The 116,674-nt window shown below is 40.0% G+C and overlaps 1 protein-coding gene across 1 annotated transcript; it reads right to left on the bottom strand.

Annotated features, from left to right (window-relative positions):
- Positions 1-14,727: 14,727 nt before the first annotated feature.
- LOC119907524 (retinoic acid receptor beta-like) lies at positions 14,728-106,688 on the bottom strand. Its single transcript, XM_038725287.1, has 8 exons — positions 106,467-106,688; positions 93,111-93,259; positions 54,630-54,771; positions 34,252-34,412; positions 27,310-27,486; positions 21,538-21,742; positions 18,074-18,232; positions 14,728-15,147 (listed from the first exon to the last, which is right to left on the bottom strand). Exons 1-8 carry the CDS (start codon positions 106,621-106,623, stop codon positions 14,894-14,896), a joined length of 1,404 nt encoding a protein of 467 aa, XP_038581215.1. The 5' UTR covers positions 106,624-106,688; the 3' UTR covers positions 14,728-14,893.
- Positions 106,689-116,674: the final 9,986 nt, after the last annotated feature.

The raw sequence follows: 116,674 nt of genomic DNA, 5'->3' as shown, positions 1-116,674 counted from the left end.
TGATAAAAGGCAACAAAAACAAGTTTCAGCACTAAGTGGCGCTACTACTCTGTTCAGGATAAGGTCAAGCGCAAGGCTGGAAGTTATGCAACATTTGGCATTGAGTGTAGGCGATTCAAAGATAGATTTTCTTAATATGAATTTATTTATGCTTGTTTTGGTCTACAACAAAAATGTTGTGTTATCGTTTTAACACATGCATGGGCCTTTTTCCTTAAAGACATTATGGCTGAATTCCATTTAGCTGCTTCAGTTTCAGGGTCAAAGTACTGACGCTGGCAGACACGTGGGGACACTGAAATAGAGCAAAGTAACGTTATTAGTAACATTGCTATGACAAGTCTAAATGTTTGCTGTGAAAAAGGCCTGTTGGGTTTGGTATTTTTGTCAACTTAATGACCACTTTATGTAATGCGTAATCACATTGTAACACGTTATAACAACTGTGAAAATTTTAATACACTAAGAAGTACTATAAGCAGATTAAATTATAACACATTATAATTATTTATAATGCATCATAGAAAGTGACCATAAATTCCATTACTTTTTATACCTATAATAAATAATCACCATTGTGTGGATTTCCTCTAATGTTTTGGATCATATGCCTTCCTGTTACTAGGTACAACGTTTTAGTCCATTGACAGTTCTACGCAAGCTGTGGAAGCATGTGATCCTTGTAGAAGGACTCCAAGATCCCCAAGGTAGGCTGCCAGAAGTCATCACAGGAGATGGGTATGATCACACACTGCTTGGGTGTCCAGGTGGTGAAGTAGCAGTTGGTCTTCCCAGAGATGTAAAGCTGCCACTTTACTGGTGCCAGTAGTGGTGATCCTTCAACTGGTAGGCGCCACCTTCCTCCTCCTGCACTGCTTCCTCAACAGTATGGTCCCTCCACCAGAATAGGCACTTCACCTCAGTGATGCCTGTCTCCCCCACCAGACCATCAGGGGAGGCACACGGGATCCCAGACTGAGCCAGCCTCTGAACTTCATGCTAGTGGTTTCTTCAAATGCCTTGATCCCTTCCTACTCATTAGCTATACCCTACTGTCCTCATGCAGGTCCTGAATCCCACAAAGCTTGGGCATAAGGGACGGGGTGACCCACTTCTTCATCAGCACACTTCACACAAAGTTGCTAGCTGTCAGCCGACCTTTCATCAGAGTATGCCAGAGGTGATCCTTCTGCCCTACTGTCCCTGTCTGAATGGCCATTAACTGCTCTTCTGACATCTTTATAGCCACAAGGATACCATCCCTGCCCGGGTGTTTGAAGGTGGCTAGGATGCAGTCAATGGAGAGGAAAGCAAAGGTTCCTGTGGGGTTTCAAGCTCAGGAGTGAGCAGCTAGGAAGTCCCAGTAAACCGGCCTTAGAATTGACTTAGCAGCCACTTACTGTCATCTGGGGTTACTGTACAAGCCCCTACAAGGCTTGTACTCCCACGATAGAAGAGGCATCTCCACTGCCTTGACCTTCTCTGATGTCACATTGGGCATTTCCCACCGACACTCAACATCTGTGAAGCTGAGGTTGTGGATGGCCCAGATCATCAAAGCAGCAGAGTGGCTGCACTTGTGATCTCCACGGGGACACTCAGTGCAAACCTGTAAAGAGGAAGAGAAATACTTTCCACTCACAGCCTGTTCAACACAATGAACAGCATGTGCTGAACGTACAAAAGAATACAATAACCAAACCATAATACATTTTACACACCGAAAGTTGCCTCTTGATAAAACATAACCAAAGTGATCTTATTTGTGTAGGTAGTGTGAGCATGGATACTGGGAAGAATGGAACAGAGTTCTTCCTAATTACCTCTCTTATTGTATTATACCAATATAATAGTATACTATAATACTTTTTAGTTTATTTATACTTCATATTATTCTTCACTCACTTTTTAACCATTTCAGATATTTGGATGTCATTTTGGACCATTTAAGTTTATTACCATGTTCCAACCACCTTTCACCATCAGGAGCTCCCCACCCATAAACATCTGTGACTGTACTGACCTGGATACATTCAGATCACTTAGCATAACCTACCTCTTTAGATCAGCCTTACGTTTCACTTGCTGTTTTTTACTAGTTTTATTGTTTCACTTGCTTTTATGTATTTTATGTATCGATTCTATTCTTATAAACAGTATATAGACCTATTTTTAATGAACTTAATGTGCTGGTTGTATTGTACAGTATCTTTGAGTGTCTTGAAAAGTGCTATAGAAATAATCTGTCCACTCCAGTAGACATTATCCACTAAAGGACATATTCTGCCTACAAAGATTCAGCCTTATTTTGTATGTTGCATTTAAAATGATGATATAATTTGCACTTTAAGAGCTTTGTGCGCATTCATAAGTATTTAAAAACATGTTTTTTTGGATCTATATCGAGTTCCATTGAATCACCGGAGCACCCGGAGAGAACCCATGCAGACACGGGGAGAACATGCAAACTCCACACAGAAAGGCCGGGGGAACCGGGGTTTGAACCCGCGACCTTCTTGCTGGCGACAGTGCTAACCACTGCACCACCATTTTAAAATAAATTCAATAAATGTGTAAATGTGAAAACAAACAATTATTCTTTCTGTGATTTAATAATTAATGCATGAATAATTAGCAAACGTTACCTATCTCTCTTACACCTCAGGTTTTCAAAGTAGGGGGCTCCAGACAGTTACGAGGGAGGCTCAGTAAATGGAAGTAAACATATTATTTATCACAAGAGGATCATATAGTGTGAGATTTGGTTAAAGAGATTAATTTGGGGGAACTTGACTGTTTTCCTACATTATCAGAGTTAGTAACTAATGCATTTCTTAAATGTTTTTTATGTATTTGGTGATGTCAAACAGTAATATTAGGCTATTGTTGAGTCTCTATGTGATCACAAAATCATGCTCTAATAGACATCCAGCAATTGAGTGAAACTAAACCAGTAAACTAAGGGGGGCACCTTTTTCCAAGCTTTGTCTGAGGGGAGGCCCACAGTCTCACACCGTTTCATGTTTTTTCACCATTTACAGCTCATACTCATTCACAGCTCAGCTTAGTCACAGTTCTCAAACTTTCTGTAAGTCTTTGTTGTTATCACCATTGTCTTGGTGGCTAGACGTGTAATTTGCTACATCATATAATTGTGTTTTTTTATATCTGTCTTTAATACATTTTACAAAGTACCCATATGTGCCAGTGTGGTGTATTGAAGTTCAGCCTTCAGAATATTCCAAATATATTCTTTTCAAATGTTTATGAGGAAGGAAATGCCTGCAACATGTTTGTTAGGCTACAATGCATCTTTGATGGTGTTTACAAGAAACCTCCACAGGCTATTTTTAACAGAACTCAGGCCAACATCTGAAAAGAGAACATGTTTTTTTTTGGTCGAGCTAGTTGTTAGTCGGTTTTTATTCAGAGCAACATATCTTGATGATTACTGGCCAGGAGTCTGTCTCACAGTGCAGAATTGGAGGATCATCCTTACAACATTTGGGTTGACCCTAGCTTTTAGTTTTCACAAATATAGTTTGATTTCACAGTTAGTTTATGATAGCTAAAGCTGCAGGCCAAACCTGCTCAATTTTGTTCAGACTTATGGATTAGAACACCACCTCCTCACCGGTGAGCTGAGAGCAACATGATCCATCTATGGACAGAATACTGCATCCAGGTGTGACTGAGCACAGAGTGACATCATTAAAACCAGTAGAAAGACATTCTTTTGTTTTGAAGAAATATTGTGAGCCAGATTCAGTTGTGATGAAGAAATTTCAGAGACTGATGAAGACTTAACATGGCATGGTTTATTGAGCCCGGCCGAGGAGATACATTGCCACATGGGCAACATGTGAACACGTCAAATGCCAACACCAAATCTTAAGTATAACATCTTTTGGTTTTATGTTTCTCTCTTCCCCCTGGTTCCTGAATGTATCCCTCTTAGCTCATCTTTAGCTGGCCTTAACCTAGAACAACAAATCTATCTGATGTTTAGACGCCAATGCTGCATCATATTGGAATCTATTCTATCCATGAGTTGTTCTCATTTCAGCTTTCACAGAGGAGCAACAAAAAGCATCCTGACTGGAAACATCACAAACTGCCATGGGATGTGCACGGCCCAGGACCAGAGGGCTCTGCAGCAGGTGATTCAAACTGCTCAGAAGATCATTGGTACCCATCTCCCGAGCATCAGTGATATCGGTGAGGTGAGGTGTCTGCAGAGCCCAAAGGATACTAAAGGACAGTACCCACCCAGCCACAGCCTGTTCACCCTGCTGCATTCTTGGAAGAGATACAGAAGTTTCAGCTGCCACACCACCAGACTGCAGAACGGATTTTCCCCCGCAAGCTATCAGACTTTTAAACTCTAATTCATCCTCAGCACTGCTCCAGTGATTATAATTTATTTCTGAGACCGTCGTCTCCCTAACATGTACAGTTACATGTGAAAAATAACTAAAGCTGGAAGGTCAGTGAACACTTGTGGGGTCAGCTAAAGACTCTAAGCTAGACCTGTATTACCTTTCCCTGTTACGTCAATGAAGCCTTCTAAGAAATATCTCCTTTGCATGGTGAATGTTTAGAGTAAAATCAGTGTCCCACTCTGGATATAAAACAAGGTTTCTATAGCAGATAAGTGTTCATAATAAATAAAACATGAAGTTGGAAATTATGAGACAAAGTCTCTTTTAAACTTTTATAAACTCAAAGAAAATGCATTGATGCTCTGATAGCAGGCTGAGTAATCAGGCTTTTACAAAGGAAGAATATCTGTGCACAATGTTGAAGGGTTAATGTGAAGTGATTTTTAAAAAAATTGTTTTAAATATATAGGGGAGAGCAGGGGCGAAAGTACCATTTTTCAGAAAAACCTGATTTTAAAAGATAATGTTTCAGACAGATATATTTTTGCTGTGGTCACTAACTCACAGGTGTGGTCTATCAACATCAGGTGGTATTTTGTACAAATGTAGAACGACTTCCATATAATTTTACTTTAAACATAAGTGGCACATTAACCCCATAAGTTGGGACAAAAGTAACACAACAATACAAGCTAGATTTTACCCTTGTACTTAATAAATAAACATGACTGTGACCTTGTTAATGTGTAACTGCAAACATCTTTTGTACTTGGTTTTTGTAACCTGACAGCCCAAACTTGAATTGTTTAGAAAATTTCATATTATATTAAGCATATATTATAAATATAATATAAATATGCAATATGTGTGCACCTAAAACAGGGGGGAATGGTTAGATGGAGATTGTTAATGAACCTGACATGATTAAAATAAAATAAGACTTTACTGATCCTGCACTGGGGATATTTGCATGTTGCAGCAGTTTCTGAAACAGTGAAAAAATTAAAATAAACAATAAAATTAAGATAAAAGTTAAAAAGCTATTTACAGTATGGCCTATACAAATTTCACATTTTGAAATGAATTTAAATTTGTTTTAGTAAGAACAGTATGAGTGATCTGCATTTTGAGTGCTTTTTACTGACACCTACTCCACTGAGACAGGCCAAAATAAATATCAGCCGCTCTCTTCATATAGGCATACAGCTTCCTCTCCTAGTCCAAGGAGAAGACTTCATAATGTGATCTGTGCCTGTGGTCTAGTCTTCTCCCCAATTATCTCTGCACTCCTCCTGCATTATCTGAACAAAGCGACTTTATCAGCTGACCTGAGACTAATGTTTCTAATAGATATGTCCAGAAACGCCTTCTCAAACATCTGGCTGAATCAGACCTCTGTCTTTCTGACCCACGCTACTGGCATATTCTGTATGTATAATGTGACATAAACATGTTTTAATAAATGCTGCAACACACAGAAAGTCACCACGTTAGCAGCGGGACAAAAGAAACACTTGTGGTCACTGTGACAGGAACTCCTGACATATAAACACGATTTTTTTTTATACTGAACAACTGTGACAGGGCAAACTTCAGGGTGTGTTAAAGCACCAAATAACCTGTAGATTAATCCTTACTGTGACACATGAAACGAGAGACACAACTTGTAATTCAAAAACAGTTTTCTGAAGATGGCTGCAGGAAACGATGACAAAATCATAATATCAATCATATATGGCAGCTCCATCAAGGGTTACGTGCTGAAGGTGCTGCAAATGCAGTCAGGGCTCTGAGAAAATTGCCATGTTATTTTCGTACCGTGTTACTTTCGCCCCAGTTTACTCCTACATCTTATTCATTTATTTTTCTTTCCCATTTTAGGTGACTTAACATTAAAATGTTGTCTATTAACGCCATATATACTAGCTTATAAAATACTGCTTGTAATATTTTGGTGCTGTACTTGGTGTTTGTAACTTTTATCTTACTGACTTATTACTTTTTACCGCTGTAATAAATTCATTTCTTAGAGGAAATGTCATCGCATCTTTAGATTTGTAAACTGGAATCTGCTGATGTTGCATAAGATTGTGCCAGAGATCATAGTCAGATTGGTAAACCCATTGTAACAGAGCTAGTTGGTATCCACCTTTGTAAGACCAGTTATCCAGGACTGTCATTGTCAGGTTTAGCGAAGCTAGGACCCCCCTGAGTAAGCTGAACACAAGACAGGCCCCTGACTGTTGTGAAATGTGACTATTTACATCCAGCAGACAAAAGGCTACATTAGCATTCCTTTGGAGTTGTGTTTTTAGCCACCTGAAAAAATCTAAGTGCAATATTCACTCTCCTTTAGCTCTGTTGCTGGTTAGCTTGTTGCAAACTTTGGTATACAGTAGGTTTATCAGATCTTTTTTCAATGACAACAGCCGTCTGCTTTAGTTGGAAACAAGGTTGATGAGAGCGGTGAGAGTGACCCAAAACCGTAAAGTTGCAGGCTGTAAAATCAGAACAATGAGTTGATGGATTCTGTTCCATGTTTTGTCCCATGCAATGTACAGTATCTTAGGATGTACTCACTTTGGTTGCCAGCGGTTTAGAAATTAATGGCTGAGTGATGTATTATTTTGAGGGGACAGCAAATTTACAATGTTATACAAGCTGTACACTCACTACTTTAAATTGTAGCAAAGTGTCGTTTCTTCAGTGTTGTCACATGAAAAGATATAATCATTTGCAAAAATGTGGAGGGTGTACTCACTTTTGTGAGATATTGTACATATAATTTAAGATCTGTTGCTGGACTGCTTTGAAAAGTACCCGAGCCTGTCATTCATGTCACTTTCTAATAAGGTTGTTACATGGGTTTAAATATTTATGTATTATGGAAGCACACACAAGTATTTTAAAATAAATATATTTTATTACTTTGCCAAGACAGTTCATGGTAAAGTTAAACAGTATATGAACATAAAAAGCATGTTAATGTACAAACAAAGACAATGTCCAACATGAGAGCAGAAACAGAATGAAGCTCAAACCTCAGAGCAGCTTCTGAGGTCGACTTCACGCTACAGGGGCGGCAGCAGGGGTTGATGGGATGAATCCGCAACAACTCCTGCCCCTTCCACCCTGATGCTCAGTAAGACTTGACCGTCATGTCTCATATTAACACGACTATACAACACTGCATATGAGTGGGGGTGAGGTACTCTGATACCGATGGAAAAAAGGCGACTGTGGACAGTTTGTAATGTCTACCATGAACACCTCCAGGACGGACAACAACAGAGTTACTGTTAATGATTGATATTGAGGTTCACAGTAATGTTTTCTGGCTCCTAGGTAAGGTGTTTTATCTAGGGTTCGACCGGTATGTGGGGCTGCTACTGAGACCTGCAATGCTGTCTTTGTGTTTTCTGTGTTTAAATTTGTTGAGTAGCTACTAAGCTAATGGTGCATTCACATCACATTGTTCGGAATATTTTATTGTGAGCCTGCTAATTGCAATATGAGTAAGATATTGGGAATTTCTGACACTTGGTGAAAAGAATTACATACGTTATTCATGGCAAACTGGCTGCAAAGCCACCATCACTTCACTTATACATCACTAAAATCAGATGATCCAGCTAAATTAAATGAGCTACACAGTTTGTATCGTGTTAATAAGCTACTAAAAATATGAAACATAATAAAAAATTTGGTCACAGTGGTTTGGTTATTCAGTTCTGGCATGTTGAGTGTAGCTCAAATTTAAACACAGAATTCACCCACCCTCTTAAAAATGCCAGATTTTAATCTAACAGAGATTTTTGGATAAATGTTTTGTTTTATTCCTATAGAGAACTGGCTAAATGTCAACAATGTAACCAACTTTAAAGCTCCAATAACTGAAACTGTGAACACAACACTGATAGATTACCACCTTGTAAAGTTTTGGAAAACATGTAAGCAAACAGGGAACAGCATTAGCATTAAAAGTTGTGTTTCTGGCCACCTGATAAATGAAAGTGCAAAAATCACTCTCCTTTACCTCTGTTACTAGTTAGCTTGTTGCTACCTTTGTCTGTCTGCCACTCGATGTTGGGCGATGTAGTGTGTAGTAGATTTATGCAGTTGGAAACTACTTTTAAAGGAACATTAAAGTACCCAACACTATCAAAATGTTCTGAATATCAGTTTTTCCTCGGACCGATTAGTGGCACATTATATTCACTACAGCTTATCTTAAAGTCAGTTTTCAAAACCCCATATCGGTCAAACCCTAGTTCACTAGTTGACCTGTTAACCAAATAGCTGTCTGTTGATTAGGTTTGATTGATTGACGACAGCTGATTGGCTTCCTGGCTGGGGAGGGGGGGAAGCAGCTCTGTTGTTTGACGTGGAACGTGAACAGAACATAATGACAACGTCGGGTGCTGAGGTGACTTGATCATCCTTTTCCCCCATTCATGGGCTTCTCTTTCTCATTGTCCCAAATCGTGTGTGTGTTGTGTACTATCTGGATGCCCAGATCAGCCCACCAAGTTCAAGTTCCTCATCCTTTTTTTTGTTTTTTACACTTGGATGTAAGTTGATGTTCCCAAGGACAAATAACAGAGCGTATTTTCCACAGAGCTGCCAATTGGAATGCAAAGCACACACCATTTATATAACATCTCTGCAGTGAGCTAGATAGTAGAGTATTACAGTTACGTCGGTACAACATTCAACAGAAATGAACAAGAGTAATTCAGCATTGTGAAGTTGTTTCCTAAAGGATCAGATAACAGTCCCTGCTGCAGTCAGGCGCCTGAGGGCTGACCTGACGCTTCAGGGGTGGATGTGGACATTCTTCGGCTGTGAAGTTTTTCCAGCTTAAAAAAAAAAAGAAAAGAAAAGAAAAAGAAAAACACCAAGATGCCTCCCTTCCTCTCTCACCAGGAGAGAAAGACAGAGACAGAACCAAGGGACAGCATTTCGTATGTTACATTGAGATAGAAGTCAGTATTCCTTAACACTGCATATCATTCTTCTGACAGACTCCATTATTCACATTCAAACACGTTAAAACAAAAAACTGAAACACCTCTGGTTTCTTTTATGATATGTATTTCTGAGCAAGGGATGGAATGCAGATGGGTTTTATTATGTGCTGCTGAGACTCAGGACCCTTCACTACCCTGAAGGGTGGTCTTTCCTATTTCGGATCAAATGTGACAAGCTGAATGACTCATCTAGTCACTGCAACAGTTTCATGTGCAGTTTATATCTCTGCAAACATTGTGAGGTGTTTAGGGCAACTTGTATGGGAAGATATTTGCGCCAAAAAAGAGATAATAAAGTTTGATTTTGCATCAGGTTTTCAATTTGCATTTCTATTTAGGAACTGAGTCTCATCAAACTTAATAATTTTATTATTTAGTTTACAGGGCCAAGATTGAACTGTAAAGCTTATGTTTTAAGCCAACATGGACAAGAAGTCCCAAAAGTGCTCACAGTCACCAAATAATTAAACATCACTGTCTAAAATCACTCTTATTCCTTAAAAACATATAAAATAGACTCTCAATTGTTTGCTCTACAGCAAGCAGTAAGAGATATTGAGATATTGAACATTTTTAATATCAACATTTTTGTGTCACACAGCTGTAATTTTTTCATCTATCAAATGCAACATATTGTATTTTTAAGACAAATTGTACACATGCAATGCTACTTTTGTCTTTCCATTGTTGACATTTTTGAGGGAACTATATAGAGCATATATTACACACTCTTTTGGACACAAAATGGTGCAATGTAGTGCAACAGGGAGTAATTCTGGACAGCCCATTTGATGAAGCTGAAAGCTACAGAACAAGCGAGTAAGTTGACCTTGAGTTGACATTGTTTTAACAATGTAATCAATTCTGATGACAACTAGGGATATCTTTGAACTTTGGAAAGAGGCAGAAACAGTTAAATACTGTCTGACTCCAGTCTTTATGCTAAGCTAAGCTAGTCTAAATGACTCCGGGCTGGCGGATAAGCACATTTTACAATATGTCTAACTATTTATTTTAGCCAATGGATGAGAACTCTTACAATTTTGATAACACCTTTGAAATTTTTATCTATAGTTCTATGACAACTAAGCAAACTTTATCTGCTGATTGTTAAAAGCTCAAGTGAGCAATATTGTTTAGTCAACAGCTGTTTCAAAGGTTAGGAAAGAATTGTCAAACTTTACACAAAGTTCAAATTCAATTGAATTGAAACAACAACTTAAGAAATTCCCCCATCTGAAAATGACAACATGTCCTATCACTGGTATGTCATTTCATATAATCAATTCATTCCATGTGGTTGATCTATTCTTGTTTACACTGAGGCACCACAATTTGAACTCAGATTTAATTCAGTTTGGTTTCAAACTTGTACAAAGTCAATGCATATAAATTTAAAACTTGATTTACAGCTTTATATGGCAAAACGCAAAATCAGACTGACCAAATTCAATACCTGCTGGCACAACTTTCTTATACTAGTGTTAAAAACTTAGTGTTAAAAGCTTATTTTGTGTTTAAACTAAAATGGAGACATCCGTAGTTCTCCAGACCTACAGTAATTCCTGCATCATTTCTGAAATGAAGAAAAACATCTCTTTCAGTGTGAAATCATTTCTGAAGCTGTTTCATATCAATGTTCTCTGTGATGCATGACTTTTGTGCTTAACTTCTTTAAAGCTGAACTTTGGCCTCCTCCATTACTTGCAGAGGTTCTGCTGCCTTCATATTGTTCAGTTTCAGTACTACAGCTACGGTTCAATGGTTCAACATGTTTAAGTGCTACAGTTTAGTTTAGTTTGTTCGGTGTGCTGTAAGTGAACAACCACTTGATATCAGAGTGAATGGAGCCATTATACAGCCAGCAGGGACAGCAGAGTAGTGAGGGATCTGGGTCCTATAAGAGGATATAATGGTGTTTATTTCTTATTGTTCAGTATCATATGTGACCTCAGCTGTGGAGAAAAGCCGCTTTCTAGGATCATCTTTTAATTTCAGCAGGACCACCTCATCTGATGTAAGACACACAGCCTACTTCCCTGCCAATGAGATTAAGAGCTCAGATTGGATCTGTCCAATGAAAAGCATTACTCGACTGCACTTGTCAGGGGGTTGAAAAGTCATCTGGAATCTCCTTTTGCATCATTAAATGTAGCTTACATTGTCAAGTCTGAAGAGCAAGGTGACGTTCAGAGAGGATTTGTGGATCCCACCCCACCGTGTGCTTTCTGCGTTAGTGTACAATCGTCATCAGTTTGTTTTAAGGATTGCATTGCCCCCGTGTTTCACCGGTTCAAACAAGACACTTCTGAAAAGGAAAGGAGAAAAGCGGGTTGAGGAGCTCTGCTCATAAGGCCATAACAGAGCCCATGTGGATTTGTAGAGCCCGGTTGGTTGTACATGCTGTTAGTGGTAGATACACACTCATTAGACTGACATTCGGGCAGTTTTTGAAAAGTCAATGCTGCCATAGGCTGTGATCTGAAAGCTCAAACACAAAACCTAGCACTGCTGGCTGGCTGACAAGTAAAGCAAAAATCTAAAGGGTGCAATGTGTTAGATGTTACCCAAAACTACAAAAGCACAATAGAAAATATAAACTTTACTACAATGTGGGCCTTTTTTTTGTAGTTTTGATGATTTTTGTGGGTTATGATAACATTGTTGTAAACAAGCCAACAGTTTAGCCAGATTTATCTACTACTTTATTTGAACACAAAACCACAGGTCAGTGCACCTGTTACATGGCTAGTAGTCCCTTATTGCGTAAGCAAAACTGTGAGTGGGCATAATAATTAGCTCAGGTAACGTAAGTCCAAGTTGAACCAGGAAGTTGGTCTGTTTGGGTTATAATTTTACCATTTTTGTTTTCTCTTGAAATTTATTTTCGCTTACCTCTTGGTTTGTTTAAAACTAATTGTCTGACTGCTCATGTTTGTTGCCCTGTTGCATCTATTATTAGCAATGTCCCTGCTATACTTTGGTGGGTACAATGTTATTATAACCCGTAGAGGTGGTAGCCAAAGTTACAAAATTGAAACCCAAGATGTAATTAACTGTAGTTTACCTTTAAAGTGAAAACTTTGAGAATGATTCTGGTTAATTAGAACTTGGGTCATATTTTTGTTTGGCATCATTTCTGTTGGTAATAACACTTCTCAAAAACTTAATTGCTGAGATCTGGGAACAAAGCAACTCAACTAAAAAGAAGTCAGGCAGTCAGACAGGTTAGTTAAACTTATTTGGAAAACAAAGTGAATGGTAAAATTCTGACCCAAACGGTCCATTGTAAACATTCATCCCCAGATGACTTTCTGGTTTTACTTTAACCTACCATACTTAACGTAGTCGGCATGTGGACAGTTTCCTGTGCACATTTCAGGTGTGTTCACTTTCTGTTGTTACCTCCAGGGTTTTTGATAATCTGGCTAAACTGTTGGCTACTTTACAGCCTGTCTGATCATCTGACTCTTTCTTTCCTTGTCAGGCTTGGATGAAGCTATGCTGTTGTGTTCCCAGAAATTAGCAGCAGTTACTGTGGTAAGATTAACATAACTTGATGACCAAAACTACAGAAAAAAAGAAAAGACCAAAGTTGTAATTAAACTAGATTTTAAACCAGAGCGGGGCTATGTAACATTTGAAACCAGAATTAGCATATTCATTCTGTTATTCTGAATAAAAAGCTAATATTCTCAAGCAATTAAAACACACCCTTGTTAAGTTCAGTACACTCAGGGGTTTTACTGCTACAGCCTTGTGGTGTTATGACCAGTAGCTTATGCTGTCTAATGCTAGATAATGTTAGCTAAAGTAAGATTGTTGTGTGCAACTGAAATTACTGGGTCAATTCAATAACTTCATGGCTTGCTTCTATTTGTGCTGTTGTTACACTATGTTTTATCATGTAGCATTATCCCTACTTGCCGCTTAAAAGTTACATAGACTCAATTTACACCAGACAACAGGAGCTGAATGCTGGCTCTGTTTACTAATAGGAGGGCATCATGACAATCTGGAAAAAGAGAATGTGGATACATGACGTCCGTGTCAAAGATTTATTTTAATCTCAGTTTCACTGTTGTTGCGCCAACATTTGTATTCCCTTGTTTTCTCTAAAAAAGTGGTTTCTCTTTTGTACTGGTACTTTCCCCACTGAACAACAAAATCATGTGGGTGGATATTAGATTAATAAATAGCAAGTAAACTAATGTGAAACCAGACTCTTCATAGAATCAGTGGACACTTGTGGTTTGAGACAACTAAAAATAAGCATTATGCCTTGGGGAAACAGATTTTTCAGGGGGAATATATTGTGGCACAACTGGCTTTAAAACTTGTTAAACTTCCTAACTGACCAGATGATGATAATAAAGTGCGACACAGCTGAAACGTGGGCCAGTTGAGGTATAGGGTAACAAAGAAATGAATATAAAAAGCGTCCTGTGTGATCACAGCCTGCTGCAGAGAAATCTCTGGCATCTATCAGCAACCTCATTTTCACAATTTGTTTTGACAGTGAGGTAAACTGATTTACTGAGCAGATACAGCCACCAAATGAGTTGATTTCATAGACTGGCTTATTCTAAATCTAATCTCGTACGTCAAGTCTCGGCGGTTCCTGTCGAGACTGAGAGTTAAACAGACGCGGTCAATCGGATGAGTGTGTATCAAAGGCTTCTGCTGTTGCGCTTCCCTCCTTTGAGGAATCAGTTGAACAGACTCGGCTGTCGATATGGAGAGAAGTTTTGCATTCTGGCGGTGTGGATGTACACTTATTCATGTAGAGACATGAACCAATAAGTGTTATAAAAGACAAAAACTGTTTTAAATATAGGAACAAATATAAAATATTAGACTTCCATAATAACTATATGCAATAACATTCTAAATAACTTTTTGAAGGACTTACAAGTTGTCCTGTTTTAAACCATGATGTATCGCCTCAGAGATAATATTTAAGACAATGAAAAAAGCACCACAAAATTTATCATAGAAACAGAGATCTAACCATACAATGGTATGTACAATGTACGTATGCCAACAATACGAGAGATGAAAAGAGATGAGGACAGAGAAAGAGAATGAGAGAGAGGAATAAAACCACTTATCAAACTCCCGTCATGCAGATAAGAATTTACACAGGAGACCTGAGGAGTATCATCTCTGGCGGTTTGCGAGTGCCACACTCTCCCTGTCACAGTCCCTGTCCCAGAGACACCACGCCAAATAAAAGCTCAATTCAGAATTATACACAAAGCACTGATCCTTTGAGGCCTCCGTGTTGACGTTTTCTTTTTAAGGAAGGAATTTTAGGCGAACGGGGGAGAGAAAAATAGGACGAGGATATAAAGATAACGTAATACCAAGCAAAGGAGTTGGGATAGAGGGGTTATAGGGGGTCGGCGCCTTGCCAGATGTTCCTTTTTTGTGCAAGGGAATGTCAGAGAGAGTTTCAGAGGCACCCAAGGACCTGGCACCCTAGGGCTCGTCGCTGGGTGGTGTGGCTACAGCCCCCTCGGCGTCCAAGGACTCTGGCGACTCAGCAGCAGCGGTGTCCTCGTTGGGGCTGTCCTTACTGCTGGGGCTGGCCCCCGCCTCAGCCGAAGTGCTGCTGTTGTTGCTGCTACTGCTGCTCTGGCTGTCTTGGCCCTCCGAGTTCTCCAGCATCTCCTGGATGAGTGGCGGCATGGAACCTGGGATCTCCATCTTCAGAGAGATGACTCGCTCTGCTCCTGCAAGACCATGATGAGGGCAAAAGAATTTCTTAAAATCAAAAAAAAAAAAAATTAGGTTCAAAGGTTCACCTACTATTACCTACTTTTTTCTGGGCTTTCAACCACATCTCATGTTCTTCGTCATGATGTGACAGGACTTTATGATCTCCCCATATACAAACACTCACATGACCAAAATGTCCCATGAGGTTTCATTGCTGGTTTTACACATTTCTGTGTAAAATCAACATGATTTCTCTGGTCAGGCATCTTGTGTAAATTAATAATACAAAAACCTTTCAGCTGCAGGAACCTCTATATTTACTAATTGTGCACAAGCTGCTTTAGAGGACACCAAATAAAGAAGAGAATAAAACCAAAAAATAAAACCCAGAATAAATGATACCAAAGATTAGAAGACAAATAAAACCAGTACAAATAGTAGAAGCAACAGTAAGAACATAAGCTGGTAATGCAACCAGATAAACCTATGCAACATTACAAAAAGGCGTGTTTAAAAGACGGGATTTAAAGAAAGCTACAAAGGGGATAAAGTATAGGATAAAGTTTAGTGCGACTACAACAACTTCTTCAGGCAAGTCGTTCCAAAGTCAAGGGGCCCAGGTCTGTAGAGGGGCAGGAGGGCCTTTGAGGATCTCAAAGTACACCCAGGCTCATTCGGGGTTAAAGGCTCAGTACTATGAGCCAGTCCAGAATGTGCATTAAAAGTTAGCAACAGAAAGTTCAAATCAATAGGGTTTTTCAGTCAGCCAGTATAGAGAAGTTGAAAGCGAGGTAATGTGCTCACTCTTCATGTTGAGCGTCCTGCTCTGAACTAATTACAATCTAGCTATGCTAATCTTGATTTTATGCTGCATCAGAGGAGCTCCACAACCAAATGAAAACACTACATCTGACATGAAACTGCTTTAGAAAGTTGCCATGGCTACAAAATGTTGTACAGCCTTGTTGGTTTGAAGCATACTGGGGTGTTGATGAAACAGTGGATAAAACACATTCCTTTGGTGCGAGAGTTCAATTCCCCACTATGACACATCCACCAATGAGTCCCTAAGCAAGACACTTAACCCCTCGTTGCTCCAGAGGCGTGCGACCTCTGACATATATAGCAGTTGTAAGTTGCTTTGGATAAAAGCATCAGCTAAATGAGTAAATGTAATGTGATTTCCATGCTGAAGCATTCGTGTAGAGCCGTGTTTCTGTTCACCTGATGAGTAGAATAATATGAAGTCCAATAATAATTGCTAACCTTCTTTGTTTTGGTGCTGGGTAGGTAGTGTAAAGTTAGTTTTTCAGAGCTTTCTTGCCGAAGACAGCTGCATGTTGCTGTAACCAAGGTGGAACGCTGAGTTCGCAGGCTGTAAACCCAAAAAAAAGAGCTAAAAGATGCTAAAAAGCCCAGAAGAGCTGAAAAGCAGTTCTCCACTCAAGCAACGCCCCTATTACATGTAGTCATATGATACAATGTTAATAAAACATATTGATTAAATAATAATGACGGAATGAAATAATGTCATGTATGACACAAGTTATCAGACTGTTAGAGGTCATCAGTACACCATCAATACTGCCTTTGTAGCATTCCAAACAGTCACAGAAGTGAATTTGTTTTCAAAGTCGCCAGAATGTCTTGACAGTAGTCGTCCCTGTGCTTCTGAGAATACATTTTACCTGCACTGCACATATGCAAGACCTGCTGCAAAATAACTTTTTAATTGAGTCCCTGATGGGAGTTTACCTTTAAACCACAGACTAGAAAAACAAGAGAGACCACCAAGGCTGACTGAGACACCCCTCAATCAAACAAACACAGTGTATACATACAGTAATACCTCGTTAATGCAACAATGATTCTCAAATCTCCTTAACGACACACACAGTGAAATTACCTACTGGGACTTTAATTTCATTTGTAACTAATTTGATTTTGTATTTCAAGAGAAGTCGGAGCATTTTCCGACTGATTCAATACAGTCAGTTTCTTGGAGCCAGCACTGCCATTAGCTGAACTGCTCGAGACAAGTTCCACAACTGCACATTGATGTTTGCTGACTGACCGATGAATAGGAGGACAATATAGAAGAATCGTGATTCTTGAACAAACAAATATATCTATATAGGCCAGTGTGCATCACACAAAGCAGTTGTTGGACAGTCTGTGAGCGTCTGAAAACTAGTCATTTTCTCCTGGTGACTCACAGTTGGAGCACGGAAACGCTTCTGTTTGAATCATCAGTACAAAAGATGAACAGCTGTGTTAGAAAATATCTAGTACTTAAAAAAGTTGAAGGTACAATCTTGTGTACATTAAATCTTAAGGTGAGAGCCTCTAACTGGCTTCTTCTTCATAGCATCGTTGTTAATGCTTATGGGTGTAGTATTATTTAGGTCCACCGTCCATGCCGGACTGCTAGACAAAGTTGAAATTATTATGGCCATGACATAAACCTTGTTTATTATCTGGGAGAGTCCAGCATTTAAACATTAAGTAACACTGAGCGTATCATTAAAACAAAATTGAAAATGGGAGTTCAGAGTGGGGAAAATACGTCTGGAACCACTTTAACAGCTCCATAGAGAGGGATGCGGCCAAAAAGGTTCGTACATTTCCGGAACAGACAATTCTACAATATTTATGCATTGTCTTGTCAATTGTGCGTGGGGTGTGAAAGTAGGCAGCGTTTGCACTTCTCTCTGAAATATCATCCTACGAATCATTATGTCAAGATCACAAAGACACAGCAGATTGTCCCCCGCCTTCGAGTACTGATAACAGGTTTAAACACATGTTGTGGCTGTACGACCTAGTTTGTCGGAGGCACACTGAGACCAAAGTGCCTGCATCGGAACTAGACTGCCCCTACGCTATTGCAATTATTGTCTGCAATCAACTGACATAACTGAAAGTCAATATCCTTCCTACCTTTGGCGCTGATACTGCGCAGGTCTGTGATCTTCATCAGCGTTTTGGGGAACATGTGTGGTTTGCTGGGCCGACGCTTCCTCACATAGATCTTTAAAGCCTCCAGCAGCGGCTCCTGGAGCTGGTCCACCTTGGAAGGCTCCTCCAGGTCCTGACGGTCTGGCACACACACACACACACACACACACACACAAATCAAGTCAGACTTGAGGCTCAATGATGACAAATCCATCGCTTGGCTTTATCTGATTCAGACAAGCTAGAGGCTAATACATGTATCATAGCATGAAGCGTGGGCTGATTAAGAAGGAAGAGTTTATCTCATTATGACAACTCGTTTGCTGCAGAGGAGATATTGCAGAGATGGTTACAATTAGATAACTTGTGCAGAAAACTAATTTGGATCCTTTCTTTTGAGTAGCCGAGGTTTTAAAGCCTCAAACACCAGGGAAGCAACAACTGAATGCATCAAAACTAATCAGAACACGCTGTATTCAAAGCTATGCATCTATTCAGAGACTGCTTTTCTGCAGTGATTATTTAGGAAGACTCAGTGGTCAAATGCACCAGCGCCTCTGCACTCTGAATAGAGACGCTGACTCAAATCCCTGATCAAAAAATGTTTTGGACCTTTCAGTGGGCAGCTTTCTTTGACTCCAGATTTCTCACAGTCATTGTACATTAATGATGTGTATGCCTTTTTATATATTTATTATACATCATATTCAGCCACTGGCAATGTGGAGAAGAACAACCTTCATTTTTTTTCATCACTTTATAATTTCTGTACCATTTGCAATTGGTCCAACAGATTGTAGCATTGGCAATTGATTATATAGATAATGGTAATAGTGTACTCTCTGTTCACTACTTAGTGAGATCAGAGAACTAAAACACTAAATGTCAGTCCAACAGGGCTAGAAGCATAAGCAGTCAGACGATCAGACGCAGCTTAGTCAAACTTATTTGGAAGAGAAAATGAAGGAGCATGGTAATGTTACCACCTAAATTAGATTAGACTGACTTCCTGGTTCAACTTGCCAGCGTTGTGCACGCTCAAGGGGTTGCTGCGAAATAGCGACATTACAGATGCGCTCACTTTTGATAGATACTGTCATCTTGTTTACACCCTGTCTGATCATCTGTTGTACTTAATTTCAGTGTTCTAAGATCTAAACAGTATCTTTGGTGAGTGTAGTAATGTGATCATAACCGATACAGCTGGTGCCAGAGCTCCAAAAATAAAACCCAAGTTGTATTAAACTGTAGTTTCCCTTTAAAATCATGTTATTCCACGGCACCACTGTCAACACTGAGACAAATATTCATATCTCTTGGCTGCACCAGTTCATTAAGGTGAAATCTAGACGTCTCCAGCAACATTTCATGTTTTTCCCCAAAATTCAGCTTCATACATTTGCTGTCTTTGGAAACCTCACTAGAATTTAAAGTTTAGGATTACATTTTTTCAAATCTTGTCTTACAACATTATTCCTGTGCCCATATGTTCATTGGAAGAGATTTTGGTAGCTGTACTCCTCTCTGTCCATACTGGCCATAAAGAAATCCATACAAAAAGCAATTTGAATGTAAGTGATGATGCTTCTTTCTCTGTTTTAAATGATTCTAACTTGAATATTTTGTGGTGTTTTACTTTGGTTTGAACAAAACAAGACAACTGAAGAGATCACCTTAGGATAATGGTTATAATAATGATTATATTATTTACAGACTAAATAATTAACTAACTGAAAAAAAATTCAGTAGATGAAAATAATTGTTAGTTACAGCTCAAAACAAAACTAATATAAACACAGTAGACGCTGGGTCAAGTTGGGTCTTTTCTTGAACACACACTACACCGTTAGGCCATATGGTGGCAGTGTGTGCACTGAAATCAGAAGCTGCTAGACCTGCAGTCAAGGTGTGTGATTACAGATGCAATCAGAGATGTCTTGCACTGTCCATGGATTATGCAAGAGCCTGTAATATTTGCCAAGTCTCTGGGGATTGAGTATATAAATATATATTGTTGAATGAAACCCCAGCTGCGATGGAGCCTGAGCACTGATGACAATGACGGGCATAGGCGAGAGTGATAATGAGAACTGAACTTTTGGTGGATGTACAGTAAACTTTTGTGCGTAAATGTGTGGGTAGCCTGACATGCCTTGGGTATCTTGGTAGAAAACAACCACAGCAGACTCATTTCCTCTGAGAGGGAAGTTAAAACAATCCATTCAGCTACCTGACGCTGGTGTGACATACCTGTACGTCACCCCTCGATCCTCTCCTCTCCCTCCCATATTTGGCAGTCAGGATAGTGCTGCCTTAATGATAGCAACCTGTGGTTGACCTGGTTTCAGACTCCCGTGGAGGCTGGCGTACTTTCATCCCAAACTGGGCTGCAGCTCCACTCAATATTTAACTGGAGAAATCAATATGGGCTCACTATGCTGAATGGAGAGCAGTCAAGCATGGTTTGAATGTGGAGTGGATCAGTTTAATCATTCCACTCGGTCTACTCCAAGACTACACTATCAACTCTGTTTATCTCTGTAAATCTGAATTTATGCTAAATATATGATGTAATCAGGCTGCAAAAAGCATCCATATTACTGAAAGAAGGAGCGTTATGGGATTGGGCAGAAAGAAACTTATGTGTCTTGGCTGAAGATGCAGATCCTTGATACTTTAGTGTTTCACAACCTGGGGTCAGGAGCTAAATCTGAGGGGTCACCAGATTATTAACAAGGAAATGTCTGGAATCAAAATTATGTAATTTTCCGACCTCAAATCTTTGCTTTTTACACGAGTCCAACTGAAATTAAATTATATGATTTTTCAGGTACAGCATACAGATTTGATTTCATAAATGTGCCCCTTGTCTTTGCATGTATTGGTGAGAAGATTGCTCTTTCTTTGCGTAGACAGAGAAATTCTTACATAGTGAATCAAATGATTTCATTTTAAAGCAAGTCTACATAACTATTACCACAAGTGGTAATAACCCCCTTATTTCCCAAGATTCTCTTGAATCAGTTTAAAGAAGTCGTCATTAGGTGAGCTAACAGAGCGAGTGGAACAGGAAACAAACGTCTCCTCCTGGTGACGAAAACTTCTTGTTTTACTTTTCATGTTAAACTTTTGAAATGTTTACCAGAAATGTAGTGTAATAGAAGTTCAAAGAGAAAAGAAAATATATCTCCAAAGTCCTTTTTAGTATTCCCTTTATTTAAAAAAACTGACATAAAAAACACTACTAGAAGGTGGATGAGAAAATGAGAAGGGACAATCTGCAAAATGCTCCCAGCTCTTACACATATGCAACATGTGCAAGTAGGGCGAAGGAAACAAATATTTGTGTCTTTTCTCTGTAAGTTATATTGTTATCTTGTCAGTCTTTCCTGCAGTCCCTTCCTCCCCTCACTAAATGCCCAGTGATACTGCCCCGGCTCACCCACCTCCGGAGATGAGACAGATGGCGCTGAGGAGGCCTGTCTCCGTGTCGTCCATCTCGATGGGCAGCAGCTGGTTGGCGAAAGTGAACACCAAGTCGGTGAGTGGGCCGAAGCCAGCGTTGTGCATCTGCGTCCGGTTGAGGGTCAGCCCGTCTGAAAAGGTCATGGTGTCCTGGTCGGGGGTGTACCTCGTACAGATGCGCAGGATCTGACAGGGAGAGAAGTTAGGTTGGGAGAGGATTAGTCAGCAGGGACTTAGTGGAGAGGAAACTTTTAAGTGACATACAGTTGGGGGTTGATTAATAGAGTTTGGCTTTGAACATCTTTAAATTGAGCAGTTTTTATGGCAGAAACTGACACAGATTGAGTGTTTACCTCAGACTTTTAATTCTTTTCAGTGTGGAATCAGTCAAATAAAGCCATTACTAACAACTCAAAAACCTTTCTTTACAAGCTTGTCATATTTAGACACTGCTTACTTCAAAATATTGCCTATGACAAACAGCAGCACAGAAGGACAATATAGAATATATCTTGCAAAGCACTGAAAGTGCTGAAAAACAATGTATCACAGCACTCATAACTATGGAGAAACATAGTTATAAACAAACAAGATATAACAGTAACACTAGTAGGACAAAGAAGGAAATTAGCAAAAACCACAGTCACTATCGAAACTGTCCTTTACGTGAGGGTTTCAGTACAGTTTTGGCTGGGAGCAGATTTAGCCCACTCTCTAGTTTCATACGAGAGTGTATAATATTTCCGCCCTCTAGCCTTCCTGAAGATCGGAAAGGTGTATTTTTGACCAGAGGACTTACACACTGATATAACACCCGCCGCCCCCAAATGGCCAAAACAATCAGTATTACTGTAGTTTTACAAGTGACAAAATATGCTTTTGTGTGTAATGTGAGTGAACCAGGCCTTTAATCAGAAGCAATAGCCCATAGTCATGTCTGGTTTTCATTTTCTTTACCTGATATAACACTTAACCATAACCATAACCATACCATGACTGAGGATAAGCAGCTAACCAGGGCAGGTAAAATGAAACTCTATGTCAGAAGTCTGATCCTGGTTACCATAAAAAGCAGCAGAGACAACAAGCACAACCAAAACAATGCCCTTCCATACACTCAAAGAGAATAACCTTTAGGTCTCCTGCTGCACTGCATGTGTGTGTTTGTGTGTGTGTGTGTGTACACCTAATGAAGCAACTGATGGTGGATGTGAAACCTACAGTAGCCTTTGAAGCTATTTGAGTGGGCTGGCTCTGACAGTGAGTGGCAGGCGTGTCTGCAACATGAAACAGAATAAAACATGGCTACTGGCGGTGACTCGCACCGGCTGGCCAGGCCTGCGCTTAGACAGACAGACAGACACACAGACACACAGACACACACACACACACACACACACACACATATATATACACACATAGTGTTTGATCTTTCCTCTCACACTCCCTCACCCAGCCCTTGTGCACAATATCTACGCCCTTCACCATAGAAATGTGGTACTGTGGATGTTGATGGCTGAGCAAAAGCCAGAAAGTCATCACAGGCGGCCTTCAACTTCTCACCTCTGTGTCCCTGGGAGTTCACTTCACTGCTTTGTCACATATGACAAGTATGATTTAGTCAATACTAACTCCAAAATCCATCTATTATTAAGGCACTGCCATAGAAGCAGAACCAGTTAAAACATGCACACACAGAACAACAAATACTGTATGTACAGCAAACTAATTCTCATTTTCATCAGCATTCATTTGTGTCTGATTTAGCTACTTTGCATTTACACCTCACATAAATCTGCATCTTCGTGCATAAATCATGGATTTTTACAATCCCTCAACAAAATGCGCATCATCCTTTATCCTGTACCATTTTCTAATGTTTCATGGCCTTTATGAGCACATACACCAGGCTACGGGGAGTGTTTGCTATTTTCTATGAAAGGTCCCCTTTTATAAACTAATGGCATTTACTAATATTTTTTATATCTAGTAAGTAGTAGCAGTTAGGTTGTTCTAAAAAATTGTTTAGATAGTGTTCATCATTTCTTTTTGTTATTTACATTACTTCTACCGATTTAACATATGCAACGCAACTTACAATTGCTATGTCAGAGGTCACACATTGGTGGATGTGTCACAGTGGGAATCGGATCCAGGTCTCTCACACCAAAGGCATGAGTCTTATCCACCGCTGTATTGCCATCCCATTGTTATAACACAGTTATTAGTAGTTACTAAAGGTTTTTAAGCTATACTAAGCCTGTGGCTTCAAGTGTTAATAGTATATTAAAGTGACTAATGTGTGTATATTGTTTCAAGGCTGACAACATGGAGCTCCCATCATCCCAGTCACTGGAGGAGCGGTTCATTCATGTCATGTCACCTCTCTTTGACTTTCCCCTTTGAGAGGGGAGAGTGCAGAAGCTTTCAGAGATCCTGCAAAAAACAATATCTACCATTTGCTAATTCATACTGAGCGTATGTTTGCAACATAATCCTGCAAAAATATGTGCCTTCACATAGCCTTCACTGCCTTTCCAGAACCAGTGGCATAGAAAAAGACAGTTAGGTGTAACACAACATCCGGCATGCCAGCTTTGGCTTTTCACTTAGACACTGTTACTGCCAACACTGGCATCTCAGAGGCGGATCAAATCTGAACCCCCTTTCCGCCTCCGTACATTTCATACAGCGCAGCGAGCTGGCAAAAATAACGCAGTTTGAAAGTAGCTTGTGTTAGGAGCTTCGAAAATGGTGCTTGAATTGTACTTGGAATGTTATTAACATTTAGCTAGCTAGCTACCACTGTAATGTGGCGACATTTACCAGGAGCAGAAACCAAACCAACATACGTGCTGTGATGCTGTGGCACAGGACTCGCCAGGCCAGAGTTTCTGGAATGTGCAAAGAGGGGGATTGTAGAAAGTGAGCAGTCTGATGAGGAGGTTTAAGTTGAATGATAAGCATGTTTAACCGTGAGCAGTGAAAAGATTTAAGCTGAATGATTAATACGCATCTTGTAAGTTTGGAAAACAATTTACTGTTTATGTTTTAATAGCAATCATAATTTTGCTTCAAATTTCACTCTGGTCTCTTCAAGTTTGTATTCAATATAACACCTTATTTTCTCAATGTGTGGCAGAGAAATGCATTTTATCAAAATATACTTGGTTCATCTCTACCCCTGCCTAAGAGGCATGTGAGAAAAAGATATGGTGATGTGGTGATTACTTTCTAAATAGTTTTCTTTCCTGTGTTTACGACTTAAGAACATGTGACCCCCCCCCCCCCCCCCCACAGAAACCCACAACAGTCTAGCATGCATGAGGGAGACAGAAGAGGCGAGACAGCCATTTGCCTTTTTCGTTTTTCCATCTCATTACTGAAGCTACATTAGTACAGGACATTGCTCCACTTAACAACTCCTAAATAACAAACAAACATTCAGCTGGTGCAGCATTCCACTCTGCACACATTACCACATCTGTACTCCGTAAATAACACTCAGCATAATTAACAAATGCGGAATGAGAGACTGCGTGACATGAAAAAAACTGACGACTGTCCCAAAGAAGATTAGAGGCAGAAAAATGTTTCTGTGTATGTAATAGAATCTCTGCTACAGACAGCTACTCCACATGAGGAATTGAATTGACTGGCATGATCAATTAATCGGATCTCCCTGACTCCCATTGGCCGGCGGGGTGGGTCAATAAGGTTTGAGGATTGGTCTAATGGGTGCTGGGCTTGAGGTTAAACCCACCAATCCCCCGGAGTTCTGAGGCTATTGACTCACCACACAGTCTAAACGAAATAATAGGCTCTTACACACTGAGGAATAACAGGGAAATTAGAAAATAAATATCAGAATACACTACAACTCGTCATCTGGTAAAGGGGTATGGTTATATAACTGTGTTATGTCACTGCTATGACAGTTCTGGGAAGCTTTTTAGCTCATTACTGAATATTTTAAAAGAGTTCTGCTGTACTGAAGAAGCATCTAAACTGTATATCTCTGTGAAACTCGGTTAAAGGGAAACTGGTTCACACTATGATCAGCAATGTATAAAAAAGGCAGGAAAGAAACTGGGACTGGAACACTGTAAACTATATCAACTTAAAAAAAAACAAGTGGAACAACTCATGATTGGATCATTTCCACACGGCTGTACAAAGTCAGAATGCTGTCACAAATGTACTTTTAAAAAGTACATTGTGAACATTAAAAGTGAAGACAGAGGTATTGTCAGGTTCTTCTCTTTACTACAAAGAGCATCCACATTTCACAAGCCAATTTTAGTTTGGCCTGAGATGATGCATGCCGGGTTTGTAGATGACTGGGGGGTCAATGGTCTACCAAACGTTGGTAATCAGATTGATGCAAAAAGCAAATCTGGGCTCAACAGTCCACTTACTATATATATTTCACAAGTTAATGGTAAAAATTTAATGTTTGTCTTATGTATAATAAACCTTTATGTCCATTGTACTGGGTAGGTCTCTATTCACTATTGCAATCATTAAAAAGCAAAAACAGTAGGTTTATATAACGTTACATTCAGTAGTAAGTTAGCTAGCGTTAGCTAACTAACATTATATTAGGAGCAACCCACAGGCTACATCTTTCTACATCTTCAGCGAATTATTGAGCACACTGTCATGTTTAACAGTGACTATGCTATTCAACCAGGTTTCAGATAAGCTGCAATACCTATAGCTTGTTAGATACCAACTAGTCAACGGACTATTTCCTTTACTTGTGTTACATGTGTTCCCTTTAGTTTTCTTGAAAGTCACCCTCCAGGTAAAAAAGTGTTTTGCTTCTTGTTTCTTCACTTGAATGTTTGCACTTTGCTGTGCAGAATGATATAATGTATGTGCAGAGTTTGTCGCCGAATTCACCTGCTGACGGTGGAAAGTTTCTCTGTGATGTCACCTTAAGTCTCAATTTTTGTTTCAATTGACCCTTCGCTAAGCCCTGCCCCCCTTAGTTACTGTTACTAAGTCCGACAAACTGCCAAAATGCGATCTCAGAAAGAAGCAGACAGTTTTGCAGTTGCATTATACATTTGAAGGTTGTATTCAGGTTGTCAAACTGACTCAAACAGGCGTGAAACAAATGAAAGATAGAAGCTAAAGCCTACCAATCACACAGTATCACATCCCCCGACGATTGAGACAAAAGACAACGATATGAACGATCAACACTGTTCCTGTACAGCTGGTAGGCCTCTATTCATTATTACATTCATTAAAAAGCAGAACAGTGGGGCTTTATTACGTTCCATTTAGTAGGAAGTTAGCTAGCGTTAGCTAACTAACATTAAATTAGGAACAATCCACAGCCGAGGTTTTGGAAAGAGAATAAATCGTACTTCTCCTATCAACCGTCTCTGGGTAGCAACTGGACGGACTCTTCTGAGACATCTTGTCTCCAGGAATTAAACTTCTAAAATGAACAATACAGTATTTGCTTTTTTATAGATTCTGGATTTTCCAATGGAAGGAGAAGGAGTAGAGAGTATAAAATTTAATTGAATTGGTAATTGAACCTTTTTTGTGGAAAAACCACATCAGGCACAAATTATTATAGTGTTTTTACAGCTGGAAATGACAGAAGCAGTTGAGATGAGGTTGCTACCAACTAGGCAAAACATGCACCACAGTATTTCCATCTTAACAACAGAAGGACTAGTCTCATTCCTTAAACAACAAGTGTGTTCGCCCAAAATAAAAGCACCCACACCAACCAGAATGTCCAGGCAGGCAGCTTTCAGGAGCGTGATCTGGTCCGCGATGGTCAGCCCCGTGAAGCCAGGCACTCGTTTGGCAAATTCCACGATCTTGATAATGCACTTAGTGGCCAGCTCGCTGAACTTGTCCCACAGGCCCAGGTCCAGCCTCACACGGTGGTCTGCACTCGAGTTCTGTAACACACACATACACATACATTTTCAGACCCACACAAACAGAGAGTAAGGCGCCAGGCGAAGAGGCAGCTACTTTCGTCATTGCACAGGCTGCTGCTAATGATCTCCTCAGTGCACCCTCTTCACTCTGCTCTATAAGTGTCACACTTACATACAGTAAATAGGCTCCATAAGACCTGAGCTCTCAAACACTGGCAGGATTGTTGTTGTGAATACGCTGAGCTGAGCCGGGCGGCCCGGCCCTGCGATAATGAGTGTAACAGTGTCAGTAGGATGCTTTGGCAATGATGGGATGCAGAAACAGAGCTGTGACAGGTAGCACAGAGGGGTTTGAAGCCAGAGGTGCCATTAATACCGCTATATGGTCCAGAACCTACACAAACACTGGCAGGGAGTGGGGATAGATGGGAGCCAGGGAGCAATAAAGACACAGATCGCAATGTGCGGAAAGAGGAAAGAGTGGAAGTAAAAGTGCTGTATGATGCCAGAGAGAGGAAAGAAAGAGATGAAATGACAGATGAAAGGGAGGAAAGTTAAGTATGTGAGAGCAGAGAGGCATTGTGGGAGGGGGAAGGGAAGAGAAGCCATGAATCCTGGGAGTGATGTGTAAGCCAAGGTGAGCTTGAGCCATCGGTTTGTTGATTTATGGCCTCTGATTAATAATCACATGACAGCTGGTGTCGCCCACCTCTGATATGTTCTTTCTAATTATTATTTTGCATCTTTGCCAAGAAAAATCATTCTGCAACTTTCAACAGCATTCCCATCCCAGCAACTTATTTTGGTAGTTTTGGTCATCATTATTATCAGTTATGATAACACTGTATTTTCCAGGTTAATTGCTGAGATCTGGGACCACGGTGACGACGCTACAGAAACAGACCGTGATGGCGCGAAATTGGCTCTCAGACGGTAGCATCATTCACTTAAAAAGGCCGGCCCGTACAGGTCCCGACCAACACATCACTAGGAGATATCATGCTGGACAGACTCAGATTGACAGAGGGGAGAAGGAGCAGCAGTTGGGGAACTGTTTGGGTGTAGTGAGGGGAAAAGCTGTGATGTGCTGGCTGACGGTGGGGATGGAGCATCTGATAATCACTTGTTTGTTTTCTGATGGTTTACATGGAATAGCCCATCTGTCCTGCATGAGTGAGTCTCTCCATGGAGCGAGGGCAGAGACTCTCACAGGAGGTGACACCAACACTAACACCGTTCAAAGCTCCTCGCTCGTTCAAACTTTGCTACGCTTTTGATTTTTCTCTGTTTATTCAGGCTTTGTTGCTGAAACACGTTACGTATGACAGAAATACAGTCACTGGAAAAGGAAGACAGGATTTTTGGATTACAGAGCAGCGGACCACGATGGGTACCATGGCGGGTGATCACTCAGAGGAGAGGAAAGACTGCTGGGATGGGAGCCATGTTGGTCCAGTTTTGACTTAAGGCTGCTCCTAAAGGTCTGGACAAAATGGGACTCTTGTTGACCAAGCAACAGAAATCAGCTGTTACCGCAAAACTCTGGAAAGATGAGAGGAGGTGGACTCTGTGTTTTACATCGATGATGCTTGGTGTTCAAGCACAGTCAAGATGGACTCTGTTTCCCAAATATCAGACTGTTCTTTGAGAAGATGAAAACATATTATCATCTTGTTGCTGCTGTTTCCATTCACCTCAGACGCAAATTCAAAAAATGCACTGCAGAATGATCTGGGTGTACACGTGTATGTATAGCCTATAAATAACTGTATATAGCCTTCTGTTTTATTTTATTTCATTTACTTTAAATGTTACCATTTTTAATACAAATTTAATTATCTGTTATGTTCAGTGTGAGTAGCATGAAGGGACAACAAACTTTTGTTTTGTTGTGACATATAAACAACCTTGTAACGCTGAGGAGGGACCAGTCCTAACAGAACTTACTTGGTACACACAGTACAGGTTGGACACCAGAAAGCCAAGCCAGGAGCAAATTGTGGTTTCTTTGACCTTTTAAACTGGAACATCTCTATTGTTTTTAGTTTTTGACCTTTTCCGACTTTTACTAGTCCCTCACGATGATCAAAATCACACATGAAAACAGTATTTCCACATTTCTATTTCTACCAGTGTGCTTACATGCTCACACTGACTCATGCTGATGTTTAGCAGCAGTAATGTTTACCATGTTCACCTTCTTAGGTTAGCATGTTGGCATGCTAACCTTTGTGTATTAGCGCTAAACACAGTGCAGCAGAGGCTGATGTGAATGTCATTAGTATTGCAGGTATTTCAACCAAAGTAAAAAAAATTTTGACCTGATAATGGCACTAGAGGAAAAGTCAGGATCATTAGGATACACTGTCTGTTCACCATGACTGTCTATACAGCATTTTGAAAGATGCAGAGAGAACTGATTGTTAAATGTTTGGGGTCGGGCGGGAAGTCATGTTGAAAAGCAGAGGCTATTTATTAATTTCTTTTAATTGTATTTAGTTTTCTCTTGTTCTCTTGTTGGTGTTTATTAGTTATCAGTTATTAGTATTAACATGTACTACTTGCTTACTCATTCTCGTCTCTATTCCTGTACTGCAAAACTTTGTACTAAATCGTACAACTACTAGTGTCTATGTTGTTGTTGTTGTTGTTGTTGGTGTCTTCTTGCGGTGGGGTGAGGGGGAGGTAAATGATAAATGGACTGTACTTGTATATCTTCTGACCGCTCAAAGTGCTTTTACACTACATGTCACGTTCATACCTTCACACACTGATGGCTAAGGCTACCATGCAAGGTTTGGGGTTCAGTATCTTAGAGCCATGCTGTCTACTGCTTCCCCTCTTTTTGATTTTTCTTTTATGGAACAGGGCTAGATCTTGATCATATAAACAAATAATTAACAGCAATATAAAATATATAAAAACTAGAAAGTGCTCCTTTTAGTTAGGGGTTGTACACCGTATAATTTACAGACCTCAAGAGAGACAGAAAACGCCTGTAATTGACTGTTGCATAGCCACAACTGCAAAGAGACAAAGAGAGCTTTGTGTCTCCTTGGACATTTAGGCTGTTTATTTAGCATAAACAATGGTAATGAAGTCAGTAAAAATACAGCAAAAGGAAAAGATACGTTTGAATCAAAATTACAAACTTGGCAGTAGTTTACAATAAGTAATGTTCCTAGTATACCTGTATACTATCTAAATTAAAGCCTGTTTCTTCTAAAAGCTTGTTCTCTCACTTTATTATCAGAATTGTTGTTCATTGTAATTACAGCTACTTGTACAAGGTACCTTGTACTTGTATTTAACCAGTTAATAAAATTAAATTAGTGCCCTAAATTTGATCCTAAAAGAACCAGAATCTGCTTATGAAGTGCAGACCATGTTGTCCCCATTGCTCATTTGAAAACTCAATAACACCCAGAAAATAACTCAAACTACTGAGCATATGTAGGAAGACGAGCCAAGTTATACAGACCAACACTCCTGAAGCTGTTGAAGAAGAAGAAGCCAACTGTAAATGACCAACTACTATGACATCCTTTAGTCAAAATCCAATATGTACTCAATATGTTTGCAAACTTCAATATCCGTCTAAGCCCAGCCCCAGGAGCTCTTTCATTGTGAGAGGACAGCCCCAACCAGCCCACTGAAGGGACTGAGGAGACTAAGAGCGGCCCTCGGCTTCACAGCACATCAATCCTGTTGAGGTTGTTACTGTGAGGCAGTTAGAGCCGCAGCTGCCGGACAATGTCTCAAGCAAACAATCTATTGTGTGGCCACCCAAGAGAGAGAGGGAGATAAAGGGAGACGAAGAACAGCTGACAGAAAGAGAGAGAGAGATATCATTAAATATGATCTGGGGTTAAGTGAGAGGCACATTAAGGCCATGCTTAAATCACAGACAACGAGCTGCAGTCGACACAACAGCACTACGGACGCACATTCCACTGATTGACGTCCGATTTGATGGGGAAGGAGGAGGTGCCAAGACATGAGCGTGTGACAGAAGGAGAGAGAGAGAGAGACAAAGTGTTTGCACAATGCACATATGTTGGGGGGGATGGAGGTGGCTGATATTAAAGCAACTCATCTTACTCTTCCCTCTGGGTGGAGAGGGATAAGGGAAAAAAGGGGGGGAGCTGAGGAGGGAGGAGGGTGGGATCATTCGCCGTTGGATTTCTTTTTTTCAACCCCCCTGCAATCTCAGTCAATTACACAAGTCCCATAATTCAATAGAGCGAAAACAAGGAAGTTGCAGGGGAATTCTAATTTCATTTAAGAACATTTATCCAAACAAATTAGACAAGTTGCGACATTAGAAGAGAAGCAGGCAGCGTAGAAACGAGCACTCTGCAGTATATCAGCAGGCTCGTGTGTACAGATGCAGAAAGGGAAAAGGCAGTAAAAGCAGCCAGCACCTGTGACGAATAGCAATGGCGGACAAACTGTAATGTGGCTAATATCTTCAGGCTGGGACGTGTACTGTACAGCGGCAGCCGTCGGGCCCCTGCGAGCGCTAATGTTTTAGTTTGTCTTTGAAACTGCCAGCCTCATTTTTCATCACCATCACTGTCAATGAAGCGTTATTCATTGTCAAGCTAAGCCCTCTCACTCGCGCAGCTATCTCCGCTAACCCAGCAATGAACTCCTAAATCACTGCAGACTAGGATTTGAATATTTCACCACCATAATTGGAGCTTTAACCTAATCTAGGGGCGCGGAAGCTCCTCTTCTGTTTCCGACGAGGAGGACTCAAAAGGCGCATCAGGATCCAATCGCTTGTAATAATGAGGAACTTCTCACAGTCTGTGAGCAAGCATAATTACCACTGATCCAGATTAAGGCTTTATCTGAGGCCTCACTGCCACTACAACAAACAGCAAACACTGGCTTATATCATAACCAGGGAGCAATATTTTTGCTATTATGTCCTGCTATTTTCAAATATGGATTTTGCCTCAATGCAGACTGTTTATTTTGTAAAATCAGGAAGTGTCTCGTGGGAGGGGGAATGGGATGAGGGTGGAGTAGAGGGTTTACAGCGATTAGGAGCTTTGTGTTGGGATTGAAAGGGGAAAAATGAAGAGTCTCGAGATGGAAGCTTACTATCCATCGAGACAGCGGCAGCCGCAGCAGCAGCAGCAGTGTACAGCTGCACACAGCAGAAAGCTAACAGCTACAGTGTATGCCAATTTGCTCCATTAGAGCATCTCTTCCCCACCTCCGCTCCAAACTTTATTGTCAGTGACTGAATGAGTTTCAACACCATAACAAGAGAGACATTACTGCACATTATGGCTGCTCAGTGGATTTGTTTATCTAGTATAAACAGTATTTTACATGATTGACAGTTGTCATGAGATTTCCAAAACTAGCACCACCAAATCATTAAACATACGCCTCCCCACTTCTGCTCTCAAACGCTCCCTACAGAAGACTGTTTGTGGAGCGCCTGTGTCAATCACAGCCCATTCCCGCCGACTGTAATCTATATGTAAGTCAGCTTAAAAAACAAACACATTAAACGCTGTCAGCTCACTGCACAATGCTGCCATGCCTACATGTCAATCAAAGCGCTGCAATCTCTGCTTGCTATCAAGCTATCAGCCGTCCTGCAGCTCCAACAGTTTGCCTGTCAAAGCATCACAAATCTCAACCGAACAAGGGTTTGCAGCGCCGAGTACTCGCTCTAGAGGTTTACTCGACATTTGTATGACCTCCAACTTTTGCACTGAGTCATGACAAGTGGAGAGCCGTCCCTCAGGGGGGGAAGAGAAGCTCGTTGTCACTCAGATGAGGGGAACGTACAGTCCTTTCAATACAGGGTCAGCCGCTTTGCGACTGGACAAGCAAGGGCCTGATGTGTCCAACTGACGAGATTCTTCAAGGTCTTGCGCGGAGCATCCCCTTGCTATCTGGCTTTTCATGGGTTGTTAGTTTAGCGCCGGGCCCGGCGTTTGAGGGTTTGAGGGAAGTTCAGGGACAGAACAGAATGCTCAACCTTGATGTCTGCTGGGAGATAACAGGGCTAATAAAGCCCTCACAAACCCTGACAAGCATTCTCGACACCCAGCTTAGCTCCGTCGCACACCAGCGCACGAATGTGTCGCTTCCGCACCCGTTTTGATTCACGGAAGCAGATAATGAGGCAAGTTGGATTAACTGCATTTTTCCCACTTTTCAGACATGCAAAAAACTGCATGTCTGCCTCAAACAGCCAGATGGGCAGCTGCCTGGCTGGCAAGCATTTCCCCGATGTGTTTGGTGTTGGCAGCTGCAATGTCTTCCATTCCTGACATGTCTTTGTAAATTTCTCCTCTCGCTGTTGTGACACATAAAAACTGTTTTTTTTTTTACCATCTCTGATTCATCTCACCAGAGGCAGCTGGAGGTCATGATGTGTTAGCTGCACAGTGCTATTATGATGCATGCTTTTTGTCTGTGTTTCCATCACACTTAATGTCCAATCAATAGCTATTGAGAGAAGAAGAAGTGTTTTGCCTCGACATCTGAGCTCTCAAGCTGCATTAGACGGGGATTTAGAGTACAGTACAACAGATTGATTATCATTATGAGCTCTGCACTCGCGGCTAGTTTGTAAGACCGGATCAAAGGAGCATATGGTGCCATTGACAAAACATGGAGAAAAAGAAGCATTGTAGCTCTCTTGTGTTTATGATTCAAAAAGAAGTACAACCGAAATTGAACACTTGTATTGATTTACTGTACAGATGTATACAGAAAGGTTTTTCAGGCACCGCATGACAGTGAACTCACCGTGGTGTATTTGCCAAGCTGGCAGAGGGAGGGGAAGGTTTCTTGATGGGCCTTACGAATCTTTTCAATGATGGTCTCCAGCTCGGCTGTCAGCTCGTAGCTCTCTGCCAGCTCCGGCTTTGGGCTCTCCTTCTTCTTCTTATTCCGGTCATTTCGAACAGCTGAAGGAGAACAAAGGATTAGGATTAGCATCAACAATGACTTGCAAATGGCAGACTTGATCGTTGAAGCGAATGTGGATGTTGTGAAACAAAATACATACAACAGACAACTTGATGAACAATGGAACTTTGTTGCTAGTAAGCATTTTTCTGGTTACTTTTATGCGATGCAGCAAGTTGTCATGTTTTAAACTGGGACCTTATATAAGGACAGAAAGTTTCTAGCTGCAGTCTGCTCTGTCAGCGCAACCAGTCTCAGTCAGCTTAGTGCCACTGGCAAAGTCTCAAAACAGGGGAAAACAAAAGTTTCTATGAACACTAAAGTGCTTCATAAAGTGTGATTTGTGTGGCCATTATTAATTAATTTACTTGATCAGTTAACTCTTAGAGCTATTTTGGTGCTTTTTATGTGGCTCAGCGGGGTAAGTTAAGGTCGACGATGTATGGTTTTAGAAGTCAAAGGGACACAATAAAGTTAAGGGTACAATTTTGAGGTATTGTGGTGTACATTTAATGCTACTTTATTCTTCTACCCACTACATTTCAGAGGGAAGACATTTGTATTTTTACTTCACTACATTTATCTGACAGCTAAAGTTACTAGTAACTTTGATAAATATTCATAAATCATATAACAATGGCAGGAGCAATTCTATATAATAACTTTTATTTTTGTAACTTAAGTTGTTTTGTTGCTAACATTTCTGTATGTGCTTCTACTATATATAGTAAATATTGTAAAAAATATTTTGAAAGCAGGACTTTTATTATGTGATATTGTTACTTAAGTAAATGATCTAAATACTTGCTTCCACCACTGCTTACAATGATACAATGAAAAAATGTGGCCTAAATGTCTTTATTATAAATGCACTAACTTCAAAAATTATATTCATTTTCAATGATAGTGAACTGAGACTGCGATAACGCTGGATTAACACACCTGATCACAAGTATGAGAAAAAGAAAAATGAAGCAAGACTGAAGTATAGTTTTAGTCAAGTTGTGTCTCAGGTACACTGTCCTTTACAGCCCTAGCTTTGATTGATCTTCACTTTTCAGTTTTTAATCAAATTACACATTGTCACTTGTCAATCAAGTCAATCAATATTTTTATGTCCAAATGGTCAAAAGGAGAGTCAGTAGGTTTTTCAGTCAAGAAGGGTGTCAGCAGAGCTTCCTGTCAGTGTACAGTTTCAACAAACTTCACCAATCACAAACTTAGGGCAGGGAGAGGTGAAACCCAGGACTAAAAAGAAAAAGCCAAACACGCACTTGCTGCAGCTCACAAAGCTTATAGGTACTCTGTAGAGTTTTTGAACACTAATAGTGCTATGAGGAAATGCTTTTAGAGCTGTACATGTTTCAGATCTTAAATATTCATGACTAAATTAGCAACAATCCCAGTGTTCACTCAACTACAACTTCAACAGGAATCTATGGGTAAACAACCCCACAAAACACATTTTGATTCTGTGTGTGATATCACCTTTATCCTGCTGAGCAGTGCCTACTTCAAACCACTGACAAAAGCAAGGACAAAAACACAACACAAAATCTCACATGTGAAAAAACACAAAGTGCTCAAATATTGGCAGAAGCTTTCGTAATGAAGGACCAAAACACTCAAAGTAAGAAGACAAAAAATAAAAGAAAGTTATCAGGGACTTTAAGAGGGGCCCCTGCTTTGTTAGGGTGTGCATCCTTGGTGAGAAACAGGGGATATAAACGTAACTTTGTTATAGAGGGTGTGCAATGATGTCACTTCTCCTTCCGGAACACGCTGGACTGAGTGGCAAAACATCTGTTACCATGGCTACGTTTAGCAAACCGGGAGTAAAACAAATGATTATTTGCTCAAATTAAAGGCAGTCAGACTCGACAGTGATCCTTACTGCTTACCAAAGAACCAGCGGTCCAGCTCTTTCCCATTTTAGCTGTTGTTTGTGTTTTAGCTGATTCAAGCTAACTCTGCTGCTTGTCTTTGTACCACTCAGTGAGTGTAACGGCATTCTGTGACGTCATGTGTATACTCTCTATAACTAATTGGGTACCTTTTAATGTTGCTGTAAGTATATAATAGGAACTGAAGGTGATCTAGATGAGCATCAACTATTAGTTAACCTATAGCTTCTCTTATATGCTTTGCCGTCCACAAAATAATACACTACAAGAAATGTTTCACAAAATAAACTGGAGCAGAAACTGTTAGGAGATAGTTCTACTGTATAAAACAAGCAGGAGCTACAACTCAATACACAGAATGATCATTCCAGCATCACAAGTCTCTGATCAGCTGCACAAACATTAAGGAGTGGAGCTGGAGAGAAAGAACTGTGCCCATTGTCATTGCTGAGACACCCAAGGGACCTTCCTTGGCTGACAACACAACAGTCACATCCTCTGCCCTAGTTTACAATAAAACCCTTTATATTCATGCACTAAAGCCACCTCGTGATCCTGTATTGCATTAAGCTGGTTGAAAAGGAAAAGTAGCTGAGAGTGGGTTGAGGTTTATTCCTGGTCCAGACACAGTAGTGGTACGTGACCGTGAAGAGCTTCAAGGCATTACAAATTTGCGAGAAACCCTTTATTCCATTTAGGTAGCTATACTTAATGAACACACCCACATCAGCATCAAAAAGGCTTTACTTTGCAGTTCTGTGGCCAGCTGCAATTATATTTACGAATTAAATTGTTAAAACTGCACTAATAGATTTTTTATACAAAAGGCCAAATGTATAATGTGAGTCACAAACCTGCGGAGAATCATAAGCTAACCAGCAATTCCCCTCAGCTCTGCTAAATCTTTAAGCCTCTTTTAGCTTCTTGTTTTGGTTTTTCAGGCTGCAAACTCTACTCTCATCAACCTTGTTTCCAGTGTTGTCGGTGGTGTGACACCATGGAAAGAAAAGGAAAACCTCCAGTCTGAGGCTATATCACTAATCTATATTAGCTTTTGTATATTGCATTTGTATTGGATTGCTAACAAGAAAAGTGATTTAAACAAACAATATAATGGGTATAATTAATTGCATTAGTGTTAATATTAGATTTTACTGGGCTGACATAAATTGTTTTTCCTACTAACAACACTACCAGTTGCTACATACCCCAGTACCTTTTGGTAAGCAGAGCTTTAGAGAGCCTAAGTCACTCGCTTCCACTTCTGGCCCATGAAACCTTATTTTGGTAAAAAAAAATATGTACAGTAGTCAATGGCGAGAGACAACTTATTTTTTGATACTGTTTGAATTGTGTCCTGAATTACCATGACAAGTACCCCCACACTGCTGCGTTTGTACATGTTCATTAGAGCTGTAGTGTGTTCTGTGCTCACAAAGTTATTGTTGTTTAACTTAAAATCACAAAGTTTCAATTTCTAATGTGGCTGTGGAAGCCTATTGGTGTTTCAATATGGAAAATAAACTCCAGGAACATGCTTCATGTTTTTCAGAAGAAGACAAATGAAAAACGCTGATGAGCAATTGCGTTGAGTTCCAGAAACTAGTGGAACAGAGGCTAGCGGTGACTTCATGACTGTCTTTACATTGTTTTTAAATTTTCTATTGAAGGGGGGGGGGGTCAGAAGAGAAACTGCAGGATCCGCAGATGGACCAACAGTCAATCTGTTCCAAAAACAATGTCAAGTACGTCCAGTGTAGAAAATTATTTATAGCAAGTGGCCAAAACAGTCAATTTATTCAGAAGTAGGATATTTGACAATAATATTAAATAATTCAGTTTGGCTTGTGAACATTATGGCCATAATGAGAGTTTAATGCACTCATGTCTATACTCATTTACCAGTCCACTGGCTCGTACATGGTGACTATTTTTAGTTTAATGTGATCTATTTACTGTAATCTCATGTGCAGATGTGCGATCGAGGATAAATCAACAAATCTCCGTAGAGTGTGTAGACCATAACTGGTTTCCCTGAATTCATGACTACTGACAGTGAATTATGCTGAACCTTACATTGCATTTCAGATTATAGCATTTATCCCCATTATCAGGCATTAACCCCACAGGGAATCTACCTCAAATATCTCATCTGTTTTATCAATAATGTTTTCTAACCTTAAACTAGTCTCTCCTGATTGAAATGATGCACATTACCTGCATCAACACAATTCATTAAAAAAACTCTCACAGATGGGATCCTTTCAAAATATGCCAGTACTTTCAAATGCAGCCAAATCAGTCACAGCCAGGGAGACCATATGTTGTATTATATCTGTTTCATTTTAACATACAGAACATGTTACACCCACATCTCACATCTCCACATCATCAGACCATGTCACAGCATCAAAATGATAGAAGTCAATCTAATTTTCTGTTTCAGATAATTAGGCTGAATGTTTTGGTCAGCCACAGCCTCATGGTGATTACTGTCATGGCTGAGAGGCAGCAGTAATGTGCTGACATTAATTACTCCATACATCCTGACCTACATCTGTGACCTATATGTCCATTATAGGGTAATATATATATGTAGACTTTCCACTACATCAACTGTGATTATACAGTTAGTAAAGCAAACTTTGACAGTGACAATGTTAATTACGTCATTAGAACAGATTAAAGTGGGATTCAGATAAACACTAACAATGACTAAAGTTAACTAAACAAATGAAACAAAGAAAAATGAGATCCAGGGCACAGGCTGAGTGTGACCATCAAAGTTGTGAACCTAGCAATGATGATTTTTAAAGACGTAACATGAAACCAGTGAATTGATTCTCATCAGCAGCATGGGGGCAGTGGGAGGGGTTTGGCTGAGTGTCTTCTACCTCGTTCTATCTGCTGTGTCAAATATTGCAACACTCTGCTTTATGTGAATCCAAGCTCATCTGAAAGTAATGTCAAATAGACACACTGCGTGTGACATTTGTTTTTGTCTCGTGCACAGTTTCCTGTATGCATCTGAGTTTTGACTTCAGTGTCAAAGAATCTCCCTAAATAGTGACAATCTTGCTGACTGTCCAACAAACTTCTGAAACCCTGATTCATACCTACTTCATGCTGTGATTGGCTAGGTGTGTGGAGGTATGAAAGTAAGCAGAGTTTGAATCTCTTTTTCAAGCTCTTTTCTTTCATCTTTTACACTTGCCTGACACTTTTCATGTGAACAACCGTGTGCAACACTATTGATGTCTTCCAGGAGACTGTCTGACAATGAGCACTGTTATTCCCATATTTAAATGATATATCATCTCCCCCCTCACTGTGAAGGCAGGGTTTCAGTCTGCCTGTGTGGAATAATTACTAACACTTTGCCTGCCCACAACATGTTGTACTAGCTAGGTAATTTGTTTTCGCATAAAGCGACCTTTACTCATCCATCCTAATCATGTATCACCTGTGAGGGATGGAGAATTGTATAACTGTGATGGCCAAAATGGCAAAGAAACTAAAGCATGTTTTGATCCGGACCACAATGTTTAAAAAAAGAACACCAGCTATAAAGTGTCTTATAAAAGAGCAACACCTAATCTCCCAAAGCTATGGCTTATTCTGTACAAATGCTGCTGTCAGTAGATTAGTAACTTTAACAACAGGACAGACAGTCATGGTGGTGGGGTGAGGGCAAAACCAGGCAGTCCATAAGCCTCTATCTATGCATACAATTCCGAAAAAACACCTTGCCTCAAGGAAGGGGGATGGTGTAGAATAATGGTATAGAAAGGGGGATGGTACACAATCTGTTCACGTTTGTGTGCGTATGTGAGTTGTCATAGTGTGGTGACAAACTGTGTCTGGTGTGGGGGTTGTGGTCCACGCAGAGGCTGGCAAGCCACAAGATGTGATTTAGAAAGACAGCACTGTGACAAGGGCACCCCCCACCCACCCAGGGCAATCAATTACCACTCCACTCAAATTACAGTGAGCATGAGCAGATAGATCCAAATGATGAATCGGACAAAAGGCCATGAAAATACATGGCTTTTTAATACCTACAAAAAGATGCAGAGGCAACCCAGGGTGCTGTGAATACTACTCCTGACTTCTAAATGAAAAATATGTTTATCTTTATTGGTCTATAAGTGTTTGTTTGGTTCCAACTTGTACTTGAAAAGAGGGGAAGGGGCTGCACTGATGTTTCAAGTACCAGTGAGATGATGCAATCCAGGAAGTCTAGTTGGAGTATTAGATCTATTCGTTTGAAGGCGTCTAAGATGCCAAATTACTGCATATGTTAAACAACCCTGTTTTTCCAGTGCCCTCAGTGTTGGCATCCCTGCAGTGTCAACACAACTGTCTTAATGAAATGAATGAGGGGGCTGTGTTTTGTTACGCAGTGCTGTTATCTCTCTGACCATGACTTTACTCCCCTGACTTGTGAATGGCTAAACGGCTTCGTATAAGTATTACAGAATCATCAATAGATCATTTTTGTATCTCTTATCATTCATGACAGAAAAAAAAAAAAAAGTCCTCTTACACCGTTGCTCTTTGCCCGTGCTTTTGACCCTCTCTCCATTAGTATTAGGACTCATCCTTCCATTGAACCCATCCAATTAGGCAATGGGAGATCACATTTATTTATATGCGGATGATGTTGTTCTCTTCCTATCGCAACCTGAGCAGTCCGTTCCCATGTTGCTAGATCTTATAAGTTCATTTGGTGAAGTTTCCGCATATACAATCAGTTGGTAGAAGAGTGAATTTATGTCACTGGTTGCTGAACTTTGTGCTAAATTTTTGCATACTCTCCCTTTTAAAGTTACAGATACACTGAAATATCGTGAAGTAGTTCTGCCAAAAGACCCGCAATTAATTTTTAAGTTGAATTTCCTTGAAAAATTGGAGAAACTTAGGGGGGACATTGAAAAATGTAGGACCCTCTGTCTTTCTATGGTGGGACGTATAAATGCTATAAAAACGGTCTCCATACCAAGATTCCTGTATCTCTTTCAAAATTTACCATTTTTTTGCCATGGTCTTTTTTTAAATCAGTAATCAAAGATTCAGTAATTATGCCCTTTATCTAGGGATGTAAAGCACACAGAATATCAGGCAGCCATGCTTCCTGCATTATTACTGGGGTTGCTATTGAAAGGAGTGATGTTAAAAACAGCATCCCAAACCCCTGCAAATACTAAGATAGATAACATAATAATTTCAATTGTCTAAAAATATAACAACAAATCAAAAAGGTTGTTGATTACCGAAAACTTCTATTTATACTCCAGTGTATCGTAATCATGCATTCTCCCTCGGATGCATCTTTTGACAGTTGGAGGCTAAATGGAATAGTTACTGTTGAAGATTTGTATATTAATAAGCAATTTGCATCATTCGATCAGCTAAAAAATAAGTTCTCTTCCCTCAGCACATTTCTTCCACTATTTGCAGATTAGGAATTACGTCCGTCAGATTTACCTAACATTGAGTCTCTCCCTGAGGAAAGAGTGATTTATAAGCTGTTGTCTAGCTCACCTGAAACCAAGAAACTGGGTTCACAATTTGTAAGTATATTTTCCAAACAGGTAAATTGTGCCACACACTCTCTGAAAAATGCCTGGGAGGCGGAACTGGGAACGCAGATTGTGGATGAGGTTTGGGAGAGGGGCCTTAGCAGGATTCATTCTTGTTCTATCAATGTTATACATAAATTAATCCAATTTAAGGTTATGCACAGACTTCATTACTAAAATGCACAGGACTTTTCCTACCATTGATGGACAGTCTTAGTAAATTCTCTAGGGCTGTCCCTGACTAAGGATTTACATAGTCGAATCAGAATCGTCAGGTCCTGCCTACAGTCAACTGATAGTCAAATCATATGTGTTTTTTTGTTAGTGGCTATTGGGGGATTACACACTGTAGCTCTGCTTTAATCTTGAGAAGCTGCAGAGCTGCAGTCTCTTTTCATTCAACTTACACTGTAAATTTCCAGCTAAACTGAGGTGCTCTCTCTCTCTTGCCTGTCATTCACCGGTGCATTACTGCTGCTGACAACTGCATGCACGTGGCGGTTCCTCGCAGGTCTATTTCAAGTAGCCAGCTATTTAAAAAATTTTATGTGGTTCATCAACGGTGATAAATTATCCAAAAGTCCCGCGAGGTGCAGACAACTCGGCACAATACCAGTGAAGCTGGAGCTCGGTCTCTTCAGCAAGTGTTCCTCCACTCCCATTGCACACATACACGCCACGCCTACACATGCGCACTGACGACCCAGGGTTAAGGTTACAATTTGGATTTATTCACGCACTTCAAAAACATTTATTTAAAGTTTTATTGTTTTTACATGTTTATTTACAGCATTAAACATTGAACTGTATATTGTAATAGACTGTATATTAACTTACTGGGAGAAAACTGGTAGTTCTATGTAAAATCTAAGTTGAGCACCCCCATCTCGCCAAAATGGCACGATAATTGTTTCGCTGCGAAGCTTCGACTGTGAGATTGACAGTCGAATCAGGCTCTGCCTATCAAATCTTCGACTATTCGGGGTCAGCCCTAAAATTCTCTTTTGTAAGGAATTATATGGCAGCCTTTTCTGGATCATCTTTCTCAATGTGACATTGCACTTGACCTGGGGTAACTCTACATTGTGCCATCCACCTTTCTCTTGGAGTACTTAAGTAGGGTTGGGTGATGTCTAAAAAATTTCCATCTACAATGAAACGATGTCATTGTGTGTGCACGCACGGGGTCCAGCAGTTGTCTTACGTGTGTTGTGTACTTACTTACTTGTGTACTTACGTGTACATGTGTTCTCACACAGACTTCACTCGGTAAAATAAATTAATAGACTATTAACTTACGTTACAAGTCGCGGTGGATATTTTAAGACCAGGTAAAGCAACAGTGAACACACAGGGTGCAGATGTTGGTTTCAGTGGTTTGATAGGCTGCATCTTTAATAAGCCATGCTGCCATGATAACGGATCGCGGGTGGAAATACTGGAAAAAGACGAGTTCTAAGTCTTTTAGGCAACTTTATAAAACATACTGCTGATGGAGAAAATGGAGCAGACGGAGGGAGAGAGACAGAGAAAGGTGTTTACCTGAGGTGTAGGTGTGTATGAGTGTGGGGAGAAGAGAATTCCGAGGCAGGTGCAAAGCAATAATAAGAATGTTCGTGGTCTTTAAAAGCTGCTTTCACAGGGTGGTCTAATGTAAAAATTTGAGATTTTTTTTGCTGGGGGGGGCGGGGGTTTTACAATCACGATGCTGGCTTAATGTCGTGATGTCTGTCAGCTATCGCTGATGGATGATGGCATCGTCTATCGTAACCCTAAACTTATGTGTTTAAATATGTTGTCAGTGATACCTTAGTGTAATTATAATTTCTTTTAACATGCCCTGCCCTTTAATTTATTATTTTACTTTATTACTTTATTTACTTATTTTTGTTTGTGGGTTTTTTTGTTGGTTTTCTTTTTTTGTTGTTTTTTTTGTAAGCATTTCAATAAAATTTAAAAAAACTAACAATTTCCTAACAGGAGGCATCCTCAAATAGCTTGCTTTGTCTGACCAACGATCTAAAAACAAAACAGAAAAAAAGCTTGAACCACCAAATGTTGGGCATTTCTGTTTGATACATGACTTAAAACTGAATTCATTTGTTATGTTGTCCGACTGGAGGCATAACTCCACAACAAGCTGAACATGTTTGTGCCATTATGGTATTAAAATACAATCTAGATCTGGACACGTTATCTGGATTAGCCAGTTGCAAATGCAACAACATGAAAGGTCTCCTGCTAACTCAAGCTGCCCGGAAAATGCTATAGATAGTAGCATTAGCTAGCAATTCTTCTCTCCCCCACCTACCTAATTTCCATATTGAGATCCAACCACAACACAGGCAGAATGGAGATAACAAGAACACCTAATTAATGCCAGGTGTAAATGCAGAGGCACACGGATCACATGTTATTATCTAGATAATGTGTCCAGATACAGATCACATATTAATCCCATGTCACATGTTTGATATGTTATGGCCTTTGATATGCCAAACATGTATAATGTTTGAAACATCAAGCTAAAAAGCAGTTAAAGCATAATGAAACATAGGGGACTTGAAAGCAGCATTCATCTTTTTTTGCCACTTGGAGGCAGAACAAGTATTTATTTGGATCAGGCCTTTTGCTTTGACTCAATAATGAGAACATGAAATTGGAGACTTGGATGTTAGATTTTCCCATCGCACATAAATGCTGCTTTATAATTATAGCTTATAATCACACATTACACATTACATCCAAAATGTAATTAACTGATGCTTTAACGGATGCTGATGATTCTTAGCATGAAAGGTTAAATGTTCTCATATCAGTCTAATCCCACTATAGACAAATTATTAACAGAAAAACATATCCTCTTTCTGGCTTCACTGATGGAAACTTTATAGATAATATCTATATATAGATCACCGGGACTAACTCTATTGAAATGATAGACTTTGAAATGGGGTCTCTGACATGAAAATATATGAGAATCCTCCGCACAATCCATCTGATTTCAATCACAAACTATAAGCTCAAAAATATGCGTGTTAGGCCTTTACTAGAACACCTCCACCCAACCACTTTGTCAGGCTTTGAGGGAGCGCTGTGAATGAGTGAGTGTCAAGTGTTTCTGAAGTGCTCTCCAGAGTGTTAGATCAGGGGATGAAGGGTCATTGAGTGGAGTTCAGACACTCTGTTAAATGCACTCTTTACAATGATACCTACTGTCATACTCCCAGCTCTCGGCTTTCCGAGACACTCATCTCCCCCTCCTTTAGTCAATGAACAATATCCCGCCCTCTGTCTTTTGTCCTCCTCTTTATACCTCTCTTTTTCCCTTGGTGCAGCATGGTGATTTTTCCCCTCTGCTCTGCTGCTTTATCAGGATGTTGCTGGCTCGGCGGCAGCAGGCGTGGACGACAGCCGCTTTGAGAAGCCGCCGGCCAGCCATCTGCGTTCTGCCAAGCTCTGCACAGTGTCTCTTTGAGCAAACAGATGCAGCGGTAAATAAACACTATCTATATGGAGCCCACGTGGTGCACCCCGGGCCGCTTGCCACAGCACTTAACATGGCAGCTCCCTAACACTAACCAGGTGGGTGTTGAACAACAATAATAATTCTTCGCTGTCACCAGACTGTTGAGTTTAAGCTAATGGTCCTGATGGGACGGGGGTGGGGTGGGGGGGGTTGTCAGATGGGAAACCTGCATTGTGACCTTGGGGCAGGAAGGGGATGAGAATGGCACATTTGCAACCTAGAAGTGATCAGATAAGATTTTCTCGTGATGGTCTCACTGCTGGTTCAGAAGCCTTTCCACACTGATAAGTCAAAAAAAAAAGCAAAGGACAGAACAGCAGTCTTTGGCTGATAGGCTTATTTGGCATCATACCCAGATTTAGATGAAAAGATCAATACTATGTTTGATCTACATGTATCCAGTATAGAAAGATACACTAGCTCCATCAAAGCTAGACAAGAGTAAGAGTCTCCAGCGCATGCTAGCTGCTCTGCGAGGCTGTACTGAGGCACAGTGGAGACATGAAATGCTATTGGCTTCATGCCCCATGTTTTATTCTATTTCCTGTTTTGTCTCTTAGCTTCAGGTTGCCTTTGCTGACTACAGTAAATACAAGTCAAATGTCATCATTAGTCCACACAGGCTACCATACATTTCTCAAAGTTGGGGAACACACATCACATTTATGAGCAGGTCATAAATGTATGTGGTGTAATCCAACATGGAACATTGGAATGATTAGGTCATTCCACAATAATATGCACATGCCATGGAAAACTGGACTGTGTGGAACTAACTAGATGAGTCTCCACTGTGACTGTATTTTGGATAAAGAAATATTCTATTAGTACACATTTTGAACAACCAAAATCAAACAGCTCCTCTAATGATATCCTCTAATAAAAGACAAATACCAACACATTCTGACCAGTAACCATGACTATTCAGTCAGTCACATGACCAGCTCCTGGAGCTGTGCAGGAGAATTGATCTCACTGTTTGACTGCTGTAGAAGAGTGAAGGATTTTTCTTACAGCTCTTTCAATCCTTCACTCTGTATGTTAGATAATGTTAGATAAAACTGGTCAGATATTGGACAAAATTCAGGTATACGTGATCACAAGCAGCCGATGTCAGTCCACACAACGCAACAGACTCTCATGAAAGCTTAGAGACAAAACAATGAAGTCAGAGCACCTCCTTGTTGCTGAAATGCATAATATACTACCCTCCACTGTAACAAGGTTAACTTTCAGTGTTCAGTTCAGTTCAGGGTTTGCAGACACACAGGGAAATAGCACACTTTTGGCTTTTGGCTTTTTTTAAATTTGGCTTTTGGAAACTTCACTGTAACAATCATATTTGCCTTCTAAAATTTGTTTCTGTCAAACTCTTCTTTTCGCTGCATTATAACATAACTTCACTTAATATTTTAGGCCCATAGCCTGTGGAACAGTACAAAACACACACACACACACACACACACACACACACACACACAACTAATAACAGACACACAGTGTATGTCCAAACAGACTTCTTCTTCCTCGGCTGATTCACCAGATTAATAATGGATTACATCAGAACTCATGATGTTCTGAGCCTCATGATTGCTTTCACACAGAAAATATACAAAGACACAACTTGTGTGATGACACATTCAATCACATACCTGCTGGGGCAAGATACATACACACACACACACACACACATAGACAATCATGTACACACATACCCACGCACACACAAATCAATGCTCCATTTGTGTTCAAGTCTAAATAGCAGTTCAGTTATCTCCAGAGGCACATGATAGCACAAGTCTGGTGTCCAAAAGCAGATGTTCAGTTCCATCTTCTGACTCAGGCCTTAGACTGAGCTCTCAACACCGTACTGTCATAATGAAAGAATGACCAGTACAAATACAAGCTTTTAGGCGATATATACCCTGTGGTGGCCATATTAGATGTCTCCAACCCTAGTGACAATAAAAGCTGAGAATGGTTAGTAGTGTTTCTAGACATATGTCCAGAACCGAATGGGAATGTGTGTAGATGTGTGCTTAGCTAATTACTGAACCATAGTATCTCTTAGTGAGAGTAATCATTTATCTTGTGAACAAATGATGACACCGTTAATGTAAGTGTATTTGGCTCGTCATTGCTGTAAATTTAAAGCAAAATTTAAAATGTATTTTTTGGTTACTTGGGGGCAGAGTAACAAGCTGTAAGGACAAGATTGACATATTTTATCCTTATAAGGTTGATATGTGAATATGTCAGAAAAAAACAATAACCTCAAACATTTGGGAGCTGCTCCTTGTCATTAGGGCCAGGACGAATATATCAAGGGATTGTTGCAACACGGACATTTTTGCTTGTAACATGGAAGCACACTGCTTTTCGGTGCCATAGATCTTACATGGCACTGCTGCTAACTGTAAGCTCTGCCATTGGCTAGACAGAGATTCTATCAGCTGACTCTGCTCGGACTGGGAGCTCGAAAGTACCGGGGGAGTGCTGGGCGCAGGAACTTTGGACGAGGTTTTCAGGCCTGGGGCCGGAGAGCGGCTCCAGAATGAAGGGATTCTAATCTTTTTTTATTTATTAGGATCCCCATTAGCACCAGCATACGCATTAGCCATTCTTCCTGTGGACCATTCAGTTGTCTGTTCATAATAAAAACACTGACTATTAAATGACTTTTCTCCAAAACTGCAGCAGGTTACGTCAGAAATCCCAGAAATCTTTCATGTTTTCACCTGTTTTCAGGTGTTTCACTTGTTTAACCCTAACCCTAGGAACCCTTAGGAACGTTCTTAAAATCAGAATGTAGTCGCTTGGCCCTGCGGGGTTGCTCCACACTCCAGTGGACAGAAAGGGAGACAAGCACTCCCTTATGTGTTATTGCACATGTATATAGTATATACACGTGTATATAGCAGTACATTTAAATGAAAAGTGTGCAATGCACTACTTTAGAATTCATTATTATATTTTGCGCATAACAATGCGATTAGCAGAAAATCATGCGATTAATCACGATTAAAAGTTTTAATCGTTGCCCAGCACTAATTTTAACAAAATCTACCTGCCCCTCTGCTGTGCATTACCCTACGTTATTGTTCTGCTGATATGGTAGTTACATAAGTCCTAAATGGCCATGGATTCAAATATTTTTTTTACTCCTTTTCCCCGTGATAATTATCTCATGATCTCGAGATAACAAACCATAGCTGAATACAGGGGTCGGCCAGTGCTTTTCTTTATGATAATTTCGTGGCAATTTGCAGAGTCAGTAGTTAGCTCTGTTGGTAGAGCCTAGGACTTGCATCCTAAGAATTGCTGTTTTGACTTCTACTTTCAGCACACTATTTTATTCTTCTTTGTGTTTTTTAATCATTCTCTTCAACAAAGTTGTTATGAAGAGATTCAGGGGAATCCAATCACTCATTTCCAGACGGCTTTTTCAAAGGTTCTGAAATAGCTGTCAGGAAATGTGTAGTTAAATGGATTCCCCTGAATGAGAAGTGGATGAATTTCCTCTGCCTGGGAATGATGGAGAAATGAAAAGTCCATAGGTTGATGAATGTGGAACAATTGCTGGGATGCGCACACTCCAGCGCGTGCTTAATTGTGAGCATATAAATCCGTAAGTAGTAGGCTACCCCCTTTAGATCGTCTGACAGACACAAAGCCCATCTGGGACTGTACTGGATGAGACAAGCTTACTGCTCTTCATCAGAGGTAGAAAACCGAAACTGAAAACACTTGTGATCAGGCAAAAATATAACCACACATCCCCACAGAGGACAGAGACAGCAGGACACAGAGCAACAGTTGTCTGTGTCGCGGTCAGGTGTGTCATGTTATTCTCTCACTACTTTGTGGCGACTGTTAACCATTTGTGTTGCAAATACACTGACTAGACACTGACTGACAACATTTATATCTAAATATTTTGATTACTATTTTGCTAGGGACCTTTCAGTAGTCGCGGGCAAGCGCTGAAGCTGTGAGCAATGTGCGCTCTCTCTCTGTCTCTCTCTCTCTCTCTCTTAAATGTAGGCAGGCTGAGTAACGGTGGGGGGGTTATGTTATGTGAACTTTAAACAAAATGTAGTAATATTACCGGAAAAATTACCTGGCAATGGCAATGGGTTACAGAACCTTCTTTCACTCAAACACATTTAAAAATAAAAACTGTTCCAGGTTAGACATTATCTCCTTTCTAGTAGGTTATTTCCTAACCCACCATTTTAATTATACTTAATTCTCCAGATTTAAGCTTTAACAAGTGTTTGTATTTTTATCCCTGCTAGCAGTGGTTACTAAAGGTGTTAAAACTGTACACAAAATCAATTTGAGTGTCACTGGAAAACCCTAAGAAGATGTGAATTCTTTCTAGCTGGTGCAAAATGAGACAAAACACCCATTCAAGTTAATGCTGCTTCAACTTGAGTGAAAACTTTGAACTTGTCCCCATGTATGCTTATAATTTATGAATGTACACAAATGAAAGGGTAAATAAAGGAAAGGGGCTGGTAAATTGAGAAAATCAGTTCCTGGCATGTTTTGAAAGCCTGAGCTAGCTGCCTGCATTGCTAGCTAACAACTACAACTAGCATCTGTATATTTGGTAAAACAACTGTGGCTAATGAAATAGGAACTCCAAAAACGGCACTGTGGGCCAAATGTGCTTGAATAACAAAAAATAACTTTGCATTCAGTCAGTCAGTCAGTCTGACATTTTGATCCCGATATCTTGGCAAACTACTGACCAGACTGTAATGACAACTTGTATATTCATGGCCTACAGAGGATTCCTAATGGTTTTGGTGACACCCTGATGTTATCTCAAGCACCACATCTAGACTCAACCCTTGGCATCTCTTTGGATACCCTTTAGCATCATTTTTGTGCATGTAGGGCTCTGTGGGGTCAAGTTAGCATGAATAACTATGCAACCTCCATTTAGACTTTCAAATTAAAACTAATGTTTATCTTAAAACGGCACGTGGTTAACATCGTGAAGCACCATTTTGGTTAGGTTTAGGCAACAAAACTATTTGGTTAGGTTTAAGAAAATAGTTTCGATTAAAATTACTACGTTACTTAAATGACTTAAATTACGTAAGTTCAGTAATGCTACTTGCGTAACTTACGTAAAATCACTAAAAGGAATCAATGTTGACTTTTTCACACGGGAAATGAACGCTGGTCTCGTGGGTGAAAGTTTGGTTTTTGTCCCATCCATCAATCCCAACCACCTCCATACTCAGACTTTCTGTTATTTATACTAAAACTTTTAGTGTTAAACTATGGTGCTGAGCTTTCCCCAGTGTGTTGAACGTTGACCCGAAAGGGTGCCATGTGTGTTGGTACCACACTCCAACAGACGTGACAAGGCATAGCTATTTGATGTTCTGCGAATGAGAATGGGCTGCTAGACAAGGACAGCAAAAAAAGACAAATGCAATTGCTCTGCATTTTAACACGGCTCCACAAATTCTTCAATGGAGCTCCCTGATAGTGTCTACCGTTAGTTGCTAATAGATTTATGACACAACTGCAAACCCTGTAGAAATGCAACATCCAGGTGGCATGGACCTTCTGGTGTCAATGTTCAGAACAGGAGACTGAGAACACCACCAAACACTCATCACTTCCATCCATGAACATAAGAAAGGGAATAGTCCTCTTTCTCATCAGTGGCCCTGTGGGGGGGTTTAGCCTGAGGATATCAAGACTTCATCTTTTCCATGACTCCTCTGCTGAGGTGTGAAACAGCGTAAGAGAAAAGAATGGTCCTCCCCTGAGACTAATGGCGCATGAAGTGGACCTGAGCTATAAATGCTGATGCAATCAAAGGATGCCAATAACCTGTGAAATGCAAACTGTTCCTATGGATGACAGTGGTGCAGGGGGAACATCAGGGCATTGGCAGCATGTCATTGGGTATCCTAAATACAAAGTGTCTGAAAACTCGTGTATCATAGACAAAAGTATCATATATATTTGTATTATATGTGTATTCACGTTCTGCATCTTTTTTTTTTGTTATCTGTTCATCACATGATTTCTCAGATCCCACCGGGTGGATGTTCGACAGGACTTTGTGAATGATGCAACTCCCAGTTCCTAGTACATACAATACATAAGTCTGAATAATGAGTTAGATCAACTATATTACTGTAACGATCACTCCACTGCAACAACAGCTGTAACTCAGTTGGATTGATCATCCTCACATTATACTGATAACATTAAAGCCATTACAGTGATAATCCAGTACAGCTGTTGACCGGATGAGATCTTATCTGACAGATACAATGCCGTCCACTCATAGTAATGGTTAACATTTCACACCTTTTACTCTACAGTGTACTGTGCCTTAGGCAATGTGGTGTCCTTGTCTCTATATTCTACCATATAATATGCAATTATTGGGAGATTGCTGAGCATTTTTGCCAATGATGTAGCATCTCACAGTGAAAAACCCTCAGTGATTGATATAAACACACGTGTTCATAGAGAGAATTAAGAGACAGGAAAATTGTAATTAATTCATTGTTATAATATAGGCTGGTCTCATTATTTTCTGTTTTTAATTTATAAAAATCTGGAATCTGTTGTTGTTAAAATGTTAAAAAAGTGAAAATCATATAAAACATTTAAAACAAAAATGTAGGTCAACATCCAAATTAAAAAAGTACTTGCTGTTAACTGTAAGGCTGCTGCAGTATTTATTTTCAATGCTTTGAAATACTCACGCTTCACAGTCATTTGCATGTGAAGCTCATTTGCATTTAATACCAAATTCTCTACTTACAATCTATTACAGGAAACAGAGTGTACTGTAAACAATGCTGAATACTGTCTTCATGCACCAGGAAGTATAACATCTGAATTTATGGGGACATAAATTTTGTTTTTCACTGCAGGCGCTCTGACTTCTGTGTCAGGTGTTACTAATAGCATTAATAGTTGTTTTCGGACCAAACTTTTCTGGGGACTCCCTGGGAGGAACTGTTTACTGGATGTAAACTGAATACATCCAGATACACCTGGGCCCTGTTTCAGAAAGCAGGCCTAACAAACTCTGAGCTTCTCCCTGAGCTCTGGGTTGACTGAGCCTGAGGTGGCAAACTCTGAATTTTCGGTTCCAGAACAGCTGATCAGAATAAGTTCAATTAACCCTGAGTATGTTGAGCCTGATGGAAGCGCGTGCGTGGGGATGAAAAAAAGCCATCATCAATGGAGCTGATATTACGATTCACCATGGCAACGGGTAAATAAAGGCAGAGCCTCCATTTTAATTGGGTGGAGCTATAAATATGAATGCTGCCAACGCGGACCATGATAAACGCAGGAGTGGAAGAAGGATCAATGCGTTAACATTATTAGTCTACTACACAGCGTTGCTCATTGATCATTTACCAGACTGGAATTTCCTTAATGAATGATAAAGTGCTACAGCCCATTACATTCGATTTTAAATAGGAAGGCTATATTTATTAAACTGTAACCCGACGGGGCTAAATGCCGGTGGCAATCGGCTACCTGATTATGAAAATAGGTTGGCTATAGATCAAATATAAGACACAGTTTACTCGTGGACCTATGATTGTAAAGTCACAGTCACACCCAGCAGGTTGGTCTACTAATTATTTTTTTGCAGTGGAAAATGTCTATAGGTTTAAAGTTTTAGACGTCAATTTTACATTAATAAAATCTTGCTCATTTTGTATTTTTTTAATGCTATCAAAACACATTCAGACTATCAGCAGGTAGGCCTAATAATGAAAGACTCACTTTTAAACCTTATTTAGGCCTATTTGTTTCACATTAGCCCATCCCCAGTTGACAACTGAGGATAAATCCACGACGTGTGGAGATCTGTCCTTACATCGATGACAGATTGATTATAAAAGCGGTCATGTTCAAGATCATGTTTGGGTAAAAAACGAATAGCCTATCTAACTTTTTAAGTTTTAAAGATGTAAATGCATTCAGATTTGTGCTACTGTGATATCAACAGTATGAAGTGTGTCAGACAGCCACCTCAGGCTCCGCAGGAGGGGAGGAGTCAGAGAGAAACAATTGATCAGCATCAGTTGCTGGAGTTACTGATCTAGGGATTATCTGATCTTGCTCTCTGAAACAGAAAACCCAGAGTTTCCCTCATCTCAGGCTCAACATACTCAGAATTTTCACTAATCCCGCTTTCTGAAACGGGGCCCTGGTAGATCCACCCAACTTGGTCTCAGCCGTAAATGAAAACACCTGTGTGGGTGTTCAGGGCCTTTCAAAAAGCCAAGTACTTAGAACAGATTCAAACACCAGACTACTTCCAAAATTAGGGATTCATGGGATTCATTTGAATATAGGTGCTTTTTCTGTTGATTTGTCCCTACTGTGTTACTGCATTTTACATTGTTTTTTAGCAAAATGAGCTGTGTCACTGCACTGTGCACAACGCATTCTATACAGCAGAGTTTCACATTTCACGTTTGCCAACAGCCTTTGAAAAGCACTGACATAATGCAGCGCCATGCTTTGACAGCATGATGATATGGTTTTATTGAGCTAGTCTAATTTGCGTTTTAGGACATGTGCATATTAATGTAGAGGTGTGTCTAATAAGGTGTTGCGTCGAAAATGAGTGTGTGGAGTAAGTTCTCCATGACATCTCATCCTTCATCTCATCAGTTTTGAATCAACAACACTTTTGATCCAAGTTTCTCCCAGTGTGGTGAAGTCAAGTTAAGCTACAGAATTTAATTAATTAATTTAAAGGGTTTGTTTTCCTTCTGATCTCTTCCAAGTCAGTCTTTTAATCTGAAACATTTCTTTTCTTTTAAAAGCCACAGTATTTTATCAGTATATAGTATCAGGGGTGTGAGATAAATTAACTTCTCTTCAGATAAAATTTTCTTGAATTAAGTGAGAATATCTTGAAATAATCCAAGTCATGCATGATATATACAATGATCACACTGAAAAAAAGTTGGTAACCAGCCCTACCCATAACCCAAAACCATATTTTGCACTGGTACTCCAATTAAAATTTCATAATTTTTATAAAAACCTGAATTTTCTTCATATTTGGGTGGTAAGGCCTGTCAAACTGAAGAAACCAGTGGATAGTAAACCCTTTATTTCCACATCATGACAATATCTATTTTAATTCAGCACACTGTGTCAGTTGGGTCTGAAACTTACACTCTTTGGACATTCCTACTCCGAAGCACTTCTGCAGGCGGCAGTACTGACAGCGGTTCCTCGTCACCTTATTGATAATGCAATTCTTGTCCCGGTGACACGTGTACACCATGTTCTTCTGGATGCTTCGGCGGAAAAAACCCTGAGGAGACAGACACACAGACAGAGAGGGGGTTGGTTTATGAAAAGAAGACTTTCACGATGTTAACTCAATTTTGCTTCTAATCTTCTGTAGCAGCCTATTTTCTAAAACATCCACACAGCTCCATTGAAATTCTCCTGCCACTGGATATCATAATGTCACGACAGCCTGTATAACAATGTGCTAGATGTTTTGTCTTTTCTGTGCCGTTAAGGCTGAGAGAAAAGAGAGTCGGTGTGTCCCTGCTGGGAACTCTGTGGAGCTTCAAATGCTGGATTTAAGCTCAGAAAAAAGTACTAGGGGGAACAGAGAGCAATACGGAAGAATAACTAAGGACTTTGGTTCAGATGTGGGTGAGGAGCATCACGTCTGAACTTGACAAGGTGACATTGAGCTTCTGTGGAAGACCAAAGCTACTTTTCTTTCAAAATAATTCTTTCATTGTAATTCGGCAGTTCAGCATGGATCTTAATTTTTTTTTTTGGTTTGGTGTTAAAAGAGATGTAAGTAAATAATTACAAAAACATGTAGCTATATCTACACTTGACGTGACAGTGGAATAGCTGAGAGAAGGGATCATTACAGTTTGAGGCATTGAGTTCAGGGAATCAAGTTCAGGACATTAAGTTTTAACTCCTACATTGCCACAAATGACAAGAAAACTAGTAATGTCGCCATGATAATAACATTTTCATTTTTTTTAACAGAAGACTAAATGTCTTTGAATTTCATAAATGTTAACTTACCGTTATGATGTATACTCTTGAAGCCTACATGCACACCAAAAGGCTAAATTTTTTAACATGTGCAAGACTGGCCCACGGACCCACTTGGGCCCCGCAGGACCCAAATTTAGGTTTTATGTAATTTATGTAAAAGTAAATTAAAGTTGGAGTGCGGGACTTTTACATATAAATGAACGATTGTCACATTCAAACCCTAGCCAAACGAGTTCACACAATGCTTATTAAGCCTATCACCGCCAGGCAGGCCTGCCAGCAGAAATGACTGGGCCCCTGAAAAGGTCCAGTAAATGGGCCCTCTGCAAATCTGCTTTACTCGTGTCAAGGCATGCTGTGCTCTCTCTCTATCTCCTACATAAAAACATACGTGGCTTGCTATATGCGGTGCACTTCTGATGTTTTGATGCTGCATACAACAAACATTACTCAGAGGGAGTTTTCATTATGAAACAAGTTATATTTTACTAAAGCAACATAAAAAAATAAAATAATAAATTTTTTATTTAAATAAGTAACGAAATTAAATTTGGTTATCTTTGCTTGTATTTAGAATGAACATCATTAGTGTTGGACTGCATGGGCCCCCTTAGCAGCCCCAGAATGCTTTCTCCTTTTTCCCACCTTATGAGCGGCCCTGCTGCCAGGTAAATCTTACAGTATTTCACAATATACAGGAGTTTTAAAATCGGGTGTCAGTTAGTGTTGTGTCGTTCAAAGAACGTTTCGTTCATAAGATCTAATTGTGTGTATGACTCGGGAGGAACGGGTTGTCTCAGTGAGTGATTCGTTCATTTTCACCCATGTGTCACACGGCAGCTGCATGGGCTCCGTCAGCACAGGAAACAGAATTGATTAGTTCACGACTCTCAACTGTGGGTCTGTTTGAGTCGTTCATTTGTCACGTGACAGCTCGGCTACAGGGCTGTGGTAAGCAGGCAGCACAGGAAACAGAACTGATTAGTTCACGACTCATAGCAACTGTGGGTCTCTAGGTTTGAGGAATGAACGACTCGTTCACCGCTCACATGGGTCCTCCTCAGGCTGAGTGACTTCCAGCTCAGGAGAATGAGAGGCAGGTCGGCTGTCAGGTAACAGTCATTATATAGCTACTTTGTTAATTATGTGACATTTTATAAAGCATAACATTATTACAGCGTAGCGATGTTATAGTTTTAACACAGCCGCACCGTAACTTTAGTCCTGCTAGTGTTTACAGCTAACAGCTGATGAGAGTTGTTCTGGTTCTGCTCCACTTCAGAGCCCTGACAGGGTTCTACCGGGAGCCGAATTACCTCCGAGGTCATCTTCTCTCCAAAACAAACAGACCCGGACATTAAAACATTAAAACACAGCCACGTAAACGTTAGCTCTTTGGTGTGTTACAGCTAACAGCTGATCCAGGTCCACCAGAGAACGCAACGTAACTTTTACTTTTTATTTACCAACAGAGCCGTGCTGTTGTTTCACAGCTCCTGATTGGTGAACAACCTGCAGTGTTTGACAGCGATGTGCTCATGTGTGTTTCTCTGTCTGCAGAATCAGGACCTGATGTGGCCCATTCTGCGTCCAGACCTGCCAAACTGCTGCTTTATATGTGTTTATTTCTCTGTTCCTCTCTCTGTGCTGGAGTTCTTTAAGAACTTGGTGGCTTGATCCAGATTATTATTAAATTGGTTGAATTTTAATAAGAGTGTGTTTATTCATATAGTGTATCAAGCTTATTACTTCTATATACGCAAATCTGATATTAATATTTTACTCATGGATAAGGACGTTAGGCTACTGTATGAATGAGCACGTCAGAGATAATGATAGTAATTATATACATAAGCCTTTATATGGCTGGTCTGGTTGTATACTCAGGAAAGATTGTGAAAATGGAAGGATTTAGCCGGAGTAGCGGTGATTGCATATAGACAACATATTTCTGTTGTTTTTACATGGTTTGAATTTGGTTGTGGGCCCAAGTGGGTTTATATAATGATAATAGAGAGTGAATTTGTGCATTATACTTTGTCAAATTAAGCAAGTCAGGCAGCCTTCCGTGTTTGAGAACGGCGCTGTTTTTTAATCGCCCACTAGAGGGCTGCAGCACCATAATAAACAGCCTAGTTCAAATGAACGAAATGAACAAAATTACTCAAAAAAGATTAGTTAATTTTAATGACTGAGATTTGAATGAACGAGTCTGTCAAAAGACTCAAACTTGCCATCACTAGTGTCAGTGGACCACATTCCCGCACTGGTGGACTGGTAATGAGTTTTACACCAGCCAGCAATGGTTTGTTTGAAAATGGGAGCTCAATGATCTACCATTGCTCTAAAAAAAATAAAAACATGAAAAGTGATTATGGTTTACTTTTACTTAGTATGACGATATAGTTTGTTGCTTTGGCAGCATTGTATTGTATGCAGTCATTCCAACAACGCCACTTGAATTGAACGGAGATGACACAGTTCTCTCTCTACATGGAGTATGGTGGAACCTGTGGCAGAAAAACCTAAGAAGCATCCAAGAAAAGTTTGAAAAAGCTACATATAAAAAAGACACAACGTTTGAGCAAAGGATTACAGTCAAACAACGGAGAGTGCTGAAAGAAGGGACTAACACGGATGTCACATTTCTGCTCTTGGACAGGTTGGTATAAAACATTCTCACTCCCAACTCATCAGTAGGGATTGGCGTTACATTTTAATGCCCTGTGTACTCCTTTAGCATCATTTTTGCACGCATACTTACCAATAATATGCAATGTCCGGTGAAGTTAGCAATAAATTTAGGGTTAGGGTTAATGCGACGTTCAGTTTGACTTTCATAATAAAACTAGTGATTAACATTGTGAAACTGAAAGTGGTTAACTTTGTGAATGGTTAGGTTTAGGCACCAAAACAACTTGATTAGGTTTAAGAAAAGATCATAGTTTGGTGTAACATGACTTAAAAAGAATCAGTGTTGACTTTGTGTTTCCCATGTGAAATGAACACCGGTCTCCTGGGTGAAAGCCTGTTTTCTGTTCTAGCCTGATAATAAGACTGAATTGCCATTTAATTCATTATTTATTACTCTGAACAAAATTATGAATGCAACACTTTTGTTTTGGCCCCCATTCATCATTAGCTGAACTCAAAGATCTAAGACTTTCTCTATGTACACAAAAGGCCTATTTCTCTCAAATATTGTTCATAAATCTGTCAAAATCTGTGTCAGTGAGCACTTCTCCTTTGCCGAGATAATCCATCCACCTCACAGGTGTGGCATATCAAGATGCTGATCAGACAGCATGGGTTCTGCACTGGTGCACTGCCTTAGGCTGGCCACAATAAAAGGCCACTTGAAAATGTGTGGTTCCATCACACAGTACAATGCCACAGATGTCGCAAGTGCAGGGGGAGCGTGCAATTGGCATGCTGACTGCAGGAATGTACACCAGAGCTGTTTTTGAGCTGAATTTGGCAGTACATCCACCCGGCCTCACAACTGCAGACCACGTGTAACCACACCAGCCCAGGAACTCCACATCCAGCATCTTCACCTCCAAGATTGTCTGAGACCAGCCACCAGGACAGCTGCTGCAACAATCGCTTTGCATAACCAAGGAATTTCTGCATTCTGTCAGGAACCGTCTCAGGGAAGCTCATGTGCATGCTCGTCGTCCTCATCGGGGTCTCGTCCTGACTGCAACTTTGCACAAGTGGACCAACATTCCACAGGCCACAATCAACAACCTCATCAACTCTATGCGAAGCAGATGTGTTGCACTGCGTGAGGCAAATGGTGGTCACACCTACTGACTGGTTTTCACGGACTCTCACGGACCCTCCCAATACAGTCAAACAGCACATTTTCAAGTGGCCTTTTATTGTGTTGTCTTGAATAAGATTGTGTTCAAATTATCTAACTACTAAACTAAAGGACACACAATAAACCTGTAGCGGTGTACTATTGGTGTTAAAACACTGGTTGTTTGCTGGGGCAATTTGGTTTGGGGAAAGATGGGCCTAGAGCTCACTGGAACCACCAGCAGGTTAATCTGGCCCCTGAGTGATGAATACGTTTGCACAGAAAATGGAAAACGGCAAGTACCTGAGCACCCAATCCTTGTATAATGCCAATAGACTTTTGAGCCTGGTGCACGGCAAGCATAATTTCTAATGGTAAAAAATATACTTCATAGTGTTGAGTCACAGGTTTTTATGTCTAAAAACAAAACTGGGTATTTATCCGAGTTGTATAGAAAAGGTAATGGTAAATGGTCTGTACTTGTATAGCGCCTTTCTAGTCTATCGACCACTCAAAGCGCTTTTACACTACAGCACATTCACCCATTAACATGCATTCTTACACTGATGGCAGAGGCCAAGGTGCCAACTGCTCGTCAAAACAGAAATTAACATTCATACACATTCACACACTGATGGCAGTGTCTTGCCCGATGACACTTCAAAATGCAGACTGCTAGCTTATAGAAAACATTTGGAGCACACACTATGTACATTAAACATTCAGCATTATTAACATTTCTTAAAATGTTTCTTTTCATATTTTATTATGTGAAGCATATGGTCGCCATAAGAGGACCTTACTGTAACATGTAGCTTTTATTTACATTTTCGGTATGAAAATTATTGATCTTTTTCTTAGCATGGAACTTGAACACAGCGTTGGTAGTTCAGTGCCTTTACAATATTTGTCTGACCAAAGGAGGTGTTATTTACACCTTTTCAAATAATGTGGTGCTTTCCATCAAAAGGCCAAGACAATATGCATATACTTTTTAAATTAATTCCATAGCTGCTACGCTTGTGTGCCAGAAATGACCCTTTTGAGCCCTCTCCATGTAAAACCAATTTGAACCATGCGCACTGGGCTGCCTGCTTGACGGAAAGTGATAATGAAGACAATCTGGATCCTCCTTGACAGTCTTGATAAACAGAAACAGAGGCTGAGCCGAGCTCGGCTACGTTTACTGCCAAGCAAAGTGACAGAAAGTAGAGGAGCAAGAGTCTTCACAGATTTTTTTCCTCTTGATATTAATTTACCGTTGCTCTGGGGTCTTTTGCAATGATCGTTCATCATCCAGGCTCTTTTGCACATGTTTGCAGGCACTTGTGCCTGAGGAGCTTCGTTCAGTATAAGGGGGTGGGGGGTTAAAATTCCATTTACCATAGCTGCCTGTGACGGATGGGGCCTTGCCTTTTCATTAGTGAAGCGGGATGCATGATGGGTAACAGATTAGATCACAGGACTGAAACGGCTGACTCTGTAGCCCATCTCGCCTCGGCCTCGAGCATCCGTCAACCTTCGGACCACCCCCTCGGTAGCACAGATACTAACCAAAAGCAGCCAATCGTATCTCAGTCTTGATGACATGTGACCACTCCGAGGTCACCTCCCCACAGTTGGTATTATTCATTTTCTTAATAGAAGCCTTTATCCTGGCTGATGTAAGCCGAGCGTGTTCGTAGACATTACCTGTGGGGTCTGATGGATGACCACGGAAGCGGCCTGCATCGCCTTCAGCTGCCATATAAGTGTGTTCAGGTTGGGTGCAGAACCCAAGGCTACTCAGGTACTTATGTCATTCAAAGCTGAGAGCATACAGGTCACTTAGCCTTGGAAATCTATGTGTGTGTGATAAGTGCTGTACAGTATGCTGGGGGTTATACTGGGAACTGCAGCTGCTACAGTTTGTGTGTTTCCCAAGACAGAGATGCATTTTGTGAGCTTCAACTATTTGAAGAAGGTTTGTTGACAGTTCATGGCCTGAGCTGCAACACTCCTCATTTAAACTTCACACAGAGTCCCAAGTAAAGGGAGATCTCATAATAGCTTCCACCCTGCTCTGTCAGAGTATAAACTGCTTCACAAAGAGGCTGCAGTCAGTCATGAGACTGAAGCAATTGATAAAAATATGTCTCTTAAACAAACTTACCAACCAATCCTTTAAGGAGCATTAATAACAGATACATTGCTGAGAAATCTGTTCATTTCGATTCCATATTGTCGAGGAGTGGAAAGAGCACTTTGAGAACTCCTGAACCCAACCAACACATCCTCTGTGGAGGAGGCAGAGCTAATGTGTACAGTACAGCACTGTCTGTTATAATGTTATTAATAGAGCCTATAGAGCACTAACATAAACAAAGACAGAGGCGTTTGGTTTGGTTTGATGAATCTGTTTTGGTCTAACACCAAGAAAATCTATTTGCTCACTACAGCTCCATACACACTGCGTCAGCGTGTGGAGAAATCCAAGGCTTGACAGACCTGCTATGCCTAGTTAGTGTTGCTTAAGTCTCGTCTCCAAACCACGATTTGTTAAGAAAACACACAGGAGCACGGGAAATGATGCAAAACTACACACGAAACAGGAGTTGTTTATTATTATAAAGATAGAAATTATAAAGACAAAGAATCTGGATCAAAGAATTAATTAGCACACGTGGGCAACAGGGATTGTCTACAGAGAGAGCTGGAGATGAGTAAAAAGCGTGTGTTTTACGGGGAAAAAAGTACCTGCCAGCTCTGCTAGCTGTCTGCTCTCATTGGCTCGATGTGGATGTCAAGTTTGCCCACTCTTCCAGGTATTTGTATATATTTATGCTAGATATCTGTCTGGCCTCGGCGATGCGTCCATGTGTCAGCAAGCCATTTTGATGCATCGTTGTCGTGTAGAGTGAACTACGTTTAGCGAATAATAAATAAAGAGCTAAATTCAACATCACGTGAAGGCTAAAATGTACTAGTGCGGCAGCGTGGATACATCATTGTAACTTAGTCCAAAAGTCATTTTGGTTCTCCATTATATCCCCAGCTTTGTTCCTCTGTGTGTCCTAAGATTTTAACCAGCGTCTTTCACAAGACAATCCAGCATCGTATATAAGTAAAGCTTGTATGATGTAATTAGTCTATGTCTATGTCTAGCCTGTTTGTGTAGAAGTGTTACAATGTGTATCTCCAGTGGATTCTCAACAGCAGTAGTGAACACATGCCACGACTCAGAGCACTTCATTTCTACAAGCCTTCAGGGAAACACCAGTGTCTGACACTGAGACTCACGCAATCACCACATCTGCTCTCCTGCCTTGATATTTTTCTTTAACTCCCTGTTTTATTAGTTCATCTGTATTTTCTCTTTTCTCCTTCCTCTGTCCCTTCTGTCTTCCTCCTCTCTTTTTATTCCTCCCCGCCGCCACAGGACACAAGTGTTGACCTGCGACTGTAGACTGCTCTGATATTTACCAACGCGTGTCCTGCGGGTTTACTCATTTGAAGCTTATAAATGTGCAACCAAAGGACACCCTTCAGCTGAGTGTGGTACAAAGGTGTTTACCTAGGTAGAGTGCAGCGGGGGGGGAGGGGGCTGCTGCTGGGCTAAATAAATGATAGGATCAGAGGTTTCAGCTGTGGGGACATGCTGACAATGAATCGCAACTCGAACACAAGGATGCAGAGGAGGGCAGAGCGAGACTCAGTTTACCCTCCTACAGTATATGTTTGCAGATATACAGCAAGTTTCTTTTGTACCAAGACTGAACTTCTTTTGAAGATAATTTGAATTCCTCAATCTGTCCTTGTTTAATTATAGGAATATAAAATGGGGCCATAGGACGTCTAACTACTCCACAGAAATCAAGAATAATAAAAACTATCAAATACATTCATGCTTATGTCAAATCAAATTTAGAATCACTGACTGTTAAGCTACCCATATATAAATATTGTTCTATTGTACTATAATAATGAAACTGCATTCATATGTGGAAGATACTGCATGGTAAACGGATGTCCTAAGTCCATTTAATTTCTATTTCTAAAAACATAATAACAAAAGACATATCAGATTGCTTCTTAAATTGTTATTATATAAGACAAAAATAGCCAATCAGCATGTTTAGGTCCAGGTTGTGCTTCGTAAACAGTCACTTTCTAGTATATTGTCCACCACATTTATATCAATGGGGGGGGGGTAACAATAACAGCACCAGAAACCACATCCTCCAATATGAACATTATATTGAATCAACACCTCTCTAACATAGTTTCAACCAACACTGAGCGTTACAGTATACCCGTCATTAAGGTAGGATGTATAGCAGGGCTGTTGTATTGGGTTTAGATAGGTGTACCTAATAAACTGGCAACTGTGTGTGTATTATCAACCTGTCGCAAAAAGTCCTCCAAATCAAACAACAAACAAAATGTATCTTCGGTCCATGCCCTCTGGAAGGACATCATTTGTCAGTCTCTCCAGGAAATGTTAGAAATCAGATTGTAGGCAGGGTGCAAACTACGGGGGAACCAGGGAGAGCTCGGCTCCTCTTAATAAGATGGTAGCTCCCCTGAAAATATGATTTGTGAAATTTTGGGGGGTCTCTAAAATATTGACACTATGCTATTTTTGCCACGCACGCATCTTTATCATCATGGATCATGCATAAATAGAATTCAGTGTTCTTTCTAACGATTTCCTTTCATGATCAGTGAGGCTGCTGTCAGTGCATCCTGAGCAATCCTGTCGGAGTGTCGGGAGATTTAAATAATCAATGAAGTTATGCTGCTGTACCTCATGCGTAAATGCGTACAGCATCTTTCTTAAAGGGGGAGACGATGCATCCTATTTCACCCATCCGCAACCCACCCGCTATTAATCACAATGTTCATATTTATGACAAAGACCCATGCGATCCATGGATATGCAGTCTCATCTTACTATCTGAATAATGTGCCAATTAAATGGCAATGAAAGTAACTTAAACGTTGTGTAAAGAATTACAGTTCAGAGACATTAATATTATAAAATAACTAATTACACTTATAACACAGTTTGGATTTAAATAAGTCCTCAGTCAAGGTAAGGGAACCTTCTTTGTCATGGCTACAATAAAGACGTGGTTATGGTTAAAAAATCACTACATTGACCGTCACTCAGCCTATTCTCCTCCCTATGCGGACCTCTCATAATAAACAAGCATCACTCTATAATAAAGTCACCTGACTTCCTCTGTTGCTCCACTCATAGTTTGTAGTGGGCTTTAGTCACTTTAAAGTAAACATATGTTGTGTTTGGGTATACTATGCTGAAAAGACTGGCTGGTGTTTATCTTGGGAGGAAAGTCTCACGTTCCACATTCATTCTCTAAAAAGCCAGATATCCAAGTTTAGCACCAGGGGAGAGGAGAGTCAAAACTCCACACACACATAACCCAATCTACATTAAAGTTGGTCTGTATTTGTGCATATAGAAATATACATATACAAGTCCTCATACATGTGTCAATTTGTTTTGTTTTGTATACATTTATCACTTTTTTCAGTTTTAAACGTTCACTGGCTTGTGTACTTAGTTTATTGGTCATTACATTTAACCACTATTTTTTTCCTACGGTTACTTCCTGTTGAGCAACTTGCTGCTGCCTGGTAAGAATCTTGTGTCTGAACTTTTCATGAACTAAGAACAACAGCTTTGTTTTACCTGGATAACAACCCTTTATTAACCAAGGGCCTTTTAAGTGTGTCATGATCTTTAGAGGCTGGAAAATTTAAGCCCATGAAGAAGCACATAAAGATTTTTACAATTTTCTACATTGGCAGAGAGTAACTTAACACAGTTTCAAGTCTGTTTTACCATAGATCACACCCGTGTGGTTGGGTCAGTAATCCAATAATCCATTGGATTATCCAAAAACAGTAGTCTGGTTGTTTTATCTAGAGAAATCCCAATCTATCCCAATAACAGACGATTTCACCCACATCTAGCTATAATTGATGCTAATCATTTTTTTGTTTATACTACTGTGTTCATACCAGAACTCTCTCCATGCTATTCTGTAGATAAGGCCATGTAATGTCAGGGCATCAGGGGACACAGGCCCAGCCACCTGGGAGATGAGGCCACTTCCCCCTGGACTGATAAACTGCACCTTAACTGAGATCATTATCCAACATCTTGTTATCTTAATGGGCCAGGGATAGGGTGTCAGAGCGACGGCCCCGCCATCTTAGGCCTTCTCATTTACAGATTAAAAAACGAAAGTGCCGCCCATTAATTATTTAGTTACAATCCAACCCCTTGTCCACCTGGCCTCCTCCTCTTTCTCTCTGTCTCTCTCTCTCTCTCTCTGTTCCTGCCATCGACTGGCTGTCCGGCTCTTTGGACTCGGCCACAGCGTTTTGTGTTGCCTGAGCATTCAGTACAGCCAAGTGGAGAGAGGCAGAGCAGCGGATTAGCTTTCGCTCTTAATCGTGTCGACATCTTATCACTGCCGTGGAAAGTGGAGAGGACACTGGAGACCCTGGGGGGTTCCAGAAAAATGAGGAGAGGTAGAGTGGAGAGGAGGAAGGAGGGGTAGAGGGGGCGGTGATATTTATCCAGTTTACCCAGTCCAAGCTATTACTTACACCTGCAGTTCACTGGAAACGGAGTTCAGGAAGAGGACTGGGCTGGCTGAACAAGTATGGGCGAAAAGGCAAGTTAGAGAGGAAGTACAATGAAAAAGCCAATTTCTTAAAATGTTCCTGTCCCAAATTTAGGAAATAAACAGGAAGAAGTCAGTGACTGCTGTAATATGAAAACAGTGTGAACAAAAAGGAGTAAAATAATAAAACTATTATGGCCCTTTTTGGCATGTGACCCCTTAAAACAACCTCAAAATAAAACAGACTAATATATACTATAATACTAATGTATTCTTTTGTTACTTTAAGTAATTTTTTTTAAAATATCGCAGTAATTCCCAGGAAGACAGGCAAAACCTTGAGGATGGTGTGAAAAAATAAACATCATATTGTGCTGCAAAAATGTGTTTTTCTGCTTGTCAATCCTGTCACCTGTTCTCACTCCCCGACTAGTCATATATGAACGCATGGTCAAGACCTATCGGTGTCAGTTTGTAACACACTGGGGATCCCTGTAGCGTCATAGTTCAACGCAGTGGGGGAAGCCCTGTAGCGTCAGTTTGTGACGGTAAAGGCAGGTTTATGATATTTAACAGAAAAGACTGAGTAAGGAGGTGGTTGGGGTGGATGGAGGGCCAGAACACCAACTTTGAACCAGGAGACCAGGGTTTGTGTCATGTTTGAAACAAAAAGTGAACATTAAATATTTTTATTTAAGTTACGCGAGTTACGTAAATTGCGTAAGCTACACAAGTGACATATGTTAACTTATGATACTGACCTACGTAGTTATTTTAACCCAAACCATGATATATTCCTAACCTTAACCTTAAACCTAACCAAACTGCAACATTTCACAACTTTAATAATGTGGCGTTTCAAAATTTTTATTCTGAAAGTCTAACCAGACGTTGCATATTTATAGTTGCTAACTTTACTGGATGTTGCATATTTGTTGTTGCTAAGCGTTGCTAACTTGACCGTGGAGCCTTAAATGTCTAAAAATGACGCCAAAGGGGTACACATGGCGTTCATAAGCGGCGCCAAAGGGCCTTGACCAAGCTTCAATATGCCCCCTCCCCCCAAACTTCCTGTTAACTTGTGAGATAAAACCATGGAAATGTTAATTTGTGACAGCAGACTCAGAGAAAGCAAACTGACTGTAAAGTTGGCTGACTTTAGCTAACATTACAGCACAACATAAGTGGCAGCAAGGCCAATGAGATGATTTTAATGATCAAGGGTGCTAATTTTATTTTATTTTTTTGCCCCTGAATCAATATTTCACTTAGGAAGATTGTGTCACTTTTCCTTTCCGAAAGTCACATTTTCAAAAAAGCTTAAATGCATTTTATAGTTCATAAAATGCATTTATGCTTTTCCCAGCCCCTAAAAGTCAACAATTTTGAGATAAAATTCCACACACAACTCACCAGAAAACACATCATGGCCTGAGTATCTGTGCCAAGCGGGTTTTGTCAAAGCTAAAAGTTGACATTTTGGAAACACAAAATGGGGACAGCGGTGATGTTGTGGTTCACCTGCTGTATTAACTAAAGAAACAGAACAACAGGACAAAAAGGAACCCCGACTGCACAAAGACCTGCATTGTTACTGTGGCAAATGTGAAACCTCAACAGATAAGGCACAAACAGAGCGGCAGTCAACAGCTACAACACGGAAAACAAGAGACAGCTCTCACAGACCCCCACTCTTCTCTTCTGTTCCTCCTCCTCCCTATATCACCCCCCGAAACCCAATCAGTGCTTATCTATCCATCTGAGCACCTAAAGTACACAGATGGACCAGGAGAGGGATTGACAGTAGGGATTGAAAGGCGAACAAGGGAAAAGTAGAAAGTAGAAAGCAAAAGGCAAAAAAAGAGGAAGCGAACAAGAGGAGGAAGAAAAAGGAGAGATAGCTAGTGAGAGGCCTGAACAGAGGAGCTGTGTGACTCACCCATCCTGCTCTGAATAGCTGCTGAGACAGAGAATCGGAGACCGAGCAAGAGGCATTCAAAGACAACGGAGGATAGAATGAAGAGGTTTCAGATCACCCCGTCCTCCACAGGCGCCCCGCTGTGGCCCTATTCTTCAAGTTGCCGCTCGCCATTCAGCTCTCGTCTTTCGGCCTCGGACCTGGCGGGGGCCCTCGGAGTGATCAGAAGCCAGCTTTAAGCTCTCTCGCTCTCCGATGGGCGGCCTCCATTCTGCTCACTTACACATTAACACACACCACCCAGAGTCAGACCTGTCCCATCCAGCACGGCAAAGTCTGGACACACAGTAACAGTACTGTGTCACAAAAGTGTTTTTCCACAGTCGGGACATATTCCTTGGCCTAACTACTTTAGGGGGTTAGGTTTAGGTTTTCTTGGGAGTAAAGGGTGCCATTATGGCTGAAAGTCACTACAAGCTACATTCAAAATCAACACATAGTGAGACAGTTAGCTAACCAAGTGTTTTTCCAAATCAGGTTTCTCCACGATGATTGTAGCGGAGAAAACCTTTCAAAGTAATAAACTCAGCTAATCCACACACATTTAATGGAAGTAGCTTTTGCTTAGAGTTCAGGTTTAGAGAATTTGTGTCCACTTGACAGATGTCCAAAATTCTGCTTTTTTTTGCTGTGGTTTGGTCTACTACATTAACCCCTGAGAAACATCTATTCTCTCATCTATGAGTGAGTGAACCAAAACCAAAACAGTTGCCGGGCGGAAAACAAACACAATGAACTGAAAGACACTGAATTGCTTTGGTAGAGCTGAGGGGGACTGAAGAGCCTGGTAATAATTTAATGTGGGTTTGTCACTATGACACCTTCCACATTACACATTGTTGATGTAAAAAAAGTAATTGCCACAATCAGATGGTTAGCTTGCAGGTGAAAAGTAAATATGCTATCATGTAAAGTTTAGCTTTGGTAAAAATGCAAAATTGTTACCAGACTGTAAACATCTTAAGGCTCGTGCAGACTACACGACTTTCAGCATCGGCCGATGGCCGTACCGCTCACGCTACACAACTTGCCTTCTTGTGACGGGAGTCTTGAAGTCGTTGTGGTGTTCACACCACGTGACTGATCGGTGACAGGGGGTCACACACTACACGAGCTGAAAACGTCTCTGTCACCCGACGCTGGTCTCCAAACCACATTTTGTCAAGAAAACACACGTGAAATGTGAAACGGGAAATGACGTGACCTACACACGAAACAGCTGTTGTTTGTTATTATAAAGATAAAAGAAATATTGAATATAAAGACAAAGAATCTGGATGAAAGAATGGATTAGCACACTCAGGTAGCAGGGATTGTCGGAGCTACAGACAGCATAACTTCACAGACAAAAAGTGTTTTGTGGTGAAAAGTAGCTGCCTGCTCTCATTGGCTGGATGTGGATGTCGAGTCGGCCTACTCTTCCAGATATTTGGCATGCTAGATGTCTGGCAGACGTCGGCGATGTGACAGTGATGTGTTGGGGAGCCGTTTTGATCCGTCGTTGTGTAGTTCACACACGCCGATTAACCCCCGATCACAGGCTGAAATGTCGTTGAGCTTGCTGAGCAGCAAGTCAGGTTAAAAACTGTGTAGTGTGTAGGCTTTAACAGCGCTACCCTTTGAACAGAGAGATCTGTAGAGTACAAAAAGGAGGAAGCATAGCATAGCACCATAAGGACCATTATCTGCTAGAATAAAACTGCTCCAAAAAATAAACCTACCATCTGGTAAACAACAATGCATAAGTAGTCAGTAACTATACGTCACCAAGTTTCAAGCTTACTGTACCTATTTTTGAGGAGGTGAATGAATTCTTTTGTGCCATTTTATGGTGTGATTATAAAAAAAATGAGTTGTCATATTGACATATATTTCTTCCAATAGATAACAACATTTTAGTAAAGAAAGATTATGAGAAGCTGAATTATCAGAATGTTCTGATTCGCAAATATCAATATTGGTTTTAACTTTTAAAATCCAGTCTCAGTCAGACTATGACATCAACCTGATACAGCAGTTTTAATAAAATCACATACTGGCCATTTAAAATGCAGGTGTTTTGAAACATGGTGCCCCTACAGCACTCTGCCAGCAGGTCCAGCTCCAGTCCAATGTATATGTGGGTTCACTTGTTATTCCCACCAGTGTGGACCCGGGTCAAGTCACCTTGATATTTAAACAGTCTTGTGTTACGGTATAAGCTGTTGGACCAGCACCAAGCTGAGTTGTATGACAGTAATGTTGACACAAAAAAGCACATAATTGAACAATTACAACAAATTTAAATATATAAGTGTTCATATGAAGCTGCCATTATGCAAATCCCAAGAAAGGAAAGAGCTCATGTTTGTACATAAGTTAGATGTGTTCATCAGAGGTTAAATTAAGGTCAGTCTGTGTGTCAGTCATTCTGACTTCTCACACACTGTTTGGTATGACTTTACAAGAGCGGCTCATTTCTGTGGGCTTGACTTCTTTTTTTAGATGCTTGTCATACCTTGATTTCAAAATCCTATTTAAAAAAGAATTTTTGGTATTTTAATGGAGCAAGTTTTTCTTTAAACCTCAGCAATCTTTAAAGATATGCAGTTATACAACTTTTACCTTGTTAAAGTTTCAGCAGAATAACAGAACTCTCCTGTTGAATGTGATCTTTGACTTGTAAACAAAAAAAAGTATCCATATCCCCATTTTGACTCCACTCCACCAGATTCAGCACCTAGTTTTAACTGAGCTCTAATTTCTCACAGTGGTTTAGCTGAGTCTGTCCCTAATCCCTCTCACTCACACTTCATTAGGAAGGAAAACACGGAGAGGACACTGACATCCAAAGAATAGGAGAGGATTGACGTAATATGTATTATATAAGCACGCTTCTCAGACAGTTTTAAGGTCCAGAAATTAGACATGTGCTGTTTGAGCTGTAATATCAGCTAACATCACAGCTTGACAGGATTTCACATTTTGTCTTATTAATTGCGGCTTATCTCACAATCCATATCTGAAGTGTCAAACCCAAATTATATATTTCTAAAAGTCACCCAGGACTGTAACAGCTGTGATTAAGTGTGAGCAGCCCCCCTCCGTGCCTCTTGTTTTCTGTTAACTTGATCTTGCTGTTAAAGTAAACACTACTATTAACTTCGATTTGCTAAAATGTTTGTGAATTGTTAACTCGCTGAGGCACTTGTTTAGTGGCTCTGGGACTGGGCAGGTTTTTAAAATTATTTTCTTAATACACACATACCTAACCACTATTACACGCAGGGACTGGCTGTTGTCTAGCACATTAGTGGTGGTTGCCTGCTCTGTTTTCTTTTCAGCATTTGGCTCGGAGTCCTTTTCCTGCCCCAGTTCTCTAAATTGTGTTATTTTGTATCTAAGTTTGTAAATCTCATCAGCTTCTAAACAATAAATGCAGTTAACTGCCTGATTACCCTGGCATCATGTTGCTTTTCCTTCCCCTAATTCTTAATGGATTGTGACTTGTTCTATTTGGGATTTTTCTGATTTAAAATACTGTATATATAAAAAAGTAGCTTATACAATATTTTCTTCTAGTCTTAAATCATTTGTGCTTACAATGCAATCGTTTGCCAATTAAACATTTTTATTGTACAAAAGAATGTGTTCCTTTCTAACAAGAACAACCACAACATCTTTGTCTGTAAAACTGAGAACAAATTAACTACAGTAGTTAAATATTTAAAAGAAATAGATGAGTACAGAACTGGAGCCAGGAAGTGGTTAGCCTAGCTTAGCATAAAGGCTAAAAGCACAATGGAAGCCTGGCTGTGGCAAAAGAAAATTTTTTAATGCTTACTAATTAACACTTTGTATCCTCTTTGTTTAACCTGAAATGACAATTAGGGGTTTTAAGGGGAGTTTCATGCTACATGCAAGTATTTCCATCCAGTTTGTCCATCCACTAAGTGTGTCTGTGCAGAGTCTCCGGCTACAGTCAGGGATCAGGTTTTGGTTTTGGTCTCTGTGGTACAATGGTACCAAACCTGGCAATCTCAAGACTCCAGGAACCTGCTGATCCCGGCTTGTCTGCACCAGTTGTCACTTCCCATACTCTACACTTTTTGTGTACAGATTTAAACAAACATTATTCAATGTAGTGGGACCAACAGTGTGGATTTGTGTATTTTATATTAAATAATTTGGAGACTCAATTCCTCTTCTCTTCCTGAGAGAGAGAAGCAGGGATGTTGAGATCAACTTTCAACAGACGGCTGAAGAGACCCCAATAGAATGGGGGTGGAAAGGTCGCTTTCTCTAAGTGCTATTCCTGAGCAGCCTGATCGTAAAACTGGCACCTTTGATTCCGAAGCCTGATAACGCGGTGCCTGACTGTTAAACTGACAAAAGGGACATTAACCAGCGATTAGCATTTCCCTGAACAGCCTATCATAACTCCCCTTTAAAGGGGGCAGGAAACCCTAAACTGCCCCCCCATACGTGTAACTGTGGCAACGGACCTTGCTCTGTGTTTCATTATCTCATCAAAGGAATACTCCTTCACGCCTAGGTGTGTCAAAATCCAGGACAGCCCTGAATTTTATGTAAACAAAGACTGCAGTCTCCAAAGACTCAAAGTATTAACTGTTTAATTAAATAATCTTTTAGTTACTTGATTACGTTTGCCTATATTTGAGTAGTTATGTTACCATGTTGTTGCTATGTGTTGTTGATATTATTGCTGAAAAGAATCTAAATAAGTTACTTTTGCAGTGTTTTTATTTTCAGCAAGATTAAGGACACTCCCTCTTATGTGTAACCAATGCTTGTTCACAATACTTTCTCACACAATTCCTTTAGAAATGATGATAAAGAAATGTCATACTATACTCTATTAACTGCCAGCTTGAATTTAAGGCTAAATAACTAAATTTCCCAGTTCCTAAGGAAAGATTGTTTTTGGATTAATCTAAGCTTTCCTCATGTAACCTGAGCTCCCCCAAGTGGACGTAAGTATTACATACCATCATCGGAAATGCCGTTAATGTATGTCACTCATTATTTATCATGACCAATGATTTGACAATTGTTTTCCTGTTACCAAATGCTTAACTTGGAACGGTACAACTGTTTGACCAGTGAGGTTTGATTGTGAAAAATATTTGATTATAATACTTGCAAATAGATTTTCTTTTTCTTTTATTGACATTAAAAGTTTAGAAAGACAGTCCCTCGGGAAACCGGAAACGCTCCCTGCGGGAACGAAGGACTGCCCTCTGGGGGAACCACGCCGCAGACAACAAAAGAGTGACACGCGACGTCGTTTGGGCTCTCTCTCTTCTCTTCTCTTCCGCTCTCCGCTCTGGACACTTTGGCGCGCGTCCGGCGTGCCATCCCTTGGCAACGCCCTAAGAATTTGACCAGCGCAACAAAGTCTTTGTTTCGTTTGAAGCTACACACGCGAAGTGCCGCAACTTCAGTTCCCCTCAGTTCCAGCAACGTTACTTGTTTTATTTTCTTTCTTTTATTTTGTTAAAAGTTATTAGTCCGTTAAGTTACACTTGTCTAATTCAGGAACGACCAAGTTCCCTTTTCAGCTATTCGTCGAGCCAACTTCACCAAGGTCAGACCAAGCCGAACAGCCGAATTGCCAGATGAAGGACGGCCAACCCTTGAGGGTTTTTCTTCAGTCAGACACGGAGAACCCCGGAGAATCAAAAAGCCAGGATCGGGCAGCTAGCGTGGGACCCGTGCAACAGGCCAAAGCAGGCCGCCGACAAGCAGTAAGACCAAACAAAGCATTCTTTTTAACTCCTAAACTCATAGCTTACTTTCATTAGTCTCCTCTGCCGTATGAGTCAAATGCTTCCCACAATCGAACCTCCGTTCTCATTGTTTAGCCATTGTTTATTTCTCTGATGTATTTAACCACCTTTTTCACCTTATCAATCACCTTAGTTAGTTAATAAATTCACTGTAACCAAGGAATTGTCCCTGCCAAGAGAATTTACCCTTTAGATATGAGACTGACTGATTGACTTAAGATAATTGAGTGATTATTAACTAACTGATCACTGGTGAATAATTGCATGATTATTAAAAGCTACCTTGAGGTCCGGAGACTCTAGGTTTATAACAACTCCGGTGGTGCCCCGTGAAACGAGAGATTAATGTGTCTGAATATTAAAATTCATGATTGGGTAGTCTCATAAATTTATCAAAATTCATAGCTAGTTTAGACATGCTACATCTCTGGCTTCTCATGGCTGACCTCTGACCACCAGCTCTACAACGCTGTCCATGCTACACTGAGCGGTGGTCAGTCAGTTTCCCCCGTGTCCCCTGACCCTGAGCATCACACACACTGGGAGAAAGACTTCTAGCATAAGTTGTGTGGTTACACTTCAACACAGATATGAGAATGATATTGCTCTTCCAAACTTTTATTTTAAACCTGAACAGGAGCAAATGTGTTTATAATAAAAACTTTTTTAAGGTAAAATGTAGATTTATTTACAATTGATCGTCATTCATCAACACAGTGCTGTATAACGAGTTTAAGTTCTACTTTCTTGTACACTACTCACAAAAACAAATAAATGCAAAAATGATACACAGTAGATGGGTCACATGGGTGAGAAGTCCTAGAAATAAAACTATCTTACGCAGTGTAGCGGTGTGGATGAGAGTCTTACAGACTTGTGATCTGACAGTGTATACTTCTGTATCTCTCACCAGACAGCAGCAGGGTGAACAAGCAATGGATGGGTGGTTGCTATTCTTTGGTATCCTTTGACCTGTTCTTGATAGGTGAATACCAATGATAATCTGGGCGGCTCTAATCACCCACTGCAGAGCCCTTCTGTCCTGGGCCGGACACGTTTCATGCCACTTTGCAATATTTCCAAACCCAGAGTGCTAAGTTTACCAGTCATTTTCATGGAGGCGATTGTGTTGAATGCGTAGCTGAAATCCACACACTGAAAACAGTTCTGAGGTCTGTTTGATATAAATCGCCAGCTACAATAAAAAGACCTTCCAGTTGTTTTTCCATGGGACCGCTGTCAATGACAAACTTACACATAGATCACATCACAGCTAGGAAACCTGTTTGAGCAGGTGACTGCTAATTCGGCAAACAGTAGATATGATTCATTTCTCAAACAGCAAATCACCCTCCACGGCAATATGTGAAAGGACACCTCCCACACTAGCCGTGTTTCCATCAACGTTTTTTAATGTGCATTTTGAAGTATCGTATTACAAAAGTTTGATTGAAACAAAATCCCTAATTTCGCAAAAATGTTTTTACGCTGGCTCGAGGTGGTTTTTGCCTTTGTCGCAGAAGAATAAACGCGCTAAATGGGAGATGGAAACACTTTTTCCAAATAAGTTGTGACGTAGCGAACTTGTAACTCACATCTGATCAGCTGTTTCTGCTGTCGACGTCTTGACCGGTTGTGCAGAGCTTTGCATGCCTGCCGAGAATTTCATGCACCTCGCAGCTGGTAACGCTCATTTGTGCTGAGAAAAGAGGTGGATGCAAATCTCGGCAGGTAGCCTTCGACATCTGTTCTGCTGAATTATGCATTCACCTCTTAAAGGTCCTTTTCAGATACTTTGCTCTGCACACTGATCAAACGGGGTTATCACCGCATATTATTGCTGAATGCTACTTCTATTGAGTGTAATAAAATATTAATGACTCTAAATGTTCCTAAAATACATACTTCGAATCATTTATCACCATTGACGAACCCCCACAAAGGAAATTATAGCTTTTAAAAAAGTTATTTGGAGGTGCATGCAATTCTTGGCAGGCATGCAAAACTCGGCATAACACCATGACATGCGGAGACATGTAGCAACTTGCCGCTTGAAACACATTCCTGAGGACCTCTCTCCATTTTACTAAGATCAGTGGCCATCAGGTTCATACGACCTGGAACCCATACGTCTTGTTTATTACAGCCATGTGTAACTTCAACTACTGACGTAACTACACTTGCTGTAGCCTGGTTTATTCGCTCCAAACCAGCTGATGGAAACGCACATATTTCACAATTTCTTTTTTGTTTCTCCTTTCAACTGGATATCTACTGATGACTGAAAAAGATAGTGGCTGTATTCGGAACCGCCGACTACATACTACTGGCAACCGCAGTATGCAGTATGTACTGTAGCCCATACTGCATACTGTTTGAGGTATAGTATGTAATATGAAACTGATAAATAAATTTATTTTGCAGCATGCTAGGCCAGGCTTTACTAGTTTCCGGTTTTCAAAATCGGAACAATAAGAGGAATATAAATGTAAGTAGGCCCACTGCTTGAAACATATTCTTTTTTCAAAATCTTATGTTTGAGAACAGGGCTGCAGCAGAGCTGTAGCAGATGTTTGCTTCGGTATATGGTGCATAAATAAGAATTATATAAAATAAAAGCAAATAAAAATTGTAAAACAAGTTCTGTTGTTGTCCTCTACACAACAGACCGGTTGTTACAGTTCTAGCGCTTTGCATTATGGGCCACAGTACGCGAGGTAGACTGGTCCGATGCATGGAGATTTTTCACAAATCAGTACGCCATCTGGGTATTTTTAGCATACTACAGATTTTGCTTTTGTTTGCATTCTACATACTACATACTACATTTGGGCCAAATCAGTATGTACTACTTGTATAGAAGGCGGTTTCGAATACAGGGAGTGTCAGGCAGTATCACCAGTTGAACAACACATGGCACTGCAGGGAGAGGAGAAAGACGTTGTGTCATACCAATCATCTCGTTTTCCCATCACATCTCTGTGGCGCTGACCCTCTTTGTTTGATTTTTCCTTGTCTATAAGTGCTTGGGCTTCTTTTATGTTGTACAACGTTGACAAATCACATTATGGAGTGTGTGTTAGCTCCGGGGGGAGATGTATAGATTATGGTGACAGGCAGAACGTAGGCAGAGAAAAGGCCCAGCAGATCCATGTCCTATTTTCGCTCTTTATCTCTGCAGTAAACTGCCAACTCAACTGGGCTCTTCATCATCGGTAAATAAAGATATGAAAAGCACATGGGAGGAGGAAGATTGTGAGATGCGAGGAGGTTGCTGCTGGGCCAAGTGTATATAGATAGGGGTGCAGTGGGAAATAAACAGAAAGGATAAATATGAGCGAGCAACATACGGCAAACAACCAGAGACAGAGAAACAATTAGATTTTTCTGGGGGGGTTTCATGTAAAAGATAACTGAATGCACATTTTACAACTGATTAAATCTATATACTATTGCACTAAACACAGGGCAAGATACATAAATCTGAAGCAAAAATGTGTTGTAGATCCCAAAACCAAAGTATCCACGTAAGCAGAAATATGCATATGCAAGCTTGTTGCCAGATTTATACTCTGCAAAAAGCATTGTTACACCAAAGAGGCTTTATTTTTAGTCCTGCTTTTGTGTTAGTCAGCAGGATATCTCAAAACTAGAGTGCAAAATACCTGTGAACCCCCGCGTGACCCCCCCCTCCCCCACACCCACACACACAATCGGGTGGTTCCCGCTGTGCGCAGTGGTTCCATAAGAGAAGAACTACACTAACAAAAAAATAAATAAATGACTCCATACAAACACCACACTCAGCAAAACAGTAAGAATGTTATTAAATGTTATTTTTCAGTTTAATAGTCAGCTTCAGTTTTGAACACATACACTGGAACCGTTCTCCACACTTATCTCTAAATTCCTGACCTGTTAAAATAGGACTTACGACCCGACCTGTGGCCACTATCACAGAGACAGACTTTGACTACTGTATGGCTAAAATCAAATTAAATGTCAGACTTCAGATAGACATCTAAGTTCATCCATTGCACAAAGCCTCTCCTTCATGACTTACTTACAAAGCAATGAAGAGCAAAGATGATAAGAGCAAAGCAATGAAGAGCAAAGATGATAAAAGCAAAGCAATGAAGAGCAAAGAAGAGAAGAGCAAAGCAATGAAGAGCAAAGAAGAGAAGAGCAAAGATGATAAGAACAAAGCAATGAAGAGCAAAGATGATAAGAGCAAAGCAATGAAGAGCAAAGCAATGAAGAGCAAAGATGATAAGAGCAAAGATGATAAGAACAAAGCAATGAAGAGCAAAGATGATACGAGCAAAGCAATGAAGAGCAAAGCAATGAAGAGCAAAGCAATGAAGAGCAAAGATGATAAGACCAAAGCAATGAAGAGCAAAGATGATAAGAGCAAAGCAATAAAGAGCAAAGATGATAAGAGCAAAGCAATGAAGAGCAAAGCAATGAAGAGCAAAGATGATAAGAGCAAAGCAATGAAGAGCAAAGCAATGAAGAGCAAAGCAATGAAGAGCAAAGATGATAAGAGCAAAGCAACGAAGAGCAAAGAAGAGAAGAGCAAAGCAATGAAGAGCAAAGAAGAGAAGAGCAAAGATGATAAGAGCAAAGCAATGAAGAGCAAAGATGATAAGAGCAAAGCAATGAAGAGCAAAGATGATAAGAGCAAAGCAATGAAGAGCAAAGCAATGAAGAGCAAAGAAGAGAAGAGCAAAGATGATAAGAGCAAAGATGATAAGAACAAAGCAATGAAGAGCAAAGATGATAAGAGCAAAGCAATGAAGAGCAAAGCAATGAAGAGCAAAGATGATAAGAGCAAAGATGATAAGAACAAAGCAATGAAGAGCAAAGATGATAAGAGCAAAGCAATGAAGAGCAAAGCAATGAAGAGCAAAGAAGAGAAGAGCAAAGATGATAAGAACAAAGCAATGAAGAGCAAAGATGATAAGAGCAAAGCAATGAAGAGCAAAGCAATGAAGAGCAAAGATGATAAGAGCAAAGCAATGAAGAGCAAAGATGATAAGAGCAAAGCAATGAAGAGCAAAGATGATAAGAGCAAAGCAATGAAGAGCAAAGATGATAAGAGCAAAGCAATGAAGAGCAAAGATGATAAGAACAAAGCAATGAAGAGCAAAGATGATAAGAGCAAAGCAATGAAGAGCAAAGCAATGAAGAGCAAAGCAATGAAGAGCAAAGATGATAAGAGCAAAGCAATGAAGAGCAAAGCAATGAAGAGCAAAGCAATGAAGAGCAAAGAAGAGAAGAGCAAAGATGATAAGAACAAAGCAATGAAGAGCAAAGATGATAAGAGCAAAGCAATGAAGAGCAAAGAAGAGAAGAGCAAAGATGATAAGAACAAAGCAATGAAGAGCAAAGATGATAAGAGCAAAGCAATGAAGAGCAAAGCAATGAAGAGCAAAGATGATAAGAGCAAAGCAATGAAGAGCAAAGCAATGAAGAGCAAAGATGATAAGAGCAAAGCAATGAAGAGCAAAGCAATGAAGAGCAAAGAAGAGAAGAGCAAAGATGATAAGAACAAAGCAATGAAGAGCAAAGATGATAAGAACAAAGCAATGAAGAGCAAAGATGATAAGAGCAAAGCAATGAAGAGCAAAGCAATGAAGAGCAAAGCAATGAAGAGCAAAGATGAAGAGCAAAGCAATGAAGAGCAAAGCAATGAAGAGCAAAGCAATGAAGAGCAAAGAAGAGAAGAGCAAAGATGATAAGAACAAAGCAATGAAGAGCAAAGATGATAAGAGCAAAGCAATGAAGAGCAAAGAAGAGAAGAGCAAAGATGATAAGAACAAAGCAATGAAGAGCAAAGATGATAAGAGCAAAGCAATGAAGAGCAAAGCAATGAAGAGCAAAGATGATAAGAGCAAAGCAATGAAGAGCAAAGCAATGAAGAGCAAAGATGATAAGAGCAAAGCAATGAAGAGCAAAGCAATGAAGAGCAAAGCAATGAAGAGCAAAGAAGAGAAGAGCAAAGATGATAAGAACAAAGCAATGAAGAGCAAAGATGATAAGAGCAAAGCAATGAAGAGCAAAGAAGAGAAGAGCAAAGATGATAAGAACAAAGCAATGAAGAGCAAAGATGATAAGAGCAAAGCAATGAAGAGCAAAGCAATGAAGAGCAAAGATGATAAGAGCAAAGCAATGAAGAGCAAAGCAATGAAGAGCAAAGATGATAAGAGCAAAGCAATGAAGAGCAAAGCAATGAAGAGCAAAGAAGAGAAGAGCAAAGATGATAAGAACAAAGCAATGAAGAGCAAAGATGATAAGAACAAAGCAATGAAGAGCAAAGATGATAAGAGCAAAGCAATGAAGAGCAAAGCAATGAAGAGCAAAGCAATGAAGAGCAAAGATGATAAGAGCAAAGCAATGAAGAGCAAAGCAATGAAGAGCAAAGCAATGAAGAGCAAAGAAGAGAAGAGCAAAGATGATAAGAACAAAGCAATGAAGAGCAAAGATGATAAGAGCAAAGCAATGAAGAGCAAAGAAGAGAAGAGCAAAGATGATAAGAACAAAGCAATGAAGAGCAAAGATGATAAGAGCAAAGCAATGAAGAGCAAAGCAATGAAGAGCAAAGATGATAAGAGCAAAGCAATGAAGAGCAAAGCAATGAAGAGCAAAGATGATAAGAGCAAAGCAATGAAGAGCAAAGCAATGAAGAGCAAAGAAGAGAAGAGCAAAGATGATAAGAACAAAGCAATGAAGAGCAAAGATGATAAGAGCAAAGCAATGAAGAGCAAAGCAATGAAGAGCAAAGAAGAGAAGAGCAAAGATGATAAGAACAAAGATGATAAGAGCAAAGCAATGAAGAGCAAAGATGATGAGAGCAAAGATGATAAGAGCAAAGCAATGACGAGCAAAGTTGATAAGAACAAAGCAATGAAGAGCAAAGATGATAAGAGCAAAGCAATGAAGAGCAAAGATGATAAGAGCAAAGCAATGATGAAAGTGCAGAGCTCCAGAGATCCAGCAGACCCGTGTGCAAATGTAAGCGTGGACAGCGCAGTAAGTCTGCTCAGTTTGCTCCAGACGTGGTTCCATTTGAGGCTGAAGATGAAAGGCAACCACTGGACTTTGTAGAACAGCACATGGACACCAAGCTCATGAAAGTACTGTACAAATGATGTGTCCCTAGCAAACAGTGGGAGGTCTCTCGACAGTACAGTTGATGAAATGTATAATTTTTTTGCATCAATTTTAATGTCTTGTGTGCCTTACCCGCAAATCAGAAAATACACACACACATACATATTTACACTCATACTGTTTGCAATTTTGCATAGCCATGTTCTTTTGGGATGAGAAAGATGTTTGAGTTGAAATAAACATTCTTGTACTTTATTACACATAAATGTAGGTGACTTTATTGTGTTTTGTAGTAAAATACACCCAATGAACATCATTTTTTCAAAAAGTACTTCCTGTTCAAAGTCAATGTTTAGTTTTTTAGACTTATTAGGTCCTAGTTATCCCAAATAGCCCAGAGAAATTAAAAATGCACACAGAATCAAATCTCAGGTCTTAGGAGGTTAAGTTATTGTGAACAGATGGGTAATCTGTGAGAAAAACACCTGTTGTTCGTAGATGGTCTACAGATAGGCTACTTAGTACTGAAATAATGCAACCCTACCCATGACCCGACAAACATATTTAAAAGTGCTTTTACAACTACATTTACAGCAGGATTATCTAACATTCCCTGCTTAAAACACATTACATCAACCTCCTAACACTGCATTTTCTACTACCTTTGACGTAGTCACCGTGAACTAAGCTTCTAACCACAGGTCAGGAGCTGTAGTTCGAACAATGCAACTTAACGACAGTTGGTACGAACGTTCATTGGAACTATGTTTTAGGGAACACCTGCGTCGCTAAACGATGGTTTGTACCATGTAAGTTACCAACTTAGTTACCTCCATAGTTCTAGGGTAACTACAGCTTTGGGAAACAGTTTCGTCGCAGCTGCATAGTTCCAGCCAAGGAAGTTGCTACCGTAGTTAGCAACAATGCTTTTGGGAAACGCACCCCTGGGCAGTTCTCATTCTTGTGATCAGCTTACCTCATTGCCATTCGTGTGATATTGTTAACTGTGTTTGAGTGGAATTGTTTGTGTTAGCGTGGAAGCTAATTATTAGATAGATTTAATGTGTTTGTTTAACCCCTGATCGAAGTATCAGTATTTGATACAAGCTGTGTTTTGTCTGTGTTCTCTCCTCAGAAACAGGGCCAAGGTTTAGGTTGAACACTGACTCTGTTTGCACACCCATAGTTCTCTTTATGTTAGTTTCATTAGGTTTAGGAGTGCTGCATGCTGTGTTTGGTTTGAAGTAACCAGAGAGGGTTTTTGTCTCATGCTTTTGCTTTAGCAGTTGGTTAATCTTGTTTCGAGAGATCTCCTTTTGTTATATTGTTTTCAATTGTTTATGCAGCACCCACTTGCCCACATCTGTTGGTTGAACTCCTTTTTTGTGAAACTCTCACAATACATAGTACAAATAAATAACTTTACTATACCAAAACCATCTGGTTTATGTTGCTTCTCTTTCCCCTTCCGAGCTGGGTCGTAACAAAAGCCTGCGGGCAGGGCTTTGTCAGTGGCAGATTTAGCCACCGTTTGCATCCACAGTTTCACTTGTCTCAATTCTACTAATAAAATGACAAAATCATGCAGAGAGGACTGAAGTTGCTCTTCCATTAGCTGTTTGGTATCCACTGCAGATGTACAGCAAAACCATTATAATCTGACACTTCTCACTATTACCCTGCTGTATTTGTTAAATGGGATTAGTTCTCTGTCTTTCAAAGAGAAGAGCCCTGTCCACAAATACAACTGTATAACCATTTGCCAAAAATGGTCAATTCCATGACTTAACTGGCTCCACGCAGTAGCAGATAAGGCTAGAATGTTGTTACACAACTTTAACATTGGGGATTTGGACTTTGCTTTCTTTCCAAAAGTTTCTTGACAATTGATACCACTGTCATCCCTGTGCGTTAATACAGATCTAGAGTCAGATGGTGATTAGCCTAGCTTAGCACAAAAAAAACTGTTGCTTTTAATGTTTGTTTTTGTGCACACGTTAAACAAGCAAGACACGACATAAGGTGTTAAATAGTAAGCTTTCGTATTTTTTACTGAGCCAGATGGTTCTAGTTCTGATTCATGCAGTTCTTTTAATGCATCGTGTAAAATGTAGATCTATGGAAGTCTGTTCCGACCTGTGATGCAAAATAAAAATAAAATTTCACCTAAATTCCCTGTCTGACATTTTCATTCTCTTTGCCACATTGGTATGTAACACTCAGCTCAGATCTTACACACTCTATCTGATTTAAAGCAAGTGTGGAAGTTTACATTTTACAATATATTTATCATTGCTATTTTGTATGTGGATGGTGGAGGGTGCATTATTTTTGATACATGCCTATTATTTAAGTGTATATGTCTAAAGTAAGAATTTACATTATATTAAATTATATTTATTCAGCTGACGCTTTTATCCAAAGCGACTTAAAATAGGTGCATTCAGCCATGTGGATACAACCCAGAAATGGCAAAAATCATACATGTACATAAACTTCATCAAATATGCTGGGCTGCTTCAAGTGCTACAAGTGTTTTCCTGAGAATAATGAAACATTCCATCAAAAGAATTCTGGTTTGTCAAGATTCGTAGGTGAGTTTATTCATCCATTCCATCCCTGCCTGTGGGTTTGAGGAGGAAAAACAGAGAGCAGTGAAGGCTGGTGGTTCAGAGAGAGGAGTGTTTCTTTTCCAGTGTGAGCATTCTGAATTGTGTTTTATTCAAAGAGGTTATGGTCTCCTGCTTGTCAAACCAGTTCCATCAAACTAATCCCGCTGTGTCAACGCCTCGGGACCCAACAAGTAAAAGAGAGAGGGGGAGGAGTGTTCCCCGCTCAAAGTTTTGTCTTCGTCCCTAAAGGCCTGTCAGCGCTGACGACGCGCGTACAGACTCAAGCCGTCTTTCTTTTATGGACATTTCAGGGCTTATGCAAAACAATGTTAAGACGTCATTTTTTAAACTGTTCTGCATCCATTCTATCCCCCAACCTTACCTCCAGTGGTATCTAGTCATACAGATAGTTCTGCTTTATCTTGTCTAGGTTTAAATATATCTGCCACTGACATTTCTGTAAATACTATGGAGGTGGGTAACGTTCCCTGTGGGGCTTAGAACATTAAGAAAAAAGAAATATAAGCATTTTCACGCATGGACTATGCAGCATTACTAGATTACATTTGTTATTGTTTTATTCAAATAAGACAGGACCACTACAGAAAGAGATACTATCCTCACATTGCGATATTTAGCACCCGGGGATAAGAGGGAGCAGTGGCTCTGCTGGAACAGTGCTGGGTTGAAAGGTACATTTCTAAATTACAGCCTATGTATTGCTAGCCACCCTGAGTGCGTCTGACACTCACCCCTTCTCTCAACAATGCACAACCTTATAAATACAAGAGGTTAATTCTGGGACTATTTTCTATTTGCTCACATGTTATGTATAAAGTGTTTTGCTGGATTTTAATAATTTCATCAAGTTGTACAAACTTTTCTCTTCTGACATAAGAAGATTTTCCTCATTCACAGTGTTCTGCAGGTTATTAAACTGATTTTATTTTCTTTGAGATCATAATGACGTGATCAGTTTATGAAAGTGTGTTTAAAGCTGCCTTAACCTCTTAACATTCCATCCGGTCCTGGCAGGTCCTGGCAGGTCCTGGCAGCAGCTCTCATTATGTGCCCACAACTGCTATGTTAACTTCATACTCTTATGATACACAGTTTGAAAGCTAAAATCCTCGCGATTCGATCAATGCAAACCATTTCAAGATACGATCAGCACAGTGGGTACAATCAGCGCCTCTGTCAGACCAGTACAATCAAAATTGAGGCGACTCACCGTTGAAGCCTCATAGTAACTTAATCGACCAACAAAAATGGTCTTGTTACGTTGTCAAAGGTCCAGACGATCCAATCCAGTAAAAACATTTAGTCCAAAATACAGTATTCCATCAATAAATCCCAAGGGACGGCTGCTGCATTGTTTCATATTTGCCGGCAGACGTGGCTCGTTTGTCATTATAACTGTAATAACTCCGATTTGGATGTAACCAACTATGGTAGCTTTTATTCAAATTAGCCGCTGAACTCTAACCTTTCGACTGACACCTAATTCGAACCAATAGGAGCATGTCACATCCACAGCCTACAACAGCCAACGGGTACCCGCGCTGTAAGGAAGAGCCAGTCCTTATTATTTTGTGGGTAGGCCGAGCCAATTGCAACCATTAGTGCTGATGACTGGCACTTCGTGTAGCCAATAAAATTCTGAAAATAACGATATCCAGCTTTAAGTAGGAAGTCCATTATCTACCAGCAAAAAAAACACAATCTGCATCAAGCGACCGGCTAATACGGAGTGATGCCAAGGGGTGGTGCTGTTTTTGAAAAAAATAAAGACATACATTTAGAAAAGTCTGTGTAAAATAATGGTATTGGTATAAAATTTTAAATTGGACTAGGGAAGCTTTGGCTCCAGCTGTCTGCATGCATGTGTTAGCAAACATTTTCAAGCAGGAAAAAAATATACTAATATAATACTAATATATATTGGTTTTTAAACCAAGCGGGAAGCTTCCGGTCTACAATATGAAGCCAATGCGGAAGTCCCTGAAACCTGCATTCTATTGAAAATCCAGCAGGGGGCGACTCTTCTGGTTGCAAAAAGAAGTCTGGCTCCATTAGAAATAATGGGAAAATGACCCTACTTCTCAGCTGAAGTACCCCAGTAAACACTTTCCTGATGAGTTTATGGTCTCAGTTGCTAGTTTCAAGTCTTCTTCAATACAAAATGATGTTCATTTAGTAAATTATGGCCCCATTTATTTTAAAATAGACCAAAAAGCAGAGTATGTTTCAGGGCGGGATTATCTATGATTGACAAGTTGTTACCATAGCGACCTGTCAATCCCTGTGTAAATTTAACCAGTGCATTTGAAAAAGCTTATTAGGAGTCGGCTGTTCACTTTCTCTGGTGAGTACATTTAGATTTAAGACTGTTGTTCACTAGAAAAAGTTATCAGCCCTGTTAAAATGACAGTTAACGTGAGTTACAGTTCCACCTAGCTAAGCAAAACGGCAGTCCACAAACCAACGGGTGACGTCACGATGACTACGTCCATTTCTTATATACAGTCTATGGTTTAAACTCATGTTAATAAATTCCAGTAGCACTTATAGTGATTCTGACTTTTGGGTTAGACTCTTGTATTAAAGTGTTATCTTTCAAAGAAGCCTTTGAGTATGCCTTGAATAGGCGTTTTGCATGAATTTTACAGGAATGGTAAGAGGTTAATTATTATTTTTTTGTATCTTTGTCTTTGTCCACTGGGGACAGCAGGACAAGATTTAAACAAAATATTACAACCAGCTTGAAGTTAGCAACTTGTTAGCAAATAGTTGCCTATTTTCACATCCAAAAGTTATGGAGCAACATTATCATTCATTCAGAGTCGTGTTTCTGCCCACTTGATGAATTCTAATGAATAACGATGAAGACTGATATCCGCTCTGCTTTTAGCTCTGTCTTGGTCTACACCAACTCCTGACAAAAATATCTGTCTCTTTAGCAGCTAAATGCTCCACTATGTTCACCAGCTAGTCATTATAACTTTGTCTGCTGTTTGGTGCTGGGCAGGATGTGTACAGTGGGTTTATCAGAGCTTTTTTACTGAAAACAGCTGCCCACCATGGGAGCGGTGAGAATGAACCAAAACAGTAAAGTTGTGGGTAGTAAAACCAAAACAATGAGCTGAGAGAGGCTATAAAACTCTGTAGAACTGAGGACTGAGGGGAACAGTAGAGTTGGGTGTTAATTCTCAGTGCGCTCATCACCATGACTGACCCCTGACACAAACGCAAAGTAATTTAATCCACTGTTAGTATAAAAATACTCCTTAGTGCAGCTTTAATATCTCTGTTATTTAACCTTGTGCTGCTGTGACCTTTACATGAACCTGATGACATTTATTCAGATTTGTGCCATACTTGAAGTTTAATGTAAATGTTACTAGGTCTGACCTACTCAGCCAAAATTTCAACAACAGACCTTACTGTGTTTTTTAGAACAACTTTCTGGCGAAGAAATAATCTGTGGACAGTGTGTTTGTCCCTGCAATGAACAGCAGAGGAAGTCAGTGACGGGCAGCGGTACAGACATCATGTTCAGATAACGCATAATCACATTCTTTCTGGTGTCTTTAAGTCAGTCCCACAGTCACTGGGACATTGTGTGGAGTTTTCATCTGGAGTTTTCAGAAGATGTCAAATGACCGGGAAGTGTAAGGGTGACCGAATGTGAAGGTTGCCAGGACTTTGGAGGATTTCTTGACTTTGGGTCAACACAGATTAAACTGTCAACTGTTGCATATGCATGTGCTTCTGGAGGCCCATATGCCTGCACCCTGTTTTAACAATTCAAATCAGCTCTGTCCACACAGCAAATCTGCCGAGGCTGGGCAACACAATAACTCAGAATCAAACGCTGCTAAAGGTGCCACTAATAACTACGGTGATAATGCTGTTTTTCCTGTTGCTGTTTGTGCATTCGGTGTCCTGCTGGAATATTAAGTGGAATGACAGAAAAATGATTAACAACCATTTTAATTATTGATTAATTGTTTAAGTCCTTTATCATCCAAAAATATCAAACATTCTCTGGTTCCAGCCTTTCAAATGTGACCTTTTTCTGTTTTCTCTGTTTTAAGGATTATTCATTATTTGGGAAAAAATTACACTAATCAAATAACCATTTGATTTATAACATAATAAATAATGCATATTAAAAAAATAAAATAAAATAAAAACACTTGCTTGCCTGTCAGCCAATCAGATAACACTAATGGTACGGAAACAAATCGACATTTAACAGTTAGAACAAACTGATCGAGGTCCCCCATCACTGACGATAAATGAGGAGGAGATGAGAAGTGAGGAGAGTGGAGGCTTCTGAGGAGCGTAAAACTAGGATCCACAGGTATATCCTATGTGGATGGCAACACACTGCATTTGCCATACTGTAGATTAATTACATGTGGGAACAGGAATAACCCTCACACTATTCATGTCATAAAATAAAAATCTGAATCGTAAAAAGATTATTTGTTTTTCATAAGCCCAAAGGCTTTTCCTTTCTTCTTTTTCTCTAATGTTCTACTACAAGTGCATCTTGGCCCATTCAGGAGGAATATAAAACTATACAGTTCTAAACAGCTGCACAGGCGAGGTTATTGTTTCAGTCCTATAATATCAGCCTGAACCACAAAAAGAAGGCCGGACTTACTGTGCCTGTGGTCTTTCACAGACTAATTTGGCTGAACGTTTCATTCTGAACATTTATGGCTGTTTTTATTGTGCCCAAATTTCTTCACATATTTTGACAGCTGAGATTCTGTGCGTCATTTGTAACAGCCGTCTCCTAAAATGACAACAAAGAATGAGGACGTCCCCCGAATACAATTCCTCCAGCCACGTTAGCTGAATGGAAAGCACCCCCTATTTACTCTATATAGTGCGACCAAAATTACTGCAATGGAACCAAAGAAAGTATGGCATGTGCACTCCTTTCTCGATGATAAAAAAAATGTCAATATACACATATATCACTATAGAGTAAACTACTGAGTGTTAAATAGCGAGTTTTGCATGAGTGAACAAGCCAGACACAGCCCTGTTCTGCAAACTGAAGAAATATGTGTGTTTGTACAGCACCTTAACTATTTCACTTATTTGTCCAGTGTAGTACAAATATTTAAGTATTTACTGAAATAAATAAGTCTATTTGTATTGAACAGGAATATGAAATAAACTGATTTTGTAAAATAGTTTTTCTAACTGACATTGTCTGTTGGCTGTATATAAAAAAACAAAACAAATTGATACAAACCTGGATTTAGGCCCTACCTGCCATTCCTGGGAAAACCTCAAAACTCATTAGTCTTAAATTCATTTTAATGATCTGATGTTTCTGTGAGTGCTGAGAAAACCTAACCAATGTGACACTCAATTATTTACAGAGTTGGGACTGGCCGTCTGTGCAGTGTGAATTAATTTTGCTACATGTGTGTGACGGAAGCCAGCGTGGCTGTGTAGTGAGTAAACCTCACTCCCCGACACCTTAAGGGACGCACTGGCGACCGACGCTATTGGCCATGGTTTTTAGCCTCCTTGTCAGCGTGTCCACCTCCCGTACCCAAGGTCGCCGGTTCAAGTCAGGACCGTGCAGTACGTTCTCGGGGGCAGCCGGTTACATGTGCATGACTTTTTTTAACAAGTGCTTCACACGCGCATTAACATAGCCTACAAAGCACACACTCTATCTGTCTTTGAGTCTATTTGTGGCTCTAATTGGCACATTCACCGGGAAGTAAAAGGCTCTTCTTGCTGGCTAAAAGCCTACAGCTGTACAGCATGCATGGTTGCATCTATCCAATGGAAGGGGCTTGCCCCTTGCACTGCAGACAACAATGCCTTCACTATGGAGGCAGAAATAAAACACAGGGGAAAAAACTATTCGGCTGCTTAATCCTCTTGAGTCAAGATGTTACAAAAATTAAGTCCATTCTGCCATGAATTGAACTATTTTTACATCAGCGTGCTGTAGAGTGAGCAGATGAAACTCTGCCACACTGGCTGTATTCTCAGAAGCACTCTGACAGATTTCAATTTATTCACAGTGTGCATCTGTTAGGGAAGCACAACCTGCACTCAGGATTCTCAGTACGATCCAGTGATCTGTCAGTGTGTATGTGCCAAATACTCGATAAACCATCCATCATTTTTTTGTAAAAGCCAGTACAGCGAGGTCAGAGGTCATGCACATAAATGGCATGGGAGTCCGCAGAGAACTTGGTTTGACCCGGAGCCTAGCGAGTGAGCTGATCACCACCTCCCTCTGGGCCAAAAACTCCAAAGGATTCCTAGCATACCACTGCTTCAATTACAGAGGCGGGAAGGAGAGAGGACATCACACCGTCTGACTGCATGGAAGAAAATGGCATCGCCTTGGACGGAATTATACAGGCTGCAATTCTCAAGAGGGTATTACTGTAATCCTTTATTGATGCCACTAAGTAATGTAAAGCTTTACTTTTTAATTTTCAGCAGTTTTACATATAAAATGTTACAGAATCATTTAATTATGCTTTAAAAGGTACAGTTTACTTAGCAGCCTAACCACTGACTGGCCCGGTGGTTATTTATATATATCTATGCATGCGGGCGTGAGCTGTTGCCTAGCAACAGCTGCTGTAGGTGGAAGAAGACAGACAAGTGCTGGCAGGGCAGATGTTGGAAGGAATTTCTAAAAGTAGAACATTTGAGAGAGACTGAGAGGAGGTACTCTCCTGACTAGGTTATCTGCAGCTTTCCCAGTACAATTGATGTAAATGGAATTACGTTTGTGTTGCTCAAGGCATTTAAAAACCTGTGAAAATAAATCCAAACATCTCGGCTAATTACCCTTAAAGATATGTGATCTTTCACATAGACTTTTGTCCACACGTATTCATTTCATTTTGTTACAGAGTCTTATAACTTTTTGACAGTGGTGGATAGTACATTTTTTCAAGTACTGTGCTTGGACTTTACTTGAGTATTTTCTTTCCATGCCACTTCCTACTTCTACTCCACCACACCTCAGAGGGAGATATTATACTTTTTACTTCACTACATTTATCGTGCAGCTTCAATAGTCACTTTACAAAAATTATTTTTACACACACAACAAATGAAGAGTTTAAAAAATGTTATCTGTATTCTTTTACAGTTAGTACATTTGTTCACTGATCAGCAGATTAATCCATAATGAAAAAAGTCATTAAATGCAGTCTGATAAAAAATAGTTCAACCTCAACTAACTACATAAGTAAAATCCTGCTTTTACATTAATGCATGAGTAAAAATAATCTAATGATATAAAATATAATAGTATCAGGATTTTTTACTTTCTGGAATGAGTACTTTTACTTAATACTTTTTGTTCCATTTTTCTGATTATACATACTGTTACTAGAGTAACATATTCAGAGCAGTATTACTGCATAACAGTATTTTTACAGTGAGTAAGTAAAAGATCTGAATACTTCATCCACCACTGCTTTTTAATTATAACGCAAATAAATATAAAGCTATTTGTGTAATGAATTCAAGGATTTTATAACATTGCTTTTACTATTCTGTATTATTTCTTTAATACTACCATCTACACTCACAATCACCCCTGTGGGCAATTTACAGTATAGTGGATTTTGGGGCCAATACCAATATTATTATTGAGACTCACATAACAATAAGTGTCTATTTCTTAATATAAATACGCGATATAAACAAATACAAATTGAAAATATGTCATTGACAATTGAAAAATAAACTTAACTTTTTACCTGAGCTTTTACCTGTACTACACACTCAATATCAAATGGATTTGTTCAAACACGAGTTCAGTAGTTGTTGTGAGTTTCTACTGACTCAAACATTCCGCACGGAAGTTCAGTGTTGCACTTGGAATTACCAGTTTGACAAAAAAATCTCAATTCAAGCTCAGATTGAGAAAAAAAAAGCTAGGAAGTGGACCTCAAACTGGAATTGTTTGTTTTGTAAAACTATTATTTCCAAGGTCGACACTGAAACCAACAATTAAAAAGAAAACCGTGTATGCTATGTGAAATGTACAAAAAAACCATGAAGAAACCAAAGGTGCTGAGCGACTCGACTCGAAAAGGTGAAATGGTGTGTGAAAACCACTTACTCACATGCCACAAACTACTCTGGGTGAAAATGCTCTTTGTCTCAGTGTCACCGAGACAAAATACTGCATGTCACTTATACCAGCTTCAAACTGTCTCTTTAAGTTGTAATCCTTAAGATTTCCTGGTTGATTTGGCCCCGGTGGTTACTGGTGGTGGGCCCAACAGCAAGTACGGTTTCATTCTACAGGTCCCTGAATTGTGGGAGCAGCTAAACAAACTGTTGTCGTTTTAATAAAGAAGTCGGGCAGTAATTGGCCTTGTTCCATCATTCTGTGAGCAACAGTGATCTGATTTTATGCTGCGCACAGCAGGAGTCTGTGAACAGCAGGCCACAGTGAAAGGAGTTGGTTAGCTCGCTGAGAAATTGTGTGCAGCCTGTCGCCTGCAGCTCTTTCTCTCTTACTGTCGCTGCTCCTGACTCTCTCTGCAATATTTCAAACTGATCTGCTGTCAGAAAATTGTGAAAAAGACTGTTATCTTGTTTTGTAGACACATGTTTGATGAACGATAGCAGTCAGTGCTTATCCCACTGATAACACATTGCATTTCCTGTGTCTACTTCATAATAAAAGTCAGCTTGGGTTTAGCCAGTTGAATGCTTTTAATGCAGTTAGACCGTAGTAACATTACTGTACCGAAATGGGTCTCTCTAAAGAACCTTCTATTTCGAAGTATACTTGAAAACAGACTTTTGTATTCTTTGCAGTTTACTTACTATTACCATTTAATTACAGTTTACCATTTTCAGCATAGCTAAAACCCTCACATCTTTTCTTGCAGGCTAAAATCAACACTTGGACATAATACCGGTACATAGAATAGTAATTTGGATTGCGTTAGCTAGTGAAGTAACGTGGCAAGCCATACAACTATAGTATTTTGCACATTAGCCGACAAGTGAACATTATGTAATTTGAACATTTAAACTGAAATACAAAATTAAAATATATATTTTGGACTCCGTTTCGTTGGCTGCACTGTCGCTGTTTAGAGTGATTCTTTGCAGAATGAGTAGCGCACTTGAACGTCACAGCGTACGTAAGCCAATGGAATTCCTGGATAATCCGACCCAGAGGCAGCATACAGGACAGTGACTTAACAACTATTTCAATTAGAGATTTTTAATTAAAGATCGTCACTGTGTCAGGTTAGGCAAATATAGTCATGAATTCTTACTGTGACTGACCAATCACAGCGTGACATCTTTCACAACGTGCGCATTTGGAAAAGCCTAAAAAAAAAAAAAAATAAGACTGACATTTCCTCTGTTTCACAGTTCCACCTAGCAGCACTCACAACATCCTCTTTCATTTTCACTTCACAGTGTTTACAGCTGTGTGCGGAAGAGCACTCTGTCAGTCAATGTCATGGAACATGTCATGGAATTTGTAGTGGAAAGCAAAAAAACATTTGTCAGGACGTCATGAGGTGTCCCAGATGTAGCATCGGTTGTTGTCCATGATGATACACTAAATGGGATAAAATGGCCAATTTTCATCCGGGCCGCTATTGCATCTGATCCCGGCATTAGTCTGAGGAGGTCCTACCTTGCAGCCCTCACAAGCACTGACACCATAGTGGTATCCAGAGGACTTGTCCTGGCAGACGAAGCAGGGCTTGTAGACTCTGGGTGGGGGCGGCGGGGATGGCGGGCTGGGGACGAGCTCCTCAGAACTGGTGCTCTGCGTTTCAATGGCTGCAGGGAATGCAAACAAGAGAAGAAGATGGAGAGGTTTTTATTTCAAATTACTGAATGATTAATTTAGACATCTGGAACTAGAAAAATATATTTACATTTAAAACCAGGAAACAAGACATGATTCAAAACTGCCTCACCTCAACTGTTTTCTCTAAGTCTCTAAAAAATAAAGGACGAACGCTGTTACACACATATTCCTGGATGGAATAGGTTCCTATAAAAATGCCAACAAAATCAGATTGCTGGAATGTCCCCTGTTTGTTCATTTCACTAAATGTGTGGTTTGGTGCTGGCAGGTTGAGACTAATCAGAAGGTGCCTCCCACTACGATAGTTACACCCACTTGTCCTGGTTCAAGTACAATCTGATTAATGTGTAACAAAATGCAAATGTAGCCTGATATAAGTTTAATGGAGCTTTAAATGGGAAATTCTTGGTTTGAAACAGGTACAATTTGCAAAAGTTAGCATGCTAACACGCTAAACTAAGATGGTGAGCATTACCTAATAAATGTGTCAGCATTGTCATTGAGTGCATGTTAGCATGTCAAGCACTCACACAGCCGCAAGAGTGGCTTTTTCTAACATTTTATCTAATGCCCTCAGGCAACAGAATCTTTTTTTGGTTCTCACAGCTACCCACACAGAAGGGGGGGGGGGGGGGGGGGGGGGGGACAATCGACATGAGCATGTGGTGTGAGTGAAGGCTAAGCTAAATTTCATTATTTTGGATATTTAGACACTAACAACATCACTAAAAACAATATGTGCTTGTGTAGCAACATCTAAGGAACCCTTTTTTTTATTTTGTGGTCAAATATTTATTTAAAATGTATTTTTGTTTTTCTTGCCTCAGGGCAACGTTATGCAGTCAGGCTAGTTTTCATTCTCATTCAAATCCTACATGGCACAGGAACTCTGGGAAAAGAGAAAGAGGCAAGATTTCAAGAAATTAAAAAGAGTACAAGTTCTCTCTTGATTTTCCTAATAAATGTTGAGAAAATATTGGATTAGTGCAAACTGCTGCCCTGAGGCAACAAAATAAAATCTGCTAAGAAGGTTGGTGGGTGAAAGATGCAAAACCAATTTGATTGTTGACATCCATGTTTGCTTGTTAGCAGTAATCCACTTCACTGTCTTTGTTGCCACGTTGCTATGCCTCTTTATATTACTGCTACCACCTGTCGACCAGCAGAATGGTATGTAACCTGTAGCAGGACTGTGTGTAAATGTTTCCTTGTGCACATTACAAAGAAACAACAAGGACCCACTTGTAGGAACATTGCTTCTTAGTGCTACTAGTGTCAAAAACTCTGCAGGGTATTTTTAGTTAAATAAAGGTATTGCATACCCAATATAGGCCCTGCACATTTTGCATTGTAACCACCAGGTAAGATTTAGCTGTAAATCTGTTGAACCGTTTTACAGCATGGAACAAGAAGTGGGCACTGTTTCTGTGGCACAAATCAAGTGAAAAACAAACTACTTATATTTTTCTTAAACCAGTCTAAACCAGCAGGTAGGAGACATTAAAAAGACGTGTTTATGGGAGATGTGCTCGTAATTTGCAGATAAAAAAGCACTAATAGCACATCAAGAATCATAACACACTTAGCACCTTGAAGTGAAAATGTACTTTGAATTTCTGCAGAGACCAAACCGCTGTCCACATACACACAACCCGTCTGCATAGAAAATGGAGAACAGTCTCTCCAGCATCTCTGCTGATTAGATTGCTTTCTTCCGTACTTCATCAAAGTAAACTCAATTACTGATTGTAAGGGACACGCTCTTATAATTACTGGACCCTCGTCCTTGCATGGAATTCCCTGGCGGTTTAATCTAATCTTCCGCTACATTCACCCTGTGTGACTTTTTGCGCATGTCAAATTTCCAGCTTTGCATTTGGCAACTTCAGTGGCTCCAGGGAAGACTTACCAAGTCTGCGGCACATACAGGGCTGTATATGAGGATATGTTACCTCTGTAATAAGGGATGGATAGTAAGATGACCACCAAGGTTAATTAAATTGAGATGATTTATACTCTCGCTATCTATCGATTCTCACTCTTATCTGGATTTGAGGAGCAGTTTGGGCAAGGTGCAAGGAGAAGTCTGCGACTCGTTATGAAACAGTGACGGCATCAACTGCTTAAAAGTTCTGCAGAATCTTTAAGTAGACTTGCATAAAGCTGACATAATGGTGCTGCGTTGGGATTTAGAAATGTTTGCTGGTTTGAATTTCAAGTGGTATTCATCTGAGAGTAAACAAACTTCAATAGGGGAAGTCAGCCATATTTCTCCGTTCTTTAAACAGCTGCAGTGCGACCTGGTTTCATTGATGAGGACAGACAGACAGACAGACAGACATTTGTTTTCATTGTGAGGTCATTTCATTGCTCCAAATGCTCCAAATGGTTCCCCTTGTTGCTGGCAGAGAGCATTCAATAGCAGCTTTCCCATAAAGCAGATGTATGGTGAGACACCACACTGGAGGAAAGCCAGTGGTCTGAAACACAAGGCCATCTGATAGGGGGGGAGATGGAAAATAGATGCTATTACATTTTGTCCATCTATGCCTGCATATAACTAATACAAGTACAAGCTGGTTTGGAGTTTTGGTACTGATACTAAAACAACTTCTTTTCAAAACCTAACTTTAAGTAACAAAAAAGCATTTTCTATAAAATCTGTCATCAAACCAAATGCCACACTTGTCATCAGCAATTTTATAGTCTTTTCTTTACACTTACACGTATACTGTGAGACACATACAGTATATGCATGTGTATGTATATGTATGTTGGCCAGATCACAAATCTGAATCAAATGTGTCTCAATTTTCATGGGTTTACATGTAAATCAGCCCTGCTCCAGGTGGGCTGTGCTGAGGCATCTGAAGTTGTCAAAATGTCCGAAGTAGAGTAACTGGAACAGTTTGTTTTGAGTCCATTTCTAATGCTTCCTGGTTGCATTTGCACTCTACGTTTTTGATTTCGTAAAGCTATGGAACCACCCAGCGGATAAGAGTGAATGGGTTACAAAATTGGCAAATTATGATTTAAATCACCAACTATCTTATAAAAGAATGAGTAAACTGGACTACAAATCTGACCAGACACCCCATGCTTTGGGTTCTTTACACTTTCCAATACTCAGTGCCATGCACACATTTTAGACTGTAACAGAGTGCTAATGTTCCAAACCCAGCCTTGTTGTGACCTCTGATGTATAAAGCAACTGTAAATTGCTTCGGATAAAAACGTCAGCTAATTGTGATGTAGTGCTTTATTCATGTGCCCTCCCCCATCACTGATTTAGGATAATCCTTAATTCCCAAATGTCTGATTTTATAATTCATTGTGTGTATGGTTGCTTAGATGAAAGAAGTGGTTCATTTTACCCACAAGCTAAATTCATCCCTCTCTCCCATCTCGACAGGGAGACCACACCGTAATATCACAGACCGCCCTGAATCAAACATGTAAGAGGTGAAACAAGGTGTTCACCTGAGATGATGATGAGGATATATGACTACTGGAGCACAAAAACAATGTATATTAGCCTTCCCCAGGTGGTGCGGCACACTTTAACATACATCTAGAGGAAAAATACTTTTGCTGCTGATATGCCTTTGGAGCATTTGTGACGGCTGGGTAGTCCCATACTGAGGAAAGGCAGTGCCAACAATTCAGCCCTGCTGCCTATTTGAAACTCATGGCTGCATCTGGGAGGCAGTGTGACCACCTGCAGACAGATGGGACGCATAAACGTAGATTCATTACACCCCTCAGTGTGTGTGTGTGTGTGTGTGTGTGTGTGTGAGGAGGAGGAAGAAGGGGGTGGTCAATGGCTACCTGTATGGTGGTGTACTGTATAGGCCCTATCAGGTGCAGGGGAGCCCTTTTCCATTTTCTGCGTGATTAAACTTTGAGTCGACTTCCCTGCATGTTAACATACACAGAAAGCTCCATTGGAGGAATAAAGGCTGGTGACAGACAAGAGCATACCACGAGTCTGGCTTAAGAGCAGGCAGAGAAAAATCTGTGGCTTCGTTCAGCTGCTGAACCTTTAGCCTCTGGCTGAACCTGCTGCTGGGGTCAAACAGGAAAGCACACACTCCTTGCTGGAGGCTGCGGGCAGAATGAGGGGAAACACAAGAGAAAACAGTTCCTCTGATTGGCCCGTCCACAGGGACTGAGCCTACAGACACTAGGAGCACACCGATATACATGGCCAATACTGGTTCTCTTTTAAGTATCAGCCATGACACTTATGCTAATACTATGTATGTATGAAGGATAAACTCAAGAGAAACACAGCTAATGAAAACATTTGTGAATTGCAAAACATTGCTCTCAAATTAGACTTTGTTTCGACTGATAACATTAAGACACGATCTGATAATCTCATCATGTCTTGATCTGATAAAGGCACTGTGTGACTCAGATCAAGTCAATCATGTGCCGTAACATTCACCACGGTTTCAATATTAAACTGAGACAATATATCATGAGCATTAAAATGCACCATTTGTCAGTTCAATACAACTCAATATGGGGGTTTTGCTGCTAAAACTTTACTTGGTCTTGTATGAGCAGAGCTTTATTGTGGCTAATGTTGCCTTGTATTGGCAAACTGTAGCTAGACATGGCTGTGTAGTTGACATTACATCACTAAGTCAGTTCACTGACACGATGACTGGTATCTTCTTGGCAGCGGCAGCTGGTGCATTTTCGTCCAGGTGGGGACTGCCATACTATTCCTTAACATGAAAATCTAAGAGAGCGATCTCGGTGATTCTCAACCAGACTGAAATTGCCCAAAATTGTCTGTACTCACTAGAACATTACTTTATGCTGCAACTCCACTTAGACTGTGATATACATTGAAATTATAAATATAAAACATATATGGATGACAATATGATAATACTAAATTAAATGTATTATTATTTTTTTGTAGGAGGGCAGCTCCTGATCACTGTATATTGGCCAGCCGCCCCAGCTACAGAAATTGCTGTTCAACAAAAGCTGTATATCATTTTGGTTTATCTCAGCTGGGATCTTATTTCCTTCGCTTTGGCCATCACTTCTATCAGCTCTACCTGAACTGTAGAAAGCATTTTTGCACAGAAAGAGGACTGATGATTTTGTCCTCTATCCCTTACAGTCTATATTATTCATTGTCTTCACCGTGCAAGTCGATCGCTTGCGCTGCGCATCTGTAAAGGGCACGTGGTGGCTCTTTTGATGTCATCCACTCGCCGCTGTTATAGATGTTATAGCCTAGTTATATTCTAAACACAGCTTGAATTTAAACGCAGCATACAATTTACTGTTTAACTGTTGTAGTGTTTTATAGGCGGTGATAATAACAGCCTCATAATGTTGGCTAGTTCTTACTGTTATGCTTGTTTTTTCGGACTCCATCGGGCATCCAGAGAGTAACACGCTACAAACGTTTGAAAGTCCAAATAAAAGTGGGCTATTTATTCAAAAGAAATGATTATTATCAATTCCAAAACTCATAGTAGATTTTTACCCTACGGAAAAATGTACAATGATCACTTTTACTAAAGAATAGCCTACATAGCATTGGAAAAGTTATGGCCGATCAAAAAGTGCAGGAGGGAGCCGCACGCGCTCTTGAAGGGACCACAGAACAAACCTCTATCACAGGGGAAAACTTAACTACTGCAGCATTAGTTTTGATGATCATGTAGCAACACAAAACCTATGAGCAGCGGCTTTTATGCATGTTTACTTCATACAAGTGGATCGCTGTCAGATAATGACCCGTCAGGTGCAGAATCAACCTAGGACACATCGCCCCCACCGTCAGACTCTCCTTCACTCACTGTGCTGAGCAAGTGTAATGCCCGTAGTGGAAAAGGCGTTGCCAATGGCAACATAGAAAGAACACCGCTAAAATGACTGTATTCTCTATAGGGGTAAATTTTACCTGCTGGTGCTTATAGGTATAAATGCCCATTTATTTCAAATCTGGCTTTATCTTGACATTTTTTAACAATAGGGGGTGCTACATAACACGCTTTTAGGAAAAGTCAAAGACTGGGGGACTTGAAAATTACATTGAAACAAAGAGGGTAAATTTGACCCGTTGGCTGTATAACCTGTCTAACCTGGAGTTAGTTGACAACCTGTCTGGTCATCTGACCGCTCTGACTTCTTTTTGTAGCAATGTTGAAATGTTCCTAGTTCTCAGCAATTAACTTGAGGAGTACAATGTTATTACTAAATTGAGTTGAAATTATTCTGTGTGATAATAATTTATCTACAAAATATAATCTACGTAGGTGTGTGCAAGAAAACTCGCATTGCACGGTCAGAATGAGACACAAATCTAATGCCATAGTTTAGGGGCATTAGCAGTAAACTGTCTATGGGCTGTTGGCAGCGACCCTCAAAAAATATGCACAGGGCGTCACAGTCAGCTTAAAAAACCCAAACTCTGATTCTGATGCCCAAAATGAGCAGTGAGGTAGGATGTGAGGTTACGTGTAGCTAATATAGAAATAATCAGCAGTGTCATCTATCCACTCTGTGCCCTCTATGTCCTTATATCCAGTTCCACCAGTCTGAAAACCACTGACATGTAAAACTCTCCCCACATGGTCCACATGACCAACAGATGGCAAAGAACCTGAAGCAAAGTCTGTCGCTGCACACAGGCAATTTAACACAATGATGCCGCATTCGAAATTAGGACAAAGCTGAATTTCTGCTGCAGATAATGGAAGGAAAAGGTGCACTTAAAATCTAGCGCTTAATTTTCATCGAAATAAAAACCAATTGAAAGCAAGAACCATAAATTGCAGTGACTGAATTATGACAGATTTTAACAGTGCACCAGAAACAGGTACAATGAGAGAAAAAGAGCAAAAAGAAGAGGGGGGATGGGAAAGAGAAGCATTTCCTGAAACTCCTCGGGGAATCAGTGTGTTTGGTTTGTGTTAAGGAAAAAGCTGCGGTGATTTGGGTGTGGAGCGGTGGGCATGGCCTGGGAGGATTAGAGGAATATTACTCTCAGTCGGTGGATCCAGCCCCTCTGCTCCTCTACTCAGCTCACACTCCTTCCAGTCTGGAAGTGTTTTTCCTCCAGGTTTTCTCTGCAGGAGCACCGAGCGCATAGCTCACATACAGCAGGCCCAGTCAGAGGAAATGGTCAAAGTTCACCCAAAGTACACCAAATTAGAAGCAGCTTTGCGCTGCTGTCCAGTGCGTTTTACAGAGAGGGATATTTACAAGAGCTTTAAACACTCAAGGAAAAGAAAATAACAAAGAGGAACAGTCACTTGCCTTCATGTCTGCTGGGGAAATGGAAGAGGAGAGCGGTGGGGAGAGATGAGGATCTGCTTTTCATAGGGCTTCGAAATCTATTCTACATTTGATACAAAAAAGACTCCCAACTTACTGTACTTCTAGATTTTATGTACTGACAATGTATTATTATGTGACAGTATTTCTGTTCACCTGACCAGGGAATGGGGGTGAAAATTGGCTTTTAGCTACTCTGTATACTGCATCGGATTTGAAGTATTATATTATACGTGCTCCGTGTCAAATAAATAAAGAAATAAAATAGTGTTTGGGTTTTGATATTCCCAGGCAGTCATGTGACCAAAATCTTCCCCCAACCCCTCCTTTTAGCCCCCTCTGTGACCTCACAGCGACCCCGGGGTGAATGCAGCGCCGAGGTTAAACTACACATTGAAGGGAGGCAGCGGCGGCGGCAGCGCCAAACACAACAGGTGCAAGCCTCTTCAAAGCTTTCATGAAAACTGCCCGAGAAACTAAGACTGCCATAAAAGCAGATGACAAGGTCCAAACCCAGGGAAGGAACATGGGGGAAAAAATAAGGTTGTTGAAATTCGAGAGGTTTCTCTTTAATTCGAAGGAATTTGTGGCCTTAAAAGCACAGCGCCTGTATGATTTTATTCTCCCCCTGCTAGCACTTTAAGTAGTAACTGGATTCTGGTGTCGGCTAGAAAACAGTCAAAACAACTGACGCTGGGAGCTCGGGGATGGGTGTGGCAAACGAGAGAAAATATCCATTCAACAATCAGAATGTGTCAGCTGAGGGAGACGTACACCAAGAAAATTGAAAAATACCCATACTGTGAATAATTTTCCAGTACAGTAGAGAACAATATATATATATATATATATATATATATATATATATATATTGAGAAAGAGAGAGAGAGAGAGAGAGAGAGAAATACAATTTTTTGCTTATGTAGGCTGATATTTTTAGATCTAAAAAACATAATTTTGACAATATTCCTGTATTGTATTATTTTATGCCAAAAGCATTTAAGATCAAACTCTACTGGAAAAATAGGTTTAGCATCTTTTAAAAGGCATGGATAACAGCTATTCAGACCTTATGAGTCTGAGGTCAGATTTATAATTTTGCCTCACATTTGCTAGTGAGCACAAACCTTTACCTCCACACATTAAAACACCCCTTAAACGTTCTATATTAAAGTTAAGGCAAATGTGTACAAACCAAAGACCAGAATCAAGCCCAAAATGTTGCCGTATTTTCCACAGTTTTAATTCCTGATTGCTTGATTACATAGCTTGATTTAATTCAGTCAGTGTTAAAGAAGTTTAAGGCACTTTAACGGTTTGAATTAATTCATTAAAACGTAAAAAGAAGATAACATTAGACAGGTTTTTCTGCAGCTGATGTTAAGCAGCAACTCCATCATATAGCATCCATAGCTGACTTGGTATTTGATTGTTTCATTCAAATATTCAAAAAATTTCAAAACTCTAAATTATTGTTTTTGGTACCACTGAAGAATGATGAGCAGTCAGTGTTCATCTTGAATCCATAATGCAAAAATTCCACAACCCAAGTCAGAAATGTTTCGTTATGGACGATATCAACTCTCCGCTATGGAAATTTCAATATCCTCATTAAGACAATTACAGAATCAGCCTAGTGCGACATAAACGTGTTCGTGCTTTAATCTTCAACAGGCTCGACTGCTGTAAGCGTGTCTTTACAGGTCTCTCACACAGCTGCAGCCGATTCAGACCGCTGCTGCCAGAGTCCACACTGAAACCAAGAGAGTGGAATACATCAGTCTAGTTCTTAGATCTTTTCACTGGCTTTCTGTGCGTCAAATCTTCCAAACTGCTAGTTTATAAAGCGCTGAATGGTTTGGAGCCAAAATACACTTCTGATCTGCTGCTACGGTCTTAACCCGTCCAGACCTCTCAGCTGGTCTGGGTCACACGTCTGCTTACTGTCTCCAGCATTCGCTTTCCACGCACCACATATCTGGAGCAAACTCCCAGAAAGTGGGTCTACTCTTCTGTCTTTCTGTCTAAAGCACTTTGAATTACCTTGTTGTTGAAATGTGCTATACAAATAAACTTGCCTTGCCTTTCAAAGCATGGCTTAAAACTTTTCTGACGGGACTTTACTTTAGCCCCCTGTTCATCATTTAGAAGCAGTATTTAAACATTTAACATGTAAGCACACATAATTTTTACGTGTCTGTTGTCAACACTGAAGACTGCTAATGAATGACAATATAGCAAAAGACTATATTTATACTGTAGAAGTTGTCAATAGTGTCAATACAGTACTGTACATTAATAAACACATATCTTATATCTGTTTATTATTACACTATCTTTGTGTACCGCTAATTAAATTCAATGGAATCTCTTTCAAATAAAATCTTTATCCATACCTTACACTGCAGTGAAATGATTTAGCTTTTTTCAATTTTATTATTTCTTTCTATTGCCTTTAAGGCTCTGACATGTGTTAAGCACTTTGAATTGCCTTGTTGTTGAAACGTAGCAGGAACCTTTAGCAGATACAGTATTTGATATTTATTAAAAGGCCAGTATTATTGCATAGTCACAGTATCAAGGTAACCCTGGTGGGACCCTAACACTGTCCTAATCATGTCGATTAACCATCACTGGCATCAGAGAGCTCTCCTTTCATTTCACTGTTGTACATCCCTTTTTATTCCCCCCCATCCGCCTTTCATTTCACACGCCCACTAAATTAGCTTGGTGTGCAAGCTGTGCTAATGGCCTTTTATGTCCATATCAGAGGCACTTCAGCCTTGAAGACAAAAAGTCCCCAATTATCCCATAACACACATCAGCTGTAGAACACATATCACGCTGGAACATCACACTCTGTCTTTTTAAGTCACAATAGCAGCAGTGTTTATAGGCGATCACATTACCACTTATTTGTCTAATGGTTTTTGGATTTGTTTTGATGAGATAAAATGACTTGATGCTTTTAATGTGAAATTCATTTGTTTCTTTATACGGCGTGGGTATCATGTGCAGCGGTGCCTCAGCCGCAAACCCATTTTATCTGTGTAAAGAAGGTCCTTGATCATTCTTAATTACCATCTAAACTGGAAAAGGAAGTGCATTAATGGTCGGCTCTTCGTCAATGCAGCTAATTAACACCCAGGAGGTTTACATTCTCCTGAACAAATAAATTAATAAACCAAGATTTCAATGACCCTGGGAGAGGCTTTCTCAAATCAAAGTCTAATTTAAACAGTGCCTTATTCAAACAGGAAAAGGGCAGGGGTGTCCTGTCTGACAGCACAAAAGGCCACCGTGCAGCTTTACGGGCCGAGGACGACTTCATCGTGAGAAAACGTAAAAAGAAAATCAACAGTAGCTTCTTTTGTCCCTTTTAGCGCTTCACGAGTTTCGTCTTAAAAGGCCTGTGTGAGGACATCTCTTAAAGGCCACTGATTGTCCAATTGCTTGGTGAATCAAAACACCTTATTGTCCCGCTTTTATTATTTGACGGGTTATGGAAAGTTACTTACTTATTAAGTCCTTAACACAAGGACACCAAATAAGTAGAAAGTCAGAGTGTCAAGAGTGTTTCTTCACCGGTAAATTACTCAGTTTGGAGAAGGCAGCACTTTGACCTTTATGTAAAAAAAGAAGAAGAAGAAGAAGAAGAAGAAGATTTTCTGAGGGGGGTGCGGGTAGCATGGAGGAATCTGGTCTTGACCTCAGTATTGTCTAAGTCAATTGTTGTCAATTGTTAAGGCCATTTCCAAGGTATAATCATCTAGTCCTTACCTTTGACAATAATTTCATGTTTCTGCTTGGCTTGGATGTTAGGAATTTAAAATGTTAGGAATTTAAAATGGCAGATAATAAAGTTTAACACTTGGTGGAAATTGAAAAGAAAATATCCAAATAAGAGTAAAAAATGGAAGGCTTTCTTTTGGATGTCTGGCCAAACCTTTCTGAGGCGATGGACAGGTTTACTGGGGGACTTATGACCTCAGTGTTTCAAAAACAAAATTCTAACTACAGCCCTGTCCTAAAGCATCACTTTCTTTGGTTTGAATTTTTTTTTTAAATGTGTTTTAAATGTTCCTACATTTTTACACATTTATTGAAGTCTGGCTGTACACTCTTTAAAGATAAAGAAATAACTTCCCCACCCTTTATATTATTTTCACATACAACATCAACAAGTTTAACATCTTGATTGCCCAGAAATGATCTCATCTCACTGCTGTATTATTATTATTGACATTAAAAGTTGAAAGGATAAGATGATTATTCAACAAGTGCACTGCCAAAAAACTCCATGGCAGCAATTAATCGTTTTAAATACTTTTTCATGCAAAATTGTCTTGCAATTTGCTGGTTCCTCCTACATGCGGAAATTATGAGCTTTCTCTGACCAAATCACTAGTTATTTGAATTTATTTGGATTTTGGACTATTTCTTGGACAAAAGCGATTTAAAGATGCCACTTTTCACTCCTGGAACTTCTGATGGCCGTTTGTCTCTATTTTCTGACACAAATGTTGCTATCAGAGACCTCTTCATCAGAGCCTGAACTGGAGTGGAGGCAGCTCAGGTTAAAGGTGGCAGCTGTCATTTTTGCGCTTTCACTGATAAGAGCCTCTTTTGACTGAGTGCCCTTGAGCAAACACTTCCTGAAGAATAACAGCTGGATGCTGGTCGTTATCAGATGAGCACAAATCACAGAGCAGCAGTAGGGTGAAAAACAAACACTGACAAGTGCCCAGTTAGTGGACGAAAATGACCCAGATCTGAAGATGACCAGACATATTTTACAATTTAGGGGTAGCTGGGTAACTACATTAGTCATTTATATAATTACAGAAATCATTTTATTTTCACATCATGTCATAAATATTTAGTTGCCCTACAAAGCTTTTACCACCATGCATTTTTGGGGCTATTTTTATAATATTAATTATTATTATTTTATCCTGTCCTTTAATGCCTTATGGTCACCATTTTATTAGAGTGTCTTCCAAATGTTATTTTGATTAGATATTTAGGCTATTTCTCCTTCTACTTTTTGCAAAAAGAAGAAATCAGTTCTAAAATTCCTGGAATGCAGCTGCCATTATAACACCCACTTAGTCTCCTGGACAAAAACTAGCAGCAGTCCATCTATCAACCTTGCCCAGTTAAAAACGCAAGAGGTTGACATGTTCCGATAGCAACCCCGCTAATCTTGTTGAAAAGTCCGCGGGGTCATTTGTCTAAATCAGTGTCAGAGAGCGCAGGTCGCGGCTCGTCAGGCCGCCCCTCCTGTCATGTGCGGCCGGAGAGGAGGTGTGGAAACGCCGCCTGTGTTTACTCTCTGCATTCCTCCAGCCTGCTGCTCTCTGAACTGAACTGATCTGAGACAAGCCATACATCAGCAGGTCGGAGATGCTTCCACTGCTGAGAATTTATGAGGGCGCACAGTAGGAGTGAAATATGGCGTTTGGGAGAAGGTTCCGGATGAGTTTTCTGCTGAATCTAACATCAAAACAAACTTGTTTTTATCAGACAAGTACCAGGAAATTACACTTTATCATGTCACTGAGCTGCTCCAAAAATGTTCTCCCTGTGTGTTTACTAAGAATGAGCCTGCTACTCCCATGATATTTCTATGAAGCGCCCTGTTTTCCTGCAACTCTCAAAGAACAGTTCCCTAATTTCTCTCATTTTAATTGAGCAAAATAAGACACTAGTTCTTCAGTAATTATCAGACCTGGAGGCCGTTTATGGCAGTTTGTTGTGAATCATGTCATGGACTCAGCTTGCACTGGCTCATCCTCACAGCTCTGAGTGAGGCAATAATCACAACAGCAACAATATTAACAGGTGATGAGAAGTTGGACCTACAGTGTGCGCTCCGGCGGTGCTGCCACTCTCTGTGCGCCAGTCCGCTGATGCAGGCTTTCAGAGCCTTCTCCTGCAGCATGCAGGAGGACGGGCTGGACGTGTAGAAATCCAGCATCTGCCCGGGACTCACGGCCAGCACGTCCATGCAGTCAAACATGATGACGGCGCGTCGTTCAACTAGTCTTGTGCGTTATGGATAAAAATCACCGGCATGAGCGCACACAACTCCATCAAACTCCGATGTACCCCCCCCCCCCCCCTCCTCCTCCTCCTCCTCCTCCTCCCCCTTCTCTTCTTCTTGGCACGACAGATTTCGCTTCTCTTCTTCTCCGCAGTCCCGCACCGGAATCATGAATTATTTCGGACCAAAATGCCCCACTGATTCTTCTAAATGCTCATTTGCCATTTTCTCGCACCGTGTCCAGTCAGCGCGCTGCCATGGACGTCTGAACGGGACTCCTCCATAATAATAACAATATCCCGACGTGTTTTGTCTGAATTACCCCGTCCCGGTTACCGACACCAAAGCCCGCCTGAACTGGAGGATCTTTCTTCTTTCTATTATCAAAAATCAGACGAACGGCGTTTAAAAGCACATGTTCTCCTCTCCGATGACGAATGGGTTATCCGTCCCCCCGTGCCGCTCATTTCCAACTAGTTTTGCCAGAGAGAATGAAAGATTGAATAGCCTAATATATGCGAGTGAACTTTGTATGAACCCTTCCGAGGCTGCTGACCTTCAAATGACCCAGGCAGGCTGACATCACTGCAGCTCCGCAGCGCGGAACAAGGCGGAGAGAAGAAACGCAGGAGGAAAAATAATAAAGATCTTTTTTTTTTCTTCTTGGAAAGAACAAAATACACCACGGTGCCCAAAATTTGAAACGAGCTTTTTTATTTTACGTTAAGTATTACTACAGCTGTAACTGCCTGCGCTCTGAAGGGTGCTGCTTTTACGCACAGGGACAGTAAAAAGCCCCAGTCCCACACAGATAAATAGACATGTACTGGCGCAATTGGATTGATTTATGTATTCCTGAAATAGCAATACTTTACTTACAGTAAAGAAAGAAAGGAAAGGCTGTATGTAATCTAATTCACCACATTTATTGACATTTCTGGAGTTTCCTTTCTGGATTTTGCTCTTCATTAAAACAACACCTGTCTTGACAAAAGTGACATGGTCAAAATGTACAAGTTTTTTTTACAAGACTTGAACTAAACTAAACTTGATGTTGACCTCCCTGCTTGGTTGTTGTTGTCTATTGCAGTAAAAAAATACACACACAAAATCAGGTTTTTATCAGCCTATCATGTCTTACAAAACAACCTGCAAGAAAAATAAGTTAACTACTTATGTTATATACATTTATTTATTTATCTTATTGTTTTTACAATACCAATATAGTAATGATGAAAACTAGGGAAAGAGTAAAAATGCATGATTGCTGTAGGCACTGGCAAGATTTCTGGATGCTTTTCTAGCAATATGAAACCTAGAATTATAGAATGGGACTCTATGGGGGCTTTAAAGCACTTCTGCATTATGATGCATTACACTATATAGCTCATAAACTATATATGTGATTAAAATAAGCTTATTCACATTTGTTAATATACCGTGAGCTGTAGTATGCATTCTGAAATTTGAACAGAAGAGTTTTCTCTGGCTTTTTTGTTTTCAGCTAAGGAAGTGCAATGATTAATGACTGCCATGTTATTATGTGGTCAAGTGTGATCAATTATGAGGTCAAAGAAGTGTCATTTTAAAGGAAATATTTCTGAATGTTGTAATGATGGGAACTTTATATATTGACATTTTTTACATTTCCTTTTCAGCTTTTCGTCTAACTCCAAAGTATGAACCATTTGTATGTAGGCTAAATGTGGACATACATGTATGTATTTATTCTTTCAATTTACAAGACAATAATAGCAAACACTGAATGCATTTCCAAGATGCTGTAAGCACTGACGCTAATTGGCATGATATTTGGATGATGTTAAACTCATTGTATTGGCTGAGTTTTAGATGCAATGTGAGTGAATGGAGCTTTAAGCCACTGGTGCATTAGACTTAAATGCATTGGCATCTATAACTTATAAACTCTACAGGGCATTACAATGAGCAGATTCAAGGTTTAATGGAAGTGAATGAATGCAGCTTGTATTTGATACAGATGTCACAGATGCTGAGTTAAAATTATTATAAGCAAAACACCATGAGAAAAAAAGATGTATGTGCTGGCTGTAAACTTAACTTATACTTAATGCTATAATGCTTAACTTATATACTTAACTTAATAATGAATTTAGGAAATGGATTTGTGATTATTAAGCACTGTAAAAAAAACTTTACAGTGTTATCTGCAAATGATGCATTATAGTGCACTTTAAGTATGGAGTAATACTTTACTAATTAATTACTAATTTAAATTTTCTCCAGCACTATACAGTATAGTTTTGAGGTACCTTAGTATGTCCTTTTTCTGCTATTTTTAATTTCAACTCCTGGGTTGTGGCCAGGATTAAAGAAAAACTGATGTCATGCAGCAGGATCATGACTCATTTGTCTGGTTAAGGTTTTTTGTGCATGGTTTAATAAAAATGACAAACCAGAAGGCGTTTAAACAACATTCATTTCCAGACACGTTTCTTTTTAAAATTGTACACACAAACTTGGTTATATCATTGTTACATAAGGCCACATACACCACACAGTAGGATCCCAGCACGAGTCCTGAATTTCAAAACAAAGGTTGATGGTCACTGATCATTTTCCTGCTAGACAGTTTCAGCATCTGATTTTGTTAATAATAATAATAATAGCAATAATAATAATACATTTTATTTATAGAGCACTTTCAGGGTACTCAAAAAATACAAGTTAAAATGATAATAGAAAATAACACACAACATTAATCACAGTTACTGTGAGGTGGTGGAGCAGGTTGGTGAGGTAGGAGGGGTCCTGGTTATGGGGGGCTCTGTGAGTGAGGAGAAGGACTTTGAATGGGATATGATGTGGGACAGGGAGGCCAGTGGAGGATCTGGAGGATAGGTGTCATGGGAGAGGGAGTGGGTGAGCAGGCAAGTAGCAAAGTTCTGGATATACTGGAGTTTATTCAGGACTTTGAACGATGCTGGTGCCTTTAAAAAAAGCTGTTGCAGTAGTCAGATCTGGTTGGGAGGATAAAAGTTTCAGCAGCAGTTGCGTGGAAGGAATTACAGTGGTTATGGAGATGTAGAGCTGGACGTGATCGGCATAGCAGTGGATGTGAAGACCATAACGGCATATGAAGGGTGAGCATGTAGAGCAGGGGTATTCAGTTAAAACTCAAAGAGGTCCAGTTAGAGAAAATGCAAAGGTCCGGAACATCAACTTGCGTTATCATTCAGTAGCCTACCATAACCTATAGCCTAGTTGTATCAACATATGTTTTTAATCAACAACTGACTTTCAAAACAGATACTATTTCAACAATATTACTGTAATACTGTCAGTTTTCACATAAAACTAAAGGGATAATAAATAACAACTTCTCTAATAATAAATTCTAAATTTAATCTAATCTAAAGGCTGCATTTAAAAAAAGTTTTTGTAAATGTGCATTTTAAATTAATTTTATTTGCTACTCAATTTCAGAAAAAAATAAATAAAAACTGTAGCTTTTAGTGACTGAAGTTCAGTCTCAACCAGTTTTATAATTAACACTCAACACATCTTAACAAATGAACAGCTGTAATGCCTCCTCTTCTCTTTCATTCCCTCTTATATAGCTAGCACTTCCCTACTTTCTCTTGTTCAGTGAGAAATGTGAGCTCTAGCTAGGATTGGAGATATATGAGATATTCCGGTTTTGAACTGCCCGTGGGAAGAATGTACATGTGAGAATCTGTACATTCTTGGTTAAAAGCCATGTGTAGTCTCTTTTCTCTTTCGTCTCCTCTCTTCCTCTGTGTATCTCACCGGCGGACTCGACTCGCAATGCTCAGGGCCGTTAACATTGCACAGATTTGACTGGCTGAGCAAAATCACATGAAACGATTAGAGCACATTGGTCTGTGAGTTTCCTGTGCCGCTAAACCTGGACACTAAATGCTAGAAAAGCTGTGTGGGTTAAAATAAAAACGCTCTGTCACGAGGTAGTAATTCTCAATAATAGATTGGCTATACGTCCGGGTCCGGACAATACAGCCACTGGGTCCGGATCCGAACCCTGAGGGATGCCTCAGGACACAGGAGCGGTGGAGGTAGCGCAGTTGTTGATGCTGGTGAAGTGTTGTCTGTTTGTGAGATATGACCTGAGCCAGGAGAGGGAAGTACCTGGATTTAAGGTGGGAGTGAAGACTGGTGTGGTTGATGGTGAAGAAAGCTGCAGTAGGAGGATGAGAATGCTGAGAATGCTTGCTACTTTCAGCCTATGCCTAGTTTTTGTGGGTTGTGTTCGTCTGGCTTCATCGTGTTTTCACTTCTTTGACGACGAAGATTCACGCTCGGTCGGCTTGTGCTAAATAATGCATGTAGTCCTCCATTTGTCCAAATTTCACTTCAATTCTTACTTCTAATGTGTATGTTATTATTATTTCCTATTTTTCTTTTCATACGCATTCAACATAGTCACAAGTATCTACACTGCCGAAATTATACAAGAAGAAGAAGAACAACATAGTCGGGGGTGATGCAACTTATCACAAACTGAACTGCAGTCAGCATCCTGTTGGTCGTGCTTGCACTCCATAGGCATGAGTGAGCATCATTCTGGGCATCTGCCAAAACAGTGATGTCACATATGTGAGACTGAATACTGAAATAAACACTGGATGCTGGAAAATGAATTACAATCATGTATAGAATAACATTACTCTTCGTAATTTTCCTATATTTCATTTGGACCATTGGCTCCATGATATTGATACTGGCTTGCCATTTGCAAATCACCCAATCATCCAATGTGACGAAGCAACCAACGCCAGACCCATGCCACACAGCCAAGCCACAGCAGCAGGCCAAACCCAGCTTAGTTTAGGTTAGCTAGTTGGCTGCCCCTGCCTTGTATAGCTCTTGGCTGGTAAAAAACAAAGCCCCAGCAGCCCCTTTTAGAAATATCATAATATATACTCATCAATGTCAGAAAAGGAAGCACAGAGATTGGATTAAGTGCAGCATTTTCAAAGCACCTAGCCAGCTGAGCCGGACCAAACACCACGGAAAGAAGTGCAAAGCTGAGGTTAGCCAGCCAGCTGCAACCAAGCCATAATGCATGGATCTGGCGCCGACTGCCCCACAACACAGGCCAAAAAAGCAACCTGCAAACAGCAAGCCAGCCAATCTGATATCACTCAAAACAGCCTTTTTCTACATTAGCTAGTACACAATTTGTCCGTGTTAGGAATCAAGCCAACGCTAACTAACATTTGCCAGCTAAAACCACACTATCACAATATATTTCAAATGCTTTGCAGCACTGTTAGCTTTGACTTTGAAGTGTTTGTTTTGATTGGTGCCGCTCATTTGCTGGTGTTAGTGGACTCGATTTCTAATTGAATGTTAGTTAGTGTTGCACATTGTTGAGTCTGCAGGGGAGCAGAAGAGAAGGCACTTTGGAGTGTGTATAAACGTCACATCTTTTCAATTGGTAAAAACAAAGCAACTAATACTTGTACATGTACTTTACTTTAATATATATTTCTGTGAGATATGACCTGAGCCATGAAAGGGCAGTGCCAGGATTTAAAGCGGGAGAGAAGACTGAAGAATGACTCATTATTTAGGAAAAGTCAGCTGAATCATATAATATACAATATTGCTACCATCCTCATTTACTATTTTCAGCAAAGTAGTGGCTGATTGACTTGACTTACCTAGATATGACCATTAGTAGCAAAGTTAATGTTTTTTCATTAACTGATGCTCCATGAAACATTCTACCTCCTGCATACCATGTAGGCCACATTATATCATGCTCTGATTATACTAATCATGCACTCCTAATGAATTATATGTTTTGATGCTATATTATGATCTATGTGGGCGCTTGTGTTTTGTTAAGCTAAGGCCATAATAAGTAATCAAATTACAGTATAACATGATAATTTTATCCATGAGAGTCTGAACAACAAAACTTTATCAAACAATGAAACAAATAAAATATCCGCCTGTGCATGCTCCCGTTTTTGCAAAAACAACTTTTTGTCCTGAATTTAGACAAATTTGAGAGAATTTTAAATGTTCTGTGATTTTAGTGTTCCCAATAACTTCTTTATGGGTTTGAAAGCTGAAATGAGTCTCTTTCTAATATATCAGCTGGTCAGTGTTTCCCATTGGCATTATGACAGAAGGGAAAACTTTTAGCAGTGCCAGTCAGACATTTCTAATTCTACCTTTTGGAGCTGTTTAAACCATCTCCAACGTCACCTCTAACACCCTTATTATTATGACTATTGTGTCCCAAGGGCCACATGTGACTGTCAGCTGGGGAAAAGAATAACTGTCTTTAAAAAGGTTAAAATTGTAGGTGTGGATGGAAATTCAATGTCAAGTCAACATCCAGGGTTGGAGTGATCCTCTACGGAGCCCTGGGACAAAAAGGCCAATTTCTCCAAAAATACACACTTTTCCCCAGTCTACCACTTTATATGGTCTAAATCAGAGAAAATGTAAAATGGTAACCATTTCAACAACAACACATTTGAACAATGTTGAAGCATCTATGCATATATTTTTGTAACTTTTTAAACTACTATATGCAGCATATTCCAGTTCTTACATATACCTATATGCATAGTATGTCCCAAACACACTTTTAGCTAAGATATTCCTTTTTAAAAAGTAGTCCATTTATTTATTTATCTTATCAGTGAGTTTTTTGTGATGATTTTGTGGAAGTGGTAGCAATATTTGTCTGAGATGTAGACACCTGAGAGCAGGATTATGCTAGCAGTATGAGAGATGTTAAACACTTTTTAAAAATTTAGTTAAATGTGTCTCAAATTTATTTACGGAAACTAAGTCAGAAAAGTCACCAATTTTAAACACTCCATTCTCCATGAAAGAGTGCAGTATTAAGGTTTTTTTCCTGCATTCAAGGCTATGGAATGTAAGAGGAATATGCAAACAAGAATCAAGCTAGCAGCTCTGAGGCTTTTCTTTGGCACAGCAGTGTTTGACCTGATAATGGCGCTAGATGAAAATTCTGGAGAGCACCAAAGTTTATACAATACACCCCGAGGAGCCATGAATTTCGAGTTAAATTTCCTGGAGATTTTTGTACAAAAATTTCAATATTCCCTGAGATTTCCGTCTGGACAAAAGTGGTGGATCGCACAACTTACCAACTATGCTATTCCTAGAGCCTGATCGCTAGCATCTTGGCTAAATCCACACATTATGATATGTGGCAACTTTACTGTTTTGACTGTCATGGTGTTATTTTTTTTATGCATGGCGTAATTTTTAGCCGCAGCAAACAGCTGTTTACAGAAAAAAACTCTAAAAAAATAGCGTACACTACCTGCTTAGCACCAAACAGCAACAAGCATTTAGGAGCTAAAGAGTCAGATATTTCCTTCAGCAGTTGGCTGAAACCAAAAAAAGAGCTAATAGCCAGTATTGGACTAATTAGTACTGGACTTCACATGTGACACATAAATGATCATGTTGCCACTGGATATGTCCATAAGCAACTGTTCACTAACAACTTCGACATATTAGCTCAAAAGGTGACGATATGTCAATGTTCTACTCACAACCTGCTTCCACTGCCCCCAAGTGGCCAAAATAAATTTGTTTTTGTAAAAGGCTTTGTCTTAAAAAGCGAGTGATACAGAATAATTTCTCTTTTTTGTCTTAAAATAAACTGTCTAATTTTAAAGGGGCTTCCAATATTCACAGCTTCAATCCAGAACTACCATCATCTTCAAAACCCACGTGAGAAAACTACTATTAATTTATATGTGAAGAAAAACTCTAAATGACAGAGTCCCAAACACACCATATATATGGTACTTATAGAGCAGTCGGTCTGATAGTGTTTTTTATAGAGGAAAGAAGGCAGTTTGAGAGAGAGGGGCCCTGAGCACAGCACAGCACACTGATCCCCATGGAGCTCATGAATATTGCAGAGAACCTACAGCAGAGCTGAAACAGGAACCCCGGACCCCCCTACACACACCAGCTGACCCCCTGCAGTTCAGCCGGTGTAACAGTAACCCCCGGACTCACACACATACACACAACCCCGGTCAGCTCAGGTAATGAATACACCTGAAAATCCACCTGTAATTAGAAGGTGATAATGAACCCATCCATCAAGATAAGCCGCTTTTTGGCATCAGTGCTCTGCAGCTCATGGCCGTTGCTGCCAAAACGCACCAGGGTGTGACAATACACAGCGTAGCTGATCATTTAATAAGGCCGGGTAAAGCCTGACAGCTTCGAGAAAGACACATGCAGTGGCTGCTATTTTCACTCTTTACTGAGCTTCAGCAAGACCAGTAAGTGGATAACTTAACCAGGTAAACTTTTAATTCCCATTTTCTCCACAAGAAACCCTTGTTTCATATCATATTGATGAGCAGGGCGGAATTTGTGCACACAATTCATTGGTGGGTCAAACCCCGTTCAAACAGCTATATTTAGTTACACTTGCACTTAGCCTATTGGTAATTTAATTGAAGCTGTGTGGCAGAAGCACATACATTTTCCACTCGGGTTGTGTATCATGCCAAAGTGTGCATCGGAATTATGGCTTTGTGTAGCAACATGATACACAGAGTGACATTGAAGTTTAGGATTAATTTCGGTCTGCGTCATTAGCATGAATTCTTCATATTCATATTTACAAATGTTTATATTCTATTTGTGTAGAGCATGCAGAGGTGTGAGCAGGCAGAGGATCAACAGTCTGTTCCTATCAGCGTGTATTTAAATCATCGATTCAGATTGTCACTCAAGTTAAAACTGAACTATTCATCAGTGGATCATTTGAAGAAGTTTATGTTTGCACCACTGAAAACTGACCTTGTCAACAAAATTTGCATTCTTCTACAATAAATGGAGCACTTGTGTCAAGTACATGTGCAATATTAACCACTAATACTGTCAAGAAAAATTCACAAGGAAGATAAATCTTTTTATGAAGTGCTGGCTTCGTCATTCAAAGAGCCTTTCCCTCCTCTGTGGGCAGACTGAACAAAGCTTCCAGGCAGAATAAGGCAGTGAGTCTGAAAAGGCACTGAAAACACAATAATGTTTTATTCTGAAAATCACAATCCCACCAAACCCAAAAGGCTGAAAAAATATTTAGCATTCCTTAACTACATTTTGTTGTTTGATGTTTTTTTTCACAAAACATACTGTATTTGTTGTAGCAGGACTACATTATCCTCACTTCAACAAACAGTCTCCAAGACTTCCAAATGTTTGTAAAATGTTTTTTAAAGATACTTGTTTTCCCATGAGGAAAGATAATAAATGATACGCAAAACAGGAAGTACCGTGACAGTGAGATGAGGAAAGTGAGAATGTGGAAGTCAGGTGGAGTGTGTCAGAGGATATACCTTCAACTCAAACTAACTGGGCTGAGTCATACAGCGTAGCAAAGGCCAAGAGCAGTCATCCGATTCAAACACGGGTTTACAGGGTACCCAACATGCAACTTGACTACACCAAAGAGCCAGGCTCATTGGTATAGCAGTCCAAGCTCATTCTCAACCCAAGTGATAGGTTGGTCTTGTTTTTTCAATCAGAGGAAGAAGTTAAAGAGGAAAAAGCAAAAAAGCTGTGTGGTTGATGTCATGGGTCTAATTCAAATTCACCTAATGAACTTCCTCGTTGTGCGAACATTCTATCTTCGCCAGCAGGAAAGAGTAGAAGACTGCAAACAATCCTTCTGCACCTCCATTTGAGGAGAGACCAAAGCGGCAGTTTGCTTCCATAGACGAGTATGTACAAAAGTTTCAAAAGATGAGCTGTCACGGGCGATTTAAAATTGTGTCCTCATTTCAATGCATTTCTCCGTTTGATTTGTTTGATTACATTTTACCCCCGAACGTCCTATAAATGGTCTGAAAGTCTGAATAATCATCTTTCATACTGGAAACAAACCTAACCATGGTCCAGTTTGATCCGGACCAAGACTACCTCTTTTTGTCGGACCAAAATTTTGTTTTTGGTCCGGTCCACAGGAGGTTTCACACCTGTAATT

The sequence above is a fragment of the Micropterus salmoides genome, unplaced genomic scaffold (assembly GCF_014851395.1).
Source record: "Micropterus salmoides isolate LMB-PRFRI ecotype aquatic unplaced genomic scaffold, ASM1485139v1 Ms_hic_scaffold_17, whole genome shotgun sequence".
In the NCBI taxonomy this organism is placed as follows: domain Eukaryota; kingdom Metazoa; phylum Chordata; class Actinopteri; order Centrarchiformes; family Centrarchidae; genus Micropterus; species Micropterus salmoides.
The sequence above is the reverse complement of the archived record's forward strand: the minus strand, read 5'-3'. Positions and strand labels throughout refer to the sequence as shown.

Excerpts from the sequence above, each read along its gene's own strand:
- LOC119907524 (XM_038725287.1), bottom strand. The coding sequence starts at position 106,623 with ATGTTTGACTGCATGGACGTGCTGGCCGTGAGTCCCGGGCAGATGCTG. Across the intron at positions 34,413-54,629 it reads AGTAGGAATGTCCAAAGAGT|CTGTTCGAAATGACCGGAAT; the intron begins GTAAGTTTCAGA and ends GTTCTCCTTCAG. Across the intron at positions 15,148-18,073 it reads GCGCAGTATCAGCGCCAAAG|GAGCAGAGCGAGTCATCTCT; the intron begins GTAGGAAGGATA and ends ATGGTCTTGCAG.